The sequence below is a fragment of the Harpegnathos saltator genome, unplaced genomic scaffold (genome assembly GCF_003227715.2).
Source record: "Harpegnathos saltator strain DR-91 unplaced genomic scaffold, Hsal_v8.6 scaffold265, whole genome shotgun sequence".
NCBI lineage: Eukaryota > Metazoa > Arthropoda > Insecta > Hymenoptera > Formicidae > Harpegnathos > Harpegnathos saltator.
The window spans coordinates 325,648-455,605 of record NW_020230056.1 but is presented as its reverse complement, the minus strand read 5'-3'; the positions used below and the strand labels follow the sequence as shown (position 1 = coordinate 455,605).

The 129,958-nt window shown below is 41.1% G+C and overlaps 4 protein-coding genes across 8 annotated transcripts; 3 read left to right on the top strand and 1 right to left on the bottom strand.

The window, feature by feature from the left end:
* Positions 1-32,437: 32,437 nt before the first annotated feature.
* Mitofilin (inner membrane mitochondrial protein mitofilin) lies at positions 32,438-104,341 on the bottom strand. 4 transcript variants are annotated; one of them, XM_011144258.3, is made up of 15 exons: positions 103,909-104,341; positions 103,435-103,520; positions 102,930-102,998; positions 102,543-102,758; positions 102,385-102,467; positions 102,116-102,214; positions 101,830-102,037; positions 101,336-101,747; positions 101,080-101,214; positions 91,931-92,159; positions 49,736-49,894; positions 45,263-45,366; positions 43,514-43,701; positions 34,386-34,581; positions 32,438-33,062 (listed from the first exon to the last, which is right to left on the bottom strand). In XM_011144258.3, exons 1-15 carry the CDS (start codon positions 103,951-103,953, stop codon positions 32,925-32,927), a joined length of 2,367 nt encoding a protein of 788 aa, XP_011142560.1. In that variant the 5' UTR covers positions 103,954-104,341; the 3' UTR covers positions 32,438-32,924. The 4 variants fall into 4 exon arrangements, with proteins under 4 accessions (XP_011142560.1, XP_011142561.1, XP_011142562.1 ...); XM_011144259.3 differs by having other exon boundaries at positions 102,427-102,467; positions 103,909-104,338; XM_011144260.2 differs by lacking the exon at positions 32,438-33,062 and adding an exon at positions 33,549-33,786 and having other exon boundaries at positions 103,909-104,332.
* On the top strand, positions 63,636-65,149 carry LOC105185043 (uncharacterized). Its single transcript, XM_025299334.1, has 2 exons — positions 63,636-64,054; positions 64,180-65,149. Exons 1-2 carry the CDS (start codon positions 64,029-64,031, stop codon positions 65,069-65,071), a joined length of 918 nt encoding a protein of 305 aa, XP_025155119.1. The 5' UTR covers positions 63,636-64,028; the 3' UTR covers positions 65,072-65,149.
* mRpL35 (mitochondrial ribosomal protein L35) lies at positions 103,980-105,345 on the top strand. The gene is made up of 4 exons (XM_011144256.3): positions 103,980-104,077; positions 104,510-104,669; positions 104,754-104,891; positions 105,039-105,345. The coding sequence occupies exons 1-4, from the start codon at positions 104,047-104,049 to the stop codon at positions 105,268-105,270; spliced, it is 561 nt and encodes a 186-aa protein (XP_011142558.1). The 5' UTR covers positions 103,980-104,046; the 3' UTR covers positions 105,271-105,345.
* A 666-nt stretch (positions 105,346-106,011) lies between these two features.
* On the top strand, positions 106,012-116,513 carry LOC105185046 (fumarylacetoacetate hydrolase domain-containing protein 2A). 2 transcript variants are annotated; one of them, XM_011144263.2, is made up of 7 exons: positions 106,012-106,264; positions 110,976-111,137; positions 111,747-111,782; positions 114,436-114,652; positions 115,001-115,335; positions 115,404-115,491; positions 115,860-116,513. In XM_011144263.2, exons 1-7 carry the CDS (start codon positions 106,122-106,124, stop codon positions 115,920-115,922), a joined length of 1,044 nt encoding a protein of 347 aa, XP_011142565.1. In that variant the 5' UTR covers positions 106,012-106,121; the 3' UTR covers positions 115,923-116,513. The 2 variants fall into 2 exon arrangements, with proteins under 2 accessions (XP_011142565.1, XP_011142567.1); XM_011144265.2 differs by lacking the exon at positions 111,747-111,782.
* Positions 116,514-129,958: the final 13,445 nt, after the last annotated feature.

Sequence of the window (129,958 nt, the reverse complement as noted above, 5' to 3'; positions counted from 1 at the left end):
TAAAGGTCAAAGCAGACTAACGAGCGAATACTTGTGGCACAGGCCGCCCTCTTCAGGTGTAGTCTTCGCAGCCTCTTGCGGTACGTCCGGTCTGTGTGTGCAAATCCTTGGAGCGTCCGCTCTTTCCATCAGCCACCGCGACCCTGCATATTTCCGCGGTATTTCTTCTCTCTCCAAGGTGTTCCTCCTTCCCTCGAAGGCAAGATACTCGAAGGCGGAGAGGAGTGTAATAGGAAAAAAGAACGGCAGTTCCAGCGAATTCGATGAATCCGGCTTTTCACGACGCGGTTCCACGTGCGGGCGTAACGCAGCGAGAAATTACAGAGATATCGCGGAGAAATTGTGAAGGACTTACAAATGACGTTGGAAAATAACGAATACCATCGCGAAAACGGCCCGAGTAAGATCCGTTTGCCCGGAATATCGACTTGCGTCGGATTCTCACTAACGATCTTTATGACGGCGGACAATCGATCCTCAACTTTTCTTTTTTTTTTTAATAGAAGAGTTTGAGATATGACGGCGACGGGTGCTGCGAATATTTCAGTGCAAAGGATATTTTGATGGAGGGTTAACGAAGTCCCGTCTATCGGCTTGACGGGAAGAGATCTCAGTTTGTGCAATTGGATGAGGGTCAGACAAAAACTCGATATAACGTTTATTTGAACCGAGTTCAAAAACGAGTATCATTAATTTTCACAGTTCTGTTGAACATTCATCAGTATTAAAACCTGGCTGGTGCAACTGAGACAGCAACTGACTAACAAGAAGAGACCAGAAGTGGAAATGCGCTTTTGGAATTCGGTTTGACAATCAATTATAATGAATGGTCTTGCATGTCCATATCTTCTTTTATTTTTTTATAAATTAAGAAACATGAAAATGTTGACGTCATCAGACCGATTAATCCGGCAGCGCGACAGATTTCAAGGAAAGGAGGGAAAAAGTCAAGTAACAAAGTGTTCCAAGACCAATACTTCTTGTAAAAACCGACCTTTTCATGGTGCTTAAGGCACACAAGTAGAGTCCGACAAAAAGGACAAAAAGGACTCTGTTGTTACAAGAGTCTCAGCAGCACATTGGAAAGTGGATGCGGTAGTAATCAGACGATATGGATCCAGTACCAGTCTTGGAGCATTTGCTACTTCACTTTTTTCCTCTTTTCCTTGAAATCTATCGCACTGCCAAGCGGTTAATCGAACCGATGGCATCCACATTTTCATGTTCTTTTATTTGAATTTTTTTACATTTCAATTTCATTTTTTAAAATTAAATTGAATTTAATTATTTTAAAACGTAAGAGATGTCTGAGACGCTAATGTTTGAGATTTCCAACATGGACCATCTATTGCAGCAAACCGCATTCCAAAAGCGCGTCTCCACCTCTCTGGTGCTCCTCGAGCGAATAGAAACTTTCTACGGGAATCTTTCTGTTCCCACAACCGAGTTCTCCTGTCTGGTCTCCAGGCAGCAGAGGATTTCAGTCGCACTAACGGAGCTGTTTCTCCCGCGTGGACGGACAGTGGGAGTCCGGCCTTAGCGAACGCTGCAGCGGTGTAACTCATCGCGTCGGCGACTCTCGTTGTACCTCACGATGCGCAACGCCCGCTATTCAGGGTCGTACATTCGCAACGTACAATCTCGACCGAGGAGATTTGACGGTCGGGGAAACGTATATACTCGTTAAACTCTCGGCAGCGGGCCGAGTTGAGCGACGTGGAGGAATCGGTTCGTTAAATCCGATGCGTTATCGCGCGTCGCTTCTCTTCCCTCTTCTGCTCTTTTCCTTTTTCCCTTCCTTTTTCTCTTTTTTTCTCCTTTCCCCCCCTCTCTCTCTCTCTCTCTCTCTCTCTCTTTCTCTTCACTGTCTATCTGCAGCGATAGATGGAGCTGTCGCTCTCGCTTTCACTCTATCAACTTCGCACGTTTTCGCATACTTTCGCGGATCGACTGCTCTCGATGGGAAAGTTGCCTGCGATCGGGTTTGATCAAAACTTCGTTTGCCGAGTTCGGCTTCGGCAACTGAGATCTCGTCTGCAGCGCGAACCGGCCGATGTTTAGCGTTCCTACAACACACGATCGAAAGCGAGGGGGAGGCGGAGAGAGAGTAATGTTTGCCGAGGTTCCATTTACCGATCCGAGGGTTCCGCGGAATGACGGCGGGAGGGTCGATGTTGCAGCAGCGAGAGCAAGTAACTCTAATGTGATTTTTCTTTGTTTTCATTTCCGTCGGCGATGTTACGTGAGAGCGAGAAGAAAGAGAGAGAGAGAGAGAGAGAGAGAGAGAGAGAGAGAGATCATTCTGTTAATTAAAGAGAAATTTAATTAAAGTACAACGCGCGAGGCATTTTATTTTTTTTATTCGGACGTGATATTTCGTCGCAACGCCACGGATCACGGCTTTTTCGCATTCCTCGCGATTCCTCGAGACGGTCGGAACGCAGAAATGGCGAAGGAGGCGACGTTTCATACACCCACGCGGCGAAAGCCGCGCTTAGCTGCCTTCGCGTTGGCGCGACGCAATCTCCGCGAGATTTCCTTCGCGCGCGACGCGTATTCTTTCTCGTTGCTTCCCGACAGATCGCGCGATATCGCCGGGAGCAATTCAGTCAGGCCGTATCAATGCGGCCAATGTCCATCCGTGGAACTGTTCCGCGCAAACGCGCCGGGTTGTTCTCTCGATGAGCGGCGCCGTTACGCCGGATTTATCTTCCGAGATCTTGGTTCCGCCATTGCGAGAGAAGGAGGAATGGTGGAACGGGAGAGGAGAAAATACATATCGGAGGAGGAAGGAAACGATCCTGCCATTGGCTGCGTTCAGTAGAACAAAATGATCAGTGAGCGCTTAATGATTCTTGCTCCTGATTGATAAATACTTCTGGGTCTATGAAGAAACTAAAAGAATGCTCCAATGACAGACAATAATCACTAAGCGCCCACTGATCATTTTGTTCTACTGAACGCAGCCATTCTTAGCCACTCAGTCGATGATCGAGTCGATGGTGATTTCACGATCCGTTTCGTTCCGACAACCACTTGATTTTTTATCAACGTTGACCCGTTTCGTCGATACCGGCTCGATGTATCGATGTCTCGATACTGACTTGATATCCAGAGGATGTCATGTAGGTGTCGGCCGATTATCGAGGATACAATCGACATCTGGTCGCAATCACATTCAAGCCGAGTCGTTATGTGGACGAAATAACGGCTAAGTCGTCGTCAGCATAATATCTCCCGGAAATCGCGGCAAAATCTTGGAAACGTCAAATCAACCGTTACTTTCCACGTGATTCCAACTCCGCATTGGCGCGGTCTCGAGCGGACTCTTCATCGACTTGTAAACCCGGCTAGGGAAGCGCCGTCCTCCTGCGTACCGCCTGCGACGGTAATAAAAAAGGACCCTACATGGAAGGCGGCGCGGGTGAGCGCTTCCTTCTGCGTGTCAGGATTTTTTCCCCGACCTCTCGCCAGTTGGTCCTCCGTCGAACACTACGGCGACACTCGCGCAGCGAATTGGATTTATTCAAAAAATTTCGCCCCGCCGCGCCGTGCCGTCCTATTTCTCGCGGCGCGTTTTATCGATGCTTCTTCCGCCGCTCCTTCCGTCCACCTCTCCGCCCGTACCCCTGCGACCTCGTACATGCGAGTTTAATAACATCGGGACGGTCAGAGAGGGTCGACGGGGCCGGGTCGTCGAAAAAACGACGGTCGAATCGTGGAGGAGACGCGATGTATCAATATTTCGGACGAGCCACACCGCGCGCGCGAGAGAGACTCGCTCGGATTTTATGAATATTTTTCGCCACGTCACACTGCGCGCGTTTCTTTTTCTACTTTTCCCTCTCGCGCGCCCGCACGCCTCCATCGCGTTTTTCGCGCGCCGGTCGCCTCGTCACGAAAATGTCGCGCGCTTATTTTCGTCGCGAGTCTATTACAGCCGCGGTTCCTCAGGATCTTGCCCATGAAACCGCGTTACAACAGCCGACCGGCCTCTGCAGAGAGATTGACGAATGCGAGAGAAGGGCGTGTGTTCTTCGATACAAAATGACGCGACGCCATGCATATTAAATAATCCCTCCCTCCTTAAAAAAGATCAGCTTCACAGAGCTCGCTCGGCTTTTGCTCTCTATTTTCTTTTTTATAAACCGCCTTGAAGATAAAACAAAAGATGACAGGACATGCACAGCTGAAGTCGCCTCAGTGGCTTATTGATGCCTGAGGATGTCAGAATGCCGACATGTTGTTCGCGAAAGCCCTGCTTTTTCCACGGGTCTTCTTTTTTAGTTAAGTCAATCCTCGATGATCCTTTTTTCGAGGAGGCGCCGCGAGGCGCGCGGTATTATCGGTCGTATCGCGCGCATTTAAACGAAGTCCTGTTTCCGTAACGGAGAAAAAAAGCGATGCTGCGATAAACAACGGCTCTTTCCGACCCTTTGCACCCTCCCCCCCCGCCTCTTCGCGTTGTTCATATAACGCTGCTTGTCGTGACGAATTCGATTTTCGTGCACACGTGACGGAGACGTTCAAAGAAAAGACACATCGAGGGCCTGACGCGAAAAGCAAGCTACCGTCTAATCGATGGATTCTCCCCTCCCTCAGTCAGGATCTACGTGCGCAGGTATCAGAAAGTGCATCCATCGCACAAGTCCCAAAGGATCTCCGATCCTCGCTGCGCGTCTCGGAATTGTACGCCCGGGCTTGATGCGTCTTTTTTTCCCGTTATCGTCGCGACTTGCTCCTTTACGCTTGCACCTCGCGGCGACTAGATCCTCTAGACAAATCTCCTCCCCTCTCACTCTCTCTCTCTTTCTCTCTCTCTCTCTCTCTCTCTCTCTCTCTCTCTCTCTCTCCCTTTCTGTCTCGAGCTCCCCAATGTCTTTCCTAACAACAAAAAGCAACAGGAGTACACGGCGCGATTGAAATATCCCGATCGAGATTTTTACGAGCCAAGCCGTCGTGAAGATCCCCCGCATCTCGCTTCTTTCGGGCGACTCGAGACAGACATTCAGCCCGTCATCGATTCGTGGTGGAAAGGAGAGAGTGAGAAAGACAGAGAGAGAGAGAGAGAGAGAGAGAGAGAGAGAGAGAGAGAGAGAGAGAGAGAGAGAGCGAAAGGGGGGAAAGGGAGCGCATTGACGGCTCACGATAGCTCGGGCGGAAGGAAACTATGGGAAACGTTCTCCGCGCGCGAGAGCCGCTACCGATACATTGGACCATAATCGTTGTCGACGACACGCGTTACTAAGATCGAGCACACATACACATACAGACACACATATACACACACACACACGGAAGCTGATACGGCAATGGAATTGGCGGCGGCGGCGGCAGCAGCAGCAACGCGAGCAACGAGGGACGTTGCTTCCGCTCGCACGAGCACCTCCTAGCTATATAAATATAAGACACACAAGAGAAAAGAAAAGAAAAGTGCGGTGAGAGAAAGGGAGAGGAGGACATCGCATCGCAGGTAAAACGAAGAGAAGGAGGAAAAAGCGGGGAGGAAGGCGGAGGTGACGTGGATAACATACATACAGATAACATTTAACAGAGGAACAGTGAGGATAACAATAATGATGTTATTATTACTACTATTACTACTACTATTACTATTACTACTATTACTACTAATTACCATTACTATTATGAAGTACTGTGCATCACACCGAGTATACATATAGTAGAGTACGATCAATTAGGCAAACGGGAGCAGGTGGAGGAGCGGAGAAAGAGGAGGAGGAGGAGGAGCAGGAGAAGGAGGAGGAGGAGGAGGAGGAGGAGGAGGAGAGGCGGGAGAGAGTTGTCGATTATTATGTAACCGCTTGAAGAGTAGTCTTATAAATTGTAATTAAACAAGCGCGGGTAATATCTACCACATACACACGTCTACCCGACTAGAAATTTATCCCATGATCCTGATCAGGTTAACCTCATTTGGACATCAGGTCCCAATAAGGTAATACTATCGGGTCCTAGTAAGTCATGTAACGCAGCGTGGATATCAGGACCTTAGCAAAGATTCATAGTCAGGATACCTTATTGAGTTACCTTATGGAATCCTTATTACGTTTTTTTTTTTTCAAATTATGGCTCCTGATTACTCGCCACGGCTATATTGGATGATGACATTAAAAATAAGAAATGACACGCTGAAAATTCTTTCATGTCATTTCCAAATAAAAAGATATTTGCATGAAATAATATTTTAGATCGCTTGAGCATACTTGTAAAATGTTTCGGAAAAGAAACATAAAATGAATATCATAAGATCATAAAGTATCACAAGGTGACAAGACATAAAGTAGTGTTAAAGAGAAAAGTTGCATGTCATGTCATCAATTTTACAACTATTTATTGACTGCTAAAGAAAGGATAGTTTCTATAGCATTTTACAAATATACTCAAGTGATCTGAAGTATTTTTTCAATGCAAACATCTTTATATTTGGAAATGACACCCAAAAATTGTTTTGTTAAAACTTGATAATACAAATCATATTAGGTACAATGAATAAGATCCCGACAAGGACCTGATTAACTGAATCATATTATATCAATACATTAAGGTCCTAATGTGGACCCAATCATTATTACCTTATCAAGGTCTTCTTTACTCATTTGTCGTTAGGACATTATAAGGACTGACTTACTTAGGATTACTTTTCATTCACCCTATTAGGTCCTTATCAATGTTAGGTGAATCTGATCAAAATTTCTAGTCGGATAACGCCGGATAGCGCGAAGGAACGCGGCGCGTCCTCACTACTCCACCATCGTGTGATTTTTGCGCGTTCGCGCGACAGACCGTCATTTTAATTAAGCGAGTGTCACAGACGGGGGGGAGGGCCAGAGAGGGTAAAAATTCTATTTCAATTTATTCAGGCCCGACGACGCGGCCTGTGCAGGCAAATCGTCGCTTAACACGTCCGTCGCGGATTCGCTCGCGCGTCGCGTCTCGGCTCGTGAGGATCAGAAAATTTAGAAAAATGCGGCTAGAGGTTCCAGCTGACCGTCGCGGATCGCTTCACTTCAATTCTCTCAATTGGTACTTCCTCATCCGCTCATGAACGCTCATCATCTCATCGGCACTGGAGACGCGAACCACGCGGTGAGTTCCCAATCTGTCTCGTCTTCTTTTTCCATCCGTCGCGAGCGACGACCAGGGGACTTCGTCCGGTTCCTCTTGCACTACTCGGTAACACACATATTGGGTCATGAGCAGGTAGGCGAGAAACTAAGCAGTGAAAAGAATTCCTAAAAATAGCGGGATTCATCTTAGCGGGTAAGCAAAGTGCGAGCGATCATACGAGTAGCCGGTAATATATTGTACGTTCGCGCGCAGGGGGAAGTGTTTAGAATCCCAGCAACACAGACGTCCGAGAGGGTGTCTCGAAGACGCTCGGAACCGGGACGGGGTCGCGACGTATCCCCGGGATATCGTCTGAGGGTGACGTGAGTGCTCTGTGAGAAACGACCGAGAATGACGAGCGTGCGGTGCTCGTCGCGCGTGCGGGTGTTGAACAATTTTATTCGCGCACGCGGGCAACCTTCTCGTATACGCTATTCGATCATCGAGTGTCCCTCTCCTTCCCGCTCTCGCGTTATTCTCGATCGCCCGCCACGGCCGCCCCGGTCTTCCCCTCGTCTTCTGCACGCCTCTTGGGCGTGCTCCCCGTGCTGCCTGCGGAAGCGAACTATCTGTTCTCGCAATTTAAGAGCGCAGGCGATTTATCTAAAGTTAGCACGAAGTTAGGGTAACGTTAAAGCTAATCTATTTCCCGTCTCGGACGCCGGCCGATTTAAACGTCATTGTTATCGTTGGAGGTGTGCTTCGAGGTAGCCGTCGTCGGCGGCGGCGGCTGCGACCGGCGCTGCTCGGGATTAATCGTTGACGGGAGGGGGGCGGGCAGGGAGGAAGGAAGGCGGCCGCCACCTCGCATCGACTTAGTGTAATTAGCGCGGGATCGATAATAGTCCTCTCCCCCCTCCCATGGCGATTAACGCCGCCCGATCGCAAAATCACGAGAGCGAGAGCGCGCGATTAAGCGCCTCCGTGGGATTATACTGTAAGACGCTCGTCACGCTGCGTCACGCATCAAGAAACTCGTTTTCGTTTTACATTGGCTGCTGTCTGATCTATTCGCCGCATGTGGACACACGCGCGCCTCTTGCTTCTCTCAGCCTTGCCTGCATATTTTTGTTCAAACTACACGCGTCTCGGCATTTCCACATCGCTCGCTCCTCCCCGGCCGCGCGCGGACGGGCTCGTGATATTATTATTCCTCAACGCTAAATGTCGGCTAGGATCCTTTGGACGTTCGGCGTGATTTCGGATCTGGGCGCCTGCATTGTCCCGGAAAGGCCGGATCTCGAAATTCGGAAACTAGGACAGTTTCTCGCGGCGCTGGAGTCCGACAATGTACCGCTGAGACAACTGATTGAAATACGATTTTTCCGACATATACAATGCTCCGAGGAAGGAAACGTTATCCTAAAAACAGTGTACGTGCCAGAAGTTGTACCGTTTGACGTATGCGAAGTTTCTCCGTACAATTCGACGTTTGAAGTCGAAGTTCGGGGTTTCGAATAACTCGACTTTGAAACTTTGAGCTCTCGAATTATGTCCGGAGCTGCCCTTCAGCTCCAAATATAATTAAATGTTCGAATATTTGAATATTCACGTTTCCAAATTTCGTTATTCGAATATAACGGAGCTTAGAGACTCCAGAAATCCGAAGCCTCGAAGTTTTATAAATATAATTCGTCGTCCTAGTACGCACAGACACATTAATATCTACTCATTCTTGAATACATTGAAACAAGTAGATATTAATACACTCGCGACGTACATCGAGACAATTCCGATATTTATATTTATATTCAGGGTTGGGAAGTAACTCGTTGTTTGTAACGAAGTTACAATTATTTTTTTTGGTAACTATAATTTAATTTCGTTCCGTTTTTTCCATCTGTAACTGTAACTTAACTCAGTTACATTTGTTTGATAACTTGTGACTAATTTAATAGTTACTTTAATAGTTACTTTATATATTTCAAATTTAAGTTTCTGGCAGACTAACGCGATAACACGATGCTTGATATCCAATAAGCATTTTAGCTGCATTCGGAAAACGTACTATTGCGTCATCTTTATCGTTCATTAGATGTAAAACAAAGATAAAATGACGCAATAGCGCTGATAGACTCTTCTCCGAATGTAACTTGTTCTTTCAAAAAAATTGTACACCTATTGGATATTTCCGTCGCGCGTCGCCAATCCTAATTTGTTAACATAATCTGCGTTCAGCGTGAAGTGCGCTGCGTGGTTCCAGTTATATAAAAAATTCAAGCAATGGATAAAACATCTCAATCTTCAAAAAAGTATTGTAAAATGTCGTGGCCAGCATATGTAGAAATATTCGAGTTACAACAAAAAATTTGAAAACGAGAACAACTGGGCATTTCTCTGTAAAATTTGCGCTGGGAAAAAAGTTATTCATGCAAGTAGAACTTCAACTGCAAATTTAAGAAAACATATGAGTGTCTTTATTTATAAAGTATCAATATATTTTTTAGCGAAAAAATCTAATTTTTGATATTATTTTTAATATTTATTTGATAGATTATTTCTTATATTTATTATCCTCATCAAATTTATTCACCTTTTTATAATTGTTATTAATAGTCTTAAAGAATAAATATGAATTGCTTATTTAAATGAATGAATCTAATTTGTAAAAATTATATATAACATGAGGAACATATAATAACCTACAAACTACTTTTATATAAAATTGAAGGAATTTACACAATTAGAAAATTTAAAATAATAGCACTATTATTGTAAAAAAATAACTGAAAAGTAACGACTCGTTACTTTCTAAATAAATATAACTGTAATATGTTATTATTTTTAAATATATGCTATTATTTTTAAAGGTCAGTATTATTTTTAAAGGTCAGTAACTTGTAACTGTACCCAGTTACTTTTTCAGTGAAGAAAACTGTAACTGTAACTAGATACTTTTACAAAGTAACTTTCCCAACCCTATTTATATTATTTATTTGTTTATTTTTATGCAGTCCGCTTCCGTACATTTGATACGCATATCGAACGTGGCTTATTGTTTTATCTACAAGCGTCTTAGCTCATTATGTGCATTAGACGGTTTTCCTGTTAATAAAAATTATTATTATTATTATTGCTGATATGGTAAAATTGTATTTCGGGAGATTGTCTCGGTACTCGAATTTCGGTGTTACGGCTTTTCAGGAAATTGTCCCGCACTTTTGAAATTCCGACACCTTTTGTTATTCGAACCTTCTCTTTCCTTTGTCGTGCGCGTCGGCACTCTTGTTTCGCGACTGATTTTATGATCGTCCGATGTTGCCACGCGGGCGCGAGCGAGCGCGCGATAATCGACGATATATTCCATTTCGTAGCGGAGTAATCTCCTCCGAGTTTCAATTGTCACGGCAACGTGATTGATTATCCTTAATTAAATCACTCACAATCAATCGGGATCCCGGGAACGAAAGTCCGTTTCGCCAAAAGAAGAAGGAACGCTCCGGCGAGCTGCAGCGAACTCGAGCGCGGGTTATCTCTTTGCGATTAATTGGCAGCTCGCCGGGCCAATCTCTCCCTCTTGCCTTTCTTCGGAGACGGACTCTCTTGAGTTTCGAATACCTCGAATCATCTCGCTCCGGAAACTCTGTTGAGACATTAAGAAACGTGTCACACTGACAGGCAGCTATACTGACGCGCTGACAGGACGCACAGGAACCCTCTCGAATGTTCACACCGTAACGATTCATAGGTGATTTTCTAGCACTTAAGATTTTACTATATCGATGAGGGGAGCGCTCGATAATAACTCTTCGTCGTTGCGAGTTCTATCAGCTTCTGCCGGCAATAAGATCGTGCGAATAAGTCGCTGTCAGATCACTCGGCCTTCGATTCGGCACGCAGCAGCTCTAACGAGAGTGAACGCACTCTCTCAATGTTTCAAATGTTATATAGTTTATGTTCCACTCGCGCGTGTTGCGACGAATTTCACTCGAGTCGGTGAAAACTGGTTATCGCGAGAGAAAAAGAAAAAAAAAAATATATATATATATACACATATATATACACATATATATACATATATATATATGTGTATATATATATATATATATATATATATATACATGTATATTATATCGTTAGGCGTGCAATCGGGACGACGATTGCTTCGGGATTAACCTTTTTGATTTTCCTTTTTACGCGTCTTCTAAACAATCATGTGCCTGAAACTCGCTCTCGAAAAAGAGGACAATGTCGAGAGGACGGGAGCCGGATGCAAATTGGACGACATAAAACCACAATCAATGCGACACGCGCGATTACACGCGCGTAAGAGCCGAGTGACCTGCACGGTAACACTATTAGAGTTATACATATTATATATATACACATACATAAACATATACATATGTTATATATTATATTATATGATATTATATTATATATAAAACTACGTCATATATATATATTGCATTATATTATATTATTTAGTTACGTAAGCAGAATCTCATATGTATGACGAGTTGTACATTTATATTAGACACACACAGACGCAATAATAAAAACTATAGTCCGAACGAGCGCGGTTACCGTGTGATGCTCTTCTTCTTCAATCGCCCGCGAACGATTCTCGATATCGGAGGAACGGCGGAACAAAGGACAAAAAGTGAACGCGCATTCTCGTCATTGTGCGACAGCAGTCGGGATAATTAATTCGACGCTCGCCTCGCGACCGACGAATCGCGATCGCTGCGTCGATTAATTTCTGACAATCAATTTGATATCGTGATTGAGAGAGAGAGAGAGAGAGAGAGAAAGAGATGCGACATTAAACGCGCTTCCATTTGATTCTCCTTTCTCGATGGCCGCGATAGCAATGCCCGCTTAACGCGGATTACCACACGTACCACGACGTATTTTCCAGTCCGCGCGGACAACGATTATTTACGATTGACGTCGTGTTACATTTTTCAAGCGCGCCGAAGTGCTCGACGAAAAGCACGACGTCGCTCGAGCGTGATTGATCGTCCACTCGTGAAACGGCACGACGCGATTTATCTGAGGGTTTTTTCCTTTTTTTTTTTTCCGAAGGGGCGATTACGGTTTTCATACCGGCTGAAAAAAGAGAGGGAGAGAGGGAGCCTCGCACATTGGGAGTCAAGTAGCGAGAAGGTCGCGCGGCTCTCCGCAAGAAAGCGGCAGACGAAATTCGCGCGATGATGTATTATCCGCATCTCGTTCTCTCTTACTCACCTGTGAAATCTGCAGCCGAGCTACAATATATAACGAGCTGCTGTGTCGCAAATGACCGAATTTTCCTGTGTGTTCCGTGTTCCGAGGATGTAAAAGTCAATTCGAATATAAAAGAGGAAAGCGCAAAACATCTCAATCTGTTGGTCGTGCGACCTTTTGAGCGAAGAGAGACGGCAACGACGAGAGGGAAAGAGAGAGGCGATGTCCTCTTTTTCAGAAGAAGACCGCGGCACGAGAAGAACCGACTTCGTCCGACGGAGCAATGTTACGTTATTTATTTTAGAATTTGTACGCTCTGTTGTCATGAACGATTTCACAGAGCGTACCGATTCTTTAATAAGTGTCGTTAACAATTGGCAACGAACCAAAAGTGAACGAAGATGACACGTGTGGCGGGTAAGTCCTTCATTTCTTCGTTTTCTTCCTCTCCCTCCCGGCGCTCTTCCGCCTCTTCCACCGTCATTATATCGACAACTCTGGTTGCGTGCTGTATCGCATAAATCCCGTCCCAGGTCAGATTTATCATCGCTACTTTGGAGTAGAGTGGCCCACCGCCAACCTTATCGTGTATTTTTTCATTACGCGCTGCACCGTCATCCCCGCTTAATCGAGATTAATCGATGTCTTAGTCAAACACACTTAACCCTGACACTAAGAATTACCGGGGAGTAAACCATTTGCCGTATTACCTCCTAGCCGATCTCGACCCTTCACTTTCCCCGGCAAATTAATCACTCCGTCGAAGGGCACTCTCACGAACGTTTCACCTTGGTCAATTTGAACGAAGTTGAGGAATAAAGGTCGCGTAAATAGTACAGCAATTATGCGGCTTTATACGTCTCAGAGATTCGCTCGTTAGTCATGTTTCGATTTTCAATTGAGGATTATGCGGATTGACAGCTCGGTCGATTCGTCAATATCGTGAAAATGTTAATCTCGGGATTACCTTCTGACGTGAGAATGGCCAATGTCTCTCGGTTATCATCGCTCAGCTCACGAGTCGCAATTTCGATTCTGCATTAGTCCTGTGAATTACGTCAAACTTGAAGGGAACTAACAGAGAATCTTCATCAGGTATCATGAGATTGTAGGATTATCGTCCCATCTTGACATCGTAAATAATTATTTAAAGCTGTTTACTTCATTTTTAGCGTTAAATGAAAAATAATAATTAAATTAAAATTAAGAATAATAAAATAATGTTAGAAGTTCAATTCAATTAAGAATAATAAAATAATGTTAGAAGTTCAGTTTAACGTTCAATTATCTCGATACCTAATATCTACGATTAATTTTTATTCTTAATTACGATCAATAATGTATTAATTATGTAACTTGCTCATTCGCAGACAAACTTGTGTAAGACAATTAAATATTAGGTAACCCGATAAATAGATTAAACATAATTAATACTTAAATAATACGTTAAACTTTTTTTATATATCCCTCTTATTATCTTTTTTATTAACGTTGATAGTTTGGATGAAATTTAAAGATTCGAGAAGAATGGAAGACGAGGATTTTTATGAGAACAAAACTAGGTGAGTGTCTAATAATGTTGTGTACTGATACAAAATTATAATTTGTACTTGGCAAAACGACGACGACAATCTATTCAGAAGTAAATAGAAATTATCAGCAGATTCAAGATGAAAATCGCGGCTCGATTGGAATATTATTATACGCAAAAAGAAACAGCACTTGCGTTATTTACATCAGATTCTATTTATAAGGCCTGTTTTATAATTATAAATGATTTGCCATGTTTAATCGCAGCGTACTTAATTACAAATCGACATTTATAAACGGTTTTTCAGCTGTTGTTATTATTAGCTGTTGTATTCTTCAAATGACGACAAACTATAAATGTAAAGCATCGAGCCTAAATCTCGAGACGTTTCCATATTACCGACAAGTTCGTCAAACGTTAATTAAGATCGGAAGTATCTTGCATAATAAGTAATTCCGCGCAACCGAAAGTGCATATCAATTGTGATTATGAGATTTGAAAATGGAAACATCAGAACAGATTTCCAAAACCACAGCAACTGGGAGAATGTATTTCATAAAAATATACTTTTTGTTTTTTTTTTAAATACACTTTTTATTTTAAAAATATATCAGTGCATAAGGAGTATTTAATAATCTAGACATGTTTAATATTAATTGAATATTTGGATTTTAATGATAAAATCTTAGCTGTCCATTTGAAATCTAGGCACCTGACAACCTTAATACCTGAAAATATATGACGCATCGCTTCCTGCATTCCGTCGCCCTATGTCCTCCGTCTTGACTTCTCGATTCGCCATCCTGCTCTCATCCTGTCCCACCGAGGCATTCCGGATATTTACTCATGGCACTGACACTGACACTCGCTAGATACGATGACTCGATCGGAGAAGCATATGACGAAACTAATTAACGTTGCGCCGACGATAGCTTGATTGAGTACTTCAAGAGTCGACGAGAGATAATTCCATCGTTCGACGGGAAAATTGTAACTAACGTGTTTAATCGATACGCATGCTTCACATCGCAGTATACGTCGCTTATCGGTATAAAAAAAGAAACACAATAATAACACAGTCACGCAAAGATACACAACGTGAGTATGAAAATATTGGACAAGAGAGACTACGTCATCTCTCGTCGATCGCAAGTTGCCATCGCCAGCCATTAAACAGTCCAGAAATCGCAACAATCGACAAAACATTCCGGGTCTTCAAGCGATATTGGACGATAGGTTGATTGAAATTTTGATTGACTAAAATTAACATTGAATAAATCGTGATTACGCATAATAATCGTTTCACTCTATTACCTTCATTTAATTGATTGTACGTTGATTGATAATTAATTCCATCAATCGGTCAAATTACTTCTAATTACACGTATGACGATTGATTAATTTTGAATATTAATTTAAATATTAACCTTGATTATTGATTTAGACATTTTTATGTCAAGTGGATGGCTGGATATTAATTATTTTAGTCAATTAATACTTCTTAATCGATTAATGTCTAACTGCTTTTACTTCTGCAAGTCGCTCAATCATTCGAATGTTTCCATTATGTTTTGGACTAACGAGTGACCTGCATATCGCGGATGTATATTAGTACATTAATAATTATTCCCGTTGGGCGATTATAATATTTCACCGGAATATTTTGAGATATTTAATAGGGTTTTCGTTGCCATTACATTAATTAACACGCATTTCTCCGACCGAGTATTTGTGCGAGTATCACTGTAATAGCGTAAATACCGCTAATGAATATTTAAAGTGATGCCATAATGAAGCAGCTAGAAATCAGAGTATCGGTTAGCGAAGCCAGGACGAAGGATAGTGGAGCGATAGAAGCAGCGACATATCATATTTCTAAACATGTCAAATAATTTATAAGGTTTCTGATTTTAACGTTTGATCAACTTGCCGGAAATAAGACATGCTCAATTAAAATTTAGAACGGTATTTATGTCATCCATCATTTAACAAATTATATAATTATAAAATGTGTAATTCTCCATGAACAATATTCTTTATGAATGAATTCAATTATTTGTCAATTTGTACTTGTATTTATTTCATATAACAAATAGTATTGACCTAAATACTCGAAGAATGATCAAGAAATATGAATCTGTAATTATATACTTTCAAGAAAAAGTTATCAATAATTAAAATCAACCTTAGAATCCAACAAGTCTTGCAAATGTTGCTTTTTTAATAATTTTCCTTCAGCTTCAAGGTACCTCACTTTTAATTTGCAAATGGCCTCTTTTCGTTCCTATTTAACCTTGTTGCGTTGAATATAAATTTAAACATTTCTATTGATATGCAGTTTTATTGAGCATTTGACTGGAGCTCTTATAGCTCCTTCCTTTTCACCCTTTCTACATCTTCAAATCCTATCAAAGTTCCCAACTTCAATACAAAAAATAATAAAAAAGAATTGTGAAAAAGAAAATTTATTATTTTACTTATTTATTAATATCATTATTTAGTCATATTAAATATCTAACATTTCGTTATCTCACACTCTATCTGCGCATTCGAATCACACAATTAATATATCGTAAGTAAAATTAATAATAAAGATTATAAAAATGTAGTAGAAATATTGAGAGATATATTTGAACAACAAATAAAAATAAATAATAATAATAAATAATAAAAAATAGTAATTTTCAGCATCAAAGTAGGATAACTTGTACGGCGTTACTTCTCGAAATTCTCTATTGGTCCTTCAAGCTCAACAAAATTCGCAGGTTTGATGTAGAATCACAATTTCGACTTGGGAGTCCGCGTTATGAAATTTGTTAAAATTATATCTATATTTATGTTAAAAAAGTATCATCAACGGATCTTCATTCAGTCATCTTCTCTATGCATACTCGTTAAAATTTGCTTCCGTCGTCGTGGATCAAATGCAAATTTGTAAATTAAAAATTTCATCGCGAGGTGAAAAATATCATTTTTAGTCATTTCGTCTCTTCCTTTCCTCTCCTTCTTCCCCTTTCTCTCTCTTCTTCATTTTTATCAATATCGCGCGTGAAAACGCACTTAAAGTAAGCGTTGCACTCGGTCGGCGTGCATACTAAGCGCGTTCTAAAGATTACATTTAAATTGGAAATTCTCGCGAACGATCGTTTAAACTTACACGACGCAAATTCGTGCGCCTTCCGTATCAATTTCGTAATGCGCTGTTAACAAGTCAAGCGCTGTGAAACACTAAAAATCTATCAATCAAATTCGACGCCGAAATCCCCGGCTCGATCTACTAATGATCTACATAGCTGGGTCGTTTCTACCAAAAATGTGACGTACGTCCAGCTTGCAAGTTTCTGTGGAAATCAATACTCTCTCCTCTTCGCGCGTGCATCTGCATCTTTTTGAAGTTCGTGAAGTTTTAAAACAAAACTCTTATGTGCTGCTTTCGAAATAAACGTTTCATATATTATAATGACGTAATATGTTGCCTTCTCTTTTCTTCCTCCCTGCCTTTTCCCCCTCTTTCTGATGACTATAAAACGAGCGGATTCGACAAAGGCCTTTTTGTCCAACGAGATTGCAAAATTTCAGTAAAATATACGTCGGTGAGAAGGTATATTAAAAATATAGCGTATAGTTATATGCAACGCTTACGGATCAAAGGCATTCCGTGTCACTAACCAAGGATGCAGTGATGGAAATATGCGAATATCGAGCAAGAGGTCGAACCATACAATCACCCTTCTTTCCCTCTTTCTCTACCAAGGACGGAAATAATAATTACTTATTTCATCGCTAATCATTCGTAAAATGCCAACATATTACCTTTTACTTCCTCAACCCTCTCAATTGCAGTGTATATAAAATTACTAATGGCCAGAATCAAGTTGTAATAATGTATAAAAATAATTGAAAACTGATCGAGAGGGAAGGACGAGTACGCGTCCGCGACGTCGAATACTAAATCCTCACGTAATTGGAAATCGGTGGAAAAATTACGATAAGTAGCATTCGCAACGGCGGTCCTTTCGGCAAAATCTTAGACGAGGAGAGAGAGAGAGAGAGGGAGGAAGACGTTTGTTTCTAAACATAATTCCATTAGACGACCGAGTCGAGTCTGGCACGTGCAGGATATCAAGGATGACGGATCGCCTTTCGCCGTTCGGAGAAAAACCAAACGACCCTTTTAGGATCGTTGGAGTAATTATACCCTTTACGGGATCACCGTTCACGTCGAAGAAGTCGGCACGACAGAGGAGACACGTTAACTTCGAAGACTGATCACAAGGATGACGACACTGACGTTCAATAAATATGCTAATATTGTCACTGCGCTCGCGGAAATTATATGTCCTTTCATGGCACTTTGCCCGAACCAAGTGAAATGATCGTTGATCCTAAGCTGCGGAAATTTATTGCAGGTCGAGGGTTTTGCGGTCAGATTGCCGGGGCGCCGGGAAATTTACAAGTTTCACTTGTATTTCCACGCGTTATTTTCGGTACACCGGAGAAAGAACGGAGTAAAAGATCGGGGTTACGCAAATCTTCCTGTATCTTCCGTGACAAATTGAGGAAAAACCAAATCAGATCGACAATCTTACATGGGAAAATGAACTGCAAAGATTTTGTTGATAGGAGAAGATTAACGAAACTGAAGCATAGTAAAAGAAAAATTTGTTGAAAAACTAGTTCTCACGATTGTACAAACTCGCGCAAACTGCAACCGTATTAAATTAAGTAAAAATAACCTCAACTTAACAAACTTAGAAGTTCGAAGCAAAAAATTGATTAAAATCTGTTACTAAAATTGCCCGACAAAATTAAAAATTATTAATTGCTAACATATAAATTAACAAATTACTAACTAAATCAACACATTTACAACAATTGTACTAAAAAAGAAATCAAGTAAAGTAACCAAATCTCACACAATTATTATTTTTCTGTGTGCAATCTACAACCTACAATCTACAAAATATTAAATTAAATAAAAAGTTTCAGATGAGTGAGAGAGAGAGAGAGAGAGAGAGAGAGCAATTGCGCGTAGAAATTTGAAATTTTATTACTGACTAAAAAAATTTAGTTTGGACAGAAAGATTTTTGACGAAATCGACATGTAGTTGTGTATATAGGTTTAGGTATTCTCTTTCGAATATTAAAACATTTATTTAACCGCACAAAACAAATGTAATTCTACCTCTGCTGGAAGATAATATAAATTACGTGATAAACATGACTGAAAATTTGTTGAAAGGGGAGGGTCAGCTTTTTATGATTGTCTCTTGAACAAAATTTTTGCCGCGTATTAATCAAGCGAGAGATTAAAGGAACAGAATACTTCCGCAAGAATCACCATAATTATTTCGCTATGTACGATTGTGAAATTGAGTTCGTATAACTTAATTTAAATTATTTCGGCTGATTCTTCTTTAAATATAGTTCTCCATATTTTATATTTTTTAATTTTTCACACACAACGAACGAGCAGATGAAACTGATGTTCTATTTCTCGGCGTATTCCGCTGGCCGTTTATATAATTATGGTTTTAAAATATGCGCTCTTCCAAATTCACCGGAATAATTCCCGTTTCATACTGATCGAAACGATATGTGGCCTCTGATAGCTCGATTGTTACCGCCTTCCGCATTCCCTGGCTATCAGCTGCAGCTCGTTAGTTGAAATAACTATGGCGCGGTATCTCCGCAGTACCGCACGCATACACTACGCATCTGCATTTCGAGTATAGCCGCGTTATAACGCGGGATAAAGGGAGGGAGAAGGATAAATGTTTGGAAATACTACTGCACCGAAAGCGATCTTTTTCGTAGTAATTAACAAATCAAACCATACACACAGGGTGTTTACGACCACCTCTTGTATTTTGAAAAGAGATGATGGTATGAAGTTGGAAAAACATGTTTCTCATGAAAGCTGGTCTGAAGTTTCTGATAGTGATATTTCTATGTTTGGGCAACTTCCAGAAATACCCGAAACTGGAGAAAACTTGAAAATTTTAAATGGCAACGTGGGTATCGTTGGATAGAGTTTGTAAAAAGAAACAACTTTTGCCTGAAATATTTTTTTATTTACCTAATATTTTTTGAGATATTTAAGGAAAGCTTGATAACTTTTTCAACATTTAACTTACGGTATCTCGCTAACCATTGAAAGAAAAAATAGTATTACACATTTTTACTCTATTTGGTCTCAGGAATATATTGTTATAATAGCGCTCTGACTTTTGTTAATTTGATAATTTTGAAATTTCCAAGATCGATAAATTAACAAAAGTTAGAGCATTCTTATTGTATATACATACAAATTTTTAAGAGCTTAAAGAGAGGCTTAAGTTTTTTGTAGGAGATAACTAAAAAATATTTGCTTTATATTATTATATAATTATATTATTATTAATTATATTTATATTATTATATACTGTATCGAATGGTACTTTTCGTACAAAGCCACATTTATAGTTAGACTATTTCGCATAAATTTGCAAATTTTCATCAAAGTAAAGCTTTTATTTTTAATCTAACTTAACTTGACCAAATCAAATCAAATCTTTTTAAAAATATATAATAGACGTGACATTAAAAAAAAATATATATATATATATATTTATAGCTCATTTTGTTGATTACTAGCGAAAAGACCGTGGTTCTAGGCGCAGCAGTGTTTCCAAACGTTTTCAATTGTTACAACAGTGTAACAATGTTACCTCCGATTCGGCTTTAGTCGTCTCGTCGACGCGATGATTTCGCATGCATGCGTACTCTTTTTACCGAGCCGCTTCCTCCTTTTTCTTTCCCTTCGAATCCGAAAACACCAGTTACGCCGGATAATTGGAAACAGCCCGTGCAAAACCGAATGCGCCGGAAAATCTCGCCGGTAAATGCTCCGAGATAAAACCCGAGAATCGACATGCGCGCGCACACACACATACATCCGCGTGCGTGCACATACGTGCACGCGGGCGTAACACTTTGCCCTCTTCAACGTGTCTAAAGTGCAAAGCAAGTAAAAATTCTACGTACGCCGTGCGGCTTGACGTTTAACGGCGCGTCGTCGCGCTGTCGAAACGCTGACGGCGAAACAACAACACACTCACGCACGCACATGCGCATACACACACACACACACACACACACACACATGCATATATGTACACGTGTCCTTTATACACGTGAGTAGCCTTTCAAGCACTACGCGAGCGTTACTTTTTCGCCTTGTCGTCGTCCTCGCGGCAGTTTAACGCGAGGGATTTCTTTAGAGGCGCCGCTCTCTCGCGCTGGCAAACAAAAAATTTAATTAATCTCATCGCCCACGACGTTCGAACAAGCACGCGCGCGCCCACTCGCTGTCGATTAATTAATCGCGAAGAACGTCGAATAATTCATGACGTTCGCGTAACCAGCGCTCTGGTAAAATTAGTTTTACCGGCCATCGCCACCGTGTTATCGCCTGGCCGGCCGATTAATTAATGATAATTGCTTTATGCTAAATGTTCAATGTGCCCGTGACAATTAAACGGCCGCCCGTCGCGTTTATTAAAATCGGACGCGACGACGGGGGAGAAGGAAAAGCGCTCCCTCGGGAGACTCTTTACAAGAGAGCGCGCGACGCCCCGTCGGGAACCTTTTAGAGCGGGTTTTGTCGGCGGAAACGTTCCCGTCCGCTTCTCTCATCGGGGAACGTGCGCTTCTCGCAAGAATGCGCGCCACGATCAAACTATCGGATTCTCGTTTGAAGCCGATCTTTCAATTGCGCCGCGCCGCTGCAAAAACGCCAGCGCCCGCCCGGTGAGTGTAAATTCCAAATTCTGTCGGAACATATCGACCATTAAGGCACGTCGCGTACAGAAGTAATGGATGGTGACGCACGCGAGCCCCTTTGGCCGGCACGCTAAGAGGGAGAGATGCGTCCCGCGCGAGACTTTAAAATAAATTTTCATTGATGCCGAACGGTAATTGCGCACGCGTATCCCGTTCGCATTAATATTAACGTAGCGAACGTTAGACACGAATGGCCAGTTCGACGTGCGACGTAACGCGCTACGTCCGCGTTGGAAATGCGCAATCTATGAGTCTGCATCGATGAAATTAACAAAAATATGGCAACAACGGGGATGGGAGTTAACATATCTTTCGAACTGAATCAAGTGTAAAGTCGAGGATCTGTAAAATTAAGTCAAGTTAGAAAAGTTGCTTGAATGGGAAGTAGAATTATAAAAGAAAATTGAGTCAACATTAAATTAAACTATTAAAATTAAAAATTAATTATTTAAAGCAGCATGCGTGTATGTGCTCTTGTATAATTAACTTGTAAACCATGTGTTGTGAAGTGAGTTTCTGTGAAATAATTCAGAGGTTTTTACGAGAAAACTTTTTATCATTATTTTTTATTTTATTCCACACTAAGCAGCCCGTAATAATTTTAATGTTCGATCGATATTTTAACTGAAGTAGAAAAACGTCAGAAATTAACAGTTATGTGTGCCTTAAGATAACTTAAGTTAATTCTTTTTTAAAATTAACCAAGTTGAGTTATATATGTAATATAAAAAGTTATTAACATTTTATCTTGACTTTAATTAATTTCATTATCCAATTCTGAACAATACTAATTGTACAAAATGTTTCTGAGAAAATGGATTTCTCCAGGGAGATGGATGAAGTAAAATACAATAAAAATATCCTATCAATGTTCTGTGAAATAAAATAAAAAATATATTTAATCATACAGTGCTGTAACAAATTTTCAATCGTAAAATTAACGTGTCACAGAACTTACTTTTTTGCCTTACTCCCCCTCATAATTCTATCACGTTAAATTCGCAGTTATTTATTGATTGTTAGAACACAAGCAAAGTGTCCAGATTATTTTATAGATCCGCTCAATTGATTGCAGTTGTCATCTTCATGGATGTGGCTTTTTGTTTCGTCGTATCTCGGAAGAATTTTTAGAGTGTATTTTCTTGCTCCAACGTCATAAATCAAGCTGGCCACAATGAGAAAATAACAGTCTTAATAGTACATTTATAGACTACAGAGAAGTTTTTCTCATCTCACGAACGTAAATATTCAGCCTCATCTTCGACACCCACGAAGCTTACAAAGCTTCAAATAACATCGCCGATAATCACCTGTTCAATAGTCCCTTTTTGGACTATTAAAAGATCTTTTTTATAAACACTGAATTGTAGCTTATGGAAATTTGAATAACGTCACGAATTCTCTACATCTTCCCGTGAATATCTTCCCGACAGATTTTTTCGAAAACATTTCGTTCAATGCGTGTTTTCGACAATGACGATATATTTCGCTTTTCACTTTACCTCTCCCCGCCACCTTCCCCCGAAGAAGATCCCCCGATTTCTCTCTCTCTCTCTCTCTCTCTCTCTCTCTCTCTCTCTCTCTCTCTCTCTCTCTCTCTCTCTCTCTCTCTCTCTCTCTCTCTCTGTCTCATCGTAATCTCAGGCTGTGTATCACGAAGAATAACGAAAAGAAATACGATTTATGTGATTCCGACGGAACGAGCGAAGGGAAAGGCTCGGGGGCCGCCGACAAAGGTAATTCGATCAATCTTTAATACGCCCGACCCACGTAATCCCCACGTGTCCTGCCGGTCTCCCACGCGTATTTCACACCTCCGCGCTGTCGCGTTGCGGTGCTATTATATGCCGGATCATGCCCCAGAGTGGCGCGTGTGCATTTCCTGCAGCGCGTTCCGCAGCATATCGCGACTCCTTTATTACTTCACGGCCCAGTGCCACGTGCATCCTGCCGCAACTGCACCCCGGGTCGTCGAGGGGATGAGCGCTCGCGCGCGCGCGTGTTCACGTACTCACCCGTCGCCGGTGTACGTTCACCTTGGCATCCGCAGAATGGACGCTTCGCCTCGGCGTTCGATCCGGGAATTCCAGACGGTCCGTTCGACAGCGAGAGACGTCGTCCTTCCGCTACAGTGATTATCCCTCAGACGATATATGACGCGCCGCGCCGCGCCGCGCCGCGCCGCCGAGACGACCGGCCCGCCATGAAATTGCGCCGTTGTTATTTCGATTTGTCGTCGTTGCATTCCTACGTCTACGACGTGGGAATATCGCCCGGCGAGCACAGGAATGCCGTGGAGGTTGACTAGGATGGATTTCGGGACGGATCTTGAAACTATGGGCGAAACGGCGCAGCGTTAGGAGGTAAATAGGGCTTGAAGGACGAGAGACTGATTACTGCACGGAGTGTCACGAGGCTCGCGGTCTTCATTCTGCCCGGAGGCTCTCCGAACTGGTTGAGACTTCCGGCTACTCGATCTCTCTTGCCTGACGATATCAGTCGGGAATTCTTGCAGAATGCGCAATAACAGTAAATCACAAAAGCCATTTGTCGCGCGTTAAATTTGTCGGGAATTTTCCCTCTCAGAAGGAACGGACGTCAGGACGAACGAATGTTTCGTTATTTCTTTGGAGGGTTGATACTATTTTATTTTCTCTTATTCGTGGATTTCGCAATCAACATTTTACATGAACTCTAATTAGTTCTCGTAATCTGCTGTTGATTGCGCATCTGCGGAGCCTTGATAATTTGTTTGTCATTTTTCTCGCGGAATATGGTGGGAGAAAAAATATATCCGTCAAATGACATTTGAAATCGAACGAGCAGATTTGTAAAATAATCTCAATACGCTTCCCTTCTGTTCTGACGATCAACAAATTATTGTAAGATTAACATTTGCCCTTTTAATCTATCTCTTTTATGATTCTGTCGCGTAAATTTTACGATTATACATTGGTTGTTAGAATAAAAGAGGAGCATGTTCGGACTTCATCTTACAAATTTAACAAATATTTCGAGCATGTATTTTCTTCCTTTTCTTTTTCCTTTTTCATAAATTTTCCTTTTCCTTTTCCTTTTTCATAAATTAGAATGGTCACGACAGGCAGTCTCAAATATTTTTATTGGAAATGTCTGAAAAAATCATTATTCATGGCGCCTTTTCCATTTTCAATATAACATATCTCTTTGCAGCCAAGCTACCAAGCAAAATTTTGTTAAAGTTAAGTCCAACTTGAAACTGATCGAAAAAAAGAATTCCGTTACCCATTCGATCGTCCAAAACTTAGTCTGCGAAAAGCACCGTTTTTTCAGTGGCTTATATCTCGGAAATTATTGATGCCTCGATTTCATTGAAGAAAAGTGAGCTTTAGATTCCTCACGGAATCTCTCGGCAAAATTACAGTCGCGAGTTTTAGGACGCCCAGTTTATTGGGTCAGTCGAAAAGTTCGGTTCGACTTTCTGCTGTTTTCGTTGCTGAATTTTCTGCGATAAAGATATATAAATACTAAACAAAACGTTAACGGAGGATTGCAAAATTGTAGACAATAACAGTAATTGATCGACTAGTAATTTGTTTCCGTTGCATAAAGTTACGTACGATTAAAAAATCGAAGGGAACTTTTGGATTGATCCGATACTCTTAAAACGCAGATCAAAGTCGTTCTCTCGGGAAGAAACGAGGTTCGCGCTTCGAGCACATGAAATGAAGAATTTGGTCATTCGAATCGGGAAGCTAAAAGCTGAAGGGACGAGCGCATGCTCATGTCACACGTTGAAAATATGCATCCTCGACAGCTTCGCAGCGAATCGCGGTGTATGCTTCGGCGTTTTCCGGCGCATCGAAGCATCCTATCGGCTCGAAGCAATCGTAGCTGGCATCACGGATCACCGAGTGATTCCTAATTCAGACGATAGATCGACCAGGGCCAGTTATGAATGTCAATGCAATTGTTTCGAGGATGATAGCTGTGGTGTCAGGCGCACGGAGGCGCCCCTAGCATCCGTCCTGGATTAAACTCGACGTCGAACGACGTCGACTCGACGCGCCGGTATTACAAGCGCGGCCGTTATCATAAATGCGCCGATGTCAAATTGATTGTAAATTAATACCCGACTCGTTGCCGGGAGCCGGATTTTCGCCTTGATCTTGGAAATTGTGCATTGCATTCAAAGACCCGAGAGATTTCGGACTAAAATATCGAGTGACAAGCGTATAACAGTGCAACATCGAAATTGTGATATTAATTATTACACTCTAGATAGTTTCTTAAAGAGTAAAATTTTGTCAATTGGCAAAAAATGTGAGCATAACGGCGCTGTCGCGCCGTATCACCATAGTGATTTCTACGGATCGTAAGGGTTAAGGAGGGTTTTAATTTCTTTTTTTTTATCTGCCTCAGCGAAATGTGTTCAGCAAATTATTTCATACAATGTACAGGGTATTTTGTGTATCTTGACTGAAATATTTCTGTTGTGTGTTTGACGATACGGAAAAATGTTTGAAGAAAACATCGCACTGCTCAAGGAAACAATTATAAAAACGTTTCATCCCGAAGCCGTTTTATTCAATGATTTCAAAGTCAGGATAATTTTTTCAAATGGAATTATATATTTTTTTGGGGCAATTTTAACCAGCGGATTTCAGCAATCTACAATTTGATTTACAAATAATTCTTCACATAGGATATGCATATATTTGAGGAAAACGGAAAAGTAAAAAATTTATGCTTCTCAACACAAAAGTTTATTTTAAAAGGCATTCAAAGTGACGTCCACCGGTCTAAACAGAGTTTTAATTACGAAAAATAAATGACCTTTTTACGCTTTCCATTATTTCTGGTATGATGGAATTACATAACTGCAAAATTCATTCCCGCATATTTTGCGATGTTGTAAAAAAATATCGGCGAAAATCATATTTTTTAAATACCCTACAACAAATTTAATGGGTTTAGCACCTATTGAAAAATATATACTTTTTACTTTTTCATTTTCCGTGATTGTTCTGTATAATTTATACATATGTCAAAAAATTGATGTTTATTTTATATTAAAGTTCCAGTACACACGTAAGTAAGTATCTGCCGAAACGGAGAAGCTGATATCTACAAGGAAATGAAAATACATAAGTAACATTGGTTAAAACAGTTATAAACGGAGAAACGAATGTTTCTTAGTTCTCGTAAAGACAGTAAAATCATGTAAGGCGCAGGATCTCTCCAGATCACGCCAAAGGAATGTTCCATAACCATCGTTCAGATTTCTGGCCATAGAAAACAATTAATACACTCCGAGTCAGATGAAATTACTCGCATCAAAACAAGTCGGTTCGATCCGCGAAACTTTTCCCCGCCTAGAGAAGACGCCTTGACCGGTTTATCCGGGAGAAATCCGCAAGATTACGCCAAGAAGGGGACGCCGTCGGTATCTCCGTCGCTGAATTAATTTGCGACGTCAAAGTGCCGTTGTGTCTTTAGTAGACAGTTAATTGAGCCACTTTGTTGCGCGACTGAAACGTCCGCGGGAGATATATTCATTCGGCAATGTCGCTTTACGGCATAAACTTTTTCCCAGCCGCGGTGGCGGCAGCGCGGCGGACTGGCGTTGCCCGAGAGAGACAAGAGGGTGATTATCCTTTGCAGAGAGCGCTCCCGTTATTAGATTAAAGCGCAGCGGCCGCGAGTGTCATTAACGTCGCCAATTAGCGTGGCTCCTCGGTATCTTTGCGCCCGCCCGCGCCCGGCACTATTTTATCCGACCTCGCGGGATCTTTATTTGCCGCAGCGAAACAACGCAAAGCGATGTTTTATACGAAGATACGCCGCTCGCGGCGGCTTTATTACCCTCGCGGCCGGGTCTCCTCGAGGATCCCGAAAGGCCGCACCGCAGCCGGTTCTTTTGAAATTCGCGTGCAAGCTCCCCGCGCGTGCAGAGGAAATCGCATTTGCGAGACGACCAGGCCGCCGCTCGGTTTCATGCATCTCGGCATGGTGCATGAAATTTTTATTACACGCTATGCGGACACACACGTATGCACGCGCGCGTGACTCTCCCGAATTTTTCTCTTCCTTCGCGCGAACGTGTTGGCGTTCATCGAGAGAGATTTTGGTTGACTGATACGGTGAGTATATATTAAGGCTCCCCCCGGAGAACTCGCCGCGGTTATGTTGGACTGTGACGTCAGAGGCGAGAAATGACACACTGGAAACGTCGGCGTGTCGTTTCCAGGGAAGTGAGATATCCATAGGGAAGAACACCTATATCCATAGGGAAGATCGCTCGAGAATATTTGCGAAATGCTTTGAAAAGTATCCTGCAAGCAGAGAGGAAATCGATTAATCGAAATTGACTATTCTTACGGCTCAAGAATATTCGATGGTTGATTTGTTTATTGCTCATGTCTTAAACCGTTTAATGTTTTCTGTATGTCCAGGCCCACAGAGTTGATCAACAGCCGCAGAATGACTGATGTGACGTCTGGTCATATGCATGCGCAATCATTTCACACAACCAAGTCTCATGTCACAGACATTTTACGGCTGTTGGTCAAGAGAGAAGCATTGCTTTTGGAGCATTTTACAAGTGTGCTCTAGTAGTCTGAAGTATTCTTTCACACGTCCAAATATCTTTTTATCCGAAAATGGCACGGGAGGATTTTTAGCACCAGGAGCCCCTTGGCTATTCACTAGAGGATTTCCTGATTGATGACGTCCGAAGTGAGAAAGTACGCGTTTAAAATTCCCGAAGATTGCGGTGAAACAAAAAGGTGTGTCGTTAAAAATGACATTTCCAATCGATCGAGCGAATCTATCGAACTGTCCAAACACTTTTGTTTTGCTTTAACACACTCAATAAATAACAGCAAAATTAACATGACATTATGAAAAAAGATAGGTTAAAAAAATAGGTCGCATTGTTACTAATTTTACGTTTATTTATGGACTGTTACATTATTTCGTGATTATGTTATTTTAGGCCAACGTATTTTGCAGGAATCTTGAGCATGTATTTTCTTGCTTTCGACGTCATCAATCAAAATGGCCGCGACGAGCGATAAGAAGCTTTAACATCGAGTAGATCGGATTGCATATTAAATGATTATTTCCATCAATTATTTTGATTCGACTGATTACGTATTGATTAGTAATTAACACAACAAATTGGTTAAATTATTCATAATGACAAATATAACGATTAATCTATTTTGATTATTCATCTGCTGATTACTTTCGTCAACTATGATAATATATAATTCCGACACTAATATCCGACACATTAATGCTTCGTCCGCCGTGTTATTCTTTATTATAATGCTGATTCAAAAGTTGAGACTGAAAATCGTTCGGGTCACCGGAGACTGTGGAATACAACGGGCGAATTTAGGAGTTGAAATTAGTTCCGCTGATGACCGCGTTTTTTTTTGCGACGACTTTGTATTCCACGCACACACCTGACCCTGCATCACCCTGTGCGTCCTCCCGCTTCGTTTTACCTCCGGCGTATTGTAACGAAGCCGTGCTGAGTGTGTTTTCCGAGTAGTGTCATGAACGTCATTAGTTGGCGCAATTATCCGCGCCCTCGCATCTCTCTCTCTCTCTCTCTCTCTCTCTCTCTCTCTCTTTCTCTCTCTCTCTCTCTCTCTCTCTCTCTCTCTCTCTCTCTCTCTCTCTCTCTCTCTCTCTCTTTCTCTCTCTCTCTCTCTCTCTCTCTCTTTCTCTCTCTCTCTCTCTCTCTCTCTCTCTCTCGTCACTGAACTCTCTCTTCGAATTATTATTTAACAAACACAATACATTCCGTCGCTGCGGCATATTTCGCGATGTTGAAACAAATGCATTACTTATCGCCATGTAATCTTCCTCTGTCTTCTTTTTATCAAGAATGGCAAAATCTTTTCGTGTCAAAAACAAGGCACAGGTTTCGTGGATGACGAAGCCATCGTTAATTAACGTTGTCATTCGTGAAAAGAGCTCTAAGGACGAAATTATCAAACTGAGTTTTTATTATCGTCGCCAATTGAAAAAATGGCTGAAATTATATTGAGATTGACTTTAAAAAATAGCGACAAATGTTGAGGAATTCTACAGGATCTGGACGCGTGATTGACGTGCGAGATGGTTGCGGAAATGAAGAAAAATGTAGTTTAGCGCATTCTTTTCTTCTTCAACCACAGGACATCAGGATGTAATCGTAGGATTGACGAGAAGACTACAACGAGTTCGATGGGAAGAATCGTCCTCCTTTGTTACCGCCGCATTGCCATCCATTTACAGGTTTTCTAAACGGTATACTTTCAGGAAACGTAAATATATGCGATGACCTATTTAAGACGTCGGCCGACTAATTATGAACGACATAATAGTGGCCAACGACGTTTCCGTACATTAGCAAACGACACCATTTCGAAGCCATTCACGGCTTCTCCTCAAACTTTCTATTGTCTGCAAGCAAACGTTCGACACGCGGCATGATGCTTTATTCCTAAATTGTCTCTGTTCTAAAAAAAAAAAACACTCTACTTATTTTCTCTCTCTTTTGGTCGAAATGAAAGCTCCAGTGATTTATTTTAACATAGCAGTGCATCGAAAAAAAAAAAGAAAAAAGAAATCAGTAAATGAGTGCAAAGAAACAGTAAAATGAACACACTTCTATCGCTCAACGTTACGTATTTTTAATTCTTTAATAATTCTAGTTGATAACTAATAATAATCATCATTAGTCATTGTATTAAAAGCAACTAACGAATAATATAATTAATACTAGCAATAACTACTGCAAAATTTGGAAAACGGTAAAGAACTTTTCAATTCAGTTGAATCCGCTCTACTGTACGCGAGTTGTGTCAAGCATTTTGTATAGTATAACAATACGATCACCAAATAAAAATAAGGACTCTATGTTTGCCTTTTAAAAACAGTATTGTAAAAATAAATGCAAAAACGTCAAGACATTAACAAAGACATCAGATTCGACATTCGCAACTGCGAATGACTTTTCGGAGGTGGAAAGCTCTCAGTCTCTTGTGTCGGAGCAAGTTTTTTCTGGAACAATGAACACTACGCGTTACGTCACCAAATACCTTTATTCCCATTTTTTACATTGATATCAGCACGAACCGTCTGAACATGAGTTCAGAGAGAAGCGACGAGGATCGATGTGCTTTCTGCGACGACGGCGACAGTAGTTAGTTAGTTCGCGCACACGGCAGAATAATATCCAGTTATAAAGTCAAAGGTACTCGACTCGCGTGGGACGGGCGGATGAATCAAGACAAGGCGTGAGTTCGACGGAGACACAGACACGCGCGCGCTGAGTAATTATCGAAGCCGCGGTCTCGCGGGAGAGGACGCAGGAACTGCGATCCTTAGGCGCGTGCCGTGATAAGATACGCAAGAAGGTGCGCAACTGATGCTGAGAGTAAAAGCGATTATCGAGCACGTGTGATGAGCGATAATTTAAACATCCACGGTGCATTCGTATATGTATGTTTTCGAGAGCGCGATAACATGCGGGGGCCGAGCGTTTAAGCGCCGTCTCCCTGCGCACGGAATGGGCTCTCTCTCTCTGATATTTACACTGCGCTCGGTGACGTGTTTGCAACCGAGCCGCGGAACGTTGATATTCGTCGTCACGATCCGCTTGATGCTTGAGCTGTTGGAACAGGAATAGCAGCGCGAACGAGCAGAAATAAAAGTCTGACCGTGCGGCGTGCCGAGACACTTCGGCGCGAGATACGCGCTGGAACATCTAATTTGAAATTCTCGCTCTGATGAGACTATGCAAAGGGGAAGAAGAAGGAGCAGGACGTCGTCTTGCAGAAGAACCGTCGAGGCTAGAGGAGATAGCACCTGTCTTTTTCTCTCTCTTTCACACAGGCCAAAGTATTTATTTATTTATTATTTATTTGTTAATTTTGTTCATTATTTCAGTCAAATTATTTCAAAGTCCAATTATTATTTCAGTCAAATGTGTACCATCCGATCTGACGAACTGCTTGTCTCGCGGATTTCTCCTCTCGTTGTCGAAGCGAGGAAAAGGTGCGATCCTCACTTCAACTGGTTTTCATTCAACGACTCGTTCGAATTCTTTGATACGCTTGATTTCATATAGATATGAGATTTGCATTTTATCAAGAAGTTCTAGTCCAGAAAATGGCCTAGATATGCGTTGACCTATCGAGGACATCGACTGACTAATTATGGGCGACATAATAGCGGTCAACGATGTTATCGTAAATTGACAAACGACACCATTTCGAAGCCATTCACGGCTTCTCCTCAAACCCTCTGTTGTCCGTGAGCAGACGTTCGACGTACGGCGTAATGCTTTATTCGTAGATTGTACCTGTTCTAGACCAAAATAACTCTACTTGTTCTCTCCCTCTCTCTCTCTCTCTCTCTTGGCTGAAAAGAAAAAGTCCAGTGACCCATTTTAACATAGCGGTAGCAGTTTCGGAGACCTGTATACCTCTTTTCTCGAAGATAATTTACCATCACAATAATGATTAAAGTCTGTGTAGAAAATTCGAACATTATCTAGTTTTCGAGAATGCATAAAATATCAATAAACATAAGAAATATCACAGTATTAAGAATAAGCACATGCAGCAATAAATAAACGTTGCTGCTAAATCGGAAATGAAGTATGCAAAATAATACACACAGAATGATAATAATAAAAAGTAGTAAAAGCAAATACAAAGAAAAAAAACAAAAATAATATTTTATATTTATATTTCATATATATATTTATACATTATATGTATTTTTAATATATAACATGCCTGATAATGAATGTCACAACGCTCGTGTATGTGTAAAGATCATCAAACTGAATAAGGAAGGAATCTATACTATCTTGCAAATTCCGCAATAAATATTAAAAGTATCTTGTAATAAATGGCATTAATTAAAGGTAATTAATTAAAGAAATCAGCAAACAAGTGCAAAGGAACGAAGAACACACTTCTACTGCTCAACATCACGCATCATCTGACGCAGCTTGTAAAGCTCGTGTTACCACTTTCTATGCGCGTTGGTAAATTTGCTGTTTTATTCTTTAACAACCTTAATTAATAATTGATAGTAATCATGATCGTCAGTTATTGTACTAAGAATAACTAACAAATGATATAGTCAATAACTACTGCGAAGTTTGAGAAACGGTGAAGGACTCTTCTATTTAGTTTAATCCGTTCTACCGGATACGCGAGTGTTGCATTAAAGACACTCTGTATAATAATAATACGGTGATCAACTCAAAATAAGAACTCTATGTTTGCCCTTTAAAAAGATATTGTAAAAATAAATACGAGAACATTAGAATATTAATGGAGACATCAGATTCAATATTCACAGGTGCGAACGTTGGTAGAAATCTCTTGGTTGTCTGTGTCGCAGCAAGTTTTTTCTGAAACAATGAACACTACGCGTTACGCCAAGAAACACCTTTATTTCCAATTTTTACAATGATGTCGGCACAAACCTCCCGGCGGTGGGTGATCGAACGAGAGAGAGAAGCGACGAAGACCTAACGCGCGGAGCTAACAACGGTTTATTTATTATTCCAGTCAAATACGTACCGTTCGACCTAGAGAACCGCTTGAGATCTCACGGATTTCTCCTCTCATTGCCGAAACGAGGAGACGGCGCGATTCTCACTTCGGCTTGTTCCGTTCAACAACTCGCTCGAGATCTTTGATACGCTCGGCTGCGTATATAAGTACGAGATTTGCATTTTATCAAAAAATTCTAGTCCAGGAAATGGCGTCACGCGCGCGGGCTGCACGTTCCCGCGCGCGCGCGTGCGAAAGAGAGAGATGGCGGTGTGATTTCCATGCAAGGATCATGAGGAGATGGGTGCCCGGGGACTGGCAGAGAAAATTGCCACCGCATATTTTCGTTTCACTGGGCACGATATTCCTATTTTTTAATTGCTAGAAAAGACATTGTATTCATTATACAAGGCTAGCAGCGGTTTCTCTTTCTCTGTATAGTCTTCCTTCCCTATTACCCTCCGTTCGTTCTGCCTTTCCCTCTTCCCCTCTGTCGGCCCCGCTGCGTTCCTCCATGGACGCCCTCATTGGTGGTCCGGGACTGTCTTCTCTCTGCATGTTACGGCCGCTTTACTTCTGCTGAAACAATTCGGACAACACATCGAACGGAGAACGTGAAGACACGCTCGCACGGATCCGTTTCCGATTACGGTAAACTCGCTCCCTGTGTCCCACGTGTCGGGAAAGACCGCCGACCAACAAAGAGGCTTTCTCCCTCGTGTGACATCACGAATCATGACACGAGGAAAAGTGCCGGTGCATCGACAAAATCAACGGACATACAACAGACAAGAGAGAAAGAAAGACACCAGCTGCGGACGATAACAAAGAAAAAAGAAAACAAAAAAGAATGAAAGAATTGGTCCTGACTCGTTTCTGAAAGAAAGACGTCTCCGCTAAATCACTGTAAATAATCGCGACAGATAAATAAGGGGACGAACAAATCTCTCGCGGGCTGACAGATATTCATAAACATAACGAGTCGCGCTCCGGCTCGAGCATTGCAATTGTTATCAGAATGGCCATGCACAGGAATGTGCCGTTTAATAGCCGGCTATCGTTGTCCGCGGCGAGCTGGCTATTAATTATCCGGGAAACGCGCGTTTGTCTCTCCGACGTGATTGCGAGAGCGTATCTAAACGCGCCGGCCGCTTAAGGCTTACAGACGATGCACTGACCTTGGGCGAGCCTTCAGCACCGAGATAGAAGAGACCGGTCGCACCTACGTGCGCCAGCAGGGTGTCGACCGCCAACTGCGTCTCCAGCAGGATTCTGGTCTCGTTCATCCAGTCCCGGGCGACGCTTCTAGGCGCACCCTTCAGCAAGTTCATGTATCGCAGGGTCATTTTGAAGTCCCCGCGATCCAGCCAATACCTGGAACAGGCCGAGCAGAACGGAACGTCGCGGCGAGCCCAAGTGTATTACTTTTTACATGCACAAACGTCTAAATAATTATAAACATAGTGCGGTAAGGTATGATACCCCTTCCCTCCGCCGTTAAATACAACGATATAACAATAGTGCATATACACAGGGTGTCCGGGATCTTTCGAAAACGAAGAATTGTGAAGATTAATCGGATCAAACTGAGAAGAAAAGTTATTTTGCAAAAACCGCAATGGTTATTAAATTATTAATGATTGAAAATTACTACATCTTGAGGCTCTTTTAATTGATAACTTGAAAATTTGCGTACTTATTTGCAAAATGGTAAAAGACTTTTTTGCTCAGAATTATCTAATCTACAATTATATGACGGCTGTTGTGCTTAGCGACAGGTTCAAGATTCAGAGTTCAAACTTCAATGTACTCATATCTATCGCTAGACATAATAGCCGTCGTACAATTGTAGGTTAGGTCATTCTGAACAAAAATGTCCTTCACCATTTAATTTGCAAATAAGTGCGCAAATTTTCAAGTTATTAATTGAGAGAGCTTCTGGATATAGTCATTTTCAATCATTCATAGCTTAATAACTATTGTGATTTTTGCAAAATGGTTTTCTTCTCGATTTGATCTGATTAATCTTCACAATTTTTCCGAAAGATCCCGGGCATTCTGTATATCTTCTATATAACATATATGTTTTCAGCATTTAAATTGCTGTTGTATTTAACGTAGCTGAATTGCTAATTTTCCTCCAAACCAACAGTCATGATGTATAAATACGATGTGCTCGAGCTGAAACAGCCTAACCGGAAGTAGGAGCCATTATTGGATCTCTTTGTATATCTGAAAGTCTGTCCGTTGTATGTCTGGAAAGGATTGCTCGTGCCAGAGGCATTCGATATTTGTCTAGTTTCGCTCCTATAGGAGAAAGATAGAAGATCTAGACGAAGATAGCATGCCTGCGGACAGTGGAAGAGGAATACAGCTTTATAAGCTCGCCTTTAAGATTCTCATAAGAACGCGCAAGCTACAGGCTGTTTAAAAGAAAGAGTTCGGGACTGTCCTGACAAACATAGGTCGGAAAATTAATACTGTCGGAGTTGCCAACAATTATTTATTCTATTTAATCAAAGCAAGCAACATCGGCGAAAAGTATTATGTTTAAAAAAAATCCCTGTAAAAACGAGTTTCTTCGCTCTGGCTCGGAATATGAAGAAATATTTGTTTTCTTCCCATTTATTCACACGCTTCAGCAAACAATTGTTAGTCACATATCCTTGTGAACAGCGAACAGTCGCACAGAACTATCACAAAGTTTTCACAGCACGGTAAGAATGACATCGCATTACTCTAATCAAGAAATGGCGGAGATGCACTTCATGTACGGCCGTGCGTCAAAAATGTGCAAGTCACTTGCTATAATTAAAATAAATAATTGTTCGTAACTCCGATAATATTCATTCTTCGACCCACGTTTATTAACTTTTTTCCCTCCATTAAGTACTATCTGAAAGTCAGAAAAAGTCTTGCACCTTAAGGCCATGAATGAAGCCTTGTTTTTAAACACCCTGTATACGTCCATACGAGATATCTAATATAGCTGTCAATATCATCGACATAAGAACATCTGGGTGAAGCATTTTGCGAGGAGAGAGTGGCAATTAGTGGTAAAGGGGGAAATTACGTTGATGCTTCTGGGTGGAGGATGATTTACGAAATAAGTCAGCAGAAATGATTCGACACTCGGCTGGCCGGGTAATAGCCGAGATCGAGGCCGCTAATTTAATTAGCAACGGACTTGAACGAGCGCCGACATGCGTCTTTGACCGCGAGCTTCGGTTTATTCATTTCCCGCGCAACGCACAATCGTACGATTAAATGTCCAGCAAACAGGAACAACACCGGCAACCGCGTCCGCGGCGCAATTTGCGGCGAGCAATCGGCGTGGAAGATTTGTTGGGCGATCTCTCTGGTTATTCACGAGAACAACATACCGGGGCCACTTCATCCCGGAGTTTCGAGACGGACGAGGACGCAGCCTCTCCTCTCCCCTCCCACTCCTCTTTCTCCGTTCCTCCCTTTCAGAGAAACACCGAGCGGACTGGATAGTTTGGCGAAAGGCATTCGCAGCGGAATAGTTGGCGACATCCGGCACAACTCGGAAGTTACACTATCGGACGCGACCTTTTCCGAAAGGAAACGCCGTCCCGGGGACTGCGGGCGCTTCGTTAAAAACTTCATCGCCCTCCTTCCCGCGAACCCCCTAATAACACGAAGTCTGAGACCCGAGCAGGTCCGGACGATGGAACGTTTATTCAACGGCTTAGGATCAAGTTAGCGATACCGCGACAGGATGCCGCCTCGCCTTCCTCCCGGTCCGGCGACGAGGCTCTTTCGAGGGAAGGAACCGCATGCAGCGGATAACGTCCGCGGGGGCAAAACTTTACCGCCTCCGTATATATATATATATATATCTATCTCTACCACGAGCACAACGCAGCCCGTTTCTCGATGCGGTAAAGTGAGATTAATGTTTTATCCCCGGCTTACACGGCTGATTTACGAAAAGAGAAAGAATACCGATGATGTTATCGGGATGGAAGGGAGAGGAAGGACGAGGACGTGAGAGGGTACGAGAAATTGGTGAAAAATTGCGATTGAACGTTGCGGACGTTGCGTGCTCGGGCATTTCTTTTTTTCTTTCTTCGATCAGCCGCTTGGCGATCTCACCGCGTCGATCCCGACTATTCGTCTGTTCGCATTACCCCCCTGAAGCTCTGAGGGAAAATATAAAATCGGGGGAGAGAGGGATGAGCGGACACAATACGTCCACCGGAGGCAGCACGCGGACTGTCTTTTCATTACGACAGATCGTAATGTACGGCGTACGTGAAATGGAGTGCGCGAGTCGTGTAGAAAACGCTTATCCCCCGTCTTGAAATCAACTCCACAACCCACGTGGCCTAATTCGAGGCACGGACGCGTGCTCGCGGATCCCGAAGTTTCTGGCTGCCTTCGGATTTCATATTCGGTGATATCGCTCCGCGGGAGCTTTCTGACTTTAGCCTTCACCCTGCGCCCTGGGAGACCAGCGATCTCCGAGATCCATTAAGGGGAGCCTTCGCTTTTCCCGCGCGTGTTCCTCCGCGGATAGCGGGCGAGTCCGGGAGAGCTCCTTTTACACGCCGTTCGATCGCATCGCCGTCACGGTTTCGGTCTCGATGGTGGCGCACGGGCTTTTCGCAATAATCTCGATTGAACTATTACGCCGAGTTTTGCCGGGCCTCCTTTCCTTACGAGTTACGTTTCCGACGAGTTCTCCCATCGATGAGAATGGCATGCTTGGTGTGCCAAAGGGTGCAGGAGCGTGACAAACGCGTTTGAACAATTATCCTTTTATCCGCATCGTCTATATTCCGATATATACTTTTTAATTCTATAAAATATTATTATTATTATTGATGTAGGATGATATATGTAGTACTGCTAGTAAACTAATATTTATTTATATTTCGAAATGCGTAATTCTTCGATCGCTCTGGCTTTCCGGCATAACAAAGCAAAGAGATTCTGGATTGTCCGAGACACAGCGTTAACAGAGAAGGAATTTTTCGTGCAATTTCAATTACGATCGGCGAGTCTCTGCTCTCCTGTCTTGCGCGCGAAAGGAAGGTTCCGTTTATTGAGTATATCCGTCAAAATAAAATAATATTTTGAGAAACTCGAGGTAATGGAAAACCTTAGAGTAAATGTTTCATACCCGATATTTACCAATTCCCCAACAAGGTGAACTCGGCTGACTTGGCGAAAACGGAAGGTAGGTATACAGCTTTCATCGATCAGATCGCGGGAATGAGATAAATCCATTCCGTAGGAGAAAATTTGACAAGAGAATTTGAAGCAATAGAGGGGTAAAAGCCCGCCGTCCTCCTCCTCTTATCCTTATATCTGTTATTTGTAGAGATGTGCGAATCAAGAATTTTTATGTCGAATCGAATCGAATCGAATCTCATTTTTTAAATTCGAATTCGAATCGAATCATAAAAAAATTTAACATGACTATTAAACATGCAAATAATGATGGAAGATTTTAATGTGAAAGGGAATATTAATATTGTAATATCACTTTAAAGTAAAATACATATTTAAATATTTGAAGTAATTTATAATTAAATTATTAATTATAAGTTAAGTTAATTACAAGTTAAGAGTACCTATTTGTATTATTTGAATTCGATTCGATTCGAATTCGAATAGTTCGCACATCTCTAGTTATTTGAATGATGCGCGAATTTCATTTTGGTAACATCAGAATTCAAGCAGCGACGGCAGAAATGTGCCGTGGCGGCGCCATTGAAAAAATCCGCCGAAACAATTCGAATCGAGTTAAACAGATTCAATTTCAGGCTTGCGCACAGCGAATGTGTGTGCCAAATGTCCCAATTCTTTCGGACAAAATTTTCGCGTTCGGCCTTGTTCGTATAAAGCAAACTCAAAATTTGTATTCGACGTACACTACATTTTTCTCCGATTTGGCACGATTGCAATTTGTGAAATTCGCGTAGCCCTGAGAGCCTCGGTTTTGTCGCCCGTTATCTTTCCAGTGCAACGCAACTGCGCTTCAATTTCCTTGATCTTTTACCGCTCACCAAATTCCCGCGTCAGCTGTATCGATCGGATCCGATTTTTCCGCAGTCTGACACAGCTGCAGCTCGCGTGGCAAAAATCACGCACAAGCCTGAAAGAGAGACGTGGCTTCTTATCCTTGGACCTTGGATCCTTGGAACAATAACAATCCTGTTAGAACGGGGAAGCAAACAGGCTGCAGTATCGAGCAAAACAAACGACACAGACCCAACACGTGCGTTCCTGCAAGCGGGAATCGGGATTGAAAACCACGAAGGACGCATCGCGATTCTCACGGCGAGGCATTTGCTCACCGGAATCACGCGGGGAGAAGTTGGACGTGTGCGGCGACGGCGGCTACGAGTTCGAGAAATCTTTTAGAAGCATATTCCCATGATATATCGGCCGCGCGTCGGTGTACTTCCCTCCCCCTCCCCAATCCGCGAAACTTTCAACCCGCGGCTGTTGAAAGTGTGTGCATATGCAGTGCGCCTCGGAATTAAAAATTCAGAAGTCTCGCCGTCTCCGCCGCGCGTGTTCGCTCTCGCGGCCGACGGACGTGTCGCGCGAGCCGCACGCTGCTGCATACATCGCCGCCCCCAAAGCCCCGGCGCACCGGCCAACTTATTTCGCCCACCTGAGTTCCGGTTTCGGCCCGCGTAAAATATACCGCCTGCACCGCGGCGTCCACATTATTTATTCACGTCACTGAGCATCGCCCGTAACGCCACGCCGCGCTATCGGCCGGCCCTGCACGAGATTCCGCCTTGGGAATCGCGGTAAAAAAGTGTCCTCTCGTCCGGCGTTCCCTCTTTGCGCGCCTCTGATAGAATAATTACATATTCATCAGGACGCCGTTTACGCTTTACGAGCGGCCAGGGAAGAATATAACTTCGTGAGTCGCGTCGCGAAATGCTCCCGATGAGAAAGAGAGGAGCGCGTGTCCTCCCTATAGACTTTTGTACATTTTATATATAGAAAGAGCGCTTGACAAAAAGCCGCTACGTCTGAGAAGGATGGCCTGTGCATTCGATCTTTGTCTAGCTGACTAGCTCGGCTCCCGTTAGAACAGGATGGACGAAGACGCGGCGCGCCCGTGTGGACAGCGGGGAGAAATATATTGGGTTGGCAACTAAGTGATTGCGGATTTTGTCGACAGATGGATTTTACACTTTCTTTTGTTTCGTTAACGTGTTCAAAGTACCTAACCTATATTTTTTTCTTATTGTTTGGACTTCTACCTTCTTTCATTTAGTACAAAAATTATATCGATTAGTTCTTTAGTTTCGTTTTTATCTCAATTTAAAAATGGAAGAGCAAGACGTACACGTTGCCATTATCGATTCAGATCGTCATAGCACAACACGTGATATTGCAGAGAAGCTCAATGTATCGCATACATGCATTGAAAAAAATTTAAAAAAGCAAATTAAAAATTTTGAATTTTCATTCTTATTTAAAATCCGCAATCACTTGATTGCCAATCCAATAGTTGTCCTTTATACTTTGTTTCAGAACCTCGCAAGAAGACTAGCAGTCTAGAAGTCTATGATCCTCCGGTGAATCCTGTCCCGGCGCGAACGTTACGGCGTGACCGCGTACAGATGTCTCGAGTGATGAAGAAGAGGCACGATGCGCTAATTAAATGCGTTTTGTCGCGTTAAATGAAACTTTTGGAGAATTCCAGGCAGTCACTTTCACTGTCCCGCCGTGTCGTTTTGGGATATTTTGTATCCTCCATTTTTTAAAGCGCAAAGGATGGTGTAGTTCTTCCCCGATAAAACTTTCGGCATATGAGATTACTCGCGGCGGCTTCTTCAACGGCGGTTGACTGATTTCTGGTACTTGGTAGACTAATTATTGTACAGAGTGTGGTCGTAATTACACGTGACACTAGTATGAATAAACCGATTTAATTAGCGCGAATCCTGTGAAGACGTCCTCCTCGGCGCGTGGGGACCTAACTGTGAAATAACGTGAATAATATATTTTTAATTTGCAGCCGCCGAGAGGCGACGACGTGTTGGTAAGATTGGCGGGGTAAGGTTGGCAAAGTAGCGTAACTCCGTACGTGCCAAGAATATCGGCAAGGGGGTCTATTTTGCCTCGCAACAGACATTCGATATTTCGCAAGCCGCCCTCTGTGGCCGCCAAAAAGTGCGGCGCGAGAAAGCAGGCGAAAAGCGCTTTTAAGCATAAAACTATCTCTTTCGCGGTCGAGAGCGTCGTCGTCGTCGTCGTCGTGCGGTTTCCCGCGCTGGATATTCGCGACTTTCTCGCGGGCGCGGTTAAAGCGAGAGATCGAACATAAATTTTTTCGTGCGAACGAAAGCAGATGCCGCCGTTTCCACAGATCCCCGAACGCGAGATTTGCCGAAGATCGCGCTACCTCGTGTCAAAATTTATTCCCCATCGCGCTTTGCCGCGCGACATATTCCATTGTCGTCCCGATGAAACTTTGATCGCGGATTATCCTGCTTGGAGAATTCCAGGCCGTCACTTTGACTGTCCCGCTGCGTCGTTTTGGGATATTTTGTACCCTCGATTTTATTAAAGCGCAATGGATAATGTAGCTCTTTCCCGATAAAATCTTTTACGACATATGAGATTATTCGCTTCTTCTACGGCAGTTGACTGACTTACGGCAGTTGGCAGATTAATTATTATACAAGGTGTGGTCGCAATCACACGTAATACTAATATGAATAAAAATGAAGAGAGCAAAGAGGCAATTCTCATGCAAAGATGATTTAAAAATGTAGATGGAACGTTTCCTTGCGTGCATCGTTTAAATCAGTAATCTGCATTAATCGTTTTATAAGACAGATGTTCTAATTAGTGTTCCACGTAACTTCATAATGAAACTAAATTGATAAATTAATGATATAGATGTTAAGTTAGATACACAAAGTTGATTTATTGAAAAGTTTAACATCTGCGTGTGTTGTATTTTTTCTAATTTACGAAACATTTTTAACTTATTCTGAGTGTTCTCTCCCGGAAATGACTGAAGTATCATTTAGTGACATGACAGTTTTATTTCTTACTGTAGTTATGATGTTTACTATGATTTTTAACTTTATTCGAAACTTGTTATAACTGATAATAAAATTTATAATAAAAACACATGTTCCGGATAAATACAAATTTGTATCATGACTAACTTAAAAAAAGAAAAAAAAACACGGATGGGATTATATTACATATTATTAAATAACTAATATTAATTAAATATGGCAAACATTATATTCGTAACTCGATGTAACAATAAACATAATTCAAATGCCACTTATTAAATTGCGTTGTGGCTGAACATACGTATACAGCGAATAATCAAAATAATAACAAAATAAAAAAAAATAATAAATAAAAAAATAAAAATATTTCAGAATTTTCCTCAAAATAACGTTTTGCTCTTCCGACCTGTTTTTATATGAAGATTCGCCCCCTTTACAGCTGTGTCACGATTACCGTGTCGGATCCTGTTTAAACAACTACTTAACTCGACCTCCGAATGTTCCCGTTGTACATCAAGTGTCCTGTTAATTACACAAAGTGTGAAAGAATCAGCACAATATACGTGCTAATCTTTACTTAGTGTTGCGAAAGGTACATCTAGAGTAACGTTCCACAAGGGAGCAAAACTAGCGAGGAGTCCGTCGCGAGAAAAACGAAGGGATAAGACAGCAAAATGGCAGGCCAACGGATTTCGCCGGGGATAACCTGACGAGTAGTAAATGGTGGTGTTCTTTGTCAAAGTGTACGTGGCGGATATTACGGCAGGTGTTTTCGTCTTTCCCACCTCGGTCGACCTGATGGTCGACTGGATATATTGCGTTCTCTCTGGTCCTTAGGGTCTCGTAAGGATAATTTATAAGGTCGCCCGGGCCGCAGTGAGTGGAGAAAGAGAGAAAGAGGGCCTTGCGTGACGCGGAAATTGCTGCTCGAGTTACGAGTACAATAAAAGTGCATTTAATCGGCGACGCGATAAATCCCGCTGGTGTGTGTGTCGAGAGTATCGACACGACTTCGTGCCGATGTTATCTAATTTCGCATTCTCTCCGCTTTGTATATGAGAATTCGCTGTCGCAGAATTCGCCGAAATACGCCAGCGGAGAAGTTTCACGCGGAGCAAATACTCACGAGAAGCCGTTGTCGCGATTCATTCGCGATTCATCGACGATTTAAAATTTTGCTTCACGCGCGATAAACTCGCTTAGTCCCGCGGAATTAACTGGCTGCGCGCATCAGGCTGATACGACAGCCTCGAAGAATTTACGAGAGGTCTTACCTGGCACGGTGAAGTATGTCGTACGTATTCAGCGAGTTTACGTCGATTGGCTCGTCTTCGAGCTCGCTCTTTGAAATTGGATTGGCCGTTCTGAAGACCAAGAAACTTTGAAGATAGCTGAGGAAATATATAGGCAAGGATGCACCCTCCTCTGGCACCATGGCTAATCTCCTTGCCACGTCCTCTACCTAACAACATGTAATGCGAGAACGAACTTTCAGGACCGGAAACTGTCATTTGTACGCGGAAATCCCGTTAATTTGTGCACGGCCGGCATTACGAGTCGAGAGGAAGGAAATGTCGAGAAATAATTTAGCTTTGTCCTTTAATCGAAACAAAAAAGAATGGAATTGACTTGTAAAAGCTAGACACTTTTTACGCACGAATGCGCAAGCAAACGGAAGAAAAAGACCCGATTAAACGACTGTGTACTGAAAACTATTCGAAGAGAAAAAAGTATCTAAAAGTTGAGAAATATTTACTCTGTGTGTGTGCTAACACACGTTTACCTGTACCAATGTACATATTTTCACACTGGGAAAACGTTTTCTTGCAAATGAGAAAGTGTGTATTTTCTCAAAAGCTTTTCGTAAAAGCGATTGTTTGCTCTACTTCGATAGAAGAATTTCAGTTTATGCAAACATGTTATTAGTATCTACCAAATAAATATTTTTTATATATTCTTTAGATACTTTTTCTCTCAGAGCAAAATAAGCGCGTTTCACTTTCGACGCAGGTCGCTCGCATTTATGAGTTTCGACATCTGCGATAATCTTCATCTTTTTCGTTTATTAACTACATGCCGATTATATCGTCGCTTTCGCAGCGTGTCATTATCTATTAAGTAATCAAAAAAGTTCGCGCGATTTCGTATATTAAAAATTAAACAAGGGCAGAAATTTTCAGAAAAAATGTTCTGATTGATACGTGAATAAATAATTGATAATTGATGACTCTTCGTTATCAATAACGGGGAGTCATCCTGATCGTGGTCTTCAAATGATTCATCGCCAGAAGAAAATTTATTAAACTACTTTTGTGCAGTCCGTTCTTTTAGCATATCTTCTCCAAATGCTACGCATATCTTATGACGTACTTCTGCATTCGACCCGAGTTTAAATTCATAAAACGAACATACTGGAATTAAATTCAACTCAACAGACATATTAAAGAGGTGAATAACCATAAAAACCAAGAGACGATAAAGCTCACCAATTAACTCAAATTTGTGTCACGTATATGATACGCATAAACACGCGCCCGACAAGTCTCAACAAGATTCAACGATTCGTTGCATCGAACTCAAACAAAAACCCGCACGAGCTTTTACTGGTTTTCTCCAATATCGAAAAGAGTCCAAAAGTAGAGCCGGATATGGTCTAACCAAATTTTCTCTTTCGCGTGTCTGCGCACTTTCGTCTCGGCTCTTACAAGTCGACTGAATTTCCCTCCGCTTCGATCTCGGAATCTTATCTTCCATATACATTCTATATACATTTTTTTTCATCTGATATTTTAATAATATTACCCATGTCAGGTGAGATAATAACGACGTCGCGAGAAGAACTCGTCGCATCTCGCGCGAACCGAAAGAGTAAGAAACTCTATTCTACGTGTTCATTAAAAATGCGCACTGCCATCCGCGATCGGCAATTTCGAACGACGAGATCATCTTGCGCAAAGTAAATGGAGGAGAGAATACGTGAGGCCAATGTGATTCCACGGAGCGGAAGAAAACGCGGTAATTACCTTGAGGAATCTCTTGCGCAGGGCATCCTCCGGGAACACTCCTCTCTTGGCTGCTTCTTCGGGAATGCCTCGAATAGCGGCGCACACCAGAGGATCGTCCCTCGCTGCAAGCAAAAGGAGCGGAAAATTGAATCAACGTGGATACCCCCTCCCTCACACGCACACGCGCACACACGCATATACCTACGCGTACACACACGCGAGTCGTGCACTTGGTTTATTTAATTAATTAATTGCAACGGCAGTTAACGACTCTATACTCGTTTGCTCGCTCCGGGCCGACGTTTCGAGAGGTTCGACAAGCAGCGGAATTAATCGGCATACGCACGCATATACATTATTCGCGCGATAACCCGACTTCCGCAATAGCGTAATTTGCTTTGCGGCTATCGAATCCACAACGTTTCGGCTACATTTTTCCCTTATTGCACGAATCGGTTAGCTTGCCGTACAAACTGCGTTGCGGCTGCACATGTCAGTCTGTGGTCCGCGATTGGTTATTGCGAATAACGTATCGCACACACACACTCACACACAGAGGCTCACAGGTAATCAGCTCACAGCAATGAGAGCCGTTTTCGCGCGTTGTGAACGATCCATTTCGCCTACGTGTGAGAGAAGGTCATCGGCGATCACCCCCCGATGAAGCCACTGAAGCGAGAGAGGCCTCATCCGTTTGCGATCGCGGACAACTCAGGATGGCCAAAGTCTCCGAGTAAACGAGCCACCATCTCCTATCTCTGCGAGTCTCGACGGAGCCGGTAATTCAACATTTTAACACGACAGTGCCGGGGACTCGGGAGAATGATTTACGCGTCGAGATAGCGCCCCGGCTACCGACAATTAAACCTTGGCCTTGGTCGCGCGAGAAAGTCATACATATATACACACACATATACATGCGTGAACGCCTAACGTTCCTCTCAGCGGCGACAGAGAGTTCCAGCGGGAATTGAAATCGCGAGGGCGACTCCTCGATAGTGAATTCAAATGGAAATGGCGGGAAAAGCGCGAGCGCGTTCACATACACACACACACACATACACACACACACACACACACACACACACACACACACACACATATATGTGAGCGAACGGGCGCACGCTCCGGAAACGCTCGACAAAAAATTTATAGACACTTGGAGCAATTAAGTGAACTCGGCTCGCGGTAGCTAGGAGAAGCGCGAGGAGGTGGCAGCGGCGGCCATAATTAATGAACACGAACGGGCCACTTCATCAGACTGACACAGGCTCTTTGAAATGCCCACCGTGCGGGCCCTTTATGAACGTTCGTTTCCGATTAAGTCATAAATCTTCGACGGAGTTCTCTTTCGCCGCGGCGAGTAGTCGCGCGTCTCTGTCCGCCGTTCCCGGTGGCCCATATACACACACGCATGAGAGAGAGAGAGAGAGAGAGAGAGAGAGAGAGAGCCCGGTCTCGTATCCATTGTTCCGGGCTTTCATGCCGCCTCGGAACGAAGGCGGTGCCCGCGGGAACAAGCGCGGATTGCTGAAACCTACGGCGGCGGTAACGGAGGGCAACCAAGCGCGATTAAAACGCGCCGGGAATTCGCTGCCGAGCTGAAAAACCGCTGCTCGTCGTCGGGACAATGCGGAACAGCGCGGACTTAGCCGCCGCCGAAAATGAAATTACACGACGACGAGCGGGACGACGGGAGCGGGGAAGTCGATTTACATCATCGCGCTGCCGACGACGAACATGGCGACGATGATCGACGGCATCCGGATCACAGGGGTGCGCGATACGAAGACGCCCGGGCACGACGAAGTGCCGTCGAGGGAGGAGCGGAGGAGTATCGGCCCACACCGCGGCGATACCGGGTGAAATATGAAACTCGGCTTTTACGCCGGGACGCCATTGTTGCGCGTTTCAATTTGCACAACACGTGTGAAACGCGCGTTGTATCGCACCCTCGGAAAAAAGGGGGAGGGGGCGGCAGCGGGGCGAGGGAAAGAAGAGAAAAAAATTAGAGAGAGGCGAAACGAGAGCACTTTGCCGCGAATTATATACTTTTTTAATGCCGAGGTGCGAAATAGTAAACGGGCGGATAAACGTCGGGCGGAATTGCGAATAAATCGTCCGGTGAACGAAAAAGAAGAAAAAAAAAAAGAAAAAACAGACCGAAATAAAAAAAGGAAGAAGAGGCGAGGACGTCGAAAAAGCGTTTCGTTTTCGTTTGTCCGAGTACGAGCCGTTAATTCAGCGCGTGTGTTTCGGCGTGGGACGGTAATTAAATATAAAGCGTGAGCTTTTCCGCGCGCGTAGTGATACGAGCGATGCGCGTCGCGGGCTTAATTAACCCGGCTATGGCCGCCGTATTAATCCCGCTTCGTACTCGAAAAAGCACGCGCGCGTGCAGCAATGGCGATGCACACGCGAAACGGAGGGGGTTAATAATAATTACGAGCGACCGCGCGACGCTAACGCGGCGTCTTCTTCGGCCCTGTAAAGATCCGCGACGCATTCCGTGGCTGAAGTTTCCGCGCGTTACTTTAGAAGTTATTTGCCATATTTTGCATCAAACCCAAACCGTGCCTGGTCTGCCGTGCGAATTTACTTTAAAAGTACATCGCGCTATTTCTTCGTTTCACCGAGGAGAGAACGAGAGAGAAGGGGAGAGGGGGAGGGGGGGGGGAGAGAAAAGAGCGTTACCAGATGCTCGAACGTGCGCGTAAGTAAAAAGTTAACAATTCACGATGCATGCGCCAAAATGCACTGGGTGAGTCATCGTCATTGCCGTCTCGGGTAAAACAATGGCGAAGTAGCCAATGCGCGTGTTATTTATCATATGGAAATTTCTCAAGATTTTCCCGGCAGCAGCCCGGCAGGAACAGCCTCCCCCCCCCATCAGGATGCCCAAATTTGTCTCGAAATAGCTTCTGTCATTATACCATTATATCATAGTTTTTCAAGTTTATTTCAAAATAATTTACCGCACACGAACTGAGAACCTCATTCTGATCTCAAACATGAATTCTCCCTGTCTGCAATCGGAAAAAATGTCGTGAATATTCGCATTCTTCTCCTGATAATTTCTCTTCTCTTGAAATTTATATGCTTTCATGGAATTACACGGGAAAACTGTTTTCGTACGTACCAATTTTCGAATTTAATGAAATGAAAAGTGAAGCAAAATTTTAAATACTCTGGGCACATTTATATCACTTAAATATTTGTAATTATATGGCGCGAATACATTCGGAGTGCTTCATATGTTTTATTTAATGCTAACGGATGGAAAATGGAAGCCGGAGAAAATCTTTCGGAAAACACTCGACTCGTATCAGATGGGACTGTTTTTATTTTTCCACTTGGAACCGCACGATCGAGACATTAACTGCTTCTAACCTGATTGGTTTCTATCGGATTCCGATTAGATCCCACGAAATTTTCTACCTGAGAAAAGTTTCGCGAGTATTAAACTTCGAACGCGTTATATATAACATTAAGATCGGTTTACATCGAAAAAATAGCAGTAACAGCGTGAATCGAAAAAAGCTAAACATTTTTTGGCAAAACCATGCTTTCGAGAAAACAATTTACCGAATATTTTTAATAAAATTCGTCTTTGACGATGTGTGCAGGACACAAATGTTAAGGACAAAACGAACGTAGAAACAATAAAAGCCCGTTTACAGCAACAAAATCGCTGATAACGTGTGTTTTTACCAATATGGTCAACCAATGTGGTATAAAATAGCAAAATTGACCAAAAACCGATAATATCAATGTTATTAGTAAAAATCTCAATACTGAGAGTACAAGTCTAAGCGCGTTGGTAATGCTCTGTTATTAACAAAAAAAGTGCTATATACGAGTTTCACATTTTCAAGAGTGGCGTCAGAAGGACATATGCCGTCGGCACGTTTGACCATAAAGACACTATCATCAAATAACGGTCAATGATGGGATCCAGAGTGATAGTGCGCTGACGTCATTCCAACAGGTACCGAGCAGAATATCCGCCGATGCCGATGGCACTCGTTATGCGCAAGTGACGTCATTGTTATTAATATCGCCTCCAACACACGTCCGTCGCATTCGATATTCTGCTAATAACGTTTGCCTACGTCATCCTTTGATCTAGACCGCCAAGTGATGGGTTGCGAAAATAATGTTATTTGCGCAGTGTCGGGAGAAAGAGGAGGGGAGATGACGAAGTTATCAACATGTTACCAGAATTATTAACTTTTGTCGATCGCGCTTGTTCCCCGCAAAATATCGAAAACGGATGTTGTTAACGTTTCTTCCACCGGAACAAACAAGGCGATAGCGGAAATGTGATAAACTTTTTTTTTTTAATAATCTGCTTGTTATAAAAATTATCTTTGGCAATTCTTTATCGTTCACGCCACAATTATCGACAACGCTGCTGCAAACACACGTTACCGGCCATGTCACTGCCGGCGTAAACCGGCCTTCAAAGTCGAACTCAATCGAGATACTCACGTGCTGCTTTGGAAATGGCGTTAATTTCAGGTTCCAATGGTCTGATTACTTTGTCCACGAGTGTACCCGGTGGTCCAATTTTCACCGCCCTACCGAGGGCTTGACAGGCTGACCAGAAGATCTGCCTGTTCGATATGCCCTTCTCATCCTCCATGCGGGCTGAAACAAAAATATTTCACCCAAACTTAACGAACGTGCCGGTGGAGTTATCTTTCATTCGAGCGCCGGAGAAAAATAAGTCGGGGTTATTAAAAATTTAAATAACCCCGTTAATAGTCTGGGAGGGAGGAAGGGGGAATTTGCACGTGCCGTCGTGGCTAGAGAGTGGTTTTCGTTTCTTCTCATTAAAATAACTTTGCATTCGTGCGATCATAAATTACCGAGGGAGATAAGTAATATGCACCTGCATTCCGCAGGCGATATACCACGCTGAAAATTTAAATAGCGTGATAAACCACCGAGTGAAAACAGAAGCTGACGATTTTTTTTTTTTAGCCATGTGTTACGCGCGCGTCGCCATTAATGTACGCCGTAATCTATATTAATCGCCGCATACACACACACACATACACACACACACACACACACACATCACACTACCATCATTGGAAAAATTTAGCTCTCGAGCTGAAGAAAGAGAAGGAGAATATAATCGTCAGGAGAGTCGCGGCAAAAATCGCTCGTTTAATTTAATTTACGCCGACGTACTCGTCGAGGCTCCTTAATCGTCCGGGAATCCTCTAGGGTATCGCTGTCATGTTACAGCGACGTGACGAACATTTCGCGCACTTCCATGACACGGTCGAATTTTTCGCTAACAACGTTCGCCGGGAAAATCCCGTCGTGTTGATATATATGAATTATGGAAACTTGTCGGGTTGTACGCGCGCCCGCTCTGCAAATCGACGGACGGGCGCGGGCGGCCGAGCGCGAGGCCGGTGCATAATTTATGTTACGTTATGCATAATTTATAAACACAAAGCATATTTACAAGTAAAGATAAAGCTCGTGCGTAAACCTTGTAATCTGCAATTGTTTGTCGAGATAGTAAAGCGCGCAGATGAAATTTTTCAATTTATGCGTCGCGTCAGGCGATAAGTTTTGTCACAAAAGGATGACACGGCCGCGGTCCTTCGGGCGCGACGGCGGCGGAGGAATAAACAATCGCTGCGCAAACTTTCGCGGTCAACGTGATTGGATTAAAAATGCGTTCGCAGCGGGCAAACATCGTTACGTCGTCGCGGATATTTTCCGCGGGCGCGCGTGTGCGCGCGAAAATATTCTTTTGATATACCTGCGGGAAACGAGATAATTGAAAGGGCAGAGCGGTGGCGTTTCCGAGCCTCGCAGTTATTTGTCCCGCCGTAATTGATCGAACGATTGTTCAACGAATTATCCTCGAGAGATAAATGGAGATTTAATCGGCGCCCGCCCCCTGTGTGCGGACGGCCGATTAAAATCTCCTCGTCGTCAATGCCGCGGCGGAATTCGCAATTGATGAACAGTGAAAATCGGACACAGCCGGGAAAGATGTTCCGCAGCGCGGCCGTCAACGCCCGCGAACGCTCGCGGGAAAGAAGAACGAGTTCCGCGCGGATCTCTATTCGTGATCTATTACGTGTATCAGTCAGCATCGGGTTTACCGGGCGATCTTGTCTAGGAAGAGAATTACTTCGCCGAGGTCAGAGATTTTCCGCGCGACTTCGCCCGTTACTTCCGCTACTGGCTCGCTCTTTTCCGCATCGCGGAGCGATCCGCATCTCCATTCGCCGCGATGTCGCACGCGCGCCAACTTTCTCTCTCTCTCTCTCTCTCTCTCTCTCTCTCTCTCTCTCTCTCTCTCTCTCTCTCTCTCTCTCCTCTCTCTCTCGCTGCATGCGGCGTTTTATTGAAATTTCCAGCCTTGATTTTTCCAACGTCACGTGGATACACTTTTAACCCTGCGACGTAATTTTCACGCTCGTCAATGCATATATGAGCCACTTGCGTGCATGAAAATTTACCGGTCTGATAAAGTTACGCGAGCGACTATGACGTGCTTCACGCTGAGAGGAGAGGAGAGAAACTGTTAACCCTGACAGTAGCACCAAGCGCTTTCCAGATGTACTGATGTAGTTTCCCCAGGCAAAATTATGCACGAGAGCCATGTCGAAAGTAAAAAAAAAACCAGTGCAATGATTGCAACTCACGATAATTTAATAAATTCTAAATTAATCCTTCACTGATTTGTATACGCTCGGTGTTACTCAAGCACGTAAAAGGGGTCAGCTGATTTCTTAATCTCATTACAAGTTATAGTTAGTCTTGATACTAACTGTCTGTTTTTTTATCGTTATTTGAGACTGCTGCGATGGGGAAAAATGCTGGATTTAACCTTCCGAGATGGAGCGGCATTTTTTTTTTTTGGCAGTGTTCCCAACGTTCTGTGAACATTTCAGTTCACTTCATCCAGGAGAGGAACAACCGCATACAGTAACTGCTTCTGATGAAGTAAACTGAAATGTTCGTGAAGCGTTGAAAATACGTCAACAAAAACGCAGCTCCATAAATAAAATCTAGCATATTTTTTATTATTCGAATGTAAAAAAGTAGCAGCACCTGCGTAGAAATTTTTTTTAAATTTAACTGAAACTGATCTAATTTCCCGAAATCTATGCAGATTAAAATTACGAATGCAATATGTCTCAAATACACGATTTTTTAAGTGAGAAATTCAAAATTTTCCCAGTATTTTTTTTGCCTTTCGACTTACGTTAGAAAATTCCATCTTTTTTTTTTAATTTTTACTTCACAAAAACCCAACAGACACATGCTTCTGATCGTAAAATATTACATTATTTATTGCAAATCATTGGAACATGTATTCTCTACGAATCACCTAATCGCAAGTTGTCATGTAATATTATAAAAAAGTATTAATGTTATTGAAGAAAAATTACAAGTTTCTATTTCAATTCTAGAGAAACCATATTTGGAATAAGAATGAAAGTCCCAATTGGTATCGTAAGCATTTGACCAATTTCGGAACAAATCTGGAAATTCCAATCGTAATCTATGTTGTATCTGAGATAATCCAGAAAAATTCCAATACGATATGCATATAATTTTATTATTAATAAGTAACGTTCACTGCAAAAATAGATTTCCTGATACGCGACTGTACTAACAAGTAGCGCAAGCAAAACGCTTTCTCTCAGTGCAATAATGTGTAGTCTCCCTCGCGTAAGAATACAAGCAAGCCGAATACGCGATGAAATCGCGTAATCTGAGCGCGATAAATCGAGCGAGGAATGAAAAATTCTGCAAGATAACCTACAAGCCTGGTTTCACTCTAAGGTCGATCCGAAATTGCACGCGACCGTGTCACTCCGCGTAACAGCGGCGTTCATTTGAAAAATTCGTCATTAACGTCTAGCAGGATTACCGAAGCAATTAAAGTCAATTTACATCGGCGCCCGGACGAACGCGAGGGAGCAAATTATAGTCCGTAACAAGTGCAATATCATTCTTTATGACGGTAATCACTTTGCGAGCATGGACGTTTCGAGGACACGCGCGCATGTGCGCGTGATTAATCTCTCGCAATAGACATTACAACCGCCCTCCCCCGGCGATTTTATCGCGCCGAGTGCGAATTTTACGAGGAGTATTTTTGTCCTTCAAACATCGTCCTTTCACAAAATACCCATATTACCTTCTCCGGCCGAGAAGAGAGAAGAACAAGAATGAAAGGGAAAAAAAAAGGAAGCCTCACACGAAAGCTTAGTCAGCAAGCCGCCCGTTATCCTCCACTTTAAATTACTAGCCGCTGCCGCTCATTCTGGCCTAACTCGAGCTCGAATAACCGAACCATAATTCGCGACGGCGGCAATATCATTTCTCGCGATAGCAATAACTCGGAGCGCACCCGCGCGTTCCTTCCCAATTAAATTAATCCTTCGCGGGGCGCGCACAACCGGCCGCGTTTTATCGCGCCTCGGAAAAACGCGCGCGGCAATGGCGGCGGCGCCGCCGACCGGACCAGTATTATCAATTTCGCCGCATAAGCAAGCACTTCGCAAACTCAGCCGTAAACGGCCTGAGCCGGGGAGCGGGCGAGCGGCGAATTACCGAATCCGTCGTGTTATTTCGGCTTTATTGCCACCTCTGCTACGGCGCTTTATTGGCGGTACATTACACATAAACCGCGCGACCGCCCGTCTGTCTCTTTTTTTCCTTTTACGAGTGGCTCGGACGCGGTAGGTAATTTCGCGAAAAATCGAATAGAAGTCGTACCGACCGACATCATCGTCGTCGTCGTCGTCGTCGTCGTACGATGTGGCTCGCGTTTCGTGCACGACGAAATTCTGCCCAGGGTAGAATATAACTTCTAAGCATTCCGCGTCGTGCCGTGCAGCGCAAAACCAAACCACACCGCGCTGGAAGAGCAATTATTCGGGGACATCCGCGCGGTTATTAAGCCCGTGGTTTTATATCATCGACCGATCGATCGTTGTTTTATTGACGATACAGTCAAATCCACTAATGCAGCGCCGTATGTCGACCAGTTTGCGCTCGGCAGACGGCAGACGCTCCATTTTTACACGGCTGCCTGTCCGAAGAGACCATCTCGATATTTCTCTCGCTTTTTCGTCAATTGTTTTCGATGCGCCAGAGAAATGCCGGACGTGCGGAAATTATTATGACAAGGTTCAATCAGCGAGGAACATTGCAACACAGTATTCAACACGTCCGCGAGGATGACGTCCGGGATTGGGAGAGTTGCTTTTCAGAAAACTGTAATTATTAATTAACTGTAATTAAGTAACTGTAATTATTAAGGAGTAACGAATCGTTGAGATTTCGGTTATTTTTCCCGCTGGTGAGAAATAAAAACTTGCAACAAATAATAACTTGCAACGACCTGCTTTCGCAAGTCTGTTAACTTTTCCTGTGGTTGGCAATCAAAAGTCACAATGATTTCCATTGGGTTTTCAAGACTTTTTTTTTACGTTTCGTTGCCACCTATAAAATTGTCACTACTGATCACTAGGATCGCGGAGCAATCGATTATGACAGGAGCCGAAATGACACAGTATACGATGTAAATATTGGCTCTGTTTTTATTACACTCTTATCCAATAGAGTGTAATAAAAATACTTATGTATTTCCGAAATTCTCTCCGTTACAGTTGCGATATTTCGATGTTTCATATGCTGTCACTTTGACTCTTGTCATGACCGATTATTGCGCAAGTCCGTCAGTAATAGTTCTCAAACGTGATAATTTGATGAGCCTTTTAAGGCAAACGTCCCATTTAGCAACCAAGTAATTTCATCATGAAAATAAATCAATAAATTAATAATACGCGTGTTAATCCTTGGACACTAGGATGCTTTTGTTACTTCCTAATTAACGGATAAATTTTCATCTATAATTTTTTTATTTCTTTTTCGAGTGGGCATAAACTATAAAATATGTAGTCAAAATTAGTAGCATTGTGTAAAACAGTTTAAAATCGTATACATCTTTTTGAAAGGAAAAATAATAACCTTTCACTGTAAAAAGAACTCCTTTTATTTGAGCATAAATGGTCTAAAATATTTATGAACATTATAAATCTTATTAGGATACTGCTGTGTAATATGCTGCTATCCGGCGGCAACAGTTAAAAAATATCATCGGATGAATTTTCACTCGTCCCTATATGTATAAAGGTTAAATTATGTATAAGGGTTAAATCAAGTACACAAAGTGAGTTTGTTGGAAAGCGTGAAGATTTGGAATTTTACATCATACTTTTATAATTTATGGAAAGAGTTTAATTTATTCTCTCAGAAATAATCGAAGTGGCATTTAGCGATGTGCCAATTTAGTTTCGTTTCTTCATTGACAATTTGATTTACATCTTGTAATTTACAATTTGGTTACATCTTGTATCAACCACCAATTTCTAAGATGTCGGTGAATAACTCTTTGAACTATCGCCATTAGCACGGTATCCTTGTAATTATCATGTTTCGCCATTCGGCTTTCAATTTTATTCAGAACTTGTTACAACCGACAATATGTAAAATTCAAAGTAAAAGCACGTGGTATTCAAGATAAATATGAGCCCATGTTGGACGATTTATCGAGGAAAACCGGTGCAATTGTCAGATATCCGAACGTCCACCTTGCTCCGTTATATCGAAATTATTCTGCAATCATAAGTGTATGTATAACCTGCGGTTGCGAAGTAACGATAAAAACAACGATTACATCCGCCACAGTCATCCAGAGGATGTGACAGCATTGCCGCTGCTAACGAGAAGAAGGGAAGAAATGACGTCGTTACCGAACGGCCATTGAAAAAGAGGCAACGGTGCAACAACGCTGCAACAGTAAAGCGCCACTTGTCGATCCCGCGGGCGTTGTCAGCGGCACTCTCGTATTTTCTGCGGACAGCCGATATAAATTAATTTCTACGATCGCTTTTCGTCCTTTCGCGCCATATCGAGACCCGGGAGTTGCGGTTCGCAGAGCACATCGACTCCGCCGACAGCCTTAAGCGCTTGCAAAGCCGAAACGATAAGCCGAATGCCCGCGTGACATACTCAAATCTGTTTTCCACCGCTCTTTCGTACACGCTATATACACTCCATTCTTAAGCCGTTCCCGCGATGGACTCTCCCCTCAGCCCCCCGTGGGTGGTGTTCTCACGCTCGGGCTGCTCGCGAGCATCGACGCGGAAAACAGAAAAGGTCGAAGGTCAAAGGGCTCGGGACCGTTTCGTGCCCGACCTGCTCCATCTCGCGTGCGCGATCCACCGCGCGCCCTCCCAAACCCCTCTTCTATCCTTCACGAGCAAAATCGCGCGTTATTACCGTCGAGCACGGAGAGACAGCCGTGGAACGTCGTCTCCGTGGAAAGTTGCCGCGTCCGAATTCGCCACGAATGATCCAACTTCCGAAGCGCGTCCAATTATTTCGGATAATTACTAGTTTATCCGAGCGAATACGTATCGGTCCTTGCTACGGCACTCGGACAAATAAAGTCCTCCGCGGCTCGCTCCGTAGAAATTAATTATCTGCGCCGGCAGTCGCGAGGAGAATAATCGTCGGCGAGCTGTCGACATTTTTCTCGGCGATACCTGTCGAGGCGCGCTCGATTAAGGCTGGATTTATATTGTTCAGCCGACGACACGTGGTGGTCACCGGTGACCGGCGATACAATATTGCCGCGTCTCACATTGATTTGCGTGTAAGGATTCGCACTATCTGTCTGAGTGGAGGCAGACAGGATTCCATCGATCCTCCGTCTAAATTCTTCACGGACTTTGCGTAGAGATATTTACGTGCATTATCCGTCACCGTCGCGTCTCAATTTTCGTTTTTATTCAAAATAAATTTGTTGGGAAATTGACTGTGTGTCCGCCGTCACCTAGACGGATAATGTGAATCCAGTCTCAAATACAGTCATCATATATTTGTAATCAATTCAATATATCGCTGATTGAAAATCGTCGTGAATTGCATTCATTTGCCGCATATTTCGCGACTTAAACCTGTGAGCTAAGCGTTGAAACGATCAGCACACACAGAAAAATATTATTTTGCTATTCAGAAAGGCAATTATTCAGTTTACCTTCCTTTTAATCAACAGTTATCTCCTCGATAAAGGACATTTTCTTCATAATGGTCTTAAAATACTCATCAAAAATTGTCAAATTCTTAATGGAAATACTAAAAAAGAGCTTGCCGAAATTCAGAAAGTATTTTGAATATATTTCATGCTCAAGATGAATTTATGATAAATATTTGCGGGCATATAAATACTTGTAAAAATGCTACAATACTTGAAGGAAGTAACGTTTACTTGAATACGGTATGTACTTGCCTGCGTGTAGAGACCAACGTGACAGTCAATGTGTTAATGCCCGTCTCTACCAACGTCAACTAAAGTTTAACCTGGAGAGTTGAAGTCTTTGTCCGAGTAGAGTGTAAACTCAGCTTAAAGTTCAATCAATGAAAGTGGTATAAATTGGTAGAAGGGTATACGATGAAGTGAAAAATACGTCCCTTTGACGCCGTTCGTTCAGAGACGCGTTGCCGTTGCAACGCGCCGCCCAGTTAATGAACCAGCCCATAATCGCCGGCGAAGCGAATTTCAACGCGGCAAATTAGTCCGTATATGCAGTCACCGCGTGTTTATAGTGATATTAAGCGATTTGTTTATTCTGTACCTACGCGACGCGTCGACTTTTGTTGACTTCGTTATCGGCTTTCTCGCTGACTCCCGGCTGCCTCGTGAAAATTTGTTACAAACACAGAATGGAAATAGTGTTTATCGCGGGCAAGAAAGAATTGCGCTCGCGAAATATCGAATTCGAGCAAACGCAACGCTACACCGACACCGCTATCCGAGGCGTTTTCTTTCAACGGGAATCTCTAATATCACTATGACTACTACTGCAGCTGCTACTACGACGATGACGTATGTTTCTCAACTACTACTAGAAACGTCTCGCGTATTTTCTCAACTTTTCAATTCAGTAATCATTTATACGGATGCCGTGCGCCATTCGTCGCACAAAATCCTGCGTGTTATCCAATGGCACCACGCCAGGTGCCGCGTCGTACACCGCCGTCTCGCTCCCTCGCTGTCTCGTTCCTTCCCCCTTGCTCTTCCAAGTGTTTAAATTCGGTTAATCGATAAGGAGAAAGCTTGAATGCGCTCGCATTATTGTTACGAGAATTCGCGGCGGGCCAGTACTTATCGGTCCATTCGGATGAGTTTGGAACGCTCGGATCGTGCGCGCGCGTCTCTCTCTCTCTCTCTCTCTCTCTCTCTCTCTCTCTCTCTCTCTCTCTCTCTCTCTTTTCCACCCTCTGCTCTCTTCCCACGCCATTTCCGGCCCACCGACTCATCGTATATGAGCCCGGGCGTGCACGAAACAGTGGTTAAATCAGTCCCGAGATTAAACGGCGCCGACCCACGTGACATTTTACGCTCCGAGAGCCGCGTGGCGAATTTCGAGGGCTGCTGCGCGCCCTGTCCTCTCGCTCGCGTCCGTCTCCCTCTCCCTCTGCCCTTTCTGTGACCCTGTTTTCCGAACGCTCGTATTGAAGAGCGTAACGATGCGGTCGACGCACGACAAAAGGATGGCTTGCACAAATCCAGTGGACACGTCGACCGGTTTATCCCCCGATGATGCCACACTACGCCCGCGTTGTCCTCGCCTCTTGTCGGCCTGCCCGACAACGGGCGTGAAGCGCCACGGACTTTTTCACTCGGTCTCCTCTCATGCCGAAGAGTGCACACCGAGTCGCCGACGACGATAGGGAAGAGGACGAGGCGAGGTTAATCGCGAAATAAGATCCGTCGCGGCAGCGTTTTTCTAGTGTAATACAGCCGCCCGATTGTTTCTCGCTCGGTGAGATCCACGCGACGCGGCCGACGAAAAAAAGTATTTACAATGTGTGGCGAAACGTGCGCCGCGCTTATCTCCGTTCATGCGCGCGCGCGCGCGCGCGCGCACGCGACGTGACCCGCGAGATCTCATTAGTTAAGCAAATTATTTTAAGCGACTTTTTCGGTAGGAGAGATGTATCGGGCGCGCGAGAGAGGCTAACAGAACGCTAACTCAGCTACCAAGATAAAAGCGATAAAACATATCAGTATCAAGCATCCGCAAACTCCGCCGAAATTAAATTCCCCTCCCCCCTTTCCCGGGCCGCAAGCGCGCTGCGGTGAATGCAACGTAGAAAAGCGGACGGTATTTAATTGGCCTGCAAATAGATCCCAACCCCCCGTTCCATCCCCCCCTCTCCTCTGTCCTCGTCGCTGCGCATTAAATCTCAGAATACCGCGAATGGTTCCGCGTCAATTCGTGCGTGAAGCGCAATCTCGCGCGCGCGCGCGCGCGCTTCCCCGTGACGTAATGTGAAACGTCCAGTAGCCGACGCTCTGTCGAGAGGATTTTATCGATTTATTAATTACTTCCGCTCCGTGTAGAAAAATCTCCCAGGATTCTGCCGGATAGAGCTCACGATTGGAATTTACAAATTTGTCTCAAAATTGGTTAGCCAATTTTCACGATGTCAACTGGGAATCTCATTTTGACCCCAACCATGGGTTCTTCCTTTAAAATCAACACAGGAGTAGTCTATGGAAATTTGCGCTTTTAGTCGCTTTTTGTTTTCAGTTGGGGCGATATTTTTATCAAACGATTTTGACAGTCCGCGGTTAAATGATCGCGCTACGCGCGTGCGTTTGTATGGAACAAAGTTCTGGTAGAATAAAACTCGAAAAAGAAATGAAATTCTAATAGAAGAAATGAAATTCTAGATTGGAAACCAGAGAAAATATTGAGAAATCTTTGGCTTTTCCACGAAAAGTCGAGTATATGAAATTTCATTTACATTTGAAATGAAATTGCATTTCTAATTAGAAACTGTCTAGAAATCGGTCTACATCTCAATTAGATCACAAGACATTTTCTATGCGGGGTTCTTAATTGTTTCTTAATTATCAGTTATTTAACTGCCTATTTATTTATTCGCTTTTAAACCCCATTCACTTTAATACTTGATCAAAGCCGAGCAAGAGTGTCGAAAACTGGCAATAAATGATGTTGACTGCTGAACGTTTTATCTTACTCTTTCACAATACATCATCACTGACCTCGTTAGGCTAGATTCACATTATCTATCTAGACGGCGACAGGCAGGACTTCGTCAAAATATTCTTCAATGCTCTCGCATATTTTCGAATATTCACGACGTCCATCACCATAGCATCTTAACCATTATTATTAAAAAAAAATTTCTTTTGAAGGAGTATACAAGGGAAGATTGCCTATATTGGACTAGTTTTCAATTTCTTTCATAATTTACAAATATTTAAAAAAATGGGATGAAGACTAATTGGAAGTTATCCTTGATCTGTTTGTAACATTTTAGAATTTTTTGACATTTTTTGCACAACAACGTTTTTTTTCGAACCTCTGCAAGTGGTATAATTTTGGCAACTAGTTACTTAAATTGTATCACGGTATTTTTTATATTGTACCGTGTATCTTTTATCTTTTATCATACTGACGAGCTTAATTAAAAAATTATGAAGAGATGAAAAATAAAATCAAAATAATTAAAATAAATATATGTTTAATTGAAATTAGAGTTTTGTATAAAAGCTAGAAAAAACATTTTTAAAATATCTTAAAAATATAAACATTAAAATTACAAAAATTAAATGTTTTTGTGTTTTTTAAAGTTAACTAAGGAATTAATTTAATTCGTAGCTTGTATGAAAAACTGAAAAAATATTTTTTAATTATCAAATAAACATTAAAATTACTTATTAAAATAGTTATTAAAATTATATTCATTTCTATATGACGTTTATTTTATAGTTTTATAGAAAATCAACTTTTTACATTCATAAAATCATTGTTTGGCCACATTATAACTAAAAATTGTAGAATTTATCTATTATACCCACAAAATTAAAATTACAAAAATAAGATATTCTTTTTAAAACTTTATGAAGAAATAAACAAGCATTAAATAAAAATCTGTTTCTCAAATAAAACAGAAAATAAATATAGATAATAAAAAAATGAACTGTTTTCTATAGACTAAAAGTAATAGTCACAGATGTAGTTTTCTTAAATTATACCGGTACAATATAGGCAATCGACAGGTGATGTGATTTAAGAAATTAGAGATATTCTTTAAATTATGGCAGTGAAGTATAGAGGAAGATTATAGGTATAAACTACACTATGCAAATATGTCAATTGTAATGTAGGAAGAAAATGGCAAGTTGTTAAATTAATACACCTTTTTAAAACTTTCAAAACGCCTTATGTAAAAGTGGGTAAAACTTACTTCTAAAACTAAAAAAAATCTTTACTTACTTTTTTTAACAAGACGCTTTTGTATATAAACATTCACTTTCCTCTTAATTTTATAGTGATAGATGAACTTCGCATAATATGCAGAAGACGCTGGATTCTAAGACCTTCGGATTCTATGAAATATAAAGATGGTTCAATTTAGGAGTTGGTACAATATCGACAATTTTCTCCTATATATACTAGCAAACTCTTGCCTGCCGCCGCCTAGACAGATAACATGTACGTGAATATAGCTTTAGATTTATCAGCCCGGTATTTTGGTTCGTCTTATTTCTGTTCGAAATTATGTTTAACCTTCCTTCTCGGTCTCTCAGAGACCGTCTCTCGGTGACACGCAAAATCGATGCTTTCGAAATCACAAACGTTTACGTTTGCGAATATCCAATCTAGAAGCCAAAGTTCACGCTAAACCAGACTTTCAATACACTCTATTCGCATCATCTGAAAATCGGTCTCACAGACCGACCACCTTTGCGTATTGGGGAATCACGTGAAAATCAAGGAAGATTAATTATCGCGGCGATCGCGATTATCGTCCGATTCGACAGTGGGTCGGCAGCGATCGGAATAATTCTTCCGGAAAATGAGAACCAGAAATCGGTGTACCGCGATATACCATGCGCTCTGAAGAATATCACGTTGCCGTCGCAAGGTGAATAAATGGAATGGTATAGACGCACGGTAGTTGACGCACGGTAACGTGAAAATCCCGTCATCAGCGGGTCTCGCACGCTCGGATAATTGATTGCTTTTCGTTCGCTCTATAAAAGAGAGAGCGGAATAGCCAGAGGAGGCGCGAGAAAAGGGTGGAGAAAAGGAGAGAAGAGAGAAAAAGAAAGAGAGAGAGAGAGAGAGAGAGAGAGAGAGAAAAGACAAATCTATAGACCGGGAATCAAGCACGAACGGTAATGGAAAGCTCTAGTCAGTAGGAAAATCGTGCGCAGAGGCGATCGGCGATAATTAATTGCCGCAGCAAATGCGATCTCCGCCGGCGTGGCGCGGTTTATTGTACGACTGAATTAGCCGCGGTTAAAGAGCGAGAGTACTGAGCCCGTTCGACAATAAACAATATTAATAAATCTATCACGCCAGCCGATGTTCTCTCTTTTCTTATCTCACTAAACTGCCGTTAATATTCGGTTTAGATACGGCTGGCTAAATTACTATGAGTTTGGCCCCATTCATTCGTTCCTCGCACTTAATTCTTTCCCGTAAACTCTGTATATGCTAATAGACTTCCGCTAAACTGTTGAATGGATACAGAGTTGTACGTTATCTCGCAGAATGTAAATTTCTCCCTTATTTTATCATATTAAGAACGATGGACTTGGACACGCTCGTATTCTTGTGCACTTCCGAAGCATCTTACCATTGTTTAGGTAACTTTATATCTTTGTGACACATTAAACTTCAATGAACCTTATGAATTTGCAATGCGCATATATAACATACATAGCTGTAACATATCATTCGAAGCATATAATTAATTAATACGCCAATATTTATTATGAAATTCTTGTTAATATTATTTCCTGTTGTTAAATAGAATTTATACATATACTCTGTATGAAGAGCTATTAAAGTTTATATACGAATTTTTTAATATGTAATATTTAATATGTAATATTTTAGATTTTAGCAGAAATTATTCTTAGTTTAATTTTCATCTCAATTTTCTTTGCAGAAATTTGTATAACATCTATCAGCAATTTTTAGAGAATCTTCTCCTACATATGAATATTATTTCCTTCTATATTGTTTAAATCGGACGAAACAATGAGAAAACATGACGCCTTTTTCAACTACCATTTTGAAAAATATTGACGATAGTACAATGTCCTGCGATATTCGCCGTTCGTTTGAAATGTATTCACAATATTACTTGCGGTAATAAATATAAATATTTATAATTATCTAGTTCTATGTCCTTAGTTCAGATTGACTATATCTCAAACTGTAAATAATATTCGAAATAGCTAGAAGCAAACATAAGCAATGTATCAGTAACGTTGAAGCAATCCACGAATAACCATATCGTCACCTGTACTGTGTATACAGCGGATTCTATTATTTCTGCTAAAGTACCGAATACTGTGTATAATTTTTAATTGATATTGTAGATTCAATATATCATTAGTTATATAGGCATACTAAAATGGATATAAGGAAGATATTACTTCCATACTCTGGACCATGGGAGTCTGTATGTTACAATAAGATCTTTCATCCGAACTTTTGTCACGTTTGCAAAAAGACTATGGAAATGATAAATTTGACAGTATGTAATCGGTGTTTCTCCATCTCTTATTGCTCCGAAGATCATAAAAACCTGCATCTTTCTCAACACCGCGAGATTTGCACAGCTATAGAAAAGTATCTGAAGAACAACCCTCAATGTCTTATTCGCAGCTATGATCAGCAGGAATGGAAAAATGCAGTGAGAACATTTTGTGAATCAGTTATGAATGATATAGAGCGTGAGTTTGAGGAGTACGAAAGGCAAATGCTCCTCTTCATTAAATCATGCTTTATTTGTCATCTGCGCTGCGTATATTCTTGCAGAAAATGTCTGTCCGTCCATTATTGTCTACAACACCAGGGAGATTTCGAACAGAAACATCAAGAAATTGTCTGCAACCGTTTCATATTGTGGCTCAATATTGAGCTCTCAAGTGCTCGGTACGAAAATACATTAAAGCCGTTAGAATTAAGGAAGTTTCCCGATAACCAAACACCTATCGACAACATGGTAGAATTTATAGAAGAATATGTACAAAACAAAAAGGGCGAATGGAACGCCTTGGATTACGTGTATAGCGATTACGTGTCAGGGCCGCTCTCGGTATATTATGGTATGTCACAGGCAGAATTATCTGATGTTCTACTGACGAGATCTACCTGTATCATTCATATTGTACAAGCAAGTTCCGTAGAAAGAAACGGTTTACCAGCTTGGGAAATATTGTTACATCTTTTCCCAAATATACAAGAGCTAGCAGTCATATTGTTACAAACTGAATTGGAAACAAAGTTACAATACGAAATTGGTATGCAGAAGATTTGTCCCAATTGCGATTGTAATAAGAAACAATTTTTCTATGAATGTTGTTCTACAACATACAGCGATTACAGGGCCAATGGGTTATATAAAAAAGCGGACCTGATTATATGTTTTGAATCATTGTTCGCATATGGACTATTCGACGAATGTTTAATAACAATGCAATCTCAGCAATGTCCTGTACTTTTAACTTCTCCAAAGAACAGAGCGTTACATGAAATAGCTAAGATTCAGCAAGTTCTGAATAGGGATGTATATCCTTTCAGCTTTAAAAATAAATTCGAGTCTTTAAGACCACACAAATTCACTGAATGTATTCTTTATCGTAATTCGTTTTTGACTGTCTACAAAACATTAAGAAATATAAACGATACAATTGAAAGCAGTAGTTAAAATTGCATATAATTATATCTCCACTTTGGTGACATTTTGGTTTGTTGCGTTCATTGTCTCGTTAATTAAATCAATGATTCTCCGGGTAAATAGTATGCTAGGTTAATTATTTATACAAATAAATAAAAATTTCCTTAATAAAACTATGTATGTGCATGCATGTGTTATACATTTTTCAAAAAGATATAAAATATTTAAAACAGTTTATTAGTAAACGTATTTTCTTTTTCTTTTTTAGTTTGAATGAATGTCTTCTTTACGTCACACATATGGATTTCATTACATTTTATGTCTTTTTATTTTTATGATTATTTTCTTCTTATTTTATACTTTTCATTTTTATGATATGTGACGTGCAGCTTATCACATTTATTATGTTCTTTGTAAATACATGAATCTAAATTTATATGTCCGAGCGTTCGTGTGCAAGTAAAGGTCATCAAACGAAATAGAAATTTCTTCTACTATTATATAAAATTCTATTTTTATTACTGACAATTTAATGCAAGAATATTCGCAAATAAGTATTTAAGATGCGATGGGATAAACTCTTTCAAGTGAAGTCTTTTCCAAAATGATATGGATCTCTTGACAATCTTTTGACAACTGTAGGAGATAATGCTAGACGATAAAAACACGGAGTTTGATAATATTTGCTCATATTACCAGTTTTCATTGTCTACCATTAGGCATTATCCGCCATTACTAAAATAAGTTGTAAAAAGAACACAAGAAATTCAAGCATTTTATTATTATATTCTGAATGATTGCCGAATGCACTTTAATATTACATAAACATGTAATCTTTGTATTTCACAAGTTTTTATTAATTTTTTAATAAAATTTTAATTATTGTTAATAACTAACTCATCTTAATAATTTTTACAAATTTTATTAAAAAATTTGAAATATATAAGCAATTTGATTTCAATAAATTCAATAACTTCTTAATTATTTATTATGTGATTTTAATAGATGGTTATAAATAAATAATAAAATATTGTAAGATGATGTTATTGCGCTAAATGCTATTGCTAACAATGATATATAGATTACTAGTCGCGATTTATGTTAATAAATATAAATTATGTTAATAAATGTAATTCTACAAATATATTTTGTCAATTTTATACTTTCCAGATAGTAGGATAATTATTGGAATAGAGAATTAGAATAAGAATTAGAATAAGAAATGAGACGTAAATTTACATGTTTTTATTCTCTATTACATATACTGTGTAGCGAAAAATTAATGAGAAAATATTTCTGAAAAACTATATACGTTTCTTGCCACAAATATAACTGCTGAAAAACTAATCTTTTTTATTCAGACGGATGTACAGTCTGTAAAGTAAGAGCGTGTACGGCATAAATGGCAGTTGGCTTCAAATATCGTTCTAGTTTTTTTTTAGCCGTATTGTGAGGCATATCTCAAGCACAAGCTTATACGTTTTCTTATTTTTATGGTTTTTCATAATATATGACGAGCAACTTATCACATTTATGTTCTTTGTAAATACATTGCGTCTAAATCCGAGCGCTCATGTGCAGGTGAAAGTCATCAAACGGAATAGCAATACCTTCTACTATTATATAAAAATCTATACGTGAACTGCGGCTTTCAATGCGACCTCCTAATATATATGTCATAATAATTATTAGTTTACATTTAAATAATAAATTAGTATACATATAAATACATTTAAATTAATCAAAACACACTGTCCCATGCATTAATTTAAATAGAATTTAAGTAGAACAGTTGATTTTCTCAATTTATTCGCAAATTAATAATTGTGATATTGAGATGATCTAAAATCATTATGATATCGCACACAATATGACACATTATGGCCACAATATCAAATTTATTTAAATAGATAGGTACCTCATATTGATATCATAACTAATCAATATTGACATCATAGTCGCAATCAATTGTAGAGAAGAAGATGATATTATGACCCTCCATTCATATTTTTTTACAATAATTTTGTCAGTAATTAATATTTTAAAGTGAGAACTGAGTGATTACATTTGTCACATTTGTGTTGTTTAACCGATTATAGACTTAAATTTATGTAATGTTTATTACTTAGGATATTATTTATAAAAATGTGGCAACACAGCAAAATGAGTCGGCGAAAAAATGGGGTAGTAATATAGCCTCTCACTAAAACTGATATAAAAAATGAATTTTGTTTAAAATAACGTTTAAAATAACGAAAGTGCTTAGTTACGAATTTATATATTTATTCAAATTAAAATTTAGAGGGGAAATAATAATGAATGTAACTGCAAATTTTTAATGTGGATATTGACTTACTCGTTAGGAAATACAATCTGCCAGAGAGACAGCAGTATAATGCAAACATGAATGCAACAATAGACTACCGAATAGGATCGACTTGTCGAATCATTATTTTGGTATAAAAACCTCGAAAAAGAGATCATATTTATCAACACTCTTATGGAATTATATTAGCAAAATGTCATGTTATTTCATGTAACTTTGCATAACTTAAAAGTTGTGCAGCCAAATAAAATGTCAAGTAACAAACAAAATACTCAATTGTACACATATTCATGTGATAATACGCTCAAGTTTAAAAACAATGAGGAAACATGTCTAATTAAAAGTGCTAAAATGTACCGTGAAAAACATTTCGAGATGCTCGAGAGTAAAAATACATTATAAAAAGTGCTAGGCTATTACGTATTGATATATTAGCGTCACTGCGCTAACGGCGAACTACTAAACGAATGAGTAAGTAAGTAATAATTGGAATTCGCTACCTAATAACGGAGATATTGCGAGCGGCTATGATACCTACAAAGGCCATAATACCACTTTCTGCTCTATTAATATTTGAATTATGAGCTTGAAGAGCACGTATTCATTTCAGGATTAAAGGCCCGGAGATGTTACGGATTTTCCGGGGAATGGTCAAGCAGCGATACCGTACGAACGAAAATCTTAAGTTGTCGAAGCGTCCCGATCTGCGCGGACATCATCATGACACAAATCCAAACCGAGAGCGGTTGTGTACGTACAGATGTTTATTGCGCGAGGTACAATCCGAACTGTTAACGTTACAACGCGTTACGTCAACGTCGCGAAATCAAACGGCGCGTCTGACATGTACGTTTACACCTCGACACAACGGCAATAAAGGGATTGCCACGTGAGCGGCATTGTTGCAGTTTATCGTTTCGTAAGCAAATAGCGGGAAAGCTGCAGCGCGTAAAAATATCTGACGACACGCACCGCGAATATCGCAACCCCTTGACATCTGTAAAGTGTGGAACAGAAAAGCGAAGAGCTACGATAATGTCACACTTGAATCGTGGCGTTGGAAGACAGAGACATGACTCCGTTCATGACAATCGAACGGAGATGTTGAAGGATCTCGGCCGATGACGATTTCAAATTCAAATTCTGTATGTTTACCGACGAACGCTCGGTGCAGTTCAGGCAGAACAGTTCCAGAGAACGAGAAGCAAGGACGCGTCGATGAGAGCCAGGATGAACACGTGGCTTGCACGAGCTGCTGAAGCTGAAGAAGCGCACAAGCAGCTGGCAAAATGAAATCAACTTTTAATGACACGTGACTCGAATTGAAGACGTAGACTCCGGGCTTTTTTCCCGGCGAGAGTCGTCAAATGATCATCAGCCGGCGCTAATCAGAGAATTCGCCGAGGTGTTCCCTCGTAATCGACGACGCGCGTTTCGCCTGATGTTACTCGACGATGAAACACTCGCCGAATATAATATTCGTCAGGCCATTTCGCGCGCAATAAACGTCACTTCGCGCCCGAACAACCGTCGAAGGGACGGCGTGACAAGTTCCTCTGATCGAGGACGATCAATTTGGCGCTGCAGCACTGCGGACGGTTTTTGATTTCGCTCGTTGACAGGCTACCCGCCCACCCATCCGCCCGTTATTTCCACCCGCCGGGGCTGCGAGCTAGATTATTTGAACGTCCGTGAAAATTCCTCCGAATGAAAGAACAACGACGGTCGGCGAGCCGGCATCGCCATTGCCGCCCGTCCGTACATCTCGCTATGGTCGCTCTCGATCCGCGGGCTCTGAACGATAACACTTTTGTCAGGCATCCGAGCGATGTTAATTCTCTAAAATCCCGCCGTGCGAGTCCACATTTATTTCCACACCCGCGCGTGCTCGGCGCGAATCGCGTATGCCGCGAGCGCGATGCGCGTAGCGCAGACCGCGGCACGTCCGCTGAATTTTTCAGGTTCGAACTTTTCCGCCGATTAATTGTTGCGAGAAAGAGAAATGGGGACAACTTTCCACGCTAAGTGCGATTTTGTAAGCCGTATATTTTTTTCCTCGGACAGCCGGAATAGTTTCTTCGGTTCGGTTCGTGCGGCACCCATTTTTCTCCTTTCCGAATCTTTCCCCATTTCTCGCAAACGACTGGAAACGGTTTGTTGAGTAACCCATTACTGTCCTGCGAGTGCATTGTCCCACAAATTGACAGATATTTTAGTTATCATGGTCAATACTACATACTCGCAAGAGGGTAAAATATTTGGGATTTAAACTGCTTGACCGTTTTCGCAAAGTAAATTTCTCTCTCTCTCTTTTGTACAGCTAATTTAAACACGCAGCATCATTGTATAGAAGCTTTGGCACCAGCACGTCGGCAAATAGCTCGAACAGAAAAATTAATAGGGCTCTGGTAAGGGTCTGATTATTTTTCCCTAATATTAATCGGGTCCTAGTAGGGATAGAAAGATAAAGGCCCTACAAGATGTGTAACAAATGATTTAACGGGTCCTTATGAGGCAATATCATCAGGGCCTTATAAGGAAATATTTTTATTATTGCTTGAATAAAAAATCCATTCTTTTCATTCTAAGAAAGTTAAACTGTAATTTCTTTATTTCTTTATAACCTTGTTAGTATACAAGAAAATTTTATTTTAAAAATATAGCATTCTTTACACATAAAAATTCTACTACTGTTTTTATTGAAGTTTGCTGCATTTCAAAACGAAGGCAACACTAGAAAAATCCTTGGAAAAGACTAATGAATATGGCAACTAATCAAACTAATAAAATTTGTTTTTAATTGCGGTATAATTAAAAAATCTTTAAAAGAACTAGGTAGAGCGTATCTACTAAAACAATTAAATTATGACGATTTTATTACATGTTTCAGATATTATTAATTTTCTATAATAAAACTTGATTTTATATATTTAAAGTATCCTTAAAAGATCTTTATAAGGCCGTTCTCAGCTTTTTCTATCAAAACCTTATTTCGTAAAATCCCTAAAAGATCCATCTCGGAGTCTAATAATGAGGCATCCCTTTTTAGGGCATCCTACTTTCAGCCTTATCAGGGCTTTATGCTTCATGAGGATGGCTTTAACAATTTTTCACTCGGGAGCATAAAATAGGTTAGTAACGTTCAAAATAATATACTCGTAGTAATAATACACTCAAAATAATATACTTGCGTGCAGCTCGAAAAGTACCTTTAAAACTATTTTATGTGGTAAATAAGGTTTACTGTCGCTTTAGAAAAAATACAAAGACATCTTCGACTGCTGGAATATAGTGATTTTAGTTTCCTTATTTACATTAATGTAATATCGGTTCTCCAGGGGATCCATCGATTCTCCTGGAGTACGCGGGTCACCATGTGTGAAGTCACGTGAGCACCTTGGCGTACACCACGGCGGTGAATGACGCGAAGGAAGATCTCCGGCAGAAAATCGCAGCAGCAGCAGCACAAACAATTCACGGTATTCTGGGGATTTTCGAAAAGGCAAGACAATCCACAATACGCCGCTGTGAGCTTTGTTTGTAGTTGAATGGCGGACACTTCGAGCAACTGCTGTAATTCAACGTACGTTCGTGTACCTACAGCGGGCTTTTCTTTTCATGTTCTAATGTTTTCTACAGCAGTCTTTTCTCGCACACACAAAACAACCACACAGCTGCTCGCCTATGTTCTGGGCACGAGCTGAAAACGTTGTCACATGGCGACGCGACGTAGCAGCACGTTGCCGACCACATGTTGTGGAACAAAAAATGCTCATCCAGGCCTCCCCAGCCGTTCCCCAAAGTTTCTGCACTGCACCCTGAATCATCCTGTACATCCATCTGTCATGGCGAGTTGACACGCGCAGTCTTGTACACAGTGTCATCTCATTCGCTCTGATTTTAATTATTTCGAGTGACAATTATTTTCATTACACAAAATAGCACATCACGGAGCTGCCGAAACGCGTCACTTCATCCATTCACAATAAAGAATGTTAAGTTTCGAAACGCTTAAAAATTTACTCAGCTTTTCTTTTCCGTAAATGCAATATTTTTCCGCTCCTAGAATGAAACTGGCAAGAGCATCTAATTTCTAAATGGGACATTTTCTCTCGCAGCAAACGCGTAAACAAAGCGTTTGGCTAACTTATCTCTCTCTCTCTCTCTCCTCTCTCTCTCTCTCTCCCCCTCCCTCCCTCTCCCTCTCTCTCTCCCTCCCTCTCCCTCTCTCTCCCCCCCCTCTCTCTGTCGTCCGAGTCTCCCATATCTATTCGAGTAAGGTAACGCGCTAACGCGCTTATATTGTTATGCTCTCTCTCTTTTCTCTCTCTCTCTCTCTCTCTCTCTCTCTCTCTCTCTCTCTCTCTCTCTCTCTCTCTCTCTCTCTCTCTATGTGTTGTACGCTATGTATACCACACGATTATAATTAGCGCGCCGATAATTGGACACTATTAGTCAGCTGGCAATACCGAACAAACAAGTCGACACGTTCTTGTAACACAGTTATTCCGCGTGACGCGGGCCCTCGAACGCGCTGTAATTAACCGAGCTTTCAATCAACGGCTGGAAATAATGCATGATTATCGACGCCATCGGCGCGAACGCGCGGCGTAAACGGGCCGTGACCGCCTTAATTTCAATATAAATCGCCCATCGTTGTTCCCGCAGCCTCATCGTGCTGCGGAGGAGAGGGCCCCTATCAATCGGCCAGGGTCGGGGGAACTTTTAATTGCCGGCCGCTGCTCACGTAACGCGCGCAAGAGAGAGAGAGAGAGAGAGAGCACTCTTGTCCTTTAACATCCTCACTCCGGCCGCGAATAGACGCCAAGTTTCGGTCAACTGGTCCGCGAAACCAATACGGAATAAGTCGGACTTCTCTCATTAGCGGCAAGCCTTTTTTTGTCGCGGATGGAAGTACAGGCGTCGCCTGTGCCGTACGCTGACGGCGCTCCAGCCGCCGACGTTATTTGTGGCCGTTTCTGCCAACTCTGGGACTTTATTTCTACTGTCGCACAGTTTCGAAGTGGCACGAGCCAGCGCACCATCGGCGGGGCTCGTGCCGGCCGTTGAATTACGAGCGGGCGCTGCCTGGTGGTACCCATCTACCTAGCTAGCAGCCTTACAAGCAGCGCAACCAGCTGGGAAACACGGCTTCTCTCTTCTTTTTGCTCCTGTTTCCTGACGCTGAGACCACGCGCGGCGAGAGAAAGAGGGAGGAAGGGAGGAAAAGAGGAAGAGGATCTCTCGCGCTCTTCTCTCAGGGAAAGTTGGCCGTCGCAATGCATTTCGAACAACGACGTAAGAACACGGTTAAGCCGCATTCCGAGGCATCGCCAGCGCGCCGATGCGCGGAAAATGCCACGAGCGAGGGAGAGAGCCACGGAAAAGCGAGGCTCTCGCGATCATCGCGCGCCGGAAGATCACGTCGGCAAGACGTGCGCCTCGGCCGATGTGTCTTCTTGACGTTTGTAGTTAATTTTGCCAGAGCGGCAACGCCATCGGTTTCGAGAATTTTTGGCGAAAGCTGCCTGTGAAAATTGTGCAGGTATGGGAGAACGCATACCGCATTCGAGTAGGTTTCTCGAGCGTTTCATAAATTATCGTTGCATAAGTTTATGTCCATTGCAAGTGCGTCACAAATATCAAAATTATTTAAGATAATAGATTTGTTGTTAGTACTTCGTATCGTGAATATTAAAATAAGAGTTTGGTCGCTTCTTTTCCTACATAAAGTATAAATTTATAAGTATTTCAAGTATAAGATAATGAAACAAATTCACAAGATAGGTCCTACATAAAAAATATATAAAATCAGAGTTTAAATATATAAAAATATATAAAAAATATATAAAAAAAAGTCTTGGTAAATGTACGTCCTCGCTTAGTTTCTGAATTATTGGGTGAGTGCAAAAGTTCGTGCGGAGTTTGTGAGTAAAAGTCACACAGTGATTAGGCAAACAAAAATCTTTATTCAATCAATGATATATTCTCCATCGTTTTCTATAATCTTTTCCCAACGTTCTGGCAGCATACGGATGCCTCGATCATAAAAACTGCTCGGTTTAGATTCGAAGAACGAAGAGACGCCGTTTTTTAAGGCCTCCAAAGAGTCAAAGTTTTTTCCATTTAAATAATTTTGCAATGACCGGAACAAGTGATAGTCAGATGGTGCGATATCAGGAGAATACGGTGGATGCGTTAAGACATCCCATTTCAGGCTCTTCAGTTTGCGCAGCGTCTTTTTCGAAACGTGTGGTCTGGCGTTGTCGTGATGAAAGACGACTCCCTTGCGATTTGACAAAATCGGACGTTTCTCTTTTATTTCTCGATTCAGATTGGTTAATTGGCCACAGTACTTGTCCGAATCAATCGTTTCGCCAGCGGGGAGAAGCTCGAAATAGATTATGCCCTTGCAATCCCACCTAACAGAGAGCATCACCTTCATCGGGTGCAAACTGGCCTTTGGCATTGCGTCACCATGCTCATCTGATTGTTTCCATGTCCGTTTGCGCTGAACATTGTTGTAGAGGACCCATTTCTCATCGCCCGTCACTAGTCGATCCAAAAACGACTCGTTATTGAGCCGCCCGAGTAAAGAAACGGCTGCAGAAATTCGCTTGATTTTGTTCTTCTCGGTCAGCAAATGGGGCACCCATATATCGAGCTTCAAATCGAATCCCATCTTTTTTAAACGCCGAAAAGCGGTTGATCGGTCAACGTTTAGTGCTGTAGCAACTTCTTCTGTTGAAATTCGCGGATTATTGAGCACTAAAGTACGCAAAACATCGTCATCAATGTCAGAAGGTCGACCAGAGCGTGGCTCGTCTTCAAGGTTAAATTCTCCGCGCCGAAATTTAGCAAACCATTTTTCCACAGTTCGTTTAGCTGGTGCTTCATCCTGATAAACATCCTGAATGTTTTTTACGGCTGCGGCAACGTTTATTCCCTTCCGAAACTCGTAAAGCATAACATGCCGTAAATGCACCTTATCGATACTCATTTTTAAAGTGATATTTCTCGAAGCAGTTTGTATGAAAACAAATGATTTTTTTTTTAATAACAGCTGAAGACGTCACCTTTCCAACGTTATATAATATGTAGATGGAAGTATTAATGACAACATTTTACGACGCTTATAACTCCATCTATTGAAACTCCGCACGAACTTTTGCACTCACCCAATACTATAACTGCTGCAATCTCAGTTAAGAAAAATATTTTATTCTATTAAATTAAATATTAAGAAAAAAATATCTTAATTAGATCGTGTTTTACAGATAATTGATATTGGTATTATTTTTAGAAACAGGTAAAAAATATGTTGTGTATTAGCATTCTTAAGTCGCATTTCGCGACGTATTTTTCTTCTCATCTTCTAAAGACTACATCCCAACAACCGAATTTTTGCGGACATAAATTTATTAAGAATGTTTTACTTATTTCTCAATGCAGAATCTGCACTATAAGTTTGCCGGTAGAGTTCAGACACACATCCTGTCTATTTAAAAACTATTATTACAAAATATGTTTTTTATTGAAGACAATCATTACTCAAAAGAAGGAGAGTAAACTGAGTAATCGTTCTTCTCAGCAGTGGAATGATATTTTTCTCTGTGTGCTACTCCCTGAAGATCCTTAGAAAGCATGGAACTATTCTTAAATTCTTATACGTTCTATTAAGAATTTTACAACAATCCGTCGATCCACGTTTCTGGATGTGACAGTCGTTAAAAACGGTTCTTTTGAGAACAACAATTTCAACAATAACTGACCAATTTGGTCATTTGGTTATTGCTGAAGTTGTCGTTTTATTGCAATAGAAATTTATTGCGCATTGATGTAAAACTCCCGATTGCCTGCCACTTTAACACATGAATTTATATTTTGGAGAAGAGAAAAATCGTTTTTAATGATTATTAAGTTCAAACAACGCATGCATCGCCGCAATTTGCCAGAAAAGAGTCAAAGTTGGATCGCCTTCTTTTCATCGTGACGTCGCGTGACGTCGGACATTTATACGCGAAATAATCCGAAGCGACAACGACCGCGACGAACGATTCTTTGTCAATGCTCGGCTGCAATATTTCCCCCCGGCCACGGGCGATTTTTCTTCGACATTAGCCGTATTACTTCAAGTTTCGCGCAAACGAGTGCTTTTCTTCCAACGGGATGTTTCCGCAGCGAGAGCTGCGGACGTTGCCGTAGAACGCGGACGTAGCGCAAGAAGAAAAGGGCCGAATGTGGGAACACACCAGCAGCTAAGTGACCTATTTCCTTTTTTCTTCCTCCTTCTTCCGTCGAAGCGCTTTTTTGTCCGTCCAAAAATTGCCCGAGGTGCGGGGTGGGGCTGACGTCATAAAAAATGTGTCTCTCGTATCTCAAATACAAATTTAATGAAAACTCACGGGCGATCGGTATGCGCATGCATCCCCGATCAAATACATATTTACGACGGGCATCAAATTTGCGAAATCAAAGTCGATATTTACAGCGAGACGCATTAAAAGCGCGCGTACGGATAGTAGTCATACGCGCGTTGGCGTTCCACCCTCTAGTTAATATAATTCTCCAATTATTAAATTAAGTTCTCACGATCTTTCGACACGTTGTCCGCTATGCAGATCATCGGTACTAAGCGACCGCCATTACAATCACGCGCGTCTCGTTAATTCTCACTAATTGTATCTGACACGAATTAAATATGTGATCAATAGAGAACCAATAAAGCCAGTTAGTTAATGTATGCGTTGGCAGAGATGTATTTACCAGAACTTTAGATATATGAACTTTAGGTGAACTTCGGAACACAATCGGCGGAAAGCAGCGTTGCAATCGGTTCGTTAATTAATTACGAACGAATTTAGCGCCTCGACGGACATTTTATTTAACGACTCGTCATCGATGCAGATTTAGTACCGAAAGTGATGTATAATGACACACACACATAGCAATCCGAGTCGATAAAGAATCCGTCAAGTTGAATCGTGCGAAAATCAACGATCGATTAGATTTTTCTTGAATTTCACCGTGACGAAAGATATTAGGAAAACGTTGCCTATATTGAACCGGTTTTCGATTTTTTTTTCATAATTTGCAAATACTTATAAAAATATAAAAATCTGTTTGACATTCTATAATTTTTTTAAGAATTTTTGTGCAACATCTACAGATATCTCTTTTCTCAAACATCTGCAGGTAGTACAATTTTGGCAACTAGTTGCTTAAATTGTGTACCACGGAATAAAATTTGTATAAAAACAAAAAGAAATATTTTTTAATTAAAAAAGTAAACGTTAAAATTACATGGATAAAATATTTCTGTTTTTAGAAATTTAACTAAGAAATTAATTAAAGTCACAAGTTGTACGAAAAACTAAAGAAAATATTTTTAATTACAAAAATAAACATTAAAATTATTTATTAAAGTAATTATTAAAATTATTAAAACATTAAAAAAAAAACCATTTTTATATGAAGATTATTTTATATAAAAACCAACTTTTTATATTCATAAAATCATTCTTTGATCACGTAACTAATTGTATTAATTGTAGAATTTACCTGTTATATCTATAAAATTAAAATTACAGAAATAAAATATTTTTATTTTTAAAAATTTCACTATATAAGAAATAAACGTACATTAAACAAAAATCTGTTTTTCAATTAAAACAAAAAATAAATATAAGCAATAAAAGAAAAAAATAAACTGTTTTCTATAAACTTTAAAATCAATAATCACAGATACAGTCATCTTTTAAAATTTTTAAATTGTATTGGCATAATGTAAGCAATCGGTACAATTTAAGAGACTAGTCGCTTCAAAGTACACGCAAAGTAAAATTAAATATGTTTTAATGTAACATAATGTTTTAATGTAACATAAAAATGACAAGCAGCTAAATTAATACACCTTTTGAAACTTTCGAAACGCCTTCTCTAAAAGTTAGTTTGCGTTATCGTGTAAAAGTGCTTTGGGTAAAACTTACTTTTAAAACTAAAAAAAAAAAAAAGAAGCCTTTACTTGCTTTTTTTTAACAAGACGCTTTCGTGCATAGACACTCACTTCCTTCCATTAACTTTATAGCGATAGATGAGCCTCGCGTAATATGCAGATGGCGCTAGGCTTTCGAATTCTATGAAATATAAAGATGATAGAATTTAGGAGCTGGTAAAATATCTTTTCCCTATGTAGATGTCGACAATCTAGAGATCGTTATTTAGTTTACTCATACTCAGATCAAATGGATATATCAACTTGGAGACACGACCAGATCGTCAATAAGCTGTATGACGTCTTTTAGATATGAAATCGATATTCAGGTACCAACTATATATCGATACGATATCGACGAAATATCAAACGCGAATTTATCGTTAATACAGCGTCGATGTCAATAAAGAATCTTGATCAAACTGGACGGTCCGAAAAATCATCGATATCGATTCGCTCCTCAACTTGCGAATCCGAGGATCATCACTGTCGCGTTCTTATCAGACGAAAGTTGACTTGGATAATTTGAGGCTTCGTTGGGACATGTAGCGGCGGCCTCGGGACGCACCGAGCGTACGTTCCCATCAGTATTCCACCTTCATCTTCCTCCCGACTGGCCTCTTAAACTTTTACGCGTTTCCATATTTATGCATCCCGCTCTCAGCCGGCGCGTTATTAATTTCGAGGGACGTTCGTCGCTAAGAAACACGTACTACTATCTGATTTACGAGGGAATTACGATTCCCGTATGGTCCGCCGGCGTTCGCGCACGCGACCGAGGAAATATGGAATCGTAAACGTCACTCGGGCCGGCGAGGGCCGATTAAACGTCCGCTTCCCTCGCGTCCTCGCTCGTGCAAGCCCCGCTGGCGTAAAAAAGTCAGCTCCCTCGCGGATATTGGATCCAAACTTCCTCGCGGATTCGCGCCACGGCCCTCCTTCAAGTACGATGTACAAGTGCGAGCACACTGCGCACGCATAATAAAATTCCCATCCGGCCGGCGAGCGCCTTCGAGCATCCACCTACGAACCAGCCGGTTGTCCGTGAGCCGTTAAGCGGATGTAACGGCTGCGAAAGGGTTAATTCGCTGTGCAAACAAGCGCACGGGGGAGCGGTCGGGGCAGCGATCGAACTATGAAAACACGCGCCATAAATTCGCCGGGAAACGAACCGTGTGCCGAACGGAGATCGCAGGGACTCTCTCCCGATCCTCGATTAGGCTCTCCCGCAGCCGGTCGCAGCCCGTAAAAGCGCGAGATACGCCAAATTCGAGTCCTTAATCGAGCTAATTGATCGAACGCCGCCGGTTTTTCTTCTCCGGGCGCGGATCATTCATCCCGTAGACGGGGGAGTGCGGCAAAAAATGCGCATTGCCGGCAACGCGCGTCGATGCTTCCCTTTAAGGGGACTGGAGGATCAGATTACTGAAAAATCGAGTTTGTTTTTTAATAATATTTTGTGACGAACTGAATAAATGTGTAAGAATGAAAATTTTTGATAAATTTATATAACATATGAAGAACAGAAAAATTTTGTTTATTAACAAATATTCATGTAAATATACGTCCACTTAAATTTTAAACGCGTTCCTCTCAAAATTTTATTGTTCAACTTTTCGCAGTAATTTCTCCGAAATGGAGCTTCGTATCGATTTGAAATTTTAAAGCAATAATATTGGGGACTTGAATAAGTTCTCGCTGTTTTTTCTTGAAAATGAATGCTTTATTTAAAAAAATTAGTAAAGGACATGTCATTGAAAGTATTGTCCATCGCTAGCCACTACTTTCTCCCATCTTTCTGGCAGCATACGAATACCATGTCGAAAGAACGACTCATCTTTTGAGGTTATCCACGAATCGACCCATTTTTTGGCATCTTCATAAGAATGGGAAGTGCTGCTCAGCCAGGCCATGAGTCATCGATCGGAACAAGTGGTAATCGGAAGAAGCAATGTCCGGTGAATACGGCGGGTGGGGTAGGGCTTCCCATTTGAACGTTTCCAAGTAGGTTTTAACCGGTTTTGCAACATGTGGCCGAGCGTTGTCATGCTGCAAAATTACTTTGTCGTGTCTCTCCTCGTACTGCGGCCATTTTTCCTTCAATGCTCGACTCAATCGCATCAATTGTAGTCGATAGTGATCTCCCGTGATGGTTTCGTTGGGTTTGAGGAGCTCATAATATACTACACTCAGCTGATCCCATCAAATACAGAGCATGAGCTTGGAACCATGGATATTCGGCTTTGCCGTCGATGTTGATGCATGGCCAGGCTTACCCCACGATTTTCTACGCTTCGGGTTATCGTAGTGTATCCACTTTTCATCGCCAGTCACGATACGATGCAAAAAACCTGTCCTTTTTTGCCGTTGGAGCAGCTGTTCACGTGGAAAAACGCCGTTCGACGTCTCTCGGCTTCAATTCGTACGGCACCCAATTTCCTTGCTTTTGAATCATTCCTAATGCTTTTAAACGTTTGGCAACTGTTGTGTGATCAACTCCTAATGATTCTGCAAGTTTATTTTGCGTCTGACATGGGTCTTCATCGAGTAATGCTTCCAATTCTTCGTCTTCAAACTTTTTCGATGCGCCAGAGCGTTCTTTATCTTCAACATCAAAATCATTATTTTTAAAGCGTCTGAACCAATCTCTGCATGTTGTCTCCGACAGAGCATGGTCGCCGTAAGTCTCCACAAGAATTCTATGTGCTTCAACTGCAGAATCTTTTTGAAAAAAGTAATGCAGTAAAATTCCCCGCAAATACTCTTTTTTTGGCACGAAATTCGACATGTTTAACGCTATGAAAAAATATGTTGTTTACGCTTCGGCGGAATAACATATACTGTCACTTCGAGCCTAATGGTGGAGCTTCACGATGAAGTTGGCTGTGATATTGCCCGATGCAAAAAGGCTAAAAAATAACACCATCTGTCGGAAAACAGCGAGAACTTATTCAAGTTCCCAATATTTGTTCATCTGGCTCTCAGATGAACCATGGACAACTCCGTCAAAATATTTCATTTCGAGATATTAATTTTTTTATTATAACTGAACTGAAAAATCTGAATTTTTTCTTAATAATAGCTGCCATTTTGTTAATTTTATTCGATGTTTTCTTTATAATACTTCACTGTATAATGATAAGCCTCCTTAAAATTTCTAGCTAAAATTCGTTCTGATCGGACCATCGAGAGCCTAGATATTACTGTAAAAACTGAAAAAGTAAAAACTGACAACTTGAAAAAAAAAAGGAGAGTATATTTCAGCTATATATATCGTATATTTACATGAGTATTTGTTAATAAACAAAATTTTTCTACTCTTCACATGTTGTATAAATATACCTAAAATTTTCACTCTTGCACATTTATTTAGTTCATCGCAAAATATTGTCAAAAACAAGCACGATTTTTCAGCAATCTGACCCCTCCAGTCCCCTTAAGGCCGTATTTCAACTCCGCCCGCAACGTCGGCTTGACTTTATGCGAAGTATCCTCGCGAAAAAAAGTGGGACAAACGAGACAGAGGAAGAAGAGACGCCGCCGTGAGAATCGTAAATCCGGCTGGAAATATGGCGACCGTTTAAGCGTATGCCGCGAGTTTGAAAGTTTGCTCGCGCCTCGCGAGTACGCGACGTCGTTCGCAGGATTCCAAGCAGCAACAGCAGCAGCTACTCGGCGATGAGCTGTCGTCTTCGGAAACTGATGAAACGCTGGAGATGAATGCCGCAGGATACCGGGAGCCGTCAAACGAAGCTGGCGACGCGGACGAATTTAACGCGACGTAATTGCGGCGTGGAAACATTCGACGACGTTAGGCGGCGGCGGCGGCGGCAGCGGTGATTTATCCCGTATTTTGCGAGTGGAAGCTTGCCAAGCAGCAAGAGTAAACCGCATCGACATCGGGCGGCGCATAAACGTATCCCGCGAGAATCCGTCCGACAATGTGCGAGTGCGGCGCACGGCATCACCTCCTCGCGCGTTCAGTAGCTCGACGTGAATTTAATTTGTCTCGTTAACTACATGAATATGCACGCTGTATCGCGCACTCGCTCGTAATTGCAGCTTCCTTGACGAATGCGCGCTGTCGATTCTGCCCCGCCGGCAATTACATCCCGCGTCGCCTGCGTCTTCACACGAAACCCTCCCCTCTTCTCTTCTTGCCCTTCGCACGGTTACCAACATTACTTCAATAACAATTATTCTTCGGGCAAATTGTCTTGGAACGAAAAACCGCTCCCCTTCCCCTTCCCTTCTTCGTTCATTCGTTCATGCCACGCGATTATTTCCCGTTGTTTTACGTGCAATTCATTTTGGAATGAAAAACCACCCCTTCGTTCAAGTCGCGATTTTGTTCGCCGCTGCTTTATGCATTCGCGCGCGAGATCCATTTTCCTGTCTTTCACGCCGAAATGGACGACGAAGCGTTGGTAACGTAAAGTCTTATATAATAGTCTTGTCGCATTTTTCTTGTATTAATATAAATATGTGTAAATCACGTAGATGTGTGCTGCTCTGTTTTATCACATTTTACATTAGCGGCAAAGTCAACCAGACATATGTAGAAATCTTTCCGCAAACTTTTGGTATATCTCGAAGCTTCTAAGTTCAGTAGTAAAGGTACAGCAATGTTCCTTGGAATTTTTCTGAGCGGGGAAAACATGTGTTCGATATATTCCGCAAGCTGCGGAACTTTTGTGTCAGGCAAATCTTTACGTTCTCAGCTCGAGAAGTCAACTTTGAAGTGTTTTATTGCTTTCGTTACATATGGAGCATTGCTACATTTAGTAAATCAAACCAACATATTTATCAATATATCAAATTTATATTTTATATCAAATTTATACATACAAAAAATACAAGCAGGATAGCACGATCGCGTTATGTTGTTTATTTGACATAACGATTGCCTCTATGTTATCAACACTTTTAGAATTCATCGTTCACTTTTACATCTCCTAATTATATAGAAAACAAGTTTGTACTACTGAATAGAGATTAGACGAAACTTTGGTGACGAGAAATGATATCTTTATTACCACGACCAAAAACATTCGCCTGAAATTATTAATTGTTAATTATTAAAATCCTGCTGTTGTACTAAAATTCGTTTGAGATGACTGAAAACAATTAATCGAAACCTCTTGCAGCAACTATTTTTATTACTACACAGAATAAAAATTATTCTACTGATAAAAAATCTAGTACTCGGTTTATTTTCCTTTTTTGAAATAACATCTTCGATAAAGAATATTCTTTTCAAAAGAAAAATTTATTCTCTTCTCAACAATATTATAAAATCTATATGCTGTGAAAAAAACGAATTTTCCTTTTAGTTTAATATTTTTTATTTAATTTATAATTCTTGATCAAAGAACTAAACTTAGTAGAATTCAGAATGTATCTCGATTAAATCTGATACTTATAATAAACTTCCGATAGATTTGCGAACATATAAACTTACGAAATACTTGAAACAAACAACATTCACTCGAAAGCATTTTTCTGTTTCTACAACAGGCTATGCGTTTCAGTCGACAAAAAATTCCGTCATCCAAAAGGGTTTGTTTTGTCCGGATTTGAATTTCTCGGGTAAGTTACCTTGAAAGGTAGAACCACTCCTCCTCCCTCTCTCCGTTCGATTGCCGACAATTTTCCGCTCGTCGCGGAATGATCTTCGATTTTGCGACACGGACGGAAATTATTCGCCCGCGCTGCACTCCCTTTGGCCTTCTCGACGCGCCGCCGTAAATTACGGCGAATGAATCGCTCGTTCTCGTCGCCGAATTTGCCGCACGCTTATTGAGTGCAATAAACGTCCGGGCTAGTGCCAACTTGCGGAAATGCAAAATGCAGTCGCGTTTTTCGGTTGACGATCGCGCAGTAGAACGGCGACGACGGCAGCGACGGCCGCCGCCGCTTTTTCCCTCGTCGCGAGCGCTCGACATCGCGGCTGTATACTGACCCTTAATAGCGCCCACGAGAGACGTATGGTGGAAGTTATAATTGGGGCATATGCCGCATACGTTAGTCGGTTTGTCGAGCTTGTAAAACCGTGACCTACGATCTTGTTCGCCTTCCACCCTCGTCCCGTTGCCAGCCACTTTACTGATCTCGAGAGCCGCCCCTCTTTTCCTCTCTCACTCTCTCTCTCTCTCTCTCTGTCTCTCTCTCTCTCTCTCTCTCCCTCTCTCTCTCTCTCTCTCTCTCTTTCACTTTTTCTCTCTCTGCCTGTCATTGTCTGCGCACACAATCGCAAAACTGTTTTTCCACATTTAGATCCTCATTTCGTCTCCTAAATTCCCCGACTGAAATTTCACTTGAAAAGTGAAGCGACGGGCGAGTCACTCGAAACCGAATGACTTTTCACTCGTAGAGAGAATTTTCTGTTCCGAGTCATAAAGTGAATATTTTTATACAACATTGAGAAGCAAATCTATCGGCATAATAAATTTGATATTTATCAGATCGTTAAAATTTTTTAATCATAAGCATCGTGTGCACATATCCGTGCGTCATGATTGTTAATTATGGATTAGCGGGTGAAGCGGTAAAAGAATGTGTCAAATATTATTCTTCTTCCTGTACGTGACTTTATATTTTACGTTATAAGTAGCACGATTTTGGAGCAATAATTGAGACGTCGTGAACATTTAATTGAACAATCAATAATCATAATGCACAAATATATTAGCGACAAAAGTGATTGGAAAATCCTGTTTACAATTGTGCCACTAAATGTTAATCCTCTGCGATCCTGCGTCGAGTCTCACATCAAGTGTAGACTTATCGTCGACATTGCGTTTCGTTCTAGTCAATTGTGTAAGTCAGCTTTCATCCGTTAATAATGTTAATTCAATATTATATTCAATATAAGTATGCTACTGTAAGAAAATGCATTGTAGTTAAAAGATGAAACATTAGAATAAATGCAACCTACGCGAAATGTTATGGCGAAAGTGAACATATATCTGCGGATCGATTGAGTAAACAGGTCGAAAACAATTTGGACCGTGAAAGATTTAAGGGCCATTAAGCCGATCCGTGTATGCTATCCACCATCGCAGAAAAAAAAACCACTTTAATCGATTGAAGCATCGTGTGGATTAAGAAATCACTCTAAGCTTTAGCCAAACATTCATTTCCTTGCGATTCCGGGTGACAACATTTTTCACTGTCGCTCAAGCGAATTTCCATTCATTACGAGTGACGTTTCGCTCGATGAAATTCCGAGACCACGAGACAAGTTAGCGCCCCCAGACATCTTTATTGCATGGAATCTGTCTTCACGACGCAAGCTAACGACTTAATAAAAATAACGAATCGCATTGCCGTGAGATCTCGCGTCAGGACACGCGAGCGTATAATAAATCGAGCGAGCGCGAGCTGCTTGACAACACGCGCACGTTTTTGTCATCGTTCACTGTTTACACATCGCGCGAGCGCGTGTAAACACCGGGAGAACCATCTCGATGTTCAGTCCGAGTATACGAGCAGAACTATCAAATAAACGCTAAGTAGAGCCAAGATACCGCACAGCCATCAGACTCACAAGCGCCGGAACGACACCCGGCGGAACAAAGTCCCCTGTTTACGCGCGGAACTTACCGCTCTTTACGATCGTCGCTCGGAGTTATAAAGTTCGACCATCGTCGGAAACCATAATCGAAGAGCTTTTATGAAATCGCGCTCGAGGCTCGCTCGAAGCTCTTACGAGTCGCTAAGTTCCGATACCGAGTGTTACCCCTCGGTGGAGGTACGAGGGGGTGGGATAGGGTGTGCTATCCAGCGCCCACGTTGAGATCTCGGAGATGCAGTTTGCACTTCAACGTCTCCGTCCTCATCTCTTTTCATGCCATCTTTTTATCGCTAATTTCTATTCATAGAATACGTCTTCGCAGCTGCCGCTGCGGATGCCGCGAAAGAGAGAGAGAGAGAGAGAGAGAGAGAGAGAGAGAGAGAGCCAGGGGGGAGGGAGGGAGGGAAGCCGTTCCTTTTCCCTCTCCTCGCATCTCTTTTACGCGTTTTCCTCTTGGCGGAATATCTAGACGAAGGGCCGATAATGTTTCCATTTTTTTCGTGCGCCCTTATCGCGTAAGCCTAAATCGCACGAGAGGACTCGGCGACTCGTCGAGGTGTGTCCCGTCCTTACGTACGACGTAACACTTCGGAGGAAGCGCGCGTGCGCATTTTATTAACTTCCGGTTAAGGTCCCTTGCACAATGCCAGGCAACAAGCAATAAGAATAAAAATAGACCAATCACAATCGACTGTTACAAGAATAATCTACTGTGATTGGTCTATTTTAATTCTTATTGCGTGTTACCTGGCATTGTGCAAGGGGCTTAACTCTGTTGTCGCGCGAGTGAGCGAGCGCTCGCTCGCTCAGGAGCGGAGCCGAGCCGAGCCGAGCCGAGCCGGTGGAACGACGTAATTCACCAAATTAAACGCAGCGCTCCTCGACGGATAATGGATATTATACAGCGGCGTGAGCGCCGCCATATTCTACGTTTCTTTCTCCGCCCTCCGGCTACCTACACCACCTCTACCACTTTCGTCTGCTTGTTGGGCGAAGTTAATTAACGAGCGGAAAGCGCGGCTCCGCGCGAAGCGTGCGCTCGCGTCTGCCGGCAGAAACATTCTGCTCGGCCGGATCCGGTGACAGCACTTAAAGAGGCGAATCGCAATTAGGACAATAATAATCGTCAGCGCCGATGGCGACGACGGAAAATTACGGAGCATTTTAATCGGAAAGCTTGAGGAGATACGTTTGAAATACGAATGAAAACGTTACGCACGTCCGCCGTTCATCCATCCGCTCTGTGTATCCATTTCCATTTGTCGAAACAAATCGTTCACTGCAATAAATACTAACGAGACCAGCCGTTCGTACGATAAAACACGATAAAGCATGCACACACCGTTTTACTCGAAAGATAAAAGCTATTTCGAAGATCCTCGCCCGATTAAAAGCCCCTTTCTTCCTCACGCGCGATTAATACGGCAAGGCGGAGCGAAACCTCAGGGTGAGAGCGAGAGAAATATCCGGGATTAAATGTGGTAATAATGGTGGTAATCGATAAAGCTCTCGGATAATAAACACGCGAGCCCCTTTAAAAGAACGGTCGTTGAATACGAGCAAAAAACTCGTTCGCGAGTGCAGAGACAACGATTTTCAATAATATGTAAACTCTAGAACGAGACCGCGAGGACGAGACAAAAAGAGAGTGAGAGAGAGGGGGGAAAGGGGAGGGAGAGATAAATAGATAGGGAGATAGCGAGGGAGAGGGATTCGCCGAGGGTGCGAGCGCGAAATATCGGTACATGTCGCGTAATCCGTTTAGTGACCGGAAAATTACTCGAACGGAAACTAATTAAAGATAGTTATCAGGCGGCGCGCGCAATGTGAGTGCACGTCGTGTACGAGATTTGTTAATCGAGAATTAATCTCACCGGACGGACACAGCGCGTGCGCGCACGGCAGCGGCGATAAGGGACCCATGAAAGTGCCTGCGTCGCTGTGTTAAACTCGAACAGGATTAATCCGGATTAAACTCTCCGGTTCCTCTGTTAGCAATAAAACCAGAAAGGGCAAACATTGCTCGGGGATATCTCGGACAGGTGCACATCTCAGAATGTCGCGCGTTCCGCGTCTGGATTACAAAGCTGCCGCAAGATAATGGGACTGTAAGTCGCGTTTGTGTGTGTGTGTGTTATGTGTGTGTATGTCACGCGAGACGCGCAAACCGCCAGCATGCTGTGATGCGACGAGACGCCGTGCGATGTTTGTCGACCGAACGAACTTTGCTCGACGCCTTTGGCAGCGCATCTCTCTCTCTCTCTCTCTCTCTCTCTCTCTCTCTCTCTCTCTCTCTCTCTCTCTCTCTCTCTCTCTCTCTCTCGAACGCAAACGTTTCCCTTTAGCGATATCTCGAGACTTTCGGCCCGTCTTGCAAATTATCCCAATTAGCAATGCGAAAAATCTGAATTGAAATTATACTCGATTTTTGATCGCGAGAGTCTTCGAGGCACGCGATACATCGGATAAAATTCCTTTTCTATCGAGAATAATGTCCCTCTAGATCGCCATCGTCCCGCGATGCGACGCGATATTTGTCGACCACGAGCAAACTTTGCCCGGCGAGTACTGAACGAGTTTGATAGAACGTCGCTAACGTAAACGCTCCTTCCAATGATATCCTTAAATCTTTTCAGGTTATCTTGCAAACCGCTGCAATTAGTAGCGCAAATAATCCGTAGAAATTTTCTTAGCACTTTCAATTATACACTTGCGAGAGCCCCCGAGGCGTGCGATATATCGGGTGGAAATTCCCGTTTTATCGCGAATACGTTTAATAATATTTTCTCTTTCCATCGCGAATACGTCGGACGATATCCTTCTGACAGGAACTTTTCGTGACAGGACGCGACGTTTGTCGACTCAACGAACTTTGCCCAACGAAGGCTCGACATGTTTGACAGAACCTCGCTGATGTATAAATGCCGCTTTCGACAACATCTTTCTAAAATTTTCAGACCATTTTGCACAATGCGTCAATCAGTAGCGCGAGCGATGAGTAGAAATTCCCGATGCATCTCTAATTGTGCCTTCGCAGGGATCGTTAAGGAGCGCGCTACGTCGAATATATAAAATCTCCTTCCCATCGCAAATATTCTCTTTCCATTGCAAATGCGTGGGTTACCATTACCAATTTTCCATGACATGACTCGACATTTGCCGACTGAAGAAATTTCGCTTGACAAATGCGTTTGACGCATCTCTAACGTAAAAGTTTCCTTCTCGGCGACATCCTGAGGCTCATTAGCTCATTTTGCAAATTGTTCCAATTAGTAGCGCGAATACTCTGCGGAAACTTCCGATGTATTATACTTTTAATTTTAGATTTGCAGGTACCCTCGGGGCGCGTGATACGATTGGATAATATCCTTCATTTCTCACTACCATTCCGTGATGCGACGCGACACTTGTCGCGAACGACTGCGGACGAACTTCGCTCGACAAGTTTGATAGGATATCTCTAACGTAAACGCTTCTCCTAATGATATCTTCAAACTTTTTAAACCTTTGCACATTGCAGCAATTAGTGGCGTTAATAATTAATAATCCCCCCCCCTCGATGTACTTTAATTATAAATTTGCATCGAGACGCGCGTGATACTCCGGATAATATTCTTCTTCTCTCTCGACCGTTCTTCGATGCGATGCCATGTTTATTGTTGATTGCGAACGAACTTCTTTCTATTCTCAATTGTGCGCCTCTAACGTTCTCATCTCGAAACTAACATCTCTAAACTCTAAACTCGCTCTTGCCGGCGATATTCCGAAACTCTTCAGAGAGAGGGAGAGAGAGCACCGTGCAAACTGTTCCAATTAGTATCGCGAATAATCCGCAGAAACTCCCGATGTACTTTTAATTGCGCATCAGCAGGGATCCTCGGGGCGCGCGATACGTCGGATAAATATCCTCTTTCTATCGCGGGTGAGTAAGAGCTCGTGACTTTTTGCCCCTGCAAACTTCTGCGGCTAAGTTACCTGTCCGGCACAGCGAAAGACAGGAGGGCGCGAGTGGCAAACAATACCGATCGCAGCACACTGTACCGAAACCGAAGCCGGCACGATCCGTATCGCGACATGAGAGGTCCATTAGTGTCGGAAGGACAAAGGGATCGGGGAAAGACAAACAGCGGAGGAAATCAAGTGTCTGAAAATGTGTCGCCGACACTTTCTCGCACGCGGACGCGACGCATGCGCGCGCGCGCGCGCGCGTGCGGTCTTTATACGGCAGAGCCTGTGTTTTTGCCCGTGTAATTAAACGCCAGGACGCGGTACAGTGGAAGAAGCGACAAAGGCGAAAGCAACTCAGCCCGAAAGATGATTTGTCCGTCGGCCGACACAATGGCAGTTACACGCTGGATATTCGTTTACTCGCGGGGACTGCGATGTAAACTTGGGACGATTTCTTTAACCCTTTGAGGCATAGTGGTAAGTATACTTACTACCTATTTATTCCTATTTTCACCTATTCTCACATTTTCATGAAATATTTCATATTTGAGGGATTCTCGCGTCTCAGGTCTTTTGCGTTTTTTAACTTCTTATATGATATGGGAACATACATGAAAGGTTGAAAAGTGTTTTGCATAAGTTGTCCATTTATTATAAATAAACAAAGTGTGAAAAATACACATTTTTACAGAAAAAAATAATTTTCCACGAACTATGTGTGAATTTTTTGCTCAAAATCAAGATTTGGGGGTTTTCTGGGTCGCTGATTACGAATCTGAGGTCCAAATTCTAAAATTAATTTCCCAAGACGGCGGATTCAAGATGGCGGATCATAGAATTTTTGTTAAATTAGTTAAAATTGTACTTTGGTTAGTTTTTGAGATCGTTGATTACGAATCTGAGGTCCACATTCTAAAATCCATTTTACAAAATGGCGGATTCCAAATTATCTGGATTTTTCATATTTGTGACCGCCATCTTGAATCCGCCATCTTGAATTTTGAAAATCTGATAACGGATTCGTAATCAGAGACTCCAAAAACCCCACAATACCCATTGTCACCGAAATTATTGCGATTTTTCATTTTTACGCCCGCCATCGTGGATCCGCTATCTTGAATTTCAAAAATCTAATAACGGATTCGTCATCAGCGACCCCAGAAACCCCCGTATATAAATTTTCATTTCATTCGGATTTTCTGAAAAATATGTGCCTCAAAGGGTTAAGGGAGAATTATCAATTCGCGCATGCGCAATTACCGCGGCAAGGTCGCTTTTGCTCATTGATGTAAAAGTACCTGAACCGAGCATTCTATTAATACGAAAAAGGTCTAATTAGCGGTAAGGGAAAGTTACGGCATATTTTGGGCATATTTGGGTTTTACCATCGCAATTCCTTCGGTTGTTCGGTTTCATAGCACTTGGAACTGTGACGTTTATAAGCAACTGAAGCGACATCTTTGAAAGAATTTGCTGTGTCAATTCATTGTAAGTTGTCAATATGTTGCGAAGTAAATGCCCTAATTAGTGACAGTGTTTTAATTTGTGATAATTGTTTTTTCTCATTTACTAAATTTTTAGATGTATACAAAAGTTTTAGTTTCTTTCTTCAGTTCTCTAGTGTAATTATTTTAAATTGAAATATTTTCCCACCGTCTTCGACAAAATCAATATTTGCATTGTGGGACACAATATTTTCCCCAAGAACAAATAAATTCACATGCTTTCGTATTATTATTTTCTTGCTGGAATTTATATCAAATGCAATGCCGAATAGAAGGTTTTTATTGCTCATTGTATCAACTTTTGAAGTGTACCTATTTTGTGCAACTATTTTGAAGTGCACCAATGAATTATAATATGAATAGCGTTTTAAAAAGTTCAATACCAATATTATAAAAACACAAAACCATGGGAAAATATTTCAATTTAAAATAATTATATTAGAAGGCTGAAAAAACATGAAAATTTTTGCATTTATTTTTGTATTTATTCTAAACATGTGTTCTTACTTTGTATCTTATATATTGTCGGTTATAATAAATTTAGAATAAAATTAAAAAATTTCAATAAATATACTGGAAACGTCATAATTCTAAACTGACGGTGACAGTCCGAAACATTCATTCGCCGATATTTTAAAAGTTGATACTAAATGTTAGGTTAATTAATACTAAATGTCTGTTTGTCAGATCTGTGCAGTTAACTTCATCAAGATTAAACCATCAGTGGAAAAACGAACGTAAGCTGCAATGTCATTAAACGGTACTTCAGTCATCCGAGAAAATATCAATCAATCAAAATCTTTCAACTTTGTATATATATATAGTTCAACATATGTATTATTAATTTATTAATTCACTTTTACAATAAGTTTTTTACTTTTACTTGCTTACTAATTGAAATATTCACCTCAAGATGATCGGTCGCAAAGTAGTTTGCATATTTTTTATCGAATGAAAGAAGCTGTACACGCACGGTATAATCGATTATAACACGAGCAAAAGTAATAACAATATACCTACGTGACATCCAACGTTACAACAGTAATAGATTATTAAAAAAAAAATAAACGTTATGGTACTTTTATTCTTATCTATCGCATGCATATCAGCAGCTCTTCATAGTGCCAGTTTAAAGCGCTGCAATATCGCTCGATAAAAATGGGCAAATCGTTTTACGATCGAGAACGTATAAGTAAGTTAAGTAAATAAGCCGAATAGTGGCGAACAGAACCTCCTATAACCCGAGATACCATAACTTTTCTCTTATCGCAAATTTGCACCCTTTGGTTGCCCAAATTAATAGTACATACTTCGTCCAGATATTCCCATGTCGATCGTTTTGCTGAATTAATCGATAACTAATTTCACAATTATCTCATAATCCGCTGTTCAGCCGGAACGCGCGCCGACTGGCAGTTTAATCGAGTTCTCCTCATGAAAAACGTAAATCGCAATGCGCGGTAGTATTTTATCGCGCAAAAAGGAAAAAAATGCTTGCCCTCCTGTGAGAACAAGGTATAAAGAGACGATGGACACTTACCTTTAAGAGCCGCCGAGAGAGCGTGTAACTTCCCCACCACCACAGCGAGTTGCGTCTTGTACTTTATGGACTCAGCCTCGGTTTGCTCGCTGAGCGCGCGTTGCAGCTTCCTTTGCGTTTCCTGCTCTTTGACCGAAAGTGCCTCTCGAAGATGATCGGAGTGTATCTCCGACTGCAATTTCAGCTCCCGCCGCAACTCCTGGTCGAACTTCTTCTGCTCTGCCAGCAGCTGAAACACGAAGACGGCCGCCGCTCGTAACACGACTACGAAGAAGCATATTCTCGGCTTCGTTTCTCTTCTTTAAGAGGAAAATAAATTTACGAAATATATCCCAAATCTTCCGAGAACAGACGGCCGGAGTTTGAGGCATTTCCTCGGCGGGAATCAGAGGTGTGCGAACGATCCGCATTCGATTCGAATATGCATTTGTACTGTTCGAATTCGACTATTTCGAAAGTTCCGAATTCGAAGAGGAAATTTGAATACAAATCTCGCACATTGGCAATTTTGGAAAAAGTCGAGCACTTAATTTCTGCTTTAATTGATTCCTTTTAAGACTCGGAATTTCTTTCGGCAAAGAAGGAGAACCAGCCTCGATCGCCGCCTGAAGCTGCGAGAAATATTTTCTGGAACTCTCGAGAGAAATCAATTAACATAGAGTTAAATAATCAGGAAGAGATAGTGGAGTTCTTTATATATTGCTAATTGAAATTCAGGATAGTTTGACGTGGGAAGTCGATTCACTCCGTACGTTGCAAGTCCGGAAAAACATTCGGCGCGTACACTACCGCATGTTCAAACATTATTATTCCATTATCATCCGGTGTAAAATTATTCGCATTAATATCCAGCGGCTTGCTTCTATAGACCATGTTGCTAATTATGCCGTTAATTAAAACTTAAGTTTCGCCGATCCGATTCGGGGCTGGAATTTCATCGCGGCTCGACGCGGTAAATCCCCGATTCTCGCGCATCTCCAACGAGAATTTAACATGTGTTTCTCTCTCTCTCTCTTTCTCTCCCGCAAATTTCAAAGATCGACGCGCTACAAATTTTGCCGGCCGTGTCTCGTGCGCGAAAAAGAGAAGGAAGGGAGAAAAGAAAAATTAGTCTCCGCGGCAGCTCTCGCGGCTCTTAAATTCCGACGATCGCTGTCGCTGTTCCCAGAATGATAATGTCGTTCAAGGTACAGAGGCTCGAGGCATTAGCCTAATGAGACTTTGATGAATTATCCGCACTTAAAGTATCAACGGGGGGCCGCCCTCATTGGGCAGCGAACCAAGCCTCGAAAGTCTAGCGCTGTCCCGTCCTAACTCGCGTCCTCTATCCCCCGCCTAGCAATCTCTCGATCGTCCTGCTGTAAATCTGCTCTTACCTCCCTCGACCGACGTCGTGTTTCGTATGCGCAACGTCTACGGGCCATCCATGTTTCTCGAACGGCGTCCGCGGACATGAACGGTCCACTATCGCCTGGAACTCTATGTACCGAAAGCCCGTGTCAATAATTAACGCCCGGCTGACCCGACAACCCTGCCAACCCGTTTGAGTCAAGGGTGGAAGTGGGATCTATCGGTATTACGGGGGACGGAAAGGCGGCTGGGGGGCAAGGGAAACGCGAGAGCCTCCTCGATCGTTACCTCTTCCTCCTCCACCTCTACCTTCACCATCCCCTTCGCTGCACCCCAAGTTCGATCCGGCCTATTCGCGAAGATAGTAAACGGGCAAGTAAAGTTCTCCGGGGCGGTTAACGTTGGCTGGCGATGATGGCTGCGAAAGACGTACTTGTCCCCACGTGGCGCGCGGCGGAATCGAGGACGAATGGAAATGAGCCGCGATCTCCGAGTAGCCATTCTTCACGTCGCTATCGCCGATCGCGATGTTAAATAAAGACGTCGTCCTGTCGGTTTCCTAACAACGAGTCTCGAGATGGCGTTTCTGTCCTCTCAAATTTGCTTTTAATCCTCGCAAAGACAAGTTTCAGGCTGACGCAGAAGATTGATCGCTTCTCTACCCGATTTTCTCATAGGAAATTTAGATATGAGAAAAGGGATGGAAAGTCCTCGCTAGATGTCTGACAGAATAGCGAATCAAGATGTCCGTTTTATTTTATTATTGAATTTTCCATGTCGGGTAAAATTTCGTTCTCTGCTTCGTCTGACAAACATGACGAACATTTTGCGCAAACTTAAGAGATATGCCGCGTCGACGTTCGAAAGACAGCAGACGAGATTTGGTCTTTCTCACGTTCGAAACCTCGAAATTTTACCGAGAGCAAGTTCTTGCCGCGTATAGAAAGGTCCTAATGGAATTAATTGATGTGAAATTAGAATTTTATATGTGACAAAGTAATGTGCAAATAACAACAGGTAAGTCGCGTTTTCGTCCGGCTGGAGAACGAAACTAAGCCGCTCCGCGGCACGTCGTTTCGTAATCCGTTTTGAAAAATCCAAAGCATTTCACTACCACCGGTTATATGACGCAATTGCAGCAAGCCGGATTAATTAAACGCGGCAGAAGAAAAACGGCAGCCGCACGCTTATATTCGCGTAAAGTCACGCGAGAATTGTTCCGCAACAATCCCACGATGTTTCTGCTCGGTACCGTCGTTTGCACGTCCGATTACAACGTTAAAGTATGCACCGCCACAGCGCGTTGCAGTTATCATTATCGTATAAATTATTCCGAAAATTTTCCTCCCTCCAGAGTAGACGATTAAGGAGATTGCCTGACAATCCTCATTATGATTACGCTTTAAAGAAAGCAATTTTGTATAATACTAGAATTATTAAAACTAGAATTACTAAAACGGTCAAACGAGTAATTGTTTTTTTAGTAAAAATTACTGGAACTTATGTAACAAAGCACTTAATATTTTTAATAAACGTGGAATAAAACTACAAACAAATGGATAAATGTTTTTACTCGTGAGTATCTATTTTTTTTTCAAAAACTTGTCATTTCAATCTCTCCAGTGGAAATAATGTGAATATTTCAATTTTGTGACAATTGCACCTGTTTTATCAGCCAAATAAAACAGCTGATACAAATCCATATTCCTGTTAAATGTGTGTGTTCTCTCTTTAAATTTTACATATTATCGGTTCTAACAAATTCCGAATAAAATTAGAAGTCACAGTAAATAGTGATAATTAATGATCATAATTATTGACGGTGATAATTCAATCAATTACTCGTCGACATCTTAGAAGTTGGTAATCAATACTAAATGTCTGGTATCTATGCGGTTCTTCTCTAACTTCCTCAAAACTGAAACTGTCAATGGAGGAACAAATTTAAATCCGTCAATAGAGCAAATAGTGCTTCAATTATATATATTGGAGAAAATATAAATAAATTAAAATCTCTGCACAAATTAGAAAAGTGTAACACCAAGTGCCTAAGCTTTCCGACCACGTCAACTTTATGTACTTATGCACTTGGCTTAATATTTATTAACACACTTAACATTTTTTAATACACCTTAAGTCGCACTAGCCGTCGATTATTCCATTAAAACTACCGATGATCTTCCAATCTTCAACTTTAGCAGGGCACAGTTATCCATTCCGCCCCTCTTCGCGCGTACTTTATTTCTCTCAGGCCCGTTCTCTCGCTCCCGAATGCTGACGAAAACGAATTCCGCTCGGTTCTCGCGTTTATCTCGCGCGGACGGATTCGCCGAAGAAATCGGGCCGGTTTTTCTCGGCGCGCATCTAATTTAATGACGACAATTTGTACGGCAATCTACCCGGGGATCGCGCTCGGTCGACGTGTACGCCGGCGGATCCTCCGAAAGAAAGGAAAACGGATTTCGAGCTATTAACACGCGCGCGCAGGTTGCGCCTCGGTGACTTCGTCGAGCGATCGAAAGTTTACGATGGAAAAACTTGGTGCTTTTTGGCAAATGTCGCCGACAAAACGTTCGCGTCTGCTGCCGTTGAACGGCGCGCCACAAGTCCATTTGATGCGGCTGAAAAAATCAGCGTCGATCTCCTCCTCTTTTATTCCACGAAATCGGAATCGATTCGTCCGCGATGAGAAGCGAAACGGCCGGGAACGAAACGGGAGGGAACCGCCGTAGGAATTCGGACGTATCGTAAATTTCGATATAATTCCGGCGAAAAAAGGCAGGATCTGATGATATTCGCGACTCTCCTCTCGAGATCTTTCCGTAAAATTCTTCGCGACTGAGGGAGGATCTTCATTCTCGTCATCTACCTTCCACGTCCTCGTTTTGCGTTGATGGCAAGTATAATACGTACAAGAAAGGGGCTTGGATGGAATTTAAGATTATCAGATCGCGAAAATCGCGTATTTTCTTCTTACGGACTAGATCGGGTTTTACGACAATGAGCCCGCCAACTTCTCTCGACGTTCCAATCAAGATATTTTTCCTAGTCTTAGCATGCGCTTTACAACGAGTTATCCCAGTCGATTTGTCCGCAACTAAATCAAGAGGCAGCGGCGATTTTTGAGTTATAATAATTTTCCAATCGAAAACCAATAGTTGCTCCTTTGTCGAAAAGAAAAAGAAGAAAACGAAAGACTCCACTGAATTTCTGAGACGCGAATGGGACGGAGGAAAAAATCCTATTGTTCGAATTCGATTGGATCTTACTTCTGCCCGGAATTTCAATTTAAGATTTAATCACCGGGATATTTAATGTCGGATCGGAGGATGCTCCGATAAACGATACTCCGCGCCGCTCGCGAAACTTTTTCTCCGAGAGCGAGAGCCGTCAAAAGAAATTTGTCGTTGAAATAAAAAGGTCAAAGGTTTCCCCGTATGCCTCTTATATCCGGCCGTTAGAAAGCTATTAAAAATTCGGACCACTCGTGACTTCGTCTTTAAATTATTCCGGAATCTCGGCGCAGGGAGAAGATACGTATCTGCGATTCATGGAGATAAAGCGCGGTGCCGAGGAAAATCGATCTCCGGGCTCGGAGAAAAAGAGAAAGAGAGAGAGAGAGAGAGGGGGCGGGGGAACTCGTGGAAAAAAAAACTGGCGCTACGCGATCGGACGGACCACGTGCGATTACGTTGGCGCGTTCATGTGGGAATTCTTCGATTTACAAGACGCCCACAAGGAGAAACACCAAGCTCAACGCGTCAGCCGTGCGGCTGCTTAATCGCTCTATATACACGCCGTGTGATTTCTTCCATTCCAGCGGCAGAGGCTGCCGTCGTAAAGGCAGATATACGATCATCGTCGCGTCGTACACGTGCCGTTAAAGGCTCGTCCGAGTGTCCGGAAAAATACGCGCCAGCCGCCGCACTTCGCGCCTCCGTCGTGATACGACAGGCACGACTGGATACCCGCGTATTAAAGTTGGAAGCAGCACTGAAGAGAATCGAAAGAGGCGCTATTCTATCAAAGCGAGCGGTCTTACCCACAGCCTGAAATCGGCTATGTACTTTAACCCTTTGAATCCGGGCGTATCCTTAGTAGTGTAGAACCTCCGAGATTAACGCGACCTATTTCTACTGGAGCGGTTGAAATGACAGTTTTTTTTTTTTTTTTAAATGTACCTTTCATGTGAGGGCAAAAGTGTCTGCATCTTCCTTTTTACTTTCATTCAACGTCCATTAAAAATATCACAGCCCATCGTTGCATAAGTCTGAGTAATTTTTGTGAAAAGTTATAAACCGGTCATCTTGGCAGCTCTTGTCGCTTGATAATTCTAATGCCAAGAATATGCGGCGTATAATATCTTGAAAATGAAAGACCTATCGATTTTGTCTACTTATGATTAACAGAGTGCTCTCGAAGTTATCTCTGACCATCTACAAAAGCATTTCCATTTTCCTCGTCAAATTCCTATTTTCTTATAATAAAATCTAATTTCCCCCTACAATGAAAATAGTTTTTAATAAATCAAACTTTTGAGACACCATTTACATCTATCTGCGTGTGACATCTCTCTGCAAAAATAATTTCCAAAAAAAAAAAAAAAGAAAGAAAGAAAAAATCCCAGGACTCGAAAGATTAACTCGAAACGCAGGATCTATAGCGAAAAACGTGGAAACTGCGCAAAGTTAGTTTAAATGCAAAATATATGATTGGTTTTAACTTTAATTTTCCGGTCAAACTTTCATTAAATACCGTAGGTCGCGTGATTGCACAACAGCTGTGCGTTTTCGCGCGGGGCCGGAGGAAAGGGTCATGTTTCATAAAATTATCGGCGATATTTTCGGCGAGTAAAACGCAGCGAGATGTGCTTTAAAAAACTATATGGAAAATGGATCGGGCGAGTTTCGGGCGGGCGAGCTTTTTGTTTCTGCCAGACGGCGGTGGTGGATAAGCTTCGCTCGCCCGCCAGCGCTTCGTTCGTTCGCGCTCTCTCCCCCCCCCCCCTCTCTCTCTCTCTCTCGCTTTTGCGCGCGTGGGGGCGGACGAGTAAAACAAATCGTTGCAAAAAGTTTCATCGATAATTTACGTTTGTCCTGGTAAATAACTTCTAGGTGTACCGCTATAAAGATATCCTGCAGCCAGGCCACGCTAAAATCCTAACCGTGCGACGGCGGATAAGGAACTTTGAATTTTTCAAGCTCTCTATAATCGTGAGACAGTGTATTCTTGTTGTTTTTACAGCTCTTCCGAGATTTCCTCGAGAAGCATCACTTTATTCCTCTTAAAGGAATGCCAAGAGCAGCGGAACATTCGCGGGAAGGGCTCGACAGAGACAGCTCGGCCGGTGAGAGATGATATTCGTTTGTCGTCGAATTTTTCATGAATAAAAATCTCCAGTCTATTTGTCTCGATATGATATAACTATAAAAATTATATAAACACGACACCGTTTACGTGAGATTTCGGACGGAAGGAAACGTTGACTCTATATATGGGCTTTCAGATAGTTGTATCATCTTCTAAAGAATAAAGCCCGCCATTTCCTCGCCAAGTATCTCATCGTGAGATGCACACTTTCATTTCACTCATAATAGGATATTCTCCGAGGTGGCTATTAACACAAGACCCCTCTCGGATTAAAGAAAAATAAACTTCTTTGGGACTCGCGCTCGTGAGAAAGTTCACTCATGCCTGCCGCTTCGTTTCTCGGATGATTTGCAGAGCGACTTTGCCTCGATTCCCGTCGACGTCGAGGAAAAACATTTGGAGAAGACCGAGTCGTCGACGACGAAAACGAAGCGAGACTATCTTAATTAAATGACACGAGTGAGCCAGAGAAAGAGAGAGGCTCTCCCTCGCTGCTAGACTCAATCGCGCTGTAAAGTTCGCGACTCGTTCATCGAGCGCTTATACGTCAGGGCGACGTGACACACTTTTCGACGCGTTTACCCCGAACAGTTTGCATCGACTCGCGAAACGATCGACCGTTTGTTAGCGCCAACTTATGGATGCGTGTTACTAATTGTGCAATGATTTATCATTAATTAATTCCACTCTCATGCGTGTAATTTAATGGATGACGCAGGGATATCGCGATGACGATACATCCGCCGAAGCATTAACGGTGAAATATTCGACCGGACGTTAACGAGCGGTACCGGAAGCTCGTAGACAAATAGCAATTAGAGGACACCGTTGTTCCTGTCCGAAACGAGAACAAAAGGTCGGGCGTGCGGCGGAATCGATCGGACAAGATTTATATTCGGCAGCGGTGCGACAGAGGCAAAAAGAGAGGGAAGGAGGGAGAGAGAGAAAGAGAGTGAGGGGGAGAATGAGAAAGAAAGAAGAGGCGGGTGAATAAAGAAGGGAGGCGGAAAAGGGTATTGGACAACTATGAGAACAGTAAGTCATAATGGTTCCTCAGCGGATACCTCGCGGCAGCATACGGACATGACTATAGCAGCGCGGTCTACTCTAAAGGAATAATATCGGCCGTCGTCGTTGGCGAAATATTGGCGTCCGGCCAAATGGAAATAAATAAAAAAAAAAAATCGACGGGGGCTGCATCGACAGTGCTGCGACACCGCATACGAATGCATCACATATGTGACGTTACACGCGCGCGAGCGCATATTAATTTAAATTCGTCATATATAGAATAAACATGATGCGCTCTTATACAAGCGGCGCAGTCTCTTTGTACGTGTGTGTGTGTGTGTGTGTGTGTATCTGTATGTAGCTTAGTTTAGATTTCGACTCGGATGCCATTTAATTCGCAGAAGGTCGCTCTCGCGCTGAGAGGAAAGATTATTTGAGGAGAATGAGAATCGTTCATAGAAAGAGAAGCGAAGAGGAGGGATGCGTTTTTTACCGGCGGAATTTTATAAAGTGTATTTGTTTCTTTACGAAGCGGCGCTTGAATATCACTTTACGCGCGACCCATTCGGCGCGAGAGGTTTTAAAAAGCACTAAAGAGCAATGTAAGCAACCATGACTCGAGTGACCCGTTGTTACTTTCTTTTTCTGCAATTTCTCGACGCTTTTTAACGAAGGTCCGTTTTATCTCACCGTGATCTCTCTATTCTTTCACTTTTACGATTTTCAAGCAACCCTCTTCTCTCTTCTTCCCGCCCTGGTCTTCCGTCACCGCCGGGTGCAAACAGCTCTCTTAAAACCGTCTCCGTCATTTTTTCGCCGCAAAATACCGTTTTCCCCCCAGGAATCTCAGATGTTTCTCGCCCCCGCCGCAATTGTCGTCGCAGAACGAACGAGCAAACAAACGAACGATCAAACAATAAAAAAAAAGAAAGGAGGATTTCGCGCTATCTTCCTTTAATTCGGGCGGCTACGAACGCGACGCAATGACAGAGCTGGATTTCACGACGCATGAATGCGCGACTCGTGCCGGACTCCACTCGTATAAACACTAGAGCAACATTAATAATGCCGCTAAAGCTCGCGTCCATCCGTATTCGCTCGATACGTCGGGAGAAAGGGACAAAAAAGGATAGGCGCATAAAAGCACGCAGATACCGGCCGACGTATGATTCACGCGCGCTTTGAAGCTATCTGAATCGTATACGAGTGGAGTGGAAAGGCTTTTCTTCCTTTCTTCATCGCACCCGTATTGTGCGCGTACATTATAAACGAATTAGCGTTTATAATGTACAATAAAATAACACATCCTATTATGGCCGCAAATGAAAACGGATTTAATAATCGTGAGAGACAAAAAATCATGTCCACGATTTAAATTTCAGGCGCAAAATGTATGGAAAAGGAAAATAACATCCTACCATTTTCTCCTGTTCTTCTTGAAGGATGAGCTTCTCTTCGTTCACCGCGAGAGAAACCAGCGCTTCCAATTGTTCCTCACTCGCATTCTCGCCCGACGCTCTTAGTGCCGATTTTATTTTGGTTTCACTGATTGTCTGCAAGAGAATACTGTTTAATTATGAGGACACATCGCGTGTCGATGACAATCGTTTTATAGTATACCAGAGGTACAATTTGTACATTATGAGATTCCGGTCGGATAAATCGATAACGCACCCTTAGTTTCTCCAACTCCTGCTGCAGGTTGTTGACTTTGTGATACATATACAGGACGAATATGTCGAACGCTTCCTCGCTGATGGATAGTTTCTTCTCGTGTATATTTAAACTGGGAAATAGGATTTTCAATTCTTCGTTGAAGTTCTCCCGCGCTAACTTAATCTGCTTCCAATAGCGCTCGGTGATATTATTGTTATGTATCTCATCCTTGTACTTCCTCTTGGCCTCGTCCACGTCATCTAGGATCTTCTTAACGTTTCGTCGGGTGGCAGTTTTCATGTGAGCCGGCGCGTCCAACACGGTCTCGTCGATCTTGTTATACATACGCTTGAGCGAATCCAACGCATCTTCCGCATGCCTCTCCATCTCTTGCATCGCCTCTTTCTTCTTCTCCGTTGCCTCTTTTAACCTACACAACCGCCGCAAATCCAATTACATAATCGATACAGAAATGAAGCATGACACGATTGCGTAAGCATAACAAAGATCACCTTTGCCAAACAACTTCGCTTACTGCACTGCTATTACTCTCGATCACTTGGGCGACATCGCGATTGTATTCCCCAATTGCATTCGTTGCCTTGCGGTAGGCCGCAATAGCTTTAGAACCAACTTCGCTGCAAGAAGTTTCTAGCTCAACGAGACTTTGTGAGATCGACTCTTTGGACACATTTTTAGGAGGCGATGTTTTCTCAACCACTATAAAAAAAAACAAATTTAATTATCACAGCATCAGTAACTGCACGCAAAGTGACGTAGAGAACACATACAACATACCGACATCAACTTTCACCTCCTCTGTATTAATACGAGTCTCCTTATTTTGGTCAAGTATTTCCTTATTCTTGACTAATGGCTTAGAAACTAGCGTGGGTGCTATAGTATACACATATGAATAATATTATTAAAGATATTGCAAAATATACAGTTTAGTAATCAACTATGCTCTATTACATCAGATTGTAAGAAATCATAGAAAGGACTTAGGTGCTAAAGGATTAAGTATGAAGATATATATAAGATAGGAGTTATGGATTGGGACTCACGTATGTAATCAGTAAGTTTTATGCTATCTAGTCTTTTCTGACCTGGTTCTGAAGAGCCACTTTTGAAGAGCATGTCCATTATCCTGTAAAAAGATGTTTATATAAAAAAAAATAAATTAGCCATTATGATTAATAATATATAAAATGTATCTTCTTACGTCTGCTTCAATGTCGCAAAAAATATAAATATAAGGTCGAAATAGGTAGCATCTTCTTGAAAGATAATCCGAATAGCTTTGTCTGTACCAGGAATCCATCCTTCAAGAGTAGCACGAGTTTCTGGGTTGTTTTTTGCATACGTTAATATTCCTAAGCTACCTATTGTTACAGCTCCTAGAGTTATCAACGCTTTCGACGCTACTTTGCTCTTCTCACTGTTAAAACACATACATAAAAGTTAATCAGAATTGATTTATTTACAGTAGTCAAAGTTCTTGTTGAGTAATACACAGCCAAAAGATTGTATCATGCAGTAAATAGAGAATAGTAATATATTTGTTCATTATATAACATTCTAAACTTTTTCAGGTTTTTATTTTGACTACCTTCTTGGCGGTGCAGTTGAATACTTAGGTCCAGTAAGTCTGGACATAAGTCTGACATCCTTGCCCAGCCTAAAAAAAAAGAAAAATATAATAAAGCCAAATATAATACACAATAATTTTGTAAAATGATCTGTTGCTTGTCCTTACATTCACATACTACCTAATTGTAATAATATTTTAGTTCTTAATGTAGTATAAAAAATAATAACAGTAAAAGCAAGAATATATGGTGACAGAGTGTGTAACTGATAAAATTACTACAATTTTTGTTTTTAAAACCTCATCACACACCTAACCTCATCGAGTTGCAATAAAACCCACAAAAGCTTGCACTGACACCCGTAAATAGCCCAAACAAATCACACCGATTGCATTTTGAAGTTAATAAAACATCAAGTATCATCCCTCTTTAAACATCTTCCACACGTTGGCCATATATTAACACTTCTGACAAACGATGGAGTCTGTCATTGGGCAAAACATTAACGCTCCTCCGAGCGCTCACCTTCCGTCCGGCTCGTATTTAACGTGCGCCCGCGTCTCATAGCACCTGGCCGTCAAGTATAACCTGGAGCAGCCGTGTTTTTTTATCTGAAAGGGCAACAATGACGGTCAAAGTTCCTGGAATTATGTAAGCTCTTAAAATCGAGCCATCTTTGTCACATGCACGAAGCCGCGAGGAGAGACGTCGCCCGCAACTGAATGTTTTCACTGGGGATTCTCGAGCACGACGTCGTCGTTGCGACGTACGGTATCCTGGCTTTCTTCATTGTACTCGCGTCGATGTGCGACGGCCGACGCAGCAGAAGGAACCGTCCGAACAGACGTCGCCGCGATAAATCGAGAACAATGTGACACAGTGCGACCATCTCGTCTCGTGAGCGACGTTCTTCCTCGGCGACTTTGCTTAATAATTTCCCGGAGGCATAGCGTGAACGATTGAACACAACTCGCAACTTCTTTCGCACGCTCTACGTACCCGATTCAGACCATTGCACGGAAATTTTAATCCAATTCGGAACATCTTTCGAGCGGCCGGTTAGACTGCCAGCGGGAAAAAGGGAACGACGGCCCAAACAGCTGGTCACCGACCGAGCGGAACTGCGCGAAAAGAAGGATGTTACGTGTGGTGAGCGCTGCGCTGCGAGGTGGGTTTATGTGTGTCCCGAGGTCGACTCCGTGATCGGTTAACGCATCTCGAGGAACTATCACGACGCGATTTCGCGACGAACCATAATTCGTCGCGATTCTGTAGTTCTTACGGGTGAAAGAGATGAGAATTGTGGGTTTTGGAGGTTATGTTCGCTGTAACAACATCGTCATGATATTTGACATAGGGAACGGTCCGGAATTCGGATGCGAGCGCGCTTTTCAATATGATTTTCTGCTTGAAGTTTGCAAACTAGCGGCAGCATCGAGAATCGTTTTGATTTCAATCTGTTTTTGTATTCCTATTTTATAGATAAGCCTGGATTCATGCAGGATTAAACGGTGTTTAAAAAGAAACTTGAATATTAAGAAACGACAATCATAGAACAAAAATGTTTGTCCTGTAATTAAGTGTGCTGATATTATTTTAGGTGCAGCAAGAGCAGCAAATACAAATATGACAAATTCTATTGCAAATTTCACGTATAATTCCATTACAAATTACACACAATATAGAGGATTTGGAGCATTGTCAACTATCATTCAGAAGTGGGCCACTGTTGGGCCTGTGCAACACAAAACATTGTTGAAGTAATATAAAATATTGCTGATAATTTTAATGATGGAACATGTAGTGTGAGTAATATGTGAATAACTTATAATAATATGTTTCAGTCATGTGACAAAAAATTGTCCTCCTATGCCAGTACAACCCGTTAACATACCAGTGAGAACAGTGATCAAGTTTTCTTTGACAAAAGGAAAGAGAAAAACTGTAAAGGCAGTTATAAAACGTTTTTATAGGCTAAACTGGTAATATTTTAAGGATATACTAAATACAATATAGTAATTTTAAGAACTACTAAATCTAACAAATAATTTTAATTGGCGAGTTACGAATAATGAATCTTGGAAATTTAGTTAATTAAGTGGGGAATAAATTAAATAAAAATTTTATAGGGGTATATGGATTAGAACAAAGTCAGGCCGTCACAAGCACCTGTGGCGCAAATCAGCCGCTAGAAAGAAGAGATTGCGAGAGCATGTTTTCGTTAATGCTACCCAATCTTCGTTATTAGACAAAATGGTAACCAAATACTGGCGCAGGCCACGGTTCTACGTTGATGACCCCTATAATCCGTATCATAACCGAGAAGAATTTTTCATCACCAGAAAGAAGCCATTACCTTAATCTATTTTATGTATTAATTATTAGAAGTAACTTTATTTTATGTTTCAGTTGAAAAACCATTAAAGCTCAAGTTACCTACATAAATTGTGTATTCTTATTTAATCAAGCTTTATATTACATCAAATCTACAATGTTTCAATAATAACAAATATGTTATGAAACATCTCTCAATTTGCAAAGATATGGTATGTTAATCTGCGATTTAAATCTGTGTATTTGAATCTGTGACTTAACACTTATTGACTGCTGAGGCAGCAGTTTGAAATATGTGAATATTTTTCTACAAATTTAAGTGCAAATATTGTACGTGCAAATTTAGGCGCGGACTCGACCAACATTGATAGATCTATTTTGTAACTTTTAATAGCAGTTAAAAGAACAGTTAGAATGGCTATCGTCATGTTATCATTACGCAGGTAGGAAAAATACGAAACAACTCACGATAATGAATATCTATGAGATTAAACCAGTGAGATTAAACGCAACGATCCAAGCATTTCTTTTCAACATTTTTCATGAACAAATAATCATGTCGACCTGCATGTCGAAACCTACATGTCGAAACTGCAAGAAGTCATCCTATAATTCATGAGATATAATGTTCGCTTTTATTTGTCTGCGACTTGAAATCGCCCAACATTTTGAAAGGGAAATCACTTTCTAATAACGGGTCACATGTGACCCCCTCCCCCCAGCAATCGCACGCGGCGCTCGAGAGAGGCGCCAATATCTTTAGTCGTGCTTCGTCCTTCGTGAGGTGTGCTCGCGAGGTTGTTACGATACCCCAGCGATCTATTTGTATTTCTTTTTGCTCGACTTATCAACACGCATCCCACTCCATCGGCGCCAAGATGCCTTATCGCGGAAAATTACGTCTGCTCGGGAGAGCTTGTCTGGCGTTCAGAAACTCGTACGGCAAAAGCGAGCGCAGTACTCATCTCACCAGCAATATTGTCGGCAGAAATTTCTCCGTGAGCAGTACGCTCGATATGAGGTAAGCACAACCGGCCTCAGGACCGTAGTAAGAAATGGACGCCGTTGCTCGTGCGATTTGTATCTCGGTCGTTGAATTCTGTCGACGTGCTCTCGACGACGGAGCGAAATTATAAATCTGTTGTAAACGTTACAACATGCGGTCTGGTTCCGCGGTATTTCAACTTTTATCAAATATGGTCGCTCCATATACGGTTCGATTCCGCTATTTCGATGGTTCAATAGTTTGCTTATCCTCTCAGTGGTGCGATTCTTTAACTCGTTATTGGAGTTAACGACAGTTTCGTTATCGTTGCGCAGCTTTTCTACGGTATACAAAAGCTGCGCAACGATAACGAAAGTGTCGTTAACTCCAATAACGAGTGAAAGAATCGCGCTGTAGGTGCGTTCTTCAGGCATATTAGCGCTATTTGCAGGCTGTTTACCGAGCTAGACGTTAACGAATGCTATCATATTAATAATATTAGCGTTGTGCGCTGTAATTACGCGCTATCAACGCTGTTCCTTCGAAGATAGTAGCATTGGTAGCGTAAAGGCCACTTTTACCAAGTTGTAGTTAAATAACCTCTTAGTAACCTTGCAGGATTTCAACCGAAACCACTGTAAATAGAAATAGAAAATGAAGGATAAAGCAGCAATTTCGAGGGTCCTGCAAGGTTAATAAAACGGTTAATTTTAACTGCAGCTTGGTAAAAGTGACCTTCAGCGTTTGTAAGCTCCGTGAACGCTCCAGAACGTGAACTGCATATCACTGTACGTCATTGCATGTCAATGGTATCTACGTAACATCGTATTTACCATTTTACTATTTATGTAATGGCCAGTGTTCCGCGAAAGTAAAGTTTCAGGCTGTTGAAACTAAAGAGAAATTTAAATTGCAACTCTCAACTGGTGCTTTTAGGGCCGGTTGTTCCAACTTCTTGGTAAGTTAACTGATAGTTAAATCATATGTGTAAACGCGGGCGTATAAAACTGAAGGCGGGTTTTCGATGAACGGCGAGTAAAGGAAAGGGGAAGGAAAGAATTATAAAGATCGCAGATCGGGAAACGAAAAACAAAGGGCTCTAAGATTAGATGTATAATTATTACAAAGCGTAAGCGTGGTTTTTCCAAACGTTCGAAAGCTTCCTTCTTCGCCCCAAGATTACAACGATTATATCTTATTATTCCGCAACTCTCCATTGGTCCACGTCTCCTTTAGCTTAGGACACGCTCGTCATCACAAAACTAAACAACAGCGCGAGACCGTTGTCTCGCAACGCTCTTTTTGCAGGCGAGAGTCACGCCGAAATGTGTTTCGCTTTCGCTGACCCGTCTCCGCACGCATTTACCGTTTGTTTTTGTGTTATCGCCATTGTCTGCTTACATATGTTTGTCTTCGTTTTTCCTTCAACTTAGACAAAAACAGAGATATGATTTAACTATTAGTTAACTTACCACGAAGTTGGAGCAATTGATCCTTAGAGCGCAAGTAAGTTCTAGGTTATCAAATGAGGAATTTTGCAATAACGTTTCTCAGATTACGATAAAGTAATAAAAAGTCGTATTGGGTAACGCTAATATTATTAGATCTAAAAACTAAACTGCGCATGCATATCGTCCAACGCTGAGTAGATAACAGGCTAACTAAATAACGTTATTTGTAAATTTATAAAAAGTTTCCTGAAAATTATTCTTTCAGAAAGAAGATAACGTTGCTCGTTATCTTAGCGTTACGATGAATGATACGTATGCACAATTTCGTTTTTCGACTCAATAGGGAATTTTTGCAATACTGTTTCTCAGATACGGTAAACGTAAATCGTGAACGTTATTCGCTCAGAAACAATGTCGCAATGTACGCAATCAATAGCATTTACGATTTACATTTACCATATCTGAGAGACGGTATTGCAAAAACTTCCCAATAACGTTAACATTATCCAGGGACCTTAGCGTTCGCCGTATCTGGAAAACATTAATGTAAAAACAAGGATATAACGGCGTGACGCGGTAATTCTAACGTTACGCTATTGCTCGTATTCGTGAAATTCACTACCACAATTACGTTATTAAATCTGTTCCGAAACGAGTCGGAAATTTTGGTTTTAAGATTGGTAGGCTTTGAACTATTAACTTAGGTACGTTCCGTAGTCGATCAGCCGATCAATTATCAAGATAATAAGTATAAACGAAACTATATTTGTAAACAGAAATAATACATGACTGTGAACGTCCAAACGTGATCAGCTAAATGGAATTACGGGGCATATCAAAGTTGGTTTAAGGTCTACCAACCTTATAACCAAAATTTCCGAAACAGTTTTGGAAACAGGTCTAATGGCTCCACGAAGAACAGTTTTGGTAGCGTTTGCGTTGGTAACGCTAATAGTGTCTTTCCAAACGCGTATGGCAGTTTTATTCTTGCGTCAAGTATGACTACGATGAGTACGGTAAGTACGAAATATTCGAAGCACGAGTAAATTACTAATCGCCGGAGAAACTAATATCGTATGTATCTCGTATGTAGCGGTGATTAGCGATGGCGACGTAGATTTGTCTTGTCACTTGGCTCGCAAAATCGCGCTGTAAACAAATAAGGATACATGCGATCTTCGCTGTAAGGTGCTTAAGATTGCGAAATACGAAAATGTCGCTATGATTTATCGAATGCTATATACTCACAGCTGCTAATTTTCTGATACTAATATTCCTAATATTTGGAACGAAAGATCATTTGACTGTTTGATCGTCTCGTTTGATCGGGCTGATTTAACATCATCGTCGATTAAATATTGAGCAAAGCTAGGAATTATGGCATACATGTGCAGAATATCCCAGATAGCACAAGATGTCCTATGGACGTCCATTTTATGTCCATTTTACGTCCGCACGTCCATGAACGTGAAATGGACGTCCATCGTATATCTGATTTTGGACTCATTAAAACGTCCATATTAGAACATCCATAAGATGTCCAATGTTGGACGTCAATGGTCACTATCCAAAAATTTTTATAGTGAATTTGATTGCTTGCACTAATTAAATTAAAACTAATGTGCACTAAGTGTGCTTTAAGGTTTGTTTAGATTTCATTTGTATATATACAGTATGTATATATATAAACAGTATGTATATATATAAACAGTATGTATACAGGGTGCAAAATTTCAAATGTAACAGGTAAAAAATCTCGAAAACTATAAAAGATATTAAAAAAAGCTAAAACATGTGTTCCATAATTTCGAAGGGAAAAGAGAATGGCATTATCAGTTTTTTATTTGGAGGGCATTTTCAAGGTCAGTTGAAGGTTAATTTAATTTTTTAAAATAGAAAGCCCAATTTTTTATTATATTTTCTTTTTCTACCAATTAATTTTAACAACTTGTGTCTGAAACATTTTTTATTTGCCTAATATGTATAAAAAATGTATAAAAAAAATTTGATAACTTTTTAAACATTTAACTTACGATATCTCGCCAACTATTCGTCGAAAGAAAAAATAGTATTAGATTTTTTTACTTTATTTACTATCAAGAATATATTACTATAATAGTGCCCTAACTTTTGTTAATTTAATAATTTTGAAATTAAATTTTATATATTGATATAAAAATAAATAATATCTTTTGCATTTCAGAATTTTATTGTTGTTAATAAACCTTTCTTTTACGTATTTTTGAATGTTTATTTTGCTAATAATTACGAATACTGGAGAATTGAGAATGATGTCCATTTTAGATCCTTGGTTTGGATATTCTATGGACGTCTAGAATTGAAAAACGGACATCCTGGATGTCTTATGAACATCCGTCGGATTTTTTTTGGACGTCTTATGGACATCCCGAAGTCCAAATTCGAACGTCCACTGGACGTCCATTGGACGTTCGTATGTTATATGGGATATTAATGATTGATGAGGTCATGAAACTTCTACGTCTTCTGTATCTTTTTTAACGAAGACTATTCCACATATTTCAAAATGTTATTATTCTTATCAAATAAGTAAATATTTAGCATTCTAACATCCGTTTGCAATTTTAATAATATTGCGAGAAATGTTCAATTATTGCTTGTAATTTACAATATATAATATTGGTTATATATTAGTTATATATTTTGTTTATTAAGTTATTTTTTAATTGTGTAGAGTGAAAATTATTAAATTCAGTCAAGATATTTAGTCGCTGTTACATAACGTCAGAATAAAATTATGTAAAAAATATGTTACAGTAGTTACAGCTTTGTAATTTTAATATCTGTTTGTACATAATTGTGTTTCCTCAACACTTCCAGTTGGTGCTATATAATTAAAAAATGGAAACACTCAAATATTTTGTTATAATATGATATTAAATAGCATATTAGTGATATTTTATCGAGGCTAAAGACATCATCAATGCGTTGGTAATGTCATCTTGCTATTTCGATATCATCAGAATACGTTAATTTTATTGTAATTATTATAAAAATGTTATAGTATAAATAATTTAAAAATAATAATATAACATGTAACGTTCATATGTTATAAGAACATATGTTTCACATGTATAACAATATATCATCGCTTGCATTTTTTTTTAATTCTGAGATTTTGATAAAGCGAGCTTCCGTGATAAACACGAATGTATAAAAAAGAAAACAAGCTATATGTAGAAAATTAGGCCACACGCGATGTAGAAACTCGGTTATTATGTATATCGCTCGATAACAAGGCACTGATTTCTTTGCAGGTTCGTTCAATTCACATTCAAAAATGGGGGTCCGCAGCACCTCGGTGTTCAGCTAAAGCAGGGTGGCGACATCATCGCCGTGTCAGCGGTCGACTCGCGAATCCCGAACACGCTGAAGAAATTCCTAGAGGGCGGTGACGATCTACTCAAAACGGCCAAGAGGTAGGTGGTGACGAGAGAAAAAGCGACCATAATAGCCAGCTCAGCTTTGCTTTTTTCGCTGTTTTGATCCGTCAGTCGGTTAATTATACAAAAATACGCGTGGAAGATAGTAACGCGATGATCGCTGAGAGAGGAAATATTTAAGTTGTAATTCCGCTGAAACTAGCAGCGGCTATCGCTTTTTTATGATCACTTTAATTATGACTTACATGACAGTCTTATTATAAGTTATTATGACAGTCTTTCCCCATGACACATGTCTAGGGTTATAAAGCACCATCTTGTTAACAATATGATATTAAGAGCATCGGGGAGAGAAATGGGGGGAAATTACATTGCACTTAAATTTCGTAATCGCGTTTAAGTACAATTTTCTTCAGATTTTATGACCTGAACTTTAAAGAAGGTGAAACATGTCGTATTTCATATGTCGTTGATTTTTATTTTATTTTGCAACTGACTTGCTTTGACTTTGCGAAAGCTTTTTCTCAGAGTGATAATCTTGAAATATACGTAATGTAGTGTAATAATGTGATGTTTTAAGAAGATGGTATAGTAAAGAAAAAAAAGATTGCCCGATCTGATGATTACGAACATTTGTTTCACCAGGAAAGACGATATCGATCTAAGGAGGGCTGTAGAGAGGTTGGTGTTTTCGGTACTCGATTCGTGTGAGAAAGTAGTTTCTTTTCTCCCTTTTGTCTTCCCTTTCAATCGTTCGTATATACTCGCTCACACCTGCACATGCGTGTGTGTGTGATGTGCAACCTTTTTTAGCGTTAGCATTGAACTACACACCTTCGATAAATACGAAACGGATTCACTTATCTCGGCTATAAATTATCGGCAGTCTTATCAGTATCATACAATTCGAAAATAATAATTCGTTATGAAAGTCCCAGTTTTGTTAAGTATTTAAATGAATATCAACTGTTTCTTTTTTTCTGCACAATCGAGTTGTGAGGTTTTAAAAATATATCTGTCTGAGATGCTCGAATGTTCACGATCCCAATGCATCGAGTAATCGCATCCTTAGTGAATAATTTATATTAATTTTTCCTGCTCGGTATTTTATATCGGCAGTAAAGACTTTTTTATGCGAGAACGATTATCATTGTCGGTTTTTCTTTCCTAAAATGTAATTAATAAATTATGACAGTGGTTTACGTAATGGTGATATTTTAATCACCGATAAGATAACCTCCATCGCGTTATCAATTATTTCGAATACTGTTTTCACGATTATATTGCAATTAATTAATAGAAAAATATCACACGCAGACATTCATCGAGCGAAAATATCAGCTTTAAACGTATCCAAGGACATTAGTGACGATTTATATACTTTTTCTCAGACATCTGAATAATAATTGGAAAACCTGACGTATACAATAAACGTGTAGACATGTATATGTATATATATGTTCGTAAATTAGTTTCATCCGTAGAAAATTGCCGCGTGTCACATTCACGCTACATTTTATAAATCATCGTCGCATGTTTCCTGTCACTCTCAACTCTTATCGTTCTCGTTTAAATCTTGCGAACGCTATTTTAATCGCCTCACCGGCTTTTATCTCATACATTTTTCACGCTTGTGCCTGCTACATTCCATTGCATCTTCTCGCGTCTCGCGCGAGATTCGACAATCGGGCCCTATCATTGCAACTAATTCGATCAGACGCAGTTGTTGATACTAACTCAAGCCGGCGCCTTGTCCTGCTGCCAATTGGCGAACTTTCAAGCTGCTTTAGTTCGGTTGAAAATTTAAGTGCGTGCTCCGTTGAATGGGATTCATATGCATTTGTTAAGCTGTACATGAGAAATGTCTTTTTTTACTATCTCTTGTTTAAAGAATTAAAGATTTATCGAATGTGGTTTGATGGTTTATCGATCGATAACACACTATGCGATCGACAAACGTATCTGGGACATGTGGCGAAAATGTTAATTGATTTACGTTAATGCAACATTCATTTGTGTGGTATTGCTTTTGTTCATTGTAATATATTACAATGTCTGAAACGCGCGATGACTTCACAGGATGTATTTATATAAAAATTTTTTTACATAAAAATTATTTTGTTTAGATGAGCATGTGAAGTCTGTTTCGTAAATGTTTCATGTTGTTTCTATGTTTTCTTATATCTTGTATGTATGTTACATAATGACTTAATAAATCATGCAAAAACTACCGTTTTCAATTTCTTAAAATTATAAAAATTTCGATATTTTAAGATTGATATGTTATAAGAAATTGTGCAAATCTTGGTTGACACAACGAATTATTAACAAATTAACACTTTTTATGGATACAGATAAAAGATTTTATGGATACGACGCAATTTGAAAGTCATAAGATGAATTGAAGAACAGATAGAGGAAAAAGAGAGACGCATGGAAGGAAAAAAAATTATATAACCGTCGTCGAGCCACACAGAATCAGGAATTACAATTCACAAAGTTGTAATAAATATTGTCCATAAAAATGTCAGTGTATACCCAATTATTAAAACATTAATATTTTGCGATTAGAAAAAAAGAGTCGCAGAGAAGATTTGATTATTTCATAACACGATCATAACACGCGCTGAGATAATTTGAGGATTCGAATTAAGTGGAGAAGAAATCTTTTATATACGTACATATTTGTCATCATTATGTCACAATATGTGAGCCTCACTCACGATATATCTATTATATAATTCGACGCCCGTGAAGGGGGCGTCAGGGGAAAGGAAACACGTCATAGAAAACTACACGTTGTGATCAAAAACCATGAACAGCGATGTGACTAATACGCGATACAGGTTTACCTGTATCGATTGGCGATACGGAATTATCGGCGAGAGAGATTAACCGCGAGAGATTAGAATGCGGAAAGTAATTAACTCGCTCCATTATGCACGTACCATTTCAAGATAACTTTTTTCTGTTGGAACTCGTTCACTGCACGTAAAACTGCATGCCACCTAACAGACACGAGCAACATTAACTTACCATACTTACGTAACACAACATACAAACCACTTATGCAAGTATAATAATAACTTCGATCCTCCTCCCTCTCTTATCCTCGACCATACAACTGTGTCTGCGCCCCTTCTTGTCTGCTTCAACACCGCAAAGCTTCATGAGGGAGATTCGCACACTTCCCTCGCGGTGAATAAAGAAAAAAAAAGAAGAAGAGGAAGATATCTAACCAGGCCTTGCGTGTGCGAATGCGTTCACTAACTCCGATTACGTAATCAACGAGGCTTATTTCGCAGGATACTGAAGTCTAACACGATGGTTACAGAATAATCGCTGAAGGACGGAGCATCATACCCGAGGCCGACGTGAATTTTCTCGCACCAGTCACGCGCATGGACAAACTTGCCTGCATCGGTCTCAATTATAGCGGTCATTGTGAGGAGCAAGGGATGTCGATTCCCGAAACTCCGGTGGTCTTTAGTAAATTCCCCAGCAACATCATTGGACCGTGCGATAACATTCTGTTACCGCAGATCTCTGACGTAAGTCGAGATTACGACAGAACATCATCATAAGTCGCTTATCGGCAGACACGGAGATCTTGAAAATAGTTTGCGCGATTACGTCACGACCACTAGTTTCATTCTGTTCCGATCGAGCATAATAAATACACACTACTATACTATTCGTTCACGAGCCGTTTTTTCTACGTCTGCCGCTCGAATACCAATTAACGGTGTAAATTTTATTCGTGTGCTCGTCGTATTTCCATTAATCACCGTTACCTCGTTGATGTAGCTTCTCAGTGGACGTGAGGTAGGAGATGATAACGACGTCATATTAGGCATTGAAAAAATTGTGCACTTGACTGATGAGTTTTGGAATTACAGAAAATCGACTGGGAGGCCGAGCTGGCGATAGTAATCGGCAAAAAGTGCAAAAGCCTTAATAATGACCAGGTCGAGGACTGTATATTTGGATACACGGTAGCGCAAGACGTGACGGCACGGGATTGGCAGAAGTCTAAGCGTAACGGTGGGCAATTCCTTCTCGGCAAAGCGATGGATACGTTTTGTCCCTTAGGTCCGGCAGTTGTCACTAAGGAATCAATCTGTGACATCAACAATTTATCTGTGAAAACATGGGTGAACGGCAATCTGAAGCAGAACGGCAACACTAGCGAACTCATCTTTAAACCCCATGACATAGTCGTTTATCTTTCGCAGTTCGTATATTTGACAAACTGACAGATCGAGAAATACAACGGGCTATTAATCGATTGAACATTTTCAGATTTATGACGTTGCTGCCAGGTGATGTGATTCTTACCGGCACTCCTGCTGGTATAGGATACGCACGCAACCCACCAGAATATCTGCAGGTATGTCTTTGTTAGCATTATAGTTATGCATATAGTAGTAATATATTTGTGTAAAATAAGATTTATTGTTAAGCTTAATATATAATTTGTGTTTGAAAAAATAATATGATACATTGGATCAATCAAAAAGTTTGGTTTAATTTCCGATAAATGATGTCACATGTAACAGTGTTGATTTATCTGTATATCATGTACTGTTATAGAAACGATAACTTCGATTATTTGATGAACAATTAATTAATTTCGATTGAATTCCATACATTAAATTTGATTCACAAACTTAAAATTGTCAGATAAAAACTAAACTTTCTGATTAATCTAACATTGAATAATATACTCATTACATTTTTGATTGCATATCTTATTAGCGCGGAGATGTACTGGAAACCGAGATTGAAAGTTTAGGACGCCTCAGAAACAAAGTAATCTAATGTAAGAAACGGAACATGCAATTTCTTACATTGTGTTGAAAAAACGGCTTTTTCACAAAAAGATTTTCATAAGACTGGAACTACGTTCCTCCTGCAATGGATATTTGTAATAACGTTGAATCATTTTAAGGACCATATCAGAACCTAATGTAGACGATATGTTGACAGAAATAATCGAAAATAGGAATACTTTCAAATATTCAGATATTTAATTATCCGAAATCAGCTCCAATGAAAACTCAAAACCTCACTATTTGGATAAATTGAATATTCAAAGTTATTATTAATACAATAAATTTTTATTATTAATCGCTAAAATATTATTAGTCGCTAAAAATTTTTAATGAAATTGACTGTCCACTTTTTTTAGAAATCTGTAATGCAAATGTGCATTTTGCTTGAGTCCACTGCAAACTTGGATTCGGATTTGAATTTATTATTTTCGATTACTTTTGGAATATCTGAATCCTCAGATAATAAAAATTTTAAAGGTAACATTTAACGACTATCTGAATAATCGGATATTAGTTAATGATGTTACATCTAGATGAATCTTAAAGCTCTAATTTAAATTGTTGGGATGATATCGATGATAACAACGAGATTACATAAATATTTATGCCGGAAACGGCGTCGCCCTTCTTCACCCAGAGCATAAACACTCCTACAGATAGCACAGCAACGCTAATTTTTTATGTGTTATGTATTTTATGTACTTCAATAATTAAAATGAAACTGTTTTTATGACAGATGTTTTATCCCCTTTCTAACTTCCTGTACAATTTTAACGATGGAACAGACATCTTGCGCTACTTGAGTTACAAATCAACAACTGTGATTAATTATCAAGTACTTAGCTTTTTTCAATATCTTTATATGATAGATTAGAGCACTGAACGGAAAAACGAGATAAAATATACAATATAGATATAACAAATAGAGATATAACAACATATATACATATATACATTCACGCTAGGGAAAAAATTCATGATCGCTGCCCTGAGCAGCTGCAACGCTTCTCCAATCATCTATTTCGGCGCGCTGCCACTCCTCATATTTCTGTCATTAATAACTCGATAATTATTGCGAATCTCGCAAAACGGTACGGGACTTTTATGTTTGTCTCAATCCAATCCACCTTCATACTTCATACCATCTACCTCATACGGTTTGGCAGCTAATTATCGGACATTTTGTATGATCTTTATAATATTAATCATATACAATCTCAATTCTTATTTTTTTGCGCATGTTAACATGTTAATTCACATTACAATCGCATAACAATGTACGAGATCGTGCTTGTCAAGTACGCTATTATAGTTATAGCACAGATATAAACCGCTTGAAAGTGGATGTAGCACGGACTGCCACCACATGCAGGTTTTACCGCCGAGACCTGAAGGATGTGGATGTAGCATCGTAGTTTCCCTTTCAAAATGGATGCAGATGGCATCCTTTTCCAGTGCGGAGAGTCGGTGTCGCCGAAAACGGCGTGTTGGCCGCTCTCAGGTTTCTCTCTGGTATTGCAAAATCTCCCCACTACCTAAAAGCAGCTGTAGCAGCGATTTTTCTGTAACGCTATTTTGCAGCGCCTTTAGGTCCATTTTATGGAAAGAACTATGTATCCAATGTCCATTATTTTTTTCAGTAGGTAATGTCTACAATTTTAGGGTTTTATTCCGTGCTATAACCATTAGTGGGTTAATTTAGTTAAATAAAGGCAAAGACGGACGGAATCAATCTCTGTCCATCTGATGGAAATCTCCAATTAATAGATTTAGAAATATTTATTCATAAATATTATATATTAAATATTGGCAGTAATAAAAATTAAGTACTAACTTACCTCGATATGGTGGTGCCACAGTCCTACATTGATGTATCATCTGACACTGAAGTAGTACTCTTTTCCGGAGAAACAGTTTCTCTTGTAACGCAATTTCGTCGTCATAATTAAATATACATATCAAAGATGTCGGCATAGTCCGCGATTTCAAATTCGAGATTTTCTTCAGCTAGAGAGATGAAGAGAAACCTCTATTTCCTATTGCGAAGCACATATGATATTCTTGACGCTTGATATTATCCACACAACACACGTTATCCCAAGGATATCCTATAATAATATCCTGAGGATATACAAATGTCTGCTGTTTTAGATCCTATAAATATCCTAAGGATTTCTCTATTAATAACAATTTTTAGAAACTAAAAGTTTCTAAAAAGGAATTAAAAGTTATTAAAAGGGATATCCGTAGAATATGTGTAGGATCTGTAGGATAAAAGCAGATATTTGTATGTCCCCAAGATATTGCAATACCCCTTATCGGCCCATCGGACATCCCTGAGATAAAGTATGCTGTATGGGTAATATTAAATTTGTCTTTTTATCTTAACTAGTGCTTCAACTAGAACTTTGTTCCTTTCTTCTGCAACACTAGTTTATGAGCTTGTTTTATTCCAACGGCAAATAGTACAACATAATTCAGCTGGAAAGAACAGACTTCCTAACCTTACCTAAAAAAAAAAAACGACAATCTTCCATTATATAATTTTACGTTCTTTCAATTTTCCACTCAAACGGGGAAAACAATTCCGCATCTCTTTGTCTTCCAAATTGTATCTTCCTCGGAGGGAAGGGGGAGAGAGAGAGAGAGAGAGAGAGAGAGAGAGAGAGAGAGAGAGAGAAAGAAAGAGAAGTTTTGAGGCTGACTAGTGTCTCGACAATTCCAAGTTTATTCGCTACGATGAAGTAGCGTGATACACCGACATAAAGGGACTCGTGTTAGGGCAAGGGGCGTCCACTTACGGGGTTCATCAGAGCGCGGTTGGTAGTGTGCCGGGCACGCTGCATCCTCTGTATGGACGGACCCCCGTTGTCATCAACAATACGCCGTTCAATGGCACCTAATTCGCAACAATGGCCCTAGCAACCATATATTAATGGTGCATGCCCGTATGTACTCCGACGGCGAGCATTATATCGCCCTCGAGAGGATCGCCTCGCTTGGTATTAGAGGCGGCAGCCGCGGATCCGCACACCCCGATGCCACAGAGCGGTCTCTCCGCGTGGAGTCGACGGGCGCGCACGCTTTCACACGTGCGGACAACTTTGTCCGTGTGAAAGCGAGCGAGCGCGAGCGCGCGTGTGTCGTCCGGGAAGCGCGCAACGTCCCGGACGCGCGCTCGCCGCCCTCTCTCCCTCTCTCCCCTGCTGCAGATGCGACTCAATTTCGTGGATGACAAATCGCGCCCGTAACGCTGTCAGGCGACGATTAAAGGGCGCGGCCTCCGGAATTTAATGGCGCGTCCCGATTTCGATTAGGGTGAGAATAGACCGGTTTATGAATAATAATAACGCGCTCTCTCTCTCTCTCTCTCTCTCTCTCTCTCTCTCTCTCTCTCTCTCTCTCTCTCTCTCTCTCTCTCTCTCTCTCTCTCTCTCTCTCTCTCTCTCTCTTTCTCTTTCTTTCTCTCTCTTTCTCTCTCTCTCTCTCTCTTTCTCTCTCTCTGCTCTCCGGAAGAGGCGAAGATGGCCGCGACCGTGACGGAATTTTATTAGCTGCTCCTCCCTCCTCCATCCACAGCTTATCATACCGTGGTTAATTTGTAAGTTTTAATATGACGTCAAATTGCAATGGTCACGTTCGGTGTTTAATATTTTTTTGATAAAAGAAAATCACTAAAGAGAAATTCTTGTGAGGACGACGCGACGTACATGTCTGTTTGCGCGCACAGAAAAATACGTACCACATTCAAATAAATGTTACTTGTTTTAAGTATCTTGTTTATACAGGGTTCAAGTTTATACAGGATGTCCGAAAACTCAAGATACCACTCGTACGCAGATAGAACGGATCAAACTGAGCAAAAAATTCCTCTGTTATTTTGCTAACAAAACCACGTGAAAGTTTCGGGATATTTATTTTTACTTATTTTTTTAGGCATTATTTTTAGCAACATGAGCTATTGAAAACAAAATTTGTTTTCTATTGTGTGTCTGTCTCTGTTCAAGTTCCAAAAGTGTACACTAGTAGTGGGGAAACAAACTTGTGGGCACGCGGTTCTGTTTTACGCGCCGCCCACTATTTGCTCCACACTTTGCTGAAAAATTTAAATTATTGAAAAATTAACTTGAATGATAGGTAGCACTCTAGAAAGATCATTATGTAGCAAAGAGTTAAACAAAGGCTCGCTTGAGATGTCTGAGTATTAACGATCTCTTGACGACAGCAGATAGTGGAAGTGTGTATTGTCTTACCGTTTAGCGTTACGAACCGTCTGTCGTTGCCAAGAAGTTATTAATAGATTCAGAGTTTCATCTTGAATGAAACTTTCACTAAGGACCTCGTCCCGTCGCATCGCATGCACTCATTCGCTCATTGTCTTTAATCAATATTTCAATAATTATCGTGGTTGTTTGCAGAATAAATTGACATTTCGTTCAGTTTAATGAGTTCTGCTTTTGCGCGAGCCGACGCACATGTTACGTCAGACACCCCGTATAATCGGCGATAAAAAGATCATACGAATTGTTTTCATGAGTTTCGAATAGACGAGAGACGTCGGAACGATCGCGCAATTTTCGCTCGTCCTGGAGTTCATTAAATTAGAAAGTGTCACAACCGGCTTCTCTTGCCGCCGATTGTACAGTTAATTGACTAATGTCACCGAAGCAATAACGGTAATTTTTGGACGATGGAGCATTTTTATGGCGACAAATGGACAAACTGAAAGGGTAATTACTCGATGATGAGCGAAATTTTGTTACGTCCTGCGGAATCGAGCGATAGAGAGAGAGAGAGAGAGAGAGAGAGAGAGAGAGAGAGAGAGAGAGAGAAAGAGAGAATCGGAGCGATCTCTCTTACGGATATTATAGAACTTAACGGAAAATTGCTCATTGCTTCTCATGTAGCCGAGGTTTCTGTAATTAAGGAGTGGCGATTAAATGCGTCTAATGCTAGGTTGCAGGGCGGATCTCGCTATTTCTTCCACGCGCCGCTCCCCTCGGCCATGCTAATCGATACGTCGTTACGATATATTAAAATACATTTTTCACTTATGCCGATAGATCGCTTAAGCGCCGGTAAATCTAACGAGCAAGCGAGCGGCCGCGTTTAGTAATTACCGGTCTAATTATTAGCGCTCTAACTTATGGTGGCTCGTGGGGCTATGATTACTAGGCCACGATAACGAGTTTTCTGTGCAATTATGTAAATATTCCTATTTATTTATACACCATGAATAACACGCCAGTTCTGTTTGTGGTGGCGTAACCGCCGCGCTCGCGTCATCCCGTCGATTCGTCACGAAAATGGTTATTTGCTCTTTATATGCAATTTGCAAGAGAACTGGAATGTCTCTCTCTCTCTCTCTCTCTCTCTCTCTCTCTCTCTCTCGCGTGCTCGCACGCTAAGTCGTTCCTTTCTTTTTTCCTGTATTTAATTTTAATCTAAATTGGATAATTCCATCTCAGTGATGCTTAATTGCGCGGGTCTTCAAAATATTAGTATACTTTGTAGAATATCGCTCTCGCAATACGTACGTCTCGCAGGAACCGGTCGGGCGGCTGAAAAATCGCTCGCTCGAGCGGCGTGTAATATCGTCAAAGTTTCAACGTAATCACTATAAATTCGCACGCGGGCACTCATTATCGGCTGCGTTTTCGAGTATCGCATCGAGTACGGCATCGGCTGCGCCTCGGGCGCGAGCGAGCTGACAAATCATCGACTCGCGTAACTGTCCTCCCGTTGCAATAGCGAGTGCGTGCCAGCGGAATGTTTGCCTTCAATTCGGTGACGTTATCGGCGTTATCGCTCAATTTATAGCCCGGGGAAGAAACATAATGCCCTAGGAAAAACACGCCTATTCAGCGTCACGCATGAATCCGCCGACCGAGTCGAGGGGGTGATCTTATCTGCTACCCCATTAAGAAACATCGCGACTTTACAATCCACACTCTCTCCCGCCCCGTGCGCCGTCCGTGCCGTCATAGATTGTGCTCGCTGACAAATAACGATTTACATTAATTTAGATAACCCGCGATTAGGTCACCGTGAACCCCGCCATACGCGGCAAGATCTCGCTGCGAATGCGACTAACACGAGATTAGTGGAGTCTCGATGGCTCTTATCGAGTATCAGATAGGGTATTCGATTACGAGAAATGCGTACCAGTGGATTTCAAAATCCAGTTTTCATGCGTGCACGCGTACGGATGGTTATCTTCGTCGACCGCTAAATAATTGCGACGGGATTCATCGTTCCGGGTTTACGTTGCGGTGAAACGCGATTAAGGTAGTTGTTTTGTGAAATGAGTTTCTTAATCCCTTCTCGTGAAATTAATTCATCGAAACTTACACTACATATTAATTTAGATATTATCCAACTGATCAAACTAATTAGAAAAATATTTACCGTTTGGGAGCCGAGCTGTGCAATTAAACTCAACGCTTTACATGCATGTGTCTTGAGGTTAGCGTTCCTGTTGTAATTAATCTATTTTTAATTTGTTTCGAGTTATATATTTGGAATTTTAATAAAGAATTATGATATCAATGATAGCAATTCCAATTCACGGAAACTACTTGTGTATCCAAGTGCATATCTATGCATCTCTATTAAATCAACTGATACATAAACTATTATTCTAGATGAACAGGTGTCTATTTTATGAATGTTTGAATTTTTAGAATAATATTTAAAGACAGAATGAAAACTATGAAAGTCCGCTAAACATCAAATAACACTGTTCTAATATTATAATTTCTTTCTTAGAAAGAACAGTGTAAATGTATTACACATACACATATAACTGTTGCATTGTTGTGAGTGGAGATTTATAATATCGATATAATGTTATCGTTAGTTGGTGTTTATTAAATCATAGTTTTCTTTCGAATTAACTAGTTAAAATCATTAAAATACATTCGATTATTTCGAGATGAATTTGATTGTAGTTCATTCTTCAAGATTTCTTTATTTATTTTTCTAGTTTTCTATAAGTATTCTTTCTAGAACGATTTTTTTAAAGTGAATTTCATGAACATTTTTGAACATTCACGTTGTCTAGGTTTGTTTGATAATTAGTAAATTTATGAAAAATACTCTTATTGACAACATTGAAAATGCGTCTGAAAATCCGAGACATATTCTCGAGAAAATTATGTACGAGGTTTGATCAAAAAGTAACGAGAATTTTTAATTTTCTCGGAAAGTATTTATTTAATCTTCAATGTTTATCCCATCTCCTTCAAAGTAGTCTTGTGATATTATACATTTATGCCAACGTAGTTTCCAGTTTGAGAAACACTGGTAGAACGCCTCTTTAAGTATCGTCTTGAGCTGGATCTGCGATTTCGCCTTTATCTCATCTATTGTTGAAAAACGTTGTCCTTTGAGTGTCCTTTTGAGTTTGGGAAATAGAAAAAAGTTACAGGGGGGGGCATGTCTGAAGAATAAGGTGGTTACGGCATTACAATGGCTATAGTTACGCGATGTTGTTTTTGTTGAAAATTCAGTAGTTTCGGAACAAATTTTGCTGCCACTCGTTTTATGTTCAAAACATTAATAAAAATCGCTTCGCATGAGCCGTATAAAATTCCTATTTCTTCAGCAACCTCTCTAATGGTGATTCTTCTATTAGCAAGCACAATCTCTAATTTTTCCACGTTTTTATCACTGGTGGACGCCCAGACCTCACGTCACTTCGATGTCGGCCTTCCTGAAAGCGTTTGTACCATTCATAAACTCGCGGCTGTGACATAGTATCGTCGCCAAAGGCCTTTTTTAACATTTTGCCTTTTTTGCTTTTATTATTATTAACATTTTGAACGTTGCACTTAATTCCGTTTTTAACACAAAATTTCAGACAAACTCTCTGATCCGACATTTCGCCACACAAAGAATCGCCAAACACTGAATTACGTCTTGTTCATTCGCTCACCAAACACAAACTAAGCGTCGCAGCTGCCTGAAAATTGACATGTACGTTAGTGGTAGTGCTACTACCACAATACTACCACTATACACAAAGAAAGAATCAACTGAATAGACAAGATACAGCGCGCGCAATTTCAAAATTCTCGTTATTTTTTTATCAAACCTCGTAAATAATATTTTTTAAATATACCTGCAATAGCCTAAAAATTTAGAATCATCTCGAATGACTGTAGTTTGGGTTTTTTTCAATTTCCACTTTGTTTTGTTTTAAACGGATATCCCTCTTGACCATATTCAGTTACTTTTCAGTTGCTTACACGCTTCTAAAACTACCCAGATGGCACAAAGATAAATAAAAAAAAATCACAGGGAATTTGAACAAAAAAAACAACTATGGAGTTAGAAAAAAATGATTATATATATATATATATCTCTCTCTCTCTCTCTCTCTTTCTCTCTCTCTCTTTCTCTGTCTCCCTCAAGTCTCTGTCTATGTTTTTCTTTCATTGTTTTGCATATGGAATATCGTAATTGGAACTTTCTTCATAATTAAACGATATCTCGATATACTAAAAAGTAATGTAAAATTGATATTTTATTGAATTGAGAGTATGATGGAACCAGATTCATATGTCTAAAAGTTGCTACTTTAAAGTCTTAAAATGTTCACGTCTAGCATGATTTTTTCACTTTATATAATCCTTATTCTATTATGATATAAATTCTGCAACAGATAGATAAGGTAATTTGTCACACTTATCTTGTTAAATCTAGAGTGATATTCACAATCTAAAGTCTAAAGTTTATCATAAGATACCACACGAACTATCTCAGTGGGTACGGAGAGTTTGAAAAGAACTTAAAACGATCCTTACTTTTACCATAAATGATCTCAAAACGACCTAAATTTTTCCCATAAATGACCAGTCCTCATTCGTGATGTGAGACGTTTTCCATGGATGTTCAGGTGAATGGATACAATGTGACAAGGAAGAAAGAGATTTTGAGAGAGAATGCACACTGCAGATTTTAAAATGAAAATTATCTCAGATCATTTTCCGGTCACAGTCAGTCATAATGTCCTATGCTCGACTGAAAGAAACCGACGCATAATTCGATTTCGAAACGAGGCAAGGCGCGCGTTAATGGTGTGCTCGGACACCGCGGGTGATCGTTGCACGGGCTGCAACGTGCGTGCATCTCCACGTCCGGGGGAAATTAATGAATTTCAAATCGAAGCAGCGCGAGTAGTTAATTTTCGTGGAAGCCGTAGAGCGCGGAGGAGACGGCTACCCGCCTGGAGAACACGCTCATTTAATGCCATCGTGTACTAATGGCGTTTCGATTGCCCGCTGCCAATGGCGTAGGGCACCATGTTTGGTGGTTAACGTGCGTGCGCGCGGCGCAGGTGCCGCGCGTATATTATGCCGATTAAAATTTGCATAACTCGCGTTACTCTGTAGTATGTAAATTGCGTATTGGCCGCAAAATATAAGCAGCCGCATGCGTGAAAGGGCACATACACATGTATTTATGGTGCGCGTCTCAAATGAGGACGTCCAGCTAATTACTATTAAGTTGTCAACAGCGCGACCGCTTGGGTAAACAAGGTATTAATTGTCTCGATTAACGAGTCGCTACCTCAAGTATTTTTCCGGTTATTTTACGTGACGAATATTAATAATAAATACTGATGGTGCTAATATGTGTCTCCAGAGTACTGTACACACATAATTGCGAGGCGCAGTCGCTTTAAAAATTCCAAAAGGCGAGCTTGTCTGACGAGAATCATGAACCTATCATCTCTCTCTCCCTCTCTCTCTCTCTCTCTCTCGCGCTCTCTGTCTCGCACTCTCTGTTTTGCACTCTCTCTCTCTCTCTCTCTCTCTCTCTCTCTCTCTCTCTCTCTCTCTCTCTCTCGCGCTCTCTTTCACGCGCTTTCTCTCCTTCTCCCTCCCTCCCTCCCTCCCTTCCTCCCACCCTCTCCTTTTCCCTACCTCATCTCTTCCCCTTTCCCTCTCCCTCTCTCTCCTTTCTCCCCTCTCTCTCGTCCCTCCCTATCTCTAAATTTTATATTAAATGAGCTTTTATTGAAACATACATAACTTCACCTTTAACTGATAGTGTGCACATGCGCAGTTTGACAACAACAGAACCCAGAACCTAGGCACAAACTTTATTGTTTATCCAACAGTGTAGATTTCAACAGTAACTGTTAGAGATCGTTTTCTTATTTAAATGGCTATGAGAAACGTTAATCTTATAAGATATTTCACAAGGCTACAAATCCTTATAGGGATGTATCCTTCCTATAAGGGAGGTATAAGACAGTATAAAAAAGGAAAAAGAGAGAGTCAGGAACGTGAATACATATAGGCAGATTTCATATCTAGAACTTGTTGTAAAAATTATTTCATTGGCTACGGAATATCTGAAGGTGAACTTAAACCAGTCTTAAATATAAGACCTGACTATGAATACCGACCACAGTAATATGATGAATAACATCATGAATGACAGAAAAGATTTTGTCACGAGTTGGCAAAAACCTCAGTCTATTCTACTACGTACATCTACCACTAATAACGACTACTAATAAAGAATAATCCGCCTGATGCGGTTTTAGAAAACGTTTAAACTGTTGTTAATACAAATAAGTGAAAAGATTCCCGATTAGTCCTAAACGATCAAAAGAGAAGGTAAAACCAGTGCATGAGAAATAGAACAGAAATAGATATAGAGAATGCTCTTCTACGTTATTATGTCCGAGTTTTCAGCTTTTTTTCGCGGTTTTTTTAAAGAAAGTGTCCCACTTTCAATTCTTTCCAAAGTCAATGGTTTTCTATTCAGGATGTTATCGTTTGTCAGGTATTCTGCTGGACAAACGACTACCTGGACCTATGTAGTAGTAACACTTTTCATGAAAAACGTATTTTGCTGTGGAATGTGCTATTTTGCCATTTATTTAATTATTTAATTAATATAATTATCCATAAATTTAATTAATATAATTATAGGAAACTGACAGTTAGTCATAATTGTAGCAATTGATATTCTTATAAGATATATAAAGTACAATACCTACACAGCACACTCTATCTCAGGGATGTCCGATAGACACCATTTTGAAATATTGCAATATCTTGGGGATGTACAAAAGTCTACTATTTTAGATCCTACAGATATCCCTTTCAGTAACTTTTAATTCCTTTTTAGAAATTTCTAATTTCTAAAAATTGTTACTAAAAAAGATATCCATAGGATCTAAAATAGCGGATATTTGTACATCCTCAGGATATTGTTGTAGGACGATCTTAGGATAACGTGTGTTGTATAATTTAGCCCAAATGCCTCTAGATGATAAGGACATTAAGATTTAGTAAGACAGAAGATTCTGCTGCTATTTAATAATCTCCTGTAGGTAAATTTGTCGGTAACTTAAATCTCAAATCAACGTAGATAACTGCAGAAATGCAGTTTCGCATAAAAATATCTATTTTACTTCATTACTTTACATATGTATATATTTTTAATATACTTCACATATCACAGATTTGTATAAAACATCGAAATAGCTGTAAATTATAAAATTAATACTCCATTACATACTATGTGTAAAAAAATGTCTAAGTATATTTATTTATTTATTTATATTTATTTATTTATATTGAATGACTAAAAAGGTTTGATAATGTCGTTCTTCTTCAATCGCCCTCGAGCTCCTTTGTCGTTATAAAAGTTTATCCGAAACTAAGCTTTTTAACATCACTTCGTTGGTCATCGGCTAAGGCGAACGTGGGTTAGTTTCTTCACCGAATATTTCTCGATTCTCGTTGAAGTTTTTTCATTATTCCTTTTTGTATTCTTTTTGTAATGGTTTCAATTCAAGCTCTCTTCTCTTTTAACCAATGCAAATGAAGCTGATGTTGCGAAAAACATTGTCTCTAGCAGGAATCGAATTCTGGACCTCCCATATTCGCGCCACAACTAATTTATTATTTAATCCTCGCGAAACAATCACGCGAAACAGCGTGACGTTGCGACACGAATACAGCGATTAGCAATCGTACTTACAAGCTCAAATTTCCAAGTTAAATTGGAATATTATTCGACGATGCGGGGAGATCGAAGCGATCTATGGCGATTAAGTTTTAGTGTCACAATTCACTCAGCGCAGATCGTACGGAGATACCGTGAGGGACGGCCGTGTATGGGTGATAAATGGCATGTCGGGACTTTCCCTAATTTCACCGATTATCGTCCGGTGATCTCGCGCTCCTTCTCGGGATACTGCTATATTTTTTCTCTGCCCACCTCCCCCTCCCCCAGCGGGAATCGAAGGAGAGAAGATCAGTCTTCCACGGGGGGAACCGTCACCTAGCCGACGGAGCGAGGCACGAATATATAACGGTACCTGCGAAAAAGGCGACAGATTTACGGTATATGCTACCGCGCTCTCAAAATCGATCGCCGCAATCGAAAACGGTCTAAAAGAGATATCGCTCTACTCGTTTCACGTTAGGGGGTCGGAGAAACGTCAAACTTTACCCGCATCTTCATTCGCCTGAAAAGACTCCCCAGAATCGACACAATAATGTAATCAACATATTATAACATCTGTGCATTTCGAAACCACGCTTTGTACAGTGTGAAAGTCATTTTTATGTTCCTGTCATATCAGCGTTTCGCCGTTTGTCAAAAATACAAGTAACGATTTGTACGTGTCGAATATATAATCGCATAATACACGGTTTGCAAGTATGTTATATTATATCATTATTTTTAGAACAAGGTTAAAAATATATCATTTATTCTCTTGATATTCGGATAGCAGGGCGACGTTAAACGACGTATTATTGACACATCAATGATTTTTAGCATCTTTAACGCATCATTAATGTCATTTAATATCATGTTTATTGAGTATTCGAACAACATTTCGTTTCTCATGTTATATGACAGCACTTATATGTGTCGATTGAGCAGTTACGTACAAAAAGTATATATAAGAATTACGAAATTAATATAAACATTGGCCGCGTTCAGCAGAAAAAATTGCTTGCTAAGCGCTTAGTGATTATCGTTGATTATTGGTTTGTTTTCCTAGATCGAAAATGTAAAAGAATATTTCAATCGTAGATAATAATCACTAAGCAGCTTTTTCTGCTAAACGCGGCCATTATAACATATTTGTTATGCATGTTTTTGCTTTCAAGTAGCTGCAGCTGAATGTACCGAGACTGGATTATTACAGAATACGTATATTCGAAGCGCTTTCTCATCGTGTCGGAAACGCCGCGATGTCGCGTGCAGTTTGGAACATTTCGGTGTGAATTTTTGCTCTCCGGGGAAGTGTGATATCTATTGCGGGATCTTTGCAACTGCCAATAACTCGTTTCTCGGTTCTTGTTGGACATGAGCCACGCAGCATTCGTATAAATTGAGCCGCGGAGATCGCGATCCGTTTAAGCCAACAAAACGAACCCACTTTATTCCGTCGAGTGCGTCGCAAAAAAATCTTACAAGATGGATATTGCTGCCAGCTGTATATATTGGCGGCGGTGTACAACATGATTACCGATTAGTCATACTTTATCAATAACGCCACGGAGATCTCACTCTGCCTCGGTCGTTCGTAGTTCCAACCGTCAATAGGGAATTGAGTAACCGCGATCTGCCACGGCTTGATTCAAATCGTGTATACGTGTGCAAAATCTCTGCGAATGCATTAAAGCTGCGGCGCACAATGCATCGGCATTATTTATCGATTGCGGACAATCGGTAATTGAAGATCTGACGATAAAAAAAAAAACTGTAGTCGGTGTCGCGTGTTTGAAGAGTTCATTTTGCGTCGCAAATGACTCGACGCGTACCGAAATTAATACATGCAAAGTTCTTTCTGGGTGCGTCGTAGAATTTCGCAGTATCTCTTTAGTATTTTAGCCTTTCTCCTATCACCTTGTAAGATAATTAAAAGATGATTACGGGATGATGGGATATGATTGATCAAGCGGACTGCTCAGACTGTATCGGGTGGGCAAATTAATAATAAACTTGGTTCTTCTGCATTTAAACATCGCATTTAAACAC

Excerpts from the sequence above, each read along its gene's own strand:
- mRpL35 (XM_011144256.3), top strand. The coding sequence starts at position 104,047 with ATGTTACGTGTGGTGAGCGCTGCGCTGCGAG. Across the intron at positions 104,078-104,509 it reads GGTGAGCGCTGCGCTGCGAG|GTGCAGCAAGAGCAGCAAAT; the intron begins GTGGGTTTATGT and ends ATATTATTTTAG. Across the intron at positions 104,670-104,753 it reads CAACACAAAACATTGTTGAA|TCATGTGACAAAAAATTGTC; the intron begins GTAATATAAAAT and ends AATATGTTTCAG.
- LOC105185046 (XM_011144263.2), top strand. The coding sequence starts at position 106,122 with ATGCCTTATCGCGGAAAATTACGTCTGCTCGGGAGAGCTTGTCTGGCG. Across the intron at positions 106,265-110,975 it reads AGCAGTACGCTCGATATGAG|GTTCGTTCAATTCACATTCA; the intron begins GTAAGCACAACC and ends ATTTCTTTGCAG. Across the intron at positions 115,492-115,859 it reads ACCCACCAGAATATCTGCAG|CGCGGAGATGTACTGGAAAC; the intron begins GTATGTCTTTGT and ends ATATCTTATTAG.
- Mitofilin (XM_011144258.3), bottom strand. The coding sequence starts at position 103,953 with ATGTTCCGAATTGGATTAAAATTTCCGTGCAATGGTCTGAATCGG. Across the intron at positions 102,468-102,542 it reads TTTGCGACATTGAAGCAGAC|GATAATGGACATGCTCTTCA; the intron begins GTAAGAAGATAC and ends ATCTTTTTACAG. Across the intron at positions 45,367-49,735 it reads CGCCATTTCCAAAGCAGCAC|CGAGGGACGATCCTCTGGTG; the intron begins GTGAGTATCTCG and ends TTTTGCTTGCAG.
- LOC105185043 (XM_025299334.1), top strand. The coding sequence starts at position 64,029 with ATGATCAGCAGGAATGGAAAAATGCA. Across the intron at positions 64,055-64,179 it reads AGCAGGAATGGAAAAATGCA|AAAATGTCTGTCCGTCCATT; the intron begins GTGAGAACATTT and ends ATATTCTTGCAG.